At 39.5% G+C, this 103,335-nt stretch overlaps 1 protein-coding gene across 3 annotated transcripts; it reads left to right on the top strand.

The window, feature by feature from the left end:
• Nucleotides 1-27,602: 27,602 nt before the first annotated feature.
• On the top strand, nt 27,603-89,276 carry LOC148187209 (uncharacterized). 3 transcript variants are annotated; one of them, XM_088088507.1, is made up of 10 exons: nt 27,603-27,827; nt 28,367-28,394; nt 28,473-28,537; nt 28,678-28,758; nt 29,380-29,426; nt 40,151-40,287; nt 44,448-44,486; nt 44,830-44,897; nt 87,240-87,395; nt 88,864-89,276. In XM_088088507.1, exons 1-10 carry the CDS (start codon nt 27,817-27,819, stop codon nt 88,889-88,891), a joined length of 660 nt encoding a protein of 219 aa, XP_087944633.1. In that variant the 5' UTR covers nt 27,603-27,816; the 3' UTR covers nt 88,892-89,276. The 3 variants fall into 3 exon arrangements, with proteins under 3 accessions (XP_087944633.1, XP_087944632.1, XP_087944634.1); XM_088088506.1 differs by lacking the exon at nt 88,864-89,276 and having other exon boundaries at nt 87,240-88,052; XM_088088508.1 differs by lacking the exons at nt 87,240-87,395; nt 88,864-89,276 and adding an exon at nt 82,283-82,559.
• The last annotated feature ends 14,059 nt before the right edge of the window (nt 89,277-103,335 follow it).

The following is a 103,335-nucleotide window of genomic DNA, read 5'->3' as shown; positions in this document are numbered from 1 at the left end:
GTCTGCTGCACTGTTCATCATCACAGGCACCTCGCAAAATACACACCAGCCAAACCAGCACTGCCGGCTGTCTAAGTCAGCGCCTCTGGGCTTTTCACCACGATGTGTGTATGTGTATGTATGTGACAGTAATGAATCAACACTTACTCTGTCTTCACCCTCATAGAAGTGTCCTCATAAACTCTTAATACTGATTTCAACAGTCACCGGCCAAATTTATCCGATCCATCTAAACCGGATAACCGCCCTGTGATGTAGCAGATCGCGGATGTATCGCAGCGTCAATTCATGGTTCATAGGGTCTAAAAACCTGGAAAAGTCATAGAATTATAAAATAGCAATTTCTAGGCCTGGAAACATTTTGAGCAAAAGAAAAAAAAAAAAATTAGGGAAAACTTCAATTAAAACTTAAATAGATATTTTAAAAACATTTTTTTCTTTAAAATTGCCATAACATTTAAAGAAAAAAAAAAAGCCAAAAATAGAACTGATGCGGTGTATTGATAGCCATTTCAGAGAATATATTGTCCTTAAAATGTCATGAAATCTATGGGTAAACGTGTACGACCCCTACACGTTATAAACGGTTGAAACAGCTGGCACAGGGAGGTGAATCTCTTCACTCCATCAGCACCTCATTTATACAGCAGCCGTATCGTCTGACACCATTGGTCCCGGGTCAAAGTCACTCACCGTACCCTTGTCATTCTTAGGTCTCAGCGACACTCGATATCGTTGTCATTACTCGGTCTCCGTCATGCAGTAGATCCATTGTCATTATTACTGCAGGCGTCACTCATGCACTGTAATCCTGTCATTGCTATATGTCAGGCATAACGGCATGTACTGTATATTTATTTTTGGAAATCTGTCAATAAATACGAGATGAGAGTCGAGAGTATTTGATGGCTGCATTACACGATATTGTGTCGGTTAGTGACAATAATGCTCATCGTGTGAGTATAACACCAGAGTGGCAAGAAAAGTGCAAAGTCCTCCTCTTAATTAGTTTTTGGGCAACTGATTGCAAAAAAATTAATTATTCTGATGATAAGTTACTTGTAAAAGCGACAGTTTGACATTTTGGGAAAGAAGCTCGTTTGCTTTCTCGCTGAAAGTCAGCTGCGTTTGTGCAGCCAAACATGTTTGTTTTCTCGCAGCCTGTTGCTGCATATTCAGTGGCGTTTGTGTAACCGTATGCGGGTGTTGCTTGTTGCCTGTTGCTGCGTGCCACCAAATATGTCTTTTTCTAACCGTAAACAAGTGGTTTTTGTAAGAAAGAAATCAAACCAATTTGCTTAAATGGTTACAAAAGCAGCATATTTTTTGGGCAGAGCCAGACTCAGTGTTTGCCCCTGGCTTTTAGCTAAGCTAAGCTAACCATCCCATGGCTCTGGCTTCATAAACCTTTGTCAGAAAGCAAATTAAAAAACTATTTTTCAGACTTTGCATGCAGTTTTCAGGATATGAGTTGACTTTGCGCTGGATGTATCACTGTCACCCTGCATCCCAACATGAATGCCCCACATTTACGCCTCGTCACAGGACAGGAGGGAGGCAGGAGTCAGATATCAGCCTTGGCAAGCGTTCAGCTCTGTGGTTTAAAGTCAACACAAAGACGCAAAGTACTTTCTCATTCATTAGCGAGTTGAGACCTCATACTACGACTATAACTCTTTATAGCTGGATTATAGTCATAATACAGGGACTTGGGGACTGCGTTACGGGCGCAGAGGGAGAAGCAGCAGCTCCGGTGTCCTGTCTGAGAGCTCAGACCAGGCCCTGGTGGATCCGCTCACCTTGACCCGTCCTGGTCCTGGACTTGGTTGGTCAACACCGTGCTGCGACCCGGCTCAGCTGTTTAAACCATCTCCCGAACACGACTATCTGCCTGGATGAAATCCCAGTCACCTCTCCAGTTTTCTCTGCAGTAAAAACTCTTTCCTCTCGATCACACCCAATGTTTTCTTTCTTAAAACGCGAGTCTCGACCTTTCCCAGCCGTTCAGCAAACTTTATGGGGCTGACTTATTCTCCCCACATGCTCCAGTTGCACGGCCTAATGAAACGCACTGGTGTCCAGCTGATTTCACTGCGGCAATATCAATATTGAGATTGGAGTGCTGTGAGTGCAGAATTGTAGTTTAAAAAACAATATCACAATGACCATGACGGTTTTATTATGGACCTTGTGAAATTAAAACCGATTGCTGAGGACTGATGTCATCGCACTCGTACGAGGATTTCGGGGTGAATTCATGCTTGAAGACATTGTGGCTTTCTATAATTACCTTTAGAAAGTTTGAATGACGTAACTGACACCTGACATACAGACGAAGAGGGGAATACTCCCCAAACGCACAATGGGCCTTAACAACAGTCCCCCCTACAGCGAACAATGGCAAACAATATGAAAAGGCATATCACAGCACAGAGGGACGGATTAGATTTTTGCCGGATGATCTTTTTTTGTACTGGAGCCATTGTGCTGTGTGTGGTGTACATGTTTTGAAGTAGATGTACTTTCATGGATAACATCATGTTTTCTCCTCTCTTATTTCTGGGAATGACTCGCTGTCTGTGCGTGCCTTTGAGGTACAGCCGTGCACTGATTCACGGACCTCATCTCGTGGCTGAAACACCTGCTGCGCATCAGTCCTCACACACAACGACAGTGACCTGCTGAGCTGCAACCAATGATTACAGACTGTTCCACTGCATGGCATCTGATGACAAGAAAATGAGAAGAGTAAAAAGAAATACCATCAGTGCCTGCTTGATATTTGCACATACTGACCCGTTATTGGTAGATTGTTTCAGCATGATTTTTCTCTTCATCTAACCAAGTCCACCCCACCCGATTATATTGTCCTGTAAAGTACACGCAGCAGTACGTACAGGTGGAGTGGAATTACTTTTACCACCTGCACTTTTTAACGAATGATTCGATTGGATTTACTTCAGTTCAATTAAATTTGTATTATTTGTCTCAAACACAATTTGTGTTGCAGCAAGTGTAAAAAAACAAATACAAGCACAAAAAATATGACACAACATACAACAATTGACATTAATTTTTGCAAAGGTTGACTAGCAACTGTGCACATTCAAGATCCACAGGAGCAGATTAATAAATGTAACTCCATGGGGCCTGTAATAATTGAGTTTGCATTTCATTTATTTTATTTATTAACTTTCAATTTTCAAATTTTCAATATGATTACATCTCCTCATAACAACCATTTGTGTAGTGCACATCACCATCAAACAGTCATGACAGTCACAATAATGCAGCATCAGGACCGGCACCACGAAGGCCAGTACTGCACACGCAAAACTGAACACTGAACACAAAACTGATGAGATATACAGCCAGAAATACCAGATATTTTTCACTTTTGTTAGTAAACCAAATAGATACTTTTATAACATATAACTTGTCCATTGCCTTCCACATGTTCCACTCTTGAAAGTTTTTTTTCTAACCAACATTTTATGTAGATGCTTTTCTGGAAAAAAAAGAAGTTTATGTTAAATATTCATTCTTTTTCAATTATTGGAAAAATTAGTCCAAAACTTCATTCTGACATTTAAAAAGTCGCAGAGTACCCCCTCCATCTTGACTCTATCATCTCATATTGTCTGTCACCATCTTTTCCCCAAAAAACTTTGCAATAAAACTGTTAACCAAGTTCAGCCCCAAATATCTGCTGTAGACTGTTTTATTAATTGCTAAATAGTTTCACCTCTTCAGGCCTCTGAAATTGTTGAAAGCCAGCACAATATTAACTTTTGCTGACAGGCAACGACAATTTGACTTTTGCTGAAATTTTTTATGGTTTAGTTTATTAATATTTGGTTTATTGTCCAGCCAAAAACAGGCCACAGAGTTCAGCATCTACAGGTCAGACAGTTATTCAACTTTTACAGACTTTATTCCCGTAGCGACCGTCACAAACACAAGTCACACACAGGTCGCAGTGTCATTTTTTTAACCACATCTGTGTGTCTTCTTTAGGACACATTTATGTTACTTTTCAGTAGACATGGTATTAATAACATATGTTGTGTGAAAATGTATCAGTTGCATGTGTTGTTGAAAAGTAACATGAATGTGTGTTGTCTGCCAGAAATGAAGATGTATCGGCCCAAGTTTAAAGACCATACTGCTGTGTACAATGAGCCTCATCACATGTAACTGTTTGACAGATTCTGTAATGAGAAACAGAACAATACGAGGTATGTAGGTTCTTACTTTAAGATACTGTATAGTGTACAATTATGCAGCTTTGAAGCTCGAGTTGAGGCAAAATCCCTTAATAAACTTATAGCATATTGTAATTCAAGTGGACTGAGAGAACACTAGACTTCTGCGCCTCCTCTTGGCTCTGGTTTCAGGCTTTAGAAAGTCTAGCTCAAGACAGAAGGCCAGTCACAGGTCATTTCCCACTGGCTGTTTCTTTGGGGGAAAATCCTGCAGAAAAAAATTCCTGTTTCAGCATCGACAACAACTGCCTTCACTGCAGAGGAAACCAAGAAAAGAGTCCAAAAGAGAGTTCGATAAGCAATGAAATATGTGTCAGTATTGTTGAAGCATTTCAGAGGTGGAGAGAAAATGCTACAAATAGTTTAGCCTTCTGCAAACAGGAGCTAACGGCTCATGGCTGCGACTTAACCCCTTGAAACCCATGCAAATTGGTTTGACTTCTTTTGAAAACCAGCAAAGAAGGCAATGAGCAACTTAAGAAGAAATGACAAACAAGAAGCAACAAGAAAATAGTAAAAAGTAAAAAGAAAATCACCTGAAAATTTGAAAACAAAGTTAAAGTTAAAAAAAAAATGAAAATTACCTAAAAAAAACAGCTTATAAATTACAATAATTTCATAAAAATATTTTCAAATATATATTTATGATTTTGTGTATCATTCTGCAGTTACAGATGCAGTCCGGCCGTCTGCCGGCTTAAAGTAAGACTGCATATAGTTCTGTCCAGCTGCGTTCTCAGCTGACACCATCTATTGGTCATGCAAATGGTTTAGACACATTTTGACGTTGGGATCTTTCGCCCAAAGCATTGCAAAAGCAGCAGTATTGATATGATTTCAGAATGAGAACGAGCTGACGCAGCAGCCACAGCAACCTGAATGCAGGTTGCCGGCCAGATCAGCAAACTTTCTGTTGCTGCTGTTACACGGGTTACATCAGGCGCTGCTGCTAGCCAGACGCCAGGCACTAGGAGGGTTTGCGTTGGCTGAAGGTCCGTCCTCCGAGCTGCGGCCTGGTTCAATCCCAGTTGACAGTGGTGGAGAACGAAGCGGCGGGACTGTGGGGTGGCAAGCAGATAGTTCCTCTCTCATATGTGGTCTGACAAACAAAGAAAGAGTAAGCGGGCACGGAGGGGCTGAGTGGATGAGCTGCATGCAACGCTATAATTAAATAAGATTGAATAAAGCAGTGTATAGGAAACACTGAGTTACTGTGCGAAGCGTGTATGCCCAAGGTCTTCTGGTGAGAGGGGCTTGGACAGAGAGAAGAGAGCCGCAGGAGGAGTGTGTCTTTTCAAATTCTGCTTTTTTTTTTTTTGCCTGTACCAGATTTCTGCCAACCCCAACTTTAAGCATTTGCTCCTGTACTTAGTAACTAACTAAGCTCCCTGTTATTTGTGTTTGCTCCATCCCAAGTGCGCTGTTAATTTCACAAACTCCAGCATGAGACAGACCAAAGCCACATCTTAGCTGTGCAAACTCGGTCATCTGATAATGGGACACACATGGCCACTGTCACTGATAATCACTGAAACACCAGCGATTTAGGAGGAAATCGTCAAGGTTGTTAAATTAACTTGATGTTCTCTTTGCTAATTACCTTGTCATGTGCGTAATTGTCTCGTCTTGCACATCACAGGTGCATCACAGGTCTTTATCTCCCAGCGGCAATTACACACATCTGATGTTCATTGTCTCCTGGTGAGACCACAAAGGAGTGAGAGTGAGGAATGAAAAGTGTGTGTTGTGCATGTGTGTGTGAAGTAGAGCCACTCGAGTGCTAAGTAGTGGAGGTGAGATTTCCAAGGAGGGACTTGGAGCCAAGCACCCTTTTCTAGAAATCCACCCAGCAGGTGGGACAGTCCTGCCTGAGGATTTACTAAAGCCTCTTGGCCACATTGGAGAATAAAGTTTTCTTGTGTAAAGGAGGAAAAATGTCCTCCTGGCTGCACCGGCAGCTTTGATACGCCTGGAAACAGTGACTGATTTGCCCAGAACACAGCCTTGGAAATCTTTTCTTCCTGCCTGCTCCACGCTAACTTGCGTTCACATTCTCACCTCTCAAATATTAAATCCGTGTTCATGGACAGAGTTATCCGACCGCCACCACTTCCCAAAGCTGAGAGCTGGTTTGAGATCACGCGGTCAAATTTTCAGCAAAACCGTTCATCAACGTGTCAAGTTAATTTCTGACAAATCGTCTCTGGTCTTCCTCTCTGACTTGCCAAAGCTCTGTGTGGAAACACGGTTCAGAGTTGCTCTGGGAGAGCTCACAGTGTTTCACCTTGGCCTGAAATCTCCTCCAAGAGTTCAGAGAGCCAGTGGGGAACAGTAAAACCTACCGATGATGAAACTTTATCAACAGGGCTGAACACTTAACCCCCTCATTGACATTTTCAGAGAAGTAGGAGGAATAAACACATGGAGGACCTGTTTATTAAAAGCTTCCAAGAGGCTCTGTTTTTGTTTTCATACCAACACCAAGTGAACCCATATTGTTTTATTCTTGAGATTCAGGCAGAGTCTGGAAAACGGATGCTGCCTGACTTATGGGCCAGGTCATTTTTGGAACTGGCCCAGTAAAGGCAGTTCTGGGCGGCAGAATAGGGCCGGTTTATTTGTCCCGATTCTGAGTTGTAGTTCATGTTGAGTCTCCAGGTCGGGCAACCAGACAGGGTCCGACTCATTACTTCTGGTGTGCCGCGTTTTAGCCATTGCTAGGCCCGGTCATTTTTGACAGCAGTCCAGTGATGCCAGTGTTGGCGTCTGGATTCAGATCAGATTGTTCGCCTCGATTCTGAGGCGTCATTTATGATGAGTCTCAGCCGCGTTGGGCAAACGGATACGACCCGACTTATTTTTTCCAGCGGGCCTAGTTTTAGACGTTGCTGGGCCAGGTCATTTCTAACAATGGCCCAGTGATGGCAGTCCCATCAGCCGAAATTGCACCCTTTTAACTGGCATAAATGAGGTGTTATTTACGCAGAGACTCGGCCAAATCAAACCAAATGTGTCTTGACTAATGTCTACTGACATGCCGAGTTTGGGCCGATGCTTTACCACATCAAATTTCAAACCGGCACAGTGATGGAAGTTCTGGCAAATAAGATCAGGCCAGTTTATTTGGCCTGATTCTGGGGCGTTATTCATGCAGAGTCTCAGTCGAGTCTGGCAGCCGAACAGCCTGACTAATTTCTTCCGCCATATTGAGTTTGGGCGCATGTTGAACCAGGTCATTTTTGACAACGGTCCAGTGAGGGCAGTTCCAGACAGACTGAATTGTGCCAGTTTATTTGGCTTGATTTTGGGGCATCATTTATGCTGAGTGTCAGCCGAGTCTGGCAACTGGACACGGCCCAACTTATTCCTTCCTGCGTGCCGAGCTTGGGCCGATGCTGGGCCAGGTCATTTTGGCTAGCTGGAAAGCAACTTTATTAACCCTTTTGGAAACTTCCAACACTTACGAAACTGTCTTGATCTTTTTAAATTTACTTTGTGCCATATCATAGATGATCTAGAGAGGTTCATTCAGTGGCATTACAATAACATAACTGCAACATTCTCCAGCAGCCATACATTTTCCGGCTCAGAGAAACATGTTACTAATTGACGCTGTTATGCTCAGTCTCTCGTTGGCCTGCTCCACATCCAGCTTGGCATTTCCCTCCCTCCCAATTTGTCCTATTAGAGATGGACTCAGTCTGCTTGTTTTCTCCCCCTAAACATTTAGCTTCACTTTTAACGAATACATAAAAATCTTGGAACCAGTTCGGATTCTATAAAAACGTCACTTAACTCTCCACAGACTGTTCATTTTACATACGAACAGAGGAGGATACACATTACACGCACGGCACTCCAGATGAGTCACTTCACTTTGAGTGAAATTCATAACAATAAATCACGAGGTGGATTAGTAGACGATAAAACAGAATGGCTGTACAGTTTTATTTCATTATTTTCTCATTGCTTTCGCATCATTTTATCCAACACAGAAATCACTCTGATTAACATCTTGCACACTCTTTTATGACTCCATCAGTCCCACTAAATCAAAATGCGCAGTGTCTGCTGTCATCATAAGTATTGTTCGATTACTTTGATAATATTTCTGAGATTAACCCTACATCTGTCAGCTTCAAGGACACATCTCCCCCACCGGGGTGTGGAGAACTTGGCATTACTACACTGCATGTCTGTATGCCTGCTGGTGCACCTAATATATGTGTTTTCCAGATATTTAAGTAATGGGATTTTGATCAAACCTTTTCAAAAGTCCGTGACTTTGACGCCGAGCTCCGTCCAAATGTTCTGCTTCCTGTCCAGCCCTGTAAGTGGTCACTTACTAACATGTGCTATATATTACCAAAGGGCATGTTAAAATGAAACAGGACCCTTCTGCTCACAAAACAATACACGCTGCACTCACAGAGAATCAATTCAAATAAACAGATGGATTTGGATGTTGTTTGATAATGACGTACCCAGCAGGCCACGTCATCGTCAGCAACAAATGTTAATGTTTAGTGACTAATAGCATCTATCTTTGTGCAGCTGGCCAGACGCTACCATCAAACTGAAATGCATCAGTTAGAGGCACATATGTTGTTTTAGGTCCCACGCACTGAACCTTTAACTGCTGTCCTACTGAAGCCACAGGAGCTTCTGGGACTCTTCAGCTCTTCGGCTCTTGTTTTTATCACCTAAACATGTTCAATTTTCTCTCTGGGCTGTCTTCCATTAAGTCATAAAAAAAGTAATCCAGAATTTGGTGACCTTCCAAAACCACAAGGCTTTCCCCCCGTCCCCAATTCTTTTTTAATTTACACTTTTATTTGTGTGCCTGTGCCAGGATATTTTATATAGTATGTATGGGCTTATTAATTAAGTCACAAGTGGAAAACATCTGACAGTATGTCCCCTATTTCTGTAAAATCACCAGGTCATAATTTTGTTCTCCCACCATGGTCAGTGGCGTAGTTTCAAGTTTTCTTTAGTCGCTAGCTTTGGAAGATTTGAGTGAGATACAGAAAGTGGATTTGATTGTCAATAAGTAACTAAAGCACCTGAGGGAGACAGATTTGGAGTGATTTCGAAAGTCTCCAGCAGTAAAAAGTGTTTCAATACCTGAGAGCAGGAATTCATACAGGGCAGATAAGGTCAATTACATGTTTGAGTTTCATCTAACCATGTGCTTTCGTTTTGTGATCTAAACCATGTGCTTTTGTTAACATCCCAGCATTGGTTGCAGTGTGCCTTTGTTGCCTAAACTTAATGATGTGCTTTTGTTGACATCCTTGTGTTGGCTGCAGCATCCGGGAACATCAACAGCAGATGCAGGAGGATACCTGGAGCACAATAGGCAGTCAAGAAAGTCCACTGAGAAAGCATCAGTAAGTGAAGACTTCGGTAAGAACATGTTGTCACCACAGATCGTTACAAAATAATGCACAAATGCAATGTACTCGTAGTTTGCAGGAACATAAAACAAAATGATTCTTGTGCAAACTTAACTGACACAACTGCCAGGAAGTCAGATGGATAGCTTCTTAAGCCTGCTCAGTAAAACCTGTATCCTTGTTTTTTATGATAAAGACAGCAGCGCTCTTATCAATCTGCACATTTCTCAGAGCTGCACTGGAGACAAAATCCACATACTCCCCTATTGTGTGATATGGGGAGGATTATTTTCACTCCAGGCGTTCTGTGTTATTCTAGAGGGCCTCATGGTCTACTTTTTCAACTGAGGGGTGGAGGAACATGGCAGGCCTCTGTTTTGAAGACCCTTCCAGCAATCTCTTCCAGGACTGCAGCAGCGCTAACAAACGGCCGTAACCACCCTGACCTTCCCCAACTAACTTCCTCTGGAAAGGAACCCAAACAAATGTTGTTACAAAAGGCCTAATAATATTCTGTAAATAGGGAGAGGCAGGTTTGCGTCAGGGGTCCCTCTATGTGTGTTGCAATCAGAGCTTCTCTGAAGATGTTGTGGTCGACGATCCGGCCGTTCCTGCATGGTAGTGAGTCCTTGTGTGTGTGTCCCCATGGCTAGGCCTTGTGTCTAACAACACACTGGAAGTTATTTTTATAACCAGACAAGAATCAAAACACCCCCAAAAATTTCTGGCACTTTGTGTAATATCTAGACATTCAATTGCCAAATATTTCTCATAAATTGCAAAGGTTGCAGTTGAGCCAAATGTAACATGCAGATGGATTTTAATCAAGTTGACGAGAGTGGCCACACAAGCAGCAAGAATATGGAGGTCCCTAATTGACTGTATTACCAAAAAATAAGGTATTACTGTAAGTGTGATTGAAAAAAGAAAAGATAAAAGTGCAAGTCTTCGGTTCCTGCCAGCGCTTCTTCACAGACACCAACAGACCGTCCACTACAAACAAAAAAGCACCCACTGCTTTCAAATTATTGTCAGTTCTGACAGGATAATTTGGGATGTGTATTCCTTCATATTGTGGCATTTAGAGGTGTTTTAATTTTCCACAACCACAAAGAACACAGCTGTCAGTATATCTATTGTTCAGCGCCGCATATTTCTGTCTCGTGTTTGTAAAAGGAGACCTGGAACATTCCTCGGCTTCTTCTGTCACACCAGTAGTCCATTAGCGGCCCTTGAAATGGATACTCAGCCCCTCTATCATAAAATGGTGGTATTACGCCATTAACATTACTCTTATTACCGGTTTAAAACTGAAATCAGACACAATATCAAAGTCTTTGTAATGTGAAGAATGACATATTAGACAATATCATCCTGACTCAGCTTAAGAAAGCACATAACAAGCCCTTTTAAGGTGTTATTATGTTATTGTATTTTTGGTTTAAAGATGTCTGATAGTGTTACTTTAATCTGTGTAATCATCCAACCCTTGAGGAGAAAATGACTGTGTTTTTTGGAGATTGCTCTGTTCTGGAAATATTTTGCATCTGGCCTTTGGTGTTCGTTATCGTTGGCATTGTCCATGCGAAAAATTACTTTGACAACATAAAGTTTGCAAGACATCCAAACCTTTGATGCATATCTTTAAAGAGTCAGACTGAACTATCTCAACAAATACGACTTGGATTTGGATTTCCGTGGAATTTTGTACATTCATGATCTCCAGATGATAAATCGTAAAAGTTTGTTTTTTTCTTTTCTTTTTGTCTTGAGTCACCATGAGACTAACATTCGTGGTTTTGAGTGAAATGTCTCAACAACTGCTGGAGGATTTGCCATGAAATTTAGTTTCATACAGCAGGTCATCAGCTGACGTCCCCCGTCCACTAATAACACAGCCGTGCCACGCACTGTCCGCCAGACCAGTGACGTCTCTTAACACCACAAAAGGTTCCATCTGGCTGCGTTTCGGACAGACATTACCTTGCGGCATATCATACAGCCACGAACGGTGGCTTTTGGCATCTATATCTTAGGTCGAAATCACTGACAAAGCAGCGTTATTTGACAACTTTGAATGAGAACAGGCTGAGTGAAACAGGGTGTCTCTAACTTCTGCTTCGGCCTAAAAAATATGTCCCTGATGCACTCCGTAGGGCTAGATCGATCTGCCTGGCTTACTTTTTACATCCAATTATCCTAAAGTGAGTCAATTTTAATCTAACAGAGAGATACAGAACCATACAGACCATCCCCAAATATCCTGTGACTTTTATCATAATTTAGTTTTAAAAAATATCAGTACTTCCTGCTTTTCTGTTGGCCAACTGGACTTCTCCCAACATAGACTGGGAAGTCGCCTGTATTGCCAGCAGCAGGGAGGGGAAGGTTGAGATAAGCTGAGGCAACGCCAGCAGGCAATATTATACTTTTTGTACAGCAATGGTCGAAGTGAATGGTGTATCAGGAATTTCCTACACAATATTAGGCTTAGCCGAAGAAAAGCAGACTGGATGAGACCACGCTGTAAGACTGAGGATGAAAAGCACATGGCAGCACATGTCAGTGAGTTGTACATATAACAGACGACATGCAACGTCAGAAAGCGCACAGAGAAAACATGGGTTGCCTGTGGCTAACCCAAAGGTATACTTTTCAGTTATAAATGGCCGGATCAGAAATAGTGCACAGTGTGCCATGCAGCTGTTACAAAGCTTGTATTCAGGCGTGATAAACCAGAGTTCATGTAACACGTACTGCACTACCTGGCTTAGGAAAAAACATTTTTCAGAGCTTGAAAGTCACTCATGTTGCCCATAAATTCTCTAAGCATCTTATATCAGTGACAAGAAGTCCTGTTCCAGTGATAAGTTGGATAAATGTCACTTTAATTTGTACCAGCAGTGCAGCAGGTTTCTTCGTCTGTATGTATTAAGCATAGATTCCACGTTTGGCCCCCTAATAGAGATTGATGTATTTAATCAAACGTTCCCTCGGCCTTTGCCATTCCAAAGATTTTGTCCTGGTTATCATAACAATAATGTCTAATGACGTTGAAATGGCAAGCAGCAGAGCAAGGGGCGAAATCGTTTCAATCTATCAAGAGTGCATTAAAGTAAGGGTACACTGAGTCACACATAAGTCACACATGCGCTGTAAAACAACACTGAGCCATATTAAAGTCTGATTAGAGTCTAATGAGGAGAGCGATTCAAGTGGTTGGAGTGCAGATTGCTCGTCGATTAGTCTACATATACTGCACACCGACTGGTCATGCTTTAGTAGCTGCATGACAAATGTACTGTAGACGCTGGCTGCAGAAACATCAGCAAATGTGCTTATTTTCATCCTGCAGAAGGTAACTCATTTTAGATTAAAGGAACACTTTGCTCATTTTCAACTTTATTTCCATATGTCAGAGTTACTGTACAGACGTATCATGTTCTAGGGGAGCTCTCTGAATCACGGTCACCAGCTGTAGCTGGTTCATTTCCATCGTGCGCTGACATATCAGTGGATGGCAGAGTAATTCCAGTAAATGTACTTAACTTAAATGCACTTTTCTGAGCTACTAGGAAATGCATCAGAGAGGCTCAGGTTGCTGCTTTGACCTGAGCAGCAGCGATGATGGCTGGGATGATAAAGGGTGATCCAGCCGGAGCTGACAGTTTCAACCAGAGGAAGATAATACAGGTTCTTTGCTTAATTTCTGTAATGAAAGAAAATGTGACTTAAATGTTGGGACAAGTTCTGACAGAAATGATGGGAAGGTTAACTGATTACCGGAGAATACCTGGTATGTTTGAGGAGGGCTGGTCTCTTTTTGGTAAAGCTTCATTACAAGTTTCTGCTCCAGGTTGATTGTAGATTACGTTGTGGTTTTGTCAGACTTGGTTTCTAAAATCCGAACTGAAGAATTACAAGTGCATGCTGGTGCAACATGTTCTCATCTCGGGTCATATTTGCGCTTTAGGTATCCCTCTGCGTCTGCTGTTGACATTCCGGGACACCGCCACCGTGATGTCAACAAAAGCGCATGGCAACCAATGCTGGGAAGTCAACAAATGCATGCTGCCATGGATGGTTAGGTTTAGGCAAACAAGGCACATAGTTATAGAAAAGAAAACATAACATTCAGATGAGAAGCCGACTCCCACATGAAAGTCCGGGGTTTGTTGGATTCATCCCCTCTCCCTTTCACCCGCTCTTTAGGGACCTTCACGGTCCTTACATTACTTCATTACCGTCATACAGATGTGACATTTTCTGTCTGTCCATGTTCTCAGCTGAAGCCGCCCGTCGGCATATCACGCTGCCGGGGCAGATTACACCTGGTGACGTATCATAACACCAACAACGGTTCTGTCCGGCTGCATTCCCCGCTGACACTGCCTGGTGGCGTATCATGCAGCTGCAAAAGGTGGCTTTTAGCATCTGGACTTACACCGACATCACTGCTGACGTGGTGTTATTTGACGATTTTGGAATGAGAACGAGCTGAGAGGGCTGGTCTCTCTGCTAAAGCTTTATTACAAGTTTCTGCTCAGGTTCATTTTGTAGGTTTGGCAGATTTGGCTTCTTGAATCAGAACTGAAAGATTTTGAGTGACACTTTTGCATTTGTTACCCATTACTTGTGCATTACTTGTTTTTTTCCCAAGTGCTATTACTTTACTCCCTGCCACCGAAAATTTGTTATTTTTCTTTTCTTTTTTTTTGTTTAAATTAGTTAACTTTCATGCATGAAACATTTCATAGATCCAGCTTCTCAAATGTTCGCTTTTTTTTTTTAATTATTAAATTGATATAAAGATTTCTGCATTGAGAACATACATTTTTAAAACCTGAATATGTTTTCCTAATTGTACTCACAAACTTTTACTTAAACTGTAACCAATTGCAGAGTATTTTTACAGCATGAAATTATTAAATATGAGTATTAATTTAATGATATTAAAGGATCTGAATATTCTTCCACTACTGGTGTTTGAGAGTAATCAAATCCATCTCTCTTTTATTTTAAAAAATATTACAGAATGGCAATATTTCAAATAAATGATAAAGTTGGATACTGAGTTTTTTGGACTTCAGTCTTTTCTAAATCTTGCAGTATACTGTGCAGTAGGAGATTATTTTCAAGTCTAAATCATCAACCATTTCTCTGGAGAAGATCTTCCTTCAGGGGAAGCACTTCACAAAAAAGATTATTCTGAGCACTGAATATTGGCGCTGTCTGTTCGGTTAGTAAATCTCAGCTGTTCTTTCTACTGTGAATATGTGATACGTGACTCCTGTATCTGTAAACGTAGCCATCGGTGAGGATTCCACATTTTCGATGCAGCTTTTAACAAAAACTCCAGGCTCACAGGGAGCTCTGAGCGTATAGGACTAATAAATAATGGAAATATTTTCAGACTTCAAAGACGTGAGAAGAAGAGCATATTGTGAAATCAGCTGTCTGATTCAACTTTATGGCGAACTCAGAGAAAAACCTATAACTCTAGCCGTGCTCCTATAACCAATTCCTTAAACAGGATCTATATGTGAGCCGTGAAGTTAATGAAGAACACATGTATTGTCAGCAACTATCTGCAGCATAAATATTAGTATTTTTTTCTCCACCTACTGTGCCAGTTTTTTCTGTCATGATCAAAACTTTGTTATACCTCCAGTGACATTAAGCTGTCAGTAGCTCTGCAGAATAGATGAAAGCTTCCCTCTTAGGTTTCACGGTGAGTCATCCATCAGCTGAGGTAACATATTTGTTGTTTGTGGACTGAATGGGGTTTGGCGGGGCGGGGGAGCGTGTGGATTCCTGAGCAGGCAGCTGGGCGAGCGGGAGCAGCCTAACAGCGCTGGTGCAGATGAGATGGATGAGATAGAGTGCAGGTAGAGTTAAACGGCGGCGGGATGAAGGTGGGGCAGGACGGACGGGTCCCCCTTAAAAGTCCCGAGGGCCGGAGCATTGATCTAGAGATGTCTCCTTCAAAGTCTGCATATCTGCTATCTGACTAATATTGACTTTGCCAGATTTATATCTCCATCCTCTGATGTTTTGTCGGCCTTAGCAATGTCAACTCTGACCCCTATTTCCCGCCACTTCTTATTGGAGGCATATGTGGCTACATTATCAGAATTGGAAGTCCTTCCTCGAAGGAAACAATGCAGCTTCTTTGCCAGCTCAAAGCTAACTAAATGAACATTTAGACACATGACTTTGTTCAAGATAGCCGTTAAATTTGCTGAACTTTAAACTGCATGTCTGTAGTGTAGCCACAACATGAGTCACATCTGAGAAAACATAATTAGTTACACAGGGTGTCCCTGGTGGAGCGGATGGATAAAGCATTACCTAAATTACATTGTCAGCACGCATGTCTAACAGAAGAAAATCCCACCTACATACAACAGTGCGCTAAAGGGAAAAAATACTAAACATATGTTTGAAAAACATCCTGTCATGGCACAGGTATAAAAGTAATTAGAGACTAGGAATTTAAAGTGAAAGACAATGGCAAGAAGAAAAATAATAATGATAAAAATTTAAAAGATATGATCTAAAAACTGGCTTCAAATGGAGAGCAAATTATTAGAATATTATCAAATAACTAGGAGACAAATCCAAAACCAAGAAATTTATATTAATATTTCTATGTACACAATTAGGCTACCAAAAAAAAGTTTTTGTTATTTATATTTTTTCATTTTATTTCTAGTTTTCTAGTTTTCTTTTTCTGTGCTAATTTCAGGTAATTTTCTTTATAGTCTTGATTTCTTGCTAATTTTGGGTCATTTCTTAAGTTGCTCATTGACCTTTCCATGTTTTTTTTTTTTTTTAAGAAATCAAGCCAATTCACTCAGGTTTCAAAGGGTTAAAGAATTACTCAAAAACCTGCAGACAGTCAGAGTTACTGTGCTCTGTTTGATTTTTGGCACTAAAAGTGCCTCTTGCACAGTCGCGGATCTTTAACCAAAACAGGAAGAGGAATCCCTCAATGTTTGTCACAGGGCAGTGTTGTGTGACAGGTGAAGAAATACACACACAGTCCAGATGGTGTGTGGTAGGGGGACAAAGAGTCAACTGCTGTGGAGTATGAACATATTTCACTTGATCACCCCGGTGAGGATTACTGCAGTGAGCACTGACTGACTTGACCTGACTTTGGCTCCTGACATGTTTTGCTCAGTGGGAATCTGTAACTTTCCTTCTCAAAGACAGGTTTCTCGCACATTCAGTGTTCAGGTTGCATTTTTCTCCTCGTCTGTTCCGTGTTCATCTTCTGCCTGCCATGAGTGGTGCAAAAATAGGGGTCAAATTTGCAGAAAAAAGTAATAATTGTGTCCTTATATTTTGTATACATTCAGTACTGTGCATACATTTTAGGAGAGGACATCAGAGAAACAAAAGCTGAAAAATGTATGTACAGGGGTGCCGTATGAGAGAGGAAAATTATTCTAAGTGCCCATGAGGAGCAATTTAAGATTTTTTTTTTTTCCAATAAGAAATTATTAACTTGTCATCATTATCATAAGATTTTACCTAGAATGTGCCAACTAATATTTAAAGTTTTACAAACAAAAAAAGAGTAAACATCTATATAGCCTCCTCCCTTTTATTTTTTAATGGTGCACTTTTATGCGCCTTTACACAATGATTTTGGCTATGTTGCTTTTTTATTGTGCATTTTTAAACAGTGCTACTGGTAATGCTGTTTAGTTGTCATTTATTTATGTGTATTTTGGTGCATTTGCAAAGCACTGCTGGTCATGCTGTTGTGTTGTTTTGTGTGCCTCAGTGTTTTTGACTTTTTGTTGTTGATGTATTTGATGACTTCAGAACGAGACTACCTCGGATTGTGGTTTGAGCAATTGAATCTCAAGGTGCATTGAGGACGCCCTGTACAGCAACACAGAGCTGTCCACGTATTATGCGATCACCTGAGATGCATGTTAACACCCAGTGTAAACAAGGCTGTTTTCCCTGATACTATCTGGCTGCAGAACATCTGAGGCCAGAATATGTATTACTTACCTATCAGCCACAGACTTGATGGCTTATTTCAAAGATAAAATCGTAAGGCTTTTATTGCACATTAAGAAATAGTTTGACATTGTGGGAAATACACTTATTCACAGAGTTAGATGTGACTACTGTTAAACTAATCCCTTATTTGAGGGTGTCTTTCTAGCTAATGACAGGAACTTCCCTTCAAACACAATCCACCATTGTGTGGAAGCTATATCAAACCAACAAGTAACATAATCCTAGTGCACAGTGCGTGTAAAGACTCCTGTAACTTGCACCGACTGACCTGTGGCTGTCCTGCAGCGACGGATGCTGCAGCTGCTTTAAGAGTCACAATAGACAACATGTCACCGTAATCCCAGCTACAATAGAGCTAAGAATAGAAGCCAAGTGGATACTGGAGATGGGGATGAACAATAGTGAAGGAGGGTGAAAATGCACCTTCAACATGGACAATGGTGTATATTTTAAGCCTCGACAACGCTTTGACATCCTGATTGCTAACCTTTGCTGCTCACCTTAATGGTTCTTACAGGTTTGTAGCCTGCAGTCACATCCAGGCTCTCTTATGTGTCAGATCTGATGACTCCACAATGGCCGCTCACTGCCTGTTCTCAGTGACAGTCAGTTGTTGGCGCTCGTGTTGTGCCTGTGCGTATGTTGGGATGCTTGTTAAGCCTGAAACCCTCTTTATTATGTGTGTAGAAGCGTTGTAATCTCGCCAAACTGCTGCGATGCTTCTGCAGGGCTGCCTGCTGCTTTGAGTTCTGTATTCCCACAGTTTTAAGCAGTCTCAGACAGTCAAGAATGGCCTCAGATGTCCACTTATAAAGCCGTGCTGCTCCTGCATTGTCATTGGCTGTCAGCGTTAATGTGTTAATCGTTTAAGGTCGATTAAGGTCCGTCATTAATGCATTCATTTCTGTCTTTAAGAGGCTGTAGCGGGCTGACTTTCAAAGCTAGAGTGATGTTACTGGTTTCTTATGAAACTAGAGAACTTGAGATGTGACATGTTAACCATGTCACGCTAGCTTCTCATTAAAGAGGCAAAAAGTTGATAATATAGGATAGGCTTTAATAAGCAGTCTGCTTCTGCCTATGCCTTTTCAGTCAATATTCAACACATGATTCTTGAGTAAATGATTTTGTGATTTTGTGTGAAATGTCAATACTGTGTACAATATTTGGTGTTGTCATGACTGAATAAAACTAAACTAAACTAAACTAAACTAATAACGTTCCAAACTTAGGCTACATTTTGGTGTTGTAAAAACCGCATGGCCATTTCACAGGGGTCCCTTGACCTCTGACCTCAAGACATCTGAATGAAAATGGGTTCTGTAGGCAGCCATGAGGCTCCTCTTTACAGACACACCCAATTTATGCTAATCCAATGCAGTTTTTTGCTGCCATTTGATTCCTAATCAAAACAATCTGACAAGAATTGCTTTACCTTGTCAATATGGACTTAATAACTGTTTTGTAATGCAATGTAATGTAATTGAAAATGTGTTTAAAAATGCAGTTAATTGCAATTAACACTTTAAATTATCTGATTAGTTGCAGTTTCAAAAACAGTCCTAGTTTCACAATAAAAATGTCTTGTGTCAGCAACTGATGGGATTCTGTCGACAAAAGCATTGTCAGAGGGCTTTTATTTTGAAAGAGAAACAGAAAAGGTTGAGTAAAACACATACAGTAGATTTTTATTTCCTCTATGACGAATAAAGACATTGAAACTGTAGTAAAAGGTGGCATAGAGTCAACATGATTATCGAAACATCATTTTCACCGTCTATTTTTGCCGACAGCCGCGTGTCGTGTGGAAAAAATAGGCAAACCACCATTTCTCTAGATGTGCCGCAGATGAGAGGCAACTGACCAGCGCTGCTCATGCAGGCAGTGTGGCTGCTCTAATCTGTCAACACGGGCGCTGGAAAAAAACAACAGGGTCCGCGACGCTTACGCGATGCTCACGCATGCAGTGTTTTCTGGGCGTTAGCATGACAGCTCGCCAGCTGTTGGTCCTTGAGTTGAAGCCTCCTGTTTGTTAAGCAACACAAAGAGCCTTTAAGCTCCAACATGTCCAACGTGTCCAATGTACGCCACGGCCGACGCTGATTGTAGGGTCAAAAATTATTTCTGACCCCTTTGGACCCTCAACAAATGACTCCCAAGGCATCAGGGGCAGCAGTCATATCCGATGTGCTTCTCTGTCCATGCGAGACACATGTGCTACAACTTAAGTCAGAGGAATAAATCATGCTGTATGAGGGGAATAAGGAGGATTTCACATTAACCCCTGAATGCCTTGTACTCACATGGGATCTCCCTCTGGCTACAGGGATAAATAACATCCAGGGAGCCCTATAAACTCTTACACAGCCGAGGATTTATTCTTCTTGAGTTCCGCCTGCTGAATGGTAATGGGATCAGTCGGTTTGCAGGGTATGAGGCAGGTATGAATGTCAAATGACGTCGTTGCAGCAGGACAACAATGTGAACCGCAAGCGCCTGCGGTGTAACACCACGCTACCTGCCACCCCCCTCCAGTGTCGAACATCCTTCAAGGTGGGACTCCCTTTTGCGCCCTAATGGAAATAAATCAGCTGTCAGGGTGGCGGCACAGAGGTGTCAGGTACTGGGCAGCGAAAGAAAAAACAAAAACAAAAAGACAAATGAAGAAGGAAAGGGAGTGAGCGAGCGTGGACGGTTCAAAATTCACCCAGGTGTGCAATGTGGGAAAGCTATGAGCCTCCCTTTCCTGGTTGCCCAGGATGTGTTTGAGCAGAAGATAAATGTGACCCTCTGCATTTAATACCTCGCCGTATATATGTTGCTGCTGCACAAAGGCGGAGGGCATGTCAAGTAGCTCCGAATGCCTCTTTATAATGCTTTTCCATCTGCTGCTGTAACTTTAACTGTGTCCCATCAACCACAGCGCTCAGCGGCCTGCCACTACAGAGGCCGCAGCATTTAGGAGCTGTCACAGTGTACACATAGAGCTCAGTGTGCGACTTTAACCCCCTCCTCTCAGGGTCTGCATGTCACTTTGTCAGACAGGTACAAAGATGCAGTGCGAGTTCAAATGTCTGTGGTGCTCTGCAGTTGAGGCAAAGTAGACAGAAATGAGGAAAAAGGCAGGAAATAAAAAGAAATAAACAAAAACAGCAGCCCAGGAGCAGGACGAAAATGTTGTTGTATATGAGCGGACTTTGTCCTCGAGAGGTAGAGGGGATGGTGGATGGTGTGTCACCTCGACGAGACGGCTGTTTAGCAGAAGACTCTATGAGATCAACAAACAACTGCACTGGTTGTTTTACACACACCGAGAGGCATCTATGGAGAAGCGTCACCAGCGAAACCGTTGTTTCTCTGTGGTACAGCAGGCTTGTCAGGCGCTCCTCTCTTGCTGCTGCGTGATGCATTTTTAAGGCGGTTTGTGGATGCGCATAAGTGCACCGCTCGTCAGTGTTACTTTTGGCCATGCGCATGAACCCCTGCTCCCAGCTGTTTTTCCAGATGCACTTCCAAGTCGTTTTTGGAGTGGTTGCACCTGGTGCAATGCATCTCAGCAAGTCGTCGCTGCTTTTCCAGCAACTTCATAGCCCGCAGCTGTGTTTCCACCAGCGATAGTACAACAAAAAGAAGGGTTTTTTTTTTTTTTAAACCAAGCCAGGGTAGTGCCACAAAAATACCTGAATATCCTTTTGTACAAGTTGTTTTACATTATTAACCCAAGTTTAGTTTAGTTTAGTTTAGTTGTGGATCAAATATTACACAAAGTAAAGTCAACTGTGCAGGAGAGAAAAGAAGCCCAAAGGGCATAATTATGAAGTACCCCCCTTCAACTCAATAAGTCGTTAAAGTCTAGTGAATCACATGAATTGGAATAAAAAACAAGAAAAAAAGAAATCAAAACAAAATTAAATCGAGTAGATTTTTAAAAAGTAGCAAAAAAAAGAGAAAAAAAACGCAAAAGAAGAAAATACTTAAGACAAAATTCTGAGTAACTTAAATGTGCAAGAGTTGAAATACATAAAGTCAATTCCATCTAGACAAAAGATATTTTTTAATGAATTTTAAAAGTCATTAAGAAAGTTAAAGACTTCAAGGTTTTACTAAGCGAATTCCAGAGATGAAGACCTCCAAACTTGCTGAAATATTGATAACTGGTAGTGCAACAATAAGGTAAATGAAAGACCTTTGTGCGCCTCATTGAATAGGAGTGAATGTCTGATGATAAAAGGACAAAAATAAGAAATGTATCTTGAAGGTCTTGCTTGTGATATATGACTTCTCCCATGCATCTGCGCTCTGTGTTTTAGTTCAGCACCTCATATAGAAGAACCCTCATCTTCCCTCCTTCCTGTCTGACTGGGGCGAGTGAACACCGCTGCTCAGACTAACAGCTTCTGGCATCTCCAGACAGGAATTCGTTCTTGCCCCTGTGATCGCAGCAGGCTGGGATTTTGACATGGAGGGAGCTACAAAGAAGTATGTTATTATTATTTTTGTAGACGCAGAGTTCGGGGGCCTCCCCATCCCGGATCCCCTCTGTGCATCCAGTTAGGGCTGTACACACACTATCATGACATTTTTTTGGTCTTGTGCACCTCAGTGTCAGATCATTGGGAGAGTGAAAACACACAGTATCAGATCATACATCAGTATCAGCATGAGGAGGATCAGCTATCTGAGCTCTTTAGCTCTCCCAGGTGGAGCTGTACAGGCCAATATATCTGACTGCTAACACTATATCCCAGCCAGACGGTCTCTGTGCCTCCAACTGTAATCCATACAGCTGAGGATGAAACTCTTCAACATCGAAGCCCCGTATGAGGTGTGTGTGGCCTGGCTCGCTTTCACACCCCACCCAGCCGTCACTGGTTGCTAAGCCGGGAAGGTGACCATGAGCTAATAACGGCATTCAGCCTCGCACAAACATACATGCACGAACTCTCTCTAGGTGGGTCACAGCTGTTGAATGAACCGCCCCGCATTTGCTCTAAAAATACCAGTGTTGACACAGAGAGAAAAACAAAAAAGCAAATTAATGAAGCCCCGTCTGTATTGATTTACTGCTGCCAGCCTCAGCTGGAGTTTTCACATCCTGTGAGATTTCATTCAGAGAATATCTCACGTTCTTTTTTTCCCCTCAAACCATTTCTCAACGTTATGAGCTGAGCTGCCCCCGCTGTGAGCAATGAGATGAGGCCCTCCAAGCCTGCAGCAACCGTCGTTCATTGGTCATTATGCAGCTGGTATCTTATCGTTTTGGACTTTTATGAACATCAGGGGCCAGATGCATAAAACTCAGATTGCAGATTCATGACTGAAACTGTGTGTTTGCACAAAGCCAGAAATGTGCATATGTGCTCTTTTTATCAGATTTAGAAAGCCCTGTGCATGCCAGGTTCTGTTTCAGGAATCTCGATCTTGGCGCAAGGACACAAGCCTCATTTTCACACCCACACTTCACCATAAATGGATGCAAAAACACCCTTAAACATTGGTTTCCATATCAATATTTGTGCCCCTCTAACACTTATAAGATCTATCAGTGAGAAATATCAACATGTTCTCATCCCTAGTTGTTACATGTTGCCTCCTTAGTGGACTTCCACGTCTACATATTATGCTCAAGGTATCCTTCTGCATATGCTCTTAAAGTTTTGGGATGCTGCTACTGTGATGTCAACACAAGCGCGTGGTGGGATTACACTGCATGTGGTTATGTAGTTTAGCTGCAAAAGGCAACTAACCCTGGGACATCAACAAACATATATGCTGCCGCAGCTGGTTAGGATTAGGGGATGTAGGCAGAAAAAAATGACATTCAGATGGGAAGCAAACACCAGACTTCTGCATGAAAGTCCGGGGTTTGTTGGACCCATCCACCTACCCTGTAGGTGCCATCACGCTCCTTATGTTATGTTGTTACTGGCAGCGTTTCAACTTGACACCATCCAGCCGCGTTCTGAAACGATGCTGTTTGTCCACATATTATGTGGACGCGTCAGGTGCCATCCAGCCGTCCAGGGGCATATCATGCAGACATGAAAGGGTGGCTTTTGGCGTTGGGCTCTTCTGCCAAAAGCAATGTCAAAGTGGTGGTATTTGATGACTGGTGACTGAATGTTTGTAGCGTCCATATTGCTAATTCTATACATTTTTGCAAAGAATCATTGCTGTAAAATCTCAATCATTCTGATTAATAAATGTTGACACTGACGTTAAATTATAAATGTGCCTTTGATTGACAGATATATAGATAGAAATAACAAGACCGTCTGTGAAATTGGCAAACAATCTAAAAATTATGTAAATCATATCTCAATTTGAATTTAATCTCGTCCTTATCATCTCACCTGCAGCTATCTCAGCTAAAACTTGATATTCTCAGGGCACTTTCTTCCATATAAATACCAGTTTGTATGACGGAAAAGGCATACACATTGTTTATGCATCTGGCCCCAGGAATGGGAGCTGGTACGAGGCTAAGATGCTGGACTTAATGGTTTTTCAGCCATACCTTGAGAACAGTAGGGTTTTCCACTGTGGGAACACATGTTGGGCTTAGCTTTAATTCAGTGTAATGAGATCTGAGAAGGACCCTTGAGTGTGAAGGGGCTGTCCACACTGCAGGCTGCCTTTATGGGCTGCTAGAAAGACGAGATCAGGCTGGCAGCGCAGGTCAGTAAGTGGAAGGCATGTGTGTGGGAGTAATGTGTGTGTGTGTGTGTGTGTGTGTGTGTGTGTGTGTGTGTGTGTGTGTGTGTGTGTGTGTGTGTGTGTGTGTGTCCACCTACAGCCGGTGTGCGGGCGGGCGGAACATCCCATACTTAATTAAAACAGCATCGCCTCTTTTTCGGTTACAGGTGGGAAAATGTTGCACTTTTTTTTTTTTTTTTACTTTCCACACTGTTGTAAACACCGGTAAATCAGCCTTTAACTTTTATGTGCCACACAAACAGGCACAAAGGCAAGCAAATAATGCACACACACATGAATGCCCACACACACTCAAACACATCCTTGATCAGGATCGCTACTACGTGCTGGAGGGTATTTACTTAGTTATGGAGAGAGTTGGAACACACACGTAAACACACACCCACTCAGGAGGACATTAAAGCCGGGAGCTTAGTGATAATTAGAGGTCATTCCAGTGACAGCTGGCACAGGGCATACCACAGGGCTGCAGCTCGAGGAGGGCGATCAAACACAAAGCAGGCATTGCTCTGCGAATGTAGAGAATGCCGAGAAATGGCTGCGAAGTTAGTAACACCTCGCACCATAACGAATGCCTCTCCAAACAGGATCGTCAGTGTAGCAAGTGTGGTATGCTGTAAAAGCTCTTGTCAATATGTAGCTTACTTCACTCTCTGGCATGAAAGGGAACGGTGGAGCGGGGATGAAAATGTCTTGATGGCTATCTGCTACTTTGATGTTGCCATAGAAATCCACAAATTCCCGTACAAATCAACATAGCAGGATGGTTAGAGCAGTGGCCATTTTTGTGCATCGTTGCCATTTCAGCCGTTGTGGCCGGCTGATTTCTGTGTCAAACTTACACATTTGTGGCAAGTCACGAACTCACACAGGTGAGGTTTTGCAGTAACGACCAAATACGCAGTTTAATAGTACAAAGCATGGAGAAGCTTCTTTTGTGTGCTTTTAATAATTCCAACCAATTTCCCTAGTAAACATAAAAATATAACCATACAGAAATCCAAATTCTCTCATTCACTGAAATAGGAATAACGTTTTATTTGTTAACTCATCAGAAATCAAACTTCAAACTGATACAACAAAAACTCGTTTTAGTTTTTCTCCTTAGTCATCTGTTTAGTTAGTCTACTGGCCCAACTAAAACCAGCTCTTTGTTGCCTTAAATTGCATCTGTCTGTCTAGTGTTTGATGCTGGATATGTATGTAAACTAATTATTTCTCCTTTTTTTCACGCTCTTTCTTTTTTTAGGTTTTTTACTGGAAGCTTTTTGGTGGAAAAGTGTACTGATGAGACAGGTAAGAGTGAATCAAAAAAGCTAAAGTTGTCTGTTATTGTTTTTTGTGTTTATTGTTCACTACAAACGATCCCTTTCACATATAAGTAGTTGTGATACATTGTTAAAATAGCAGGGTTAGTCCCAATTAGATAAGAGCAAAATCGAACAAGCAATAGACTGAAACAATTGCTCTACTGCTTTCTGAGCTTCTTGTTTTAATTTTTTTTCATCAAAACCTGTAAATCACTGAGTTAGATGCAAAAACAAAACAAAAAAACAACACACAGAAAAACAGGCTGATCTGCATGTTGTTTATCTCAGCAGTTTCTCTCTGCCGCAGCTGTTAGCTGAGCAGAGGCTCTTCCTCGTTCTAACTTTACGTTACATCATGTTTCAGAAAACATGCAAATAAGGCAACAAAAGCAACTTTGAAAAGGCTACAGAAATATTTTAAAGCAACATTGCTTATTTGAAAAAGTAAACGTAATAACTGCTTACTTGAATTGCAAAACTAATGCGTCAAATTACTAATATTAAAAACACACAGATGTCAATACCTTTACAGCCCCGCTGATATTTGTCTGTTCAAACAATCCCCATTTTCTGTTTGACTAATCAATAATCACAGCAAGCAGTTCAATGTCCTTTCTTTTTATTCTGTTTCTATGGTTAGAGCATCCTGTCCAGGTTCACATGTCGGATACTTACAGAAATCACCTTAAACAGAGACGTCCGCCTGGTTATTTAAAGCTGGTCCCAATCCATGAAGTATATAAACATTAATCACATCTGGTCTGTAAGTAGGAGCAACGGTTTTTGCAACCCATTAAAGTACAAATTTCTCTCACAGACAAACAATGGGCTTCTAAGTGGAGTGTCAAAGCCTGTAAAATGCGAATGCCTTTTCAACAGGTCATCCATTGGCACTATGTTTTATAGTCTTCTTCCTGTTCCACTTTTTCACAGCCAGTGCCTGTCAGCTTCATTACTGCTCCCTTGTATTTAGTCTTTACGGTGAGAAAAACCATTGACGCATCAGAAGCCTGCTCAGTATTTCTTTTCTACACTGAGATGAGCAATATATTTACATAATGTTTTGTGCAAGTGAGAAAAAAATCGCGTTTATGTGCAAGAACTGCTCCAAAGAGATTATCCAGCCATCTGTGTAAAACTGGACTGGCGGTGCAAATTATGCTATATTAAATATAAAATTTGTGTCTAATGTCTAATCAAGTCAAGTCAAGTCAATTTTATTTATGAAGCCCATTATCACAAATCAGTTTGCCTCAGAGGTCTTTGCAGCAGACGACATCCCTCTGTCCTTTTCCCTCACATCGACAAAGGAAAAACTCCCCCCAAAAAAATCCTGTAACGGGGGAAAAAAATGGTAGAAACTCAGGAAGAGCGACTGAGGAGGGATCCCTTTTTCAGGACAGACAGATGTGCGATAGATGTCGTAAAAAACAATTAAATTACAGTAATAATATAAAGGAAACAGAAAGAGAGAGATATAGCAGATAGATAACAATAATGGTAACAATAACATATCATATAGTGATTGACATAAAATTAATAAATGCAATATATGATAGCATACAATGTTCTATGCAAACATTGTAGGTGTTGATAAGTGTTGGTAAGAGTCCAGTGTGTATATAATTAGTGGAAGCATGACTCATAATAATGCCAGTAGAAGGTCGCGTCATGCAGGATCACCGCACCGATACAATCAAGGCCCACGACACAGGCACAGCCTAATCAGTCTCGACTGAGGTAATACATTTCTCAGTGAATGCTATATTGACTGGCAAAAGCTGAGTTTGCACTTGCAAAATCTGTTATTCTTCCTGCATCCAGCATTTGATGCAGCAGTGGTGTAGTTGCACCTCCAGGCAGCCAGGGGGCGCGCGCTCTGTGTTGCTAAAAAACCAAAATGTCCTCGTTTTGTACGCTTGTGTTGCAAAGTTAAATATGAATACAGAGGATGTTATGGACAAGGATACATTTTACAATGTTTTTACTTGATATTCAATAGTGTTTATTCGAGCCAGAATATACAGCCAAAGAAAATTCAGCAGAGAGCACGCGCGTGGCGGACGAGGGGTACGCGCACGGATGTATTACAGGTAAGTGGGGTACGAGTGGGACATGTCCCGCGCACTTCCCGTGTCTGTGCCCTCTGTCCCCCGCACTTTTCACACACAACCGTTTAATTCATTTCTAACATGTCGTGTCTCGTTTTTCCGAGCGGGTTTGAAACTCACCGGCGTACACGCGCGGTCTTGTTATGATCACATGACACAGTAGAGACGCGCGCGGGCAGCTAACTAAAGTATCAAAAACAGTGTAAAGGGAAGCAAACCAACCAGCACCAGGAAAAACACACACACACACACACACACACACACAAAAAAAAAACCACTTGCACTCCTCCTTCAAAACAAACCGTGTAAGTTGAGTGAAGCTGTTTCCGGTTGATAACTTCGGCTAAATGATGTGAAATGAATTAGATGCAGGTAAAGCTCAGAGAACAAAAACACTGTTATTGTTACCTGTGGCTGACTAGTTAGCTTCATGCAGACCCCCTCCTCCTTAATGTCTGTGCAGATTTTATGTTCACTATTGTTTTGCACAGATTTTTTAATCTTCTAATGCTACTTTGCAGCACTGATGGTCATGCAGGGGCTCAACAGGTGTTTGAGATTATAACTAGCTGAGAAAATATTAATTTCCACAGCTATTTCTTAATTTTTTAGTCTGTATTTTTGCAGTTGACAGAGCATTTCGAAGGCAGAGACCGGGCAGCAGCACTGACAGTCAGGGAGAGGCTTCACAGGTGAGGAGAGATTATAACTAATGGCTGTAAGGAAATATATTTGTAGAATAAGAATGACTTTTGGATTAATCTCCGCAGCTTTTTCAGAGCTACTCTTTAAAAATTTGTTTGCACGTATTTTTTTGTCTGTATTGTAATAGGAGGAGCAGTGAGAAAGCAGCACACAGCAGTCAGGACGAGGACCAGGCTGCAGCACTGACCATCAGCCCGAGGCTTCGCAGGTGAGGACGGATTATAACTGTCTTTGGGATAAGAGTGACTCTGAGATTAATTTCCACTGCTGTTACTGGACTTTTCATGTTCAGTGTTGTCACTTTGCCTTTAATTATCTGGCTACTTACCCTGTAGATGCTTGAGGGTCATTCTGTGTCAACTCAACCACAGTTTGGCATCTCAAACTTAATGATTTTGATAGTTTTAAAGACTCTTGCCGTCAACCTATGACGTTCCTAATTTAGAGCGAGAATGGGTTGTGTAATCACGTAATATAAGGAGAACTAAGGAGCACCAGCGTGATAATCCAGGCTGTTGTGTGAACATAGGGACCATGCTTCATCATCCCACCACGTGCATTTGATGACATCACCGTAGCATCATCCCAAAACGTCACAGTTTGACTTGGCAAGAGCAACATTGGAGCAACATTTGTATTCATTTCAAGTCATGTTTGTGGTCAAATGGCAACTGTAATCCAGCACTGACTCTCTGTTTACCTTTGTTTTTAGTCTCAACCAACCACAGACTGCTCCAATATGTCCACAGTACAGCTGACTTTGACTGTCTATTGTTTGGCACTGCGTATGTAGCTTCGACTAATTCTTTTCTTTCTCTTTTTTTTGTAGGTTTTCACTGAAAGCTTTTTGGGCTGAAAAGGATACTGATGGTACAGGTAAGAGTGAATCAAAAACTAAAGCTGTCTGTTGTTATTCTCTGTTCATCACTATAAGCAGCCGCTGTTACATACAAGAGGATGTGATCTGTTCAAATGTGATATTGATTACAGCTGCTTTAAAGAGTAACAGGGTTCGTCCAAATTTTAAGAGTAAAATCTAAGATATTGGTATTTTACAAACAAATTGACTCCAGTAGAGTGAAATACTTTCTTAGTGGAGCGTCAGAACTCAGTCAAACTTATTCAAATGCGAACTTGGTGCATCCCGTGATGTCAGTGGATGGTTTTGTTGAATCATGTCGGTTTGGCATGTTTGAGCCGTAGAAGTCATGGAGAAAAGTATTCAAATATTTGAAGTGTTTTTTTTGGTCAGTGTTAGCTTTGGTGCCAGACCTCTAACTCGACACCCCCCTCCCTCCATTGTCGAATAATTCGAGAAATGTCCGTTTTGTCTGAATATCAGCCTGAGTCAGCATCAGGTTTGCACTGTAGTTCCATGGCTTCATGAATACTGAATGTCTTTTGGATATTTTAAGAACATTTTTGGACTTTTTCCCTCTCGTGCAGAAATGCAGCCAACTTAGATTGGAGCTGGAACTGGAAAAACGATAGCTATTGGTACCATATGCGTTTTTGGAGCTGCAGTCAGTTTAAGGGTGTCATAAAGGTATTGATTTCAAAATATTTGATTTAATAGTGGGAGACCAGTTTTGTGATAAATTATGGCAATTTTTATTGAGAAAATCAATTCCTATGGAGGTTTTCATTTAGGGTTTGACAAGAGGGGATTTTGACAGAAAGTTCTCTCCTTTGGAGCCCTAATCTGCTTTATGAAGTCAGTGTGGAGGACTGACCTGCAGTGGTGCCATTGAGCAAGACATTTAACCCCAGCTGCGCCAGTCCTTATAGGCAGCTCCCAAGTGTGAACGTGCAGCTGAAAGTGAAGCAGTGCAGATAAAAGAGCATGTGACTAGCAAAGTGAAAATCCTCAGGAGCAGGTTTAAACCTTTTAGAAAAGCAGTCATTGGTGGAGGAACTGCTGAGTTCCTTTACTTTAGTGAGAGTACTAATACCACATTGTGAAAAGTCTCTGTTAAAAGAAAAAGTCCTGCATTAAAAAAAGTAAAGTGAGTAAGTATAATCAGGAAAAGATGCTGAAAGAATGAAAAGTAGAAATATCCAGTCCAGAAAAACCTTGAAAAAAAAGCAAAAAACACACCCATAAAAATTTAAAACACTAGAAAAGAAAAAAATGTTTATTAAAATAATTGCCAAACTATTTGATTCAGAAAAATAAAACAACAACCCCCAAAAATCACTCTATTAAAAAAAGAGGGAAAAAAAGTATTTATTAAAATAGTTGCCAAAGTGGGGAAAAAACACATAAAAAACAAAAAAACCCAAGAAAATCAATTAAGTGTTTATAGGAATTGTTGCCAATGTTTTGTTGTTGGTCTTATTATTATTATTATTATTATTATTATTATTGTTATTATTATTATTATTATTATTATTATTATTATTATTATTATCAATTGTATTTATTTAAAAGGGGCCATGCACAGCTTAAAATATAACCATTCAATGCACCGTACCAGATTATAACTTAGAGCATCAGCAGTCCCTTGGCAGCATCTGCTAATTTATTAACTGGCTAATCATTTCAGCTGTGAACAATCACTGGGTAGTGTAATTCATAACAAAACATATTTAATACACTTCTTTTTTTTTAATGCAAAAAATCATAATTTGTTAAGTAACTACAAACTAAATCTATCAGATAAATGAAGAGAAGTAAAAAAAGAAAATACGACATTTCACTTTGAAATGTAGTGGAGTAAAAGTATAATGTGGGATGAAAAGAAAAGAATCATGTAAAGCACAAGTCCCCCAAATGTATACTTTGGTACACTACAAAAATGTACGTAGTTACACTCCACCGCTGAAAGCAGTGACGGGTCCGATGAATAAAATAAACCATCCCCCAACACCGTTTTTAAGAATTATGTTCAGGCTGCAGCCTTATTAGTCCCAATGCCTCAGATACATGAGAGCACCCCTCTTAAAAAATAAAAAAAGGTTATGGGGAGCAAAATTTTTACAATCTGTAAAAACGCTTCACCTCAAGCCTTCCTCCGAGCCAGACGTTTTCCACTCTTTAGCATCTCTGCACTTTAATATAGTCCCTCTGAAGCTGTTCTCCGAGATTCTTTTCCTCCATTTGTACTCTCGTCCTCTACAGAAAGAGGTATCACCTAACGCCTGACACGGTTTTGGGGGACCAGCTACAGGAAAGAGAAGAGGTCATGTCTGGATATGACCTGCTGCAGTGGCGGAGATATAGACCAGATCTGCCGCGGTGTAGTCAGAGAGGGGTGTGGTGTCCCTCTTTCAGCCCCTAGTGACTTCTGCTATAAAGAGAAGCAGTGTTGGTCTTTTTCAAGATGGTAATGAAATCTGTCCTCATGTCCCCTCACTTATTAAAGTTCCACTCCAGACGTTTAGGGGTGACATCAAAATTCCTGATCTGCACAGTGTATAAATACCAGATATGGAAGGAATCCTGTCAACGCTGAATAGGTGCAGTGGTTTACCTGCCATCAGGCCCTCGTGACACACAGTGATCTCCGTAGAGCTGCTGTCAGAGTATCCCATCACATCCAAGAAAAAATCTAAAAGAAACATTTGCAATTAGAAAAGTGCAGTCTGTAGAGCGCAAGTATCTCTGATCGCAAGCACTTTAGACAAATGCGCGGTGGAGTTGCTCTTCGCGGTCCTCAATAAGGCTCAGACACACCGAACCGACATCAAATAACGATCAAATAACTGGCACCAAAGGCAGACTGTCGCGTCGCCTTTATTAATAGCATTAGTTTACAGATTCTCCAAATGAAAAAGACCAAATCTTTCTGTGGATGTCAGTTATTCATGCCAGGACAAAGGCCAAAATGTGGCCTGCAACAGACTGTTTGGCCTGGTTGAGAGGACGGTTTTAGGACGGTTAAGGCTTGTTGTATTGAGCTGAAACAATATCCGGACATTCCTTTTGCTTTGTGCTTTGGCTACGTGGTTTTTGTTGATGACTTGCAGCCCTTACCAGCCAGTTAAGAGAAGCGAGGAGTCAGCAGTTGATGACAGTCCAAAAATGGACTTTTGCAAGAATTGTGAATCACCGAAACCACAAGGGGTCCTTGAGCATACAGTCATAAATGTGCACACGGAATATTAGGTTGATTGGTTCAGTAGTTTGCATGATTAATTGTGGACAGACAGGTGGACACACACTCTCATGTACTCATGCATGCACACATTCAACCAAATGGATGATACCCCCAAACTTCCGTTTGTCAGAGATAAAAATGTACAAATTTATATTAACAAAACAGTCCAGTCAACCCTTTTAAACCTGTGTTGACACCAGTTTTCTTGTACCGCATTTGGACACCTTTCACTAGATATTAAATTTCTGAACTTTGGAAAAAAAAAAGATTTCTTTCAAAAACACAAGAAAAAAACACAATGGCAAGAAATGTCCAAACTGCACAAAAAGTTAGTTAAAGATGACAAAGAAATAATCTGAAAATTATCTGAGGGGATTATTAGATATTATCAAACAAACAACAAAGGAAAATGCTAATAAAACTTTAATTATAATTCTCTTAATTATGTCATAGAAAAGAAGAATAAACACGTATTAAAGTTGTTTTTAGCACTTTCTTGAGTTCCTTTACTTTCTTTTTTTGTTTTGCTTATTTTCAGGTAATTGTCTTGCAACGTTTTACTTATTTTTTGCTATATTTTTTTGGGCCATTTCTTGTTAAGCTGCTTGTCTTGTTTTTCAAAGAAATCAAGCCAACTTGCTCAGGTTAAATAACAGTAAAAATGGGCACAAATATCGATAGTTTTGGAACGCCGTGGATCCAATTTGACAGCCACCTTCAACATTTTTCCATTATCATAAATAACACCAGAAAAATGTCACGTATGTCCTGTGACCGCTCGGTCTACCTTTGACAGAAATGCGATAGGTTAATCATTCCAGTCGGAGCTCTGTGGGCTGCTGTGCTCCTGCTGCCTCCATCCACACGGAGCTGCAGGCTGCTCTCGCAGTCAGGGAGCTCTAAATCTCCGGGGATTTTCTCTGCTGAGCTGTGCTGTGTCCTCCGTCAGAGCAGACCATGTACATTTGGACGGGGATGAATCGGACTATTATTAATTATCCGGCACACAGGTCAGCGGCGCCATAAATAACCATCGACTGACAGACAGATTTTAACCAGAAAAACAGGCAGGGTTTTGGGGGGCTGGAGGGTACGCGGTGAACTCTGAGAAATTTGGATTATAAGCATTTTACAGCAGTGAGACACTGTGTTTTTGTGACGATTTCTGCTTAGACTTTAATCACCGAAGAAAGACGCAGATCAAAATAAACATCTCACCCCGGATTTGAACCTGCGATGTCTTCACTCTCACCGAAATTACATGTTTTTCTGCCTGCATTCAAAATTCTTTCACCAGAGAATGGAGACGTGTTATTTTCAAAAACACTTTTACCACCAGGCATATTAAAAATATTTCATACTGAAGTTTTTATTGCAATCAAGCCTCCGACTTTAAACGGGCTGACTTTAAAAGGTCACCAGAGTGCACCCGAATACAGCCCTCTTAGAATATAGTCAGGTTAAAAATATCAAACCACACCATTTAAAGGTTATTATACATTAATGAAGGACTTGCTTGTTTTGAATTTCTAGCTGGAATTTGTGGTAGCCGGTATGATCATACAGAATCCTGTGATTTTGAAGGTATGCTTCAGAAAATAACTGCTAAAAAGCACCCGTGAAATTCGAACACCAACAACGTCTTAGTGTTGTTGCTCCAAACCCCTGGGCTCGCTCTGGTTTTGTTTTTCCCACCCACCAAGGCAAACAGAAGGCGTGTGGGACATCAAAGAGCCAAGATGCCCTCAGGGCACCCAGGGGCCAAAGCGTATCTTAAGTTCAGGCAACATTTCACCTAAACAAATCACCTCCTCAGTCAATCCATAGTGGCTCTCGCCATCCTAGCTGTCAGTCATTTTATAAAAAAAAACCCAAAAAACGTTGTGATGAGTGTGAGGTCAATAAATCTGTAAAGTAATAAAGGTATCAGCTCTGAGTGTACTGCACAGCGAGACGCAAATAAACCCAGATATCCGCTTGTTGACTTAGTTCAGGCCACGATTTGTATGCCTGCTTATGGTCAGCACAAGTCAAATATGAGGTCAGTATATTTTGAATCTCCAACCTCCATTTCAATAGCCCCTGAACTGTGACAGGGCTTTCCGCCGCACATTCAGAGCTCCGAGTCAAATAAACAAATAATTCCATCCTTTTTGCCTCAAGGTGCTCATCGTTATACATATTTAGTGACGGACGATTACGATTTTAATAAGCATAAGAGGAGAAAGCCTGTTGGCCTCCCCTTGTCAAAACATTTATACAGCATGCAAAAGGGCCTGTGGTTTCTCCGGCGGTCAGGGGAGAAAGAGTTGACTTTTATTTTAGTCCTCAGCCGCGCTGCCTCAGTCCTTCCAGAGCTGGACAGTGGGAGCATTTAACGGAAGAGACCCGCGGCCCAGTCATCCGTCTGGTCGCATGCATGTGTGGTGGGATGATTCATGCTAAAGATGAAGGATGAAACACCTGCACACTGTAATCCTTGTGCCATCTTGTTCGCTTATAGTTAAATTCGTCATGCAGGTCAAAGTTTAACTGAGTCGTGAGGTGGAATAGCTACAAAAACTTTTAATGCAGGCATTCGGGGCAAAACTGGGCACATCTTTTTCTAAATCTTTGAAGAATTTTTTCGTCCTTCCAGCAATTTAAAAAGTGTCCTAATGAACCATGTACGTTTAATTACAGTGTAAATATAAGTACACATTCATAAAAATTGGGGTCGACTATACTTACCATACTTGTGCACCAACAGTTTTAGAAGAAGCATTCATTTCTTTTAACTCTTTATAACCTGTACAAATTGGCTTGTCTTCTTTAAAAAAACATGGGAAAAAAGCGACGAGAAACGTCCCAAAAATTTGAAAGAAATTAGTAAAAAGTTACAGTGCACGGTGTATTTATCAGAGCTTTTCACTGGAAACGACTACTTTACTTGAATCTTAAAGCCTTAAAGCCCTTCTTGAGACAAGCCCAAAGACTGAGTGAGATTATGTCACATATTTCCAAAAACTTTGAAGTTAATGCGTTAATTTTCATTTAATTTCCTCATTTTCTTGACCCTGGTACTTTGATTTGTCTTGTTTCATTTTAATACAGTCCTTTAAAATCAGGACAGTGGTGGAATTTTGTGACCCTGCTGGCTGAATATGAATAGATGTTTTTCACTGTTGTTCACAACAACATTGTTTTGTTATGATAACTTACTTTATTGGATTTCTGAGACGGTTTCCGCCCATTTTCGTCTTTGATGTGTTGAGGTGAGAATGATTAGTCTGTGATAAAATGATAGATTGTTTGGGGCGGCCCGAACCGCGAATCCGCTAAAATGATGTCCACATTCCTGTGAGGTCAAACAATCTGCACTTGGATGACTATTTTTCTGTTTATGTTGGGTGTGAGATGAGCTGAAAATGTTTAGAACAGACTACCTCAAATGCCTGTTGTTGCACAATTGATCGACAGCTGTTTACAGCATGAAAACTGTAACCAAATGAGATTATTGGTTTTCAGCTGAGTGTGAAGTGTGTTTCACAGCAATTCTTTTGCGGCTTGGATCGCACTAATTATGGAAGATCTGGTTTAAACAGCTATCCGTCAGTGTGCTGACAGCTCGTGCATGCATGTGGGACCGATGCGAGCCGAGCTGGCAGCTTAATTGCTGCTAAATGAATACAAGATTTTGGAATTGTTTTCATTCTGTGTGGTTGGGCAATAAATTTCATTCACGGATCATCATTCCTCAAAATCTAATAAAATGTTCTCAGAAGATGCCTTTTTTGATAACCGTAACAGGCTGCACTGAGACAACTTTTAAGACTCGGATTACACTGTAAAAACAAAGCTGGACATTTTTGTCTTGATGATTCAATACCTGTTTTTTTTATCATTCGCAGCCTGTTGTCTTCCAGGTTTCTCTATTATTCGGTCTTTCTTTTGCATCAAGTTTGGTTTCATTTGTTGCTTCCAGCAGCGCGGCCGGTCAGACTAATAGTTGTGAAGAGTTGATGATGAGCAGACAAAAAACAGTCAACTCTGGTGGCCATTAGCCAACATCTCAGCACCGATCACTCTGACAGGCTGTTTTTACGCAGTTATTATCAGAAAAACAGCATCCGAGCATTATCTGAAAATTAGACCTCTTACAACAACACGTGGAAACAGGGAGGGAAAATGGAAAACAGGCAAAGCTTCCACAAATACGCAGGAACAACAGTCGAGAGGCATCTGCTCTCTCCTTCTGGTTTGAGCTGTAGGTCGAACGTACAACACAAGGTCGCACCAGAGCTGGCCGGCACTGTGTTATCACGACTGTGTGAGATGTTTTGCCAAAGAAAATGAACCGTAACGGATAAAGCCCAAGACGTTTACTATTGCGTCCGCTCAATTCGCCTTTGATCCATGGGAATGCACTGAATGTGGACAGCAAAAGGAATTTTTTGGAGCCGTTAAAACTCCGCAAAGGCAAAAAAAGTTTTAGAAATGTTTGAAATTTGATGCTCGCGTCCTCGTTCAAAGAGCAGGCACCCTCGTTTCATGCTCCTGTGATTCTGAGTTCTTCGGATAAAGTTTTATAGTCATTAGTGGTGTCTTTTCGTTCTGTAAATTATTTACAGATTTTTGTTTTAGGTCTTTTGGGCCCAAAAGATGTCAGAAACAAAGCATGTGTGTGAGAGAAGCAGTCGTCAGAATCAAGGCCGCAGAGAAGCTGCATGTGAAACATGTGCTGGCAGCCATTTTGGATCAAACTCCAGAGCTGTGACCCAACTGTACACTCTGCACTAAGACTGTGAGGTGTAAAGCGTGTGCTAATGCTGATAGTATCCTATTTTGTTTGCTAGTGTGCATAAGAAATTAACATTTACCTAATATTTTATACACGAGGAGTGCAGATCAATCAAGCAACACCTGTGGAAACACTGACAATTTAGAATTTGGAAACGTAGCAGAAAGAAAGCATCATCCAAAAATATAATTTATTTATTTATTTTTTTTAGATATTCTTGGAGCTGTCTCACCGTTGAGTTTGTTTAAATGTTTTCCAGCTGTGAGCAGCCTCGCGATATCTGTTGTGCATTGCATGGTGGGAGAGTCCATCAACACCGTTTCAAAAATAAAAAGCATGCTCACTTACATCATTTAAAGGAATATTTCACCTGCAACCATTTTAGTTACTCACTCACGTGTCAGCTTGAATTTTTGGAGGAGAGTTTGGTTTTCTCACATACCTTCACAGTGAGAGTACACAGAGTATGCATTTAACAACAACAAAACTATATCGAAATGTGTTTAAAAACACTTCCAAAACATGTGCAGTATAATCCAAGTCTCATTTATTCAGTGCACGATCAGTACTTCCCAAATACATGCATTTTTACTAAAATGCTGCAATTTAAAACACATGTACAAACAGCCTCTTGCACAGCTGAATAGCATGCTCAAGGCCCACTAAATGTGCAAAAAAACATTTTATATTGTCATTTTAGCAAAAAAAGCATGTTTTGGAAGTAATGAGCCTGCGACTGGATAAGTGAGATGTGGATTGTACTGCACACATTATGTAAGCGTTTGTAAGCAGATGTTTGATGCAGTTTTGCTAATTGTGGACACCTTTTTTAGATTCTGTTAACCCTTGAGGCATGTGAGAAAAACTAAGTTTCTTCACAAATTCAAGGTGACGTGCAGTGAGTAATTGATATGCAAATGGTCATGATATTGGTGAAATATTCCTTTAAGATGCATGTTTTGTTTTTGTTGCCTTTCTTATTTTATTCTGTGTCTTGTTTGATAATTTTGACATTTTTATTGTTTAGTTCTATTTTAGCACTTTTTTTTTTTGCTTGCTTGTAACTGATACGCAGCTCTTCAAAAGCAGCTTTGTGGGCCGCTATGAAATTAGACCTGTTATGGATAGCGTGAGCTTGTTTCCAGATTTGTGTGCTCTCTTGTGACTGCTCAGCGCGTGAGTCACAGTTTTCCAACAATACGCGTTACACATTTCAATGTGTCTCCGTGTCTTCAAAGCGCACAATGAAAAGCAGTTTAGGGTGCTTTGCTATGCCCACTTTCACAGCACATCAAATCAAAGCCTCAATTACTGCAGCTAATCTGTTTCCTGTAGAGCTGTGGTAAAAGACGGGATGAATAACACTTAAGGGGGGGCGTGTCTTGTTTAGAGTTTACAAACAACTCCTGAATGGGACTAGATAATCCTATGCAGATTTCTCACTTTGCCTCCATTGTGAAGATGCTTCTTTGCACGCTGCCTACCCACAGTGGGGGAAGTTTTGCTGCAGCAGGGGCACAGAGGCAGACAGGAGTGGCTGCAAATGTAATCCTCAGTAGAGCCCAGATTGAGTCTAAGCTGATAAGACTGTCTTGGGGCTAACGACGGGCCACAGCAGGTACCTGACCCATCCATTTCCCTGCAATAAAGCCTAAACTACAGCCCGCTCCCCTGAGGCTTCAAAGAAAGAGCCAGCCTGAGTCAGGCCAGCCCTGCTGAGGGTCACAGCCAGTGAGGAGAACAAAAGTTGCTAACCGTGGAAGATGTCTGTGCGGTCGTCCATCTATATCTGTGTAAATGACACCTGTGACATATGCGGCTCTGCCGAGCGTCGCAGACCTGATGGCCGAGGTACAGAGGAGACATGAGGTGCTCCAGGGTCAGAAATGGAGGTCAGGAGGCTGTATTGATGTCGCTGGCCCCTGACCTCATGTCTCTGGAGGAGGGCGGGGTGCCATTCAGCTCCTGGCAGCATGTGTCCACAGCCTGACCTGAAACCAAAGTCCTGCAACGGCCAAAGGTCTTCATCTCCTCACGGTGCGTCCAGGCACGAGGAGTCTCCCCTGAAGCTCACTCAGGACAAAACAGAGAGATCTCGTTTAGCACCTTTCTGCTGTGACACAAAGTAAACATTTGAGTTTTTACAGAGAAAAGGGAGGGCAGCCGAAAAACAACAAAAATGGCAGTTATCCGACTTTTAAGAACCGGAGAGGAAATACCACACTTTGATGAAGTTTTATTCCTTCGGGTAGTAGTCGGGAAAAGTCAGCCTCTCTTTCCTTAAAAAAACGTAACTAGGTGAATCATTTCACTCTTTGTAAAGTCAACACTTAGGACTGACATGAGAAATAACAGACAAGTTTTTTTTTTTTTTTTTTTAGCTATGTAACACATGACTTCCCTTTGGAAAAAATATACACGAAAAATAATTTCCTTCAGAAATAAATTGTGTCCAGGAAATTGGGATGTAAATTTTTAACCAAACAAACCTTTCAGCCAGAATGCACACAGTCTAACCCAACAGAACTATTCAAGGATTTCTGAAAATAAAATAAATAGATGAATTATACCACAAATACTATAACTACTACTAATAATTATATATATATAAATACATATATATATATAAATTAAATAATTTAGCAGGATATCTCAAAATCTGCCATAAATTTGATTGAGATTGGTATGTGTGTGATTACATTTTCTTTTCTCTTTTTCAGATCCAGATTCCCGTGTGCATCCACCAATGTCTCTCTGTCTATCGATCCACCACTTTGGTCCCGAATTTTGGATGGATTGCCCCGAAGTTTGTTTCAATTACTCCAGTTCCATGTGGATCGGGATTCTTCTGACTTTGGTAAGCTCCCGACTCTACTACACCAGCAGATCAAACTTTTTACTCAGAAAATATCTCAACATTTTCCAGATGCATGAGGATCAAATGTTGTGCAGATATTTGTGGTTCTTTAATGAATTTGTTGATCCGCAACTTTTCTATAAAGCTCCACCATGATGGTGATTTTTTTTTGTTGTTGAACTATCTCAATAACAATCGAAGCGACTGTGATGAAGTTTTGTACACACGTTCGTATTATCCTGAGAATAAACGGTAATGGCTTTGATGATCCTCTAACCAGTGGTGGAATGCAAGTATATTTACTCAAGTACTACAAGTACAAATTCATGGTACCTAAATTTAATTGAGTATATTATTCTCATGCTTCTTTCTACTCCTAATCCATCACTACTCTTCCCATGGAAATATCTTACTTTGTACTCCACTGCAATTAGCTGATAATTTTAGTTTTAAAAAGTTAGGATCTTTGCAGACAAACCACATAAAAAGCTGAAACGAATACTCGATTGATCTGTTGATGAAATATTTCGATAATTGTCATTTTCTGCAAAAACATTTTTTTGTTTCAGCTTCTCCAATACAAGAATTTACTGCTTTCCTTTGAGTTATTGAAATTATTTTGATCCTATATCCTATATCCTATATAATAATATATTTTTTCTGCATTAAGTACTACTACTTATACTACTTAAATCTATTTTTCTGTACCCACATATTTTTACATAAGTAACATTTTTAAATGCAGGACTTTTCTAGTAACACAGTGTTTTCACAGTGTGGTATTTTTACTTCTAATCATTTTGCAAAAACATTTTAAAATGATTTTGCAAAGACTCATAGCAGTTCATTAATTCATTTGGAATGTATTTCACTCTGTGAAATAAGTTTTTTTTGCCATCTGTACATTATTATCAACCTTTTATTTCTGCTTAGTCTTGAAATTTTGATTAATTATGCTATCTCTGTTTTATCTTTTTCTTTTTATGAATGATTACAGTAAGCTAATTACAGTTATTTTCTTCTTAAGCCATTTTATGCTTCTATTCTCTCCTGCACAGAGTTTAAACGTTTTAATTTTCTTTTTCTATCACACATATGGATGTGCAAATAGAACTAAACTAAACAATCTGAATACTTCCTCCACTACTGATTGCCTTCATCTTGCGCCATCATCAGGTCGAGTTACTTCGTCTTCGTCCCCCATTGTTAGCATGCTCTCATATTAAACTACGATGGCGAACACGGAACATTATATTTGCTAAATATCGACACGTCTGCATTGTCATTTTGAGCAGTTAAGCATACTTCTTTGACTCCAAAACATTTAGTTTGAAGCACCTCTTTTTCTGCGTGCAGCCAAAATTGCCTGCAGATCAACCCCATAATTGGGACAGCGTATAATTTGATGCTGATCGGATGCAATAAAAAAGTGAACGTATTCTATTATTGCAATAAATGTTGAGGAAGTGGAGCCTTCACAGAAGAATGCGATACGCTGACTGCTCTCTACTTTCAGCTCGGTATGCAGGCAGCTTTTTAATTCACAGAAAAAAAACTATTTTTCCATCAACACTGTGGCTACATGGCAATAACACGATGAAATTATAATGTAGTATTGCTCTGAAAAATAAACAGAGAAAAAATACACACTCCCCAAATGCCAGTCAGACTGGGGTCGTCTCAGAGCCTCGTGCGCTCTGACCGACAGACTGCTGTATCATGCACAGGCCTGCGATGTGATTTATGACACATCATTTGGAGCGTACAATTAGGACCCGTTAATTGGCTTCAAAAAGTCTGAGTGCTCGTATCTGTGCGCTGTTTAGCATCACGGCGAGCCTCGGGCACGCCGCTCCCCCACAGAGACACTGGAGAGCACAAAACACACCACAGCAGCACGACGACCTCCTGCCTCGCCTATCAGAGCGATCAAGTCACAACAGCTCCGGGGTAGAGTCACACTTGAAGACGGGAGGGAACGTCCACGCAAGCGGAACTCACACTTTTGATTTTGCAATCATGGGAAACCATTTATTCATACAAAGCCATGTTGGATTTTATGATTGGAGTTTATTTTGGTTGATGTTCCCTCACATTCCTTCATGAGGGACCAGTAAAGCTCTTTGTAAAAACTCCCACAGTTTATGTAAGCTAAACTCTAGTGGTCTCTCCTGACCAACAAGGCCTCCTCCTCTGTTTTTCTCAGACTCTCAGATCACCGTATAGAGAGAGAAATGAAAGGAGAAGACAAAGAGAAAGAGGTAGATCTGATCTGATAGCAGAGCTGAGCCGTAGCTTAGAAGCACAGACACACAGGCTACGTCCAAATTGGATCGGGTGGATTTTTGACTTGCCAGTTTGGCTAACACACAGCGTTGGACTGCGCCCAAAAGAGAGTGAGAGAGAGAGAGAGAGAAAAAACGTGAGGAACAATAGAAGATTATAAATGTTTGAGCTTTCTGTCTTATGTGGTTAAACACCTGCTGGATTCAGTCCTGTGGCAGATGCTTACAGTTTCAGTGCATCTTTGTTTGGTGAGTGAAGGATCACCGACATGTGACCCTTTTCTTCTGATCACAGCAAGCTAAACAAATCATCCCTAAATGTCAGTTCTGGGGGTTCTGACTCACAAGGACCAGCACTTCTCTGCTAATAAGTCATATAACAGATGGAAAGACACAAAGGCTTAAAGCAAAAGCAATTTATCGAGGTTATAAAGCAGCAAAGGCGAAAGAATTCACTGTGAAAACACCCCAATCTGTCAATAGGAATAAAACCGCAACATCCAGCGGGACTCTGCAGACTGGATAAATGATATTATGCTGTCAGGTACGGACGCTCTGCACAATGAAGGTGACAAAATGAAATCTGAGGGAGTTTTCTTCTGTAGGTGGAGCTCTTTTCTTTGTCGTCTCTGGTTATTGCTGCTCATGCTAACTACACGTTTCCTCTCAGATTTATTACAAAGAAACCACTGTTGCAGCTGTTACTGGAAAAGTAAAAACACATCACTTCCTGTGAACCACAGGACTTTTCCCAGGGAAGAGTGTCCAGGCATGTTAGCAGAGAACGAAGGTTTCATGCACAGGATATAAGCTGTTTTACGACTTTAGATTATTACTTTTAAAGAAAGTCGTGAGAGATAAAAATACATTAAGGAGAGCTTCAGGAAGTCGCACCTGTGATATGCATGGGCATCAGAGCCGAGGGACAATCATAGGACGCAGCGAGCTGCAGAGGAATGTCTCGGGGCATCAGCGTGGACCTGCCTGACCTCCGCAGCTCGTCCCAGTAGGGCAGATGGGCCTTCACCCCGTAATGTCACCACAACAGGGGGCAACAGGGACATCTCAGGCAGCTCAGCCTCTGTAAAAGCCAGAAACTCCCTGCAGGGACAGACTCCAATAAAATCTCTTTGTTCCTCAGTGAGCGCCACATCTCAGGTCCTCATCAATGCTCCGGTTTGAGGTTTCAAGAGAAAGAAAACACCCTGTGGCTGCTTTCTCCTCGCGCTTTCCGTTAGAAGATAGAAGGGAAGACTGCAGTGAGAGTGAGCAGATTTATTCGGCTTTTACGGAGAGCTGACTGAGAAAGTCTTTTTTACACTGATCTTTCCATTTTATCATATTACATCCATCATCTGTCATTTATCTCAGTGTTGTTTGTCTTTAACCATTTTACATACTGTATCTTCATATTGTATTTAAAAAAAAAATGAGATTACCGAACAACAGGGAAGGCTCACCAATGAAAACTAGCTCCCCAGGTAACTCCGGTGCATTTACATTTGTTTAAATGTGGATAAATGTGCCTTGTCCCTTTTTTTAAATGTGCAATAACATTTATGTAAGTTTATATTACGATGCACATTATGTGTATATTATAATTACCCTGTGCAATTATCCATCCTACACATGAGGTACAAGCAAAAAGTGTATATAGTATATATGGCTTTTGTATTTTTGATTTTTATTTTTCTATCAAATTTTTTACTGTGTTTTTATCTTGTTTCATTTTTACCACTCGGTCACTTTTTTCCTTTGCTTTTGTCTCTTGAGCTGCCGAGTGGATTTTCATGTGGAATTTTGCTGATTAATATTGATTGTTTTTGTTGTAATTGTTTTTGTCATACAAATTTCTGTTTTTTTCCCTGTTTTTAGAAATCTGAGGGCGGCCCATTACAAGTTTTCATAGCCAAGGTGATGTAATCAAATCATATCAGTCAGAAATATTAACTGTCCACAGGCAAACTCGAGCAAAGTCAAGACCTGCTTTTTAGTTTGGCTTTTAATTTAACTAAATTTATCTATTGACCATTTATTTTATTTTAGTCTGTTACACAGTTTTTCTATTTCAGTAATATTATTATTTTTACATATTATTTAACTTTGTGCTCCTATCCTTTTATTTATCTCTTATTTACAGTTTGAGTATTTAACTTATGTATTTTTTCATTATTACTGGTATCATTTTATTCATTTATTTATTGTTTGTTTATTTATTAATTTACTTATTTTTATATTTTTATCTTTCTGTTTCTAGGCTGTATCCTCTCCCTGTCTCTGGTGTTTCCTCTCAGCATTTCCTCAGTTCCTGGTTTCAGTGATTCAGTGAGTACTGTGAGTACTGGTTTTGCTTTATTGTGTGTTTTATATACATGCTTGTGTGTGTGTGTGTGTGTGTGTGTGTGTGTGTGTTTGTGTGTGTGTGTGTGTGTGTGTGTGTGTGTGTGTGTGTGTGTTGTAGTCGGGGCGATCTTGATTTCATTGTATGAGGCACTTTGTGTTACGTTTTTTTTGTATGAAAAGTGCTATATAAATAAAGTGTGACTGATTGATTGACTGATTGACTGATTGATTGATTGATTGATTGACTGATTGATTGATTGTACATTTCTGCAAACCACTGTTACGTTACATTTGTATGTTATTATTTAGCGAAAATGTTGAAACTTGTGTTTCTTTGTTTCAGCAACACTGTGGGTTTAGATTTAGTGACAAAAATACTTCCTTATAAGTTAAGAAAATATTTTTTGGGGCATAAAACAGAGAATTTTGGGGCACAATCCAGACTGGAACTGCAGTGATGTCTCATTAAAATACAACTGCCTTTGTTGCCACAATCCCGGCTGAAAACACAGTGACAGGTTGCTAAGAAACACTCATGTTTGATGCCTAAAAAGCTGCCAATGACCCTCCAAAAAAAACAACCAGTTTTGTTGTTTGTGGGTCTGAAACAGTCGTCTTTAGTTTGGCAGCTATGACGCTTATGTGTCCCCTTAACCTCCCGATGACAAAGTCAGCTCATATACGTCACTTTAGAAAGGCTGATATGATTCGTATGAAACATACAAATGTTATGTGTTTGTGGTTTGCAGAAATGTACAATGCCAACAATGCCGGTTTTTATTTTATTGGTTAGATTCCTTATTTTAGCTGACCAGCAGTCCCAAACTGCAAAGAAAAAACCCAAAACAAACAAAAAGTAGCTACAGCATAAGAAAGCTTTTATTTGTATAGCAAAATATCAAGGAATACTAAAATTGTATATCTACAACAACAGTCAAACTTTGTAAAAACATTCAGTGTTCAAGTGAATAATGGATAATTGAAAAAGCACCTATAGAAATACACGTCTGTGAACATTGTCTCTATAATGTATCGCATGTTCTCCATGACTCAGAGGTCAAATTATCTTCTGGATGTAAAACCTCTCATGCAAGAAGCGGCTGTAAAACAAGTCTTTGCTGTGTATTCTGTCTCAATCCCAGATGCAGACACTGTTATTTCACCCTCCTCATGTTTTGCGCGCCTATTAAAAAATAATTCCTCGCAGGTCGAACAGTTTGTAATCACACACTGTCATCACACTGTGCGAGTCAGTGTGTGATTAAAGAGAAACGTGACTTCTCTGTCTGAGGGGTAATTTTAAAGAGATGGTTTGTTTGTTTGTCTCTGTTGCTATGGAGATAAAAGAAAGTTTATAGCTTGAATAGAGGTACGGCCTTATCGGCTGCATAGTTTGAGACGACATGACCTTCTAATTAGCACTTCCGCCTTTTGGAAGTACATTGAAAACCTGAGGGACGTTTGATTCAACAGCATAAATTATGATAATATTTGTTCTGCTGCTAAGTACTGCGTGCAGTCCTGTAATGATCTCCTGGATGCCAAACCTCTAAATCCCAAAAACTTTGTAAGAACATCCTCATCCGTATAATTTGCAAAGTTTTAGATTATTTAAGAATGACAGCTCTCTATGTCCTATTATGACAGAAAGGACTAAACGCAGGGAAAATAGCCTGACACAATGCCAAATCCCATTCGTTAATGATTCTTCAGATGAATCTGTTTACATCTGTGGATATCTCAGCATGTGAGAGAGGAGAACAATGGAGAGAGTAAATATTTGATCCATCTTTCTTCCCTGCTGTCTAGCTGTCATTACAAACAGAGGGTGAGATGCAAAAGATTGCATGGCTCAAGACTCTAATGACTCATGAACAGCTTTTGTGAGAAATGAAATATGATTTTAATTGAAGTATAAATGTTTACGACAGTATAAGAAACATCAAAGCCATATCTGAAACTCTGTATGTAAATGCAGCTGCTGTCAGAGGCAGCTAATAATGTTTGTCCGAGTTGACGACCGGATTTTCATTGTTGCATTTTTCAAGCAAACAAACACATCTTTTTGAGTAGTTGTCTGTCAGTAAAGAGCGCCTCAGCATCCACTTCTTATTATTCAAGCTCCTTTCTAGGACACAGTCACAGTGAAAGACATTAACTGAAAGCACCAATCAGTGGCAAGAATTTCAGGCCCTGATTCACAAAATGTTTGCACCGAAACTGAGTTAACCACAGGAAGGCACTGGCTGCAAGTCTAAACTATACTGTTTTTGATTTTATGTATATATATATATATATATATATATTTATTTATAAACACCTTTCTCAGCACTCAAGGACACTTTTCATATTTGAGCACCATACTATACTCTGATGTTTTTGATGATTTTCGAACAACATACTACACTATGACATCTTTCATGAGTTTCTATCATTTTTTAGCGACATACTATACGAAAATGTTTTTTATGATTTTGGGGCAACATACAATAATAGACCTTTTTGATGATTTTTAATGATTATTGAGCTATATTTTTGATGATTTTTAAGCAACATACTATACTCTGAGGACAAACAAAAGTCAAAAGTTATAGTTTTGTATGACGCCCAAAAATCATCAAAGATGTCATAGTGTAGTATGTTGCTCGAGAATCATCAGAAAAGTCACAGTATGATATGTCACCCAAAAATCATCAAATACGTCATAGTATAGTTGGTCGCCCAAGATCATCAAAAACGTCATAGTATAAAATGTTATTCATAAAACATGAAAAGTAATCAAAGACATCATAGAATAGTATGACTATAAAATAACAATCAAAAATCCTCAAAAATATCGTAGTATAGTTTGTCACTCAAAAATCTTGAAAAATCATCCAAATTGTCGTAGTATTGTACGTCATTCAAGAGTAATATTAAAAGCCATATTATTGGATTTAGGGTGTTTCTGGCCATTTTTTTTAACTTCCTTTGCTATGGCGTGTTTCGGCATGCTATTTCATGTAGTTTAATGTGGTTTTCAGCATTTTTTGAAAATGTCACTTTTTGACATTTTGCCATACTATAGCCTTGCTTTTCCGGTCAGTTTTTCAACATGCTATATTTTGGTGTTTTTGGCCGTTTTTTTCCAAAATCCTTTGCAATAACTCGTCTCAACGTGCTATTTCATGTAGTTTAATGTGGTTTTCAGCAGTTTTTTGGAAATGTCATTTTTTGACATTTTTGCCATACTATAGCCTTGCTTTTTTGGTCCGTTTTTGAACATGCCATATTATGGTGTTTTTGGCTGTTTTTGCAAAATCCTTTGCTATGGCGTGTCTCGGCATGCTATTTAATGTAGTTTAATGTGGTTTTCAGCAGTTTTTTGGAAATGTCATTTTTTGACATTTTGCCATACTATAGCCTTGCTTTTTCGGTCAGTTTTTCAACATGCTATATTATTTTGTTTTTAGCCCTTTTTACAACTTCCTTTACTATGGCGTGTCTCGGCATGCTATTTAATGTAGTTTAATGTGGTTTTCAACAGTTTTTTGGAAATGTCATTTTTTGACATTTTGCCATACTATAGCCTTGCTTTTTCGGTCAGTTTTTCAACATGCCATATTATGGTGTTTCTGGCCATTTTTGCAATTTCCATTGCTATGGCGTGTCTTGGCATGCTGTTTCATGTAATTTAATAGTTTAATGTGGTTTTCAGCAGTTTTTTGGAAATGTCATTTTTTGACATTTTGCCATACTATAGCCTTGCTTTTTCGGTCAGTTTTTCAACATGCTATATTATGATGTTTCTGGCCATTTTTGCAACTTCCTTTGCTATGGCGTGTCTCGGCATGCTATTTAATGTAGTTTAATGTGGTTTTCAACAGTTTTTTGGAAATATCATTTTTTGACATTTTGCCAAACTATAGCCTTGCTTTTTCAGTCAGTTTTTCAACATGCCATATTTATGGTATTTTTGGCTGTTTTTGCAACTCCCTTTGCTATGGCGTGTCTCTGCATGCTATTTCGTGTAGTTTAATGTGGTTTTCAGCAGTTTTTTGTAAATGTCATTTTTGGACATTTTGCCATACTATAGCCTTGCTTTTTCAGTCAGTTTTTCAACATGCCATATTATTTTGTTTTTAGCCCTTTTTGCAACTTCCTTTGCTATGGCGTGTCTCGGCATGCTATTTCATGTAGTTTAATGTGGTTTTCAGCATTTTTTGGAAATGTCACTTTTTGACATTTTGCCATACTATAGCCTTGCTTTTTTGGTCATTTTTTCAACGTGCTATATTATGGTGTTTTTGGCTGTTTTTGCAAAATCCTTTGCTATGGCATGTCTCGACATGCTATTTAATGTGGTTTAAGGTGGTTTTTAGCAGTTTTTTGGAAATGTCATTTTTTCACATTTTGCCATACTATAGCCTTACTTTTTCGGTCAGTTTTTCAACATGCCATATTATGGTGTTTCTGGCCATTTTGGCAACTTCCTTTGCTATGGCGTGTCTCAGCATGCTATTTCGTGTAGTTTAATGTGGTTTTCAGCAGTTTTTTGGAAATATCATTTTTTCACATTTTGCCATACTATAGCCTTGCTTTTTCGGTCAGTTTTTCAACATGCCATATTATGGTGTTTCTGGCCATTTTGGCAACTTCTTTTGCTATGGTGTATCTCGGCATACTATTTCGTGTGGTTCAAGGTGGTCTTTAGCAGTTTTTTGGAAATGTCATTTTTGGACATTTTGCCATACTATAGCCTTGCTTTTTCGGTCAGTTTTTCAACATGCTATATTATGGTGTTTTTGGCCATTTTGGCAACTTCCTTTGCTATGGCGTGTTTAGGCATGCCGTTTAATGTAGTTTAATGTGGTTTTCAGCAGTTTTTTGGAAATGTAATTTTTTTACATTTTGCCATACTATAGCCTTGCTTTTTTGGTCGGTTTTTCAACATGCTATATCATTTTGTTTTTAGCCCTTTTTGCAACTTCCTTTGCTATGACGTGTCTCGGCATGCTATTTAATGTAGTTTAATGTGGTTTTCAGCAGTTTTTTGGAAATGTCATTTTTTTGACATTTTGCCATACTATAGCCTTGCTTTTTGGGTCAGCTGTTCAACATGCTACATTATGGTGTTTTTGGCTGTTTTTGCAAAATCCTTTGCTATGGCGTGTCTCGGCATGCTATTTAATGTAGTTTAATGTGGTTTTCAGCAGTTTTTTGTAAATGTCATTTTTTGACATTTTGCCATACTATAGCCTTGCTTTTTCGGTCAGTTTTTCAACATGCTATATTATTGTGTTTCTGGCCATTTTTGCAACTTCCCTTTGCTATGGAGTGTTTTGGCATGCTATTTCTTGTGGTTCAATCTGGTTTTCAGCAGTTTTTTGGAAATGTCATTTTTTGACATTTTGCCATACTATAGCCTTGCTTTTTCTGTCCGTTTTTCAACATGCTATATTATGGTGTTTCCGGCTGTTTTTGCAACATTCTATGCCATGGCATGTCTCGGCATGCGACTTTATCTAGTATTCACCTTTTTTTGGGACATGTCACATTTTGACATTATTCGTCATACTATAGTATGGCATTTTCGTTTTTTTCTTTTTTTGCATTGCTTGTTTTGTCTTTACATTACTCAGCAGTATCTCAAAAGGATGAAAAGCAAACACCAAAGGATGGTAGAGAAAGGTTAAAACTGCTTGAGGCAGGCTTTATTCAAAGATAAAAATGTCAAAAGGGTACATGAAAATTAACAGTTACCTCACTCCCTTTTACAGGAGCTAAATCAACCATCTAAAACAGAGTCTAGGGTAGATCAGGCAAAAGCACACAGTGATCTGTTCCCCTTCTATCTGGAGATTTGCTGCGTCTTCACCCTCTGTACCCTTCTTTTCTCCTCATTGACCGGGCTCGGGGTGGCGTGTTCGAGTAGAAACTTCCTCCTGCTGCTTAGGGGGGTGTGTTCGAGTAGAATTGTCCTCCTCCCGCTGGTGAATTTCCCCTCCTCTGCATATGGTTTCCTGTTAACGGTTGCTCAAACGGCTGTTGCTGCTGATTCATGAACATGTGAATCATGCTCATGAGCCAGGGTGCGGCCCCTTACATGTTCATAAGGGGTTCATCTCCCTCATGGGGAATGAGCTGCTTGGGTTAAGATGTGGGTGCAAGTTTCCATACCTGTCTGATCTCTTGGATGTTTTTCACCATACTATAGTATGGCAATTTCAGTGTTTTTTTCGACAAGCTATATTATGGTGTTTTTGGCTGTTTTTGCAAGATTCTATGCTTTGGCTTGTCTCTGCATGCGATTTTATGCAGTTTTCAGCTCATTACAGCTTTTTTTGGGACGTGTCATTTTTTGACATTTTTCACCATACTAAAGTATTGCTTTTGGCTCATGTTTTGACAAGGGATATTATTGTGTTTTGGGCTGTTTTTGTAAAATTCTATGCTATGGTGTGCCTCGAAATGCTATTTTATATTGTTTTATGTTGTTTTCAGCAGTTTTTTGGAAATGTCATTTTTTCACATTTTGCCATACTATAGCCTTGCTCTTTTGGTCGGTTTTTCAACATGCTATATTATGGTGTTTTTGGCTGTTTTTGCAAAATCCTTTGCTATGGCGTGTCTCGGCATGCTATTTCACAGGGTTCAAGGTCGTTTTCAGCAGTTTTTTGGAAATATCATTTTTTCACATTTTGCCATACTAAAGCCTTACTTTTTCGGTCAGTTTTTCAACATGCTATATTATGGTGTTTCTGGCCATTTTGGCAACTTCCTTTGCTATGGCGTGTTTCGGCATGCTGTTTAATGTAGTTTAATGTGGTTTTCAGCAGTTTTTTGTAAATGTCATTTTTTGACATTTTGCCATACTATAGCCTTGCTTTTTTGGTTGGTTTTTCAACATGCTATATTATGGTGTTTCTGGCCATTTTTGCAACTTCCATTTGCTATGGAGTGTTTTGGCATGCTATTTCATGGGGTTCAAGGTCGTTTTCAGCAGTTTTTTGGAAATGTCATTTTTGGACAATTTGCCATACTATAGCCTTGCTTTTTTGGTCAGTTTTTCAACATGCTATATTATGGTGTTTTTGGCTGTTTTTGCAAAATCCATTGCTATGGCGTGTCTTGGCATGCTATTTCGTGTAGTTTAATGTGGTTTTCAGCAGTTTTTTGGAAATGTCATTTTTTGACATTTTGCCATACTATAGCCTTGCTTTTTCGGTCAGTTTTTCAACATGCTATATTATGGTGTTTCTGGCCATTTTGGCAACTTCCTTTGCTATGGCGTCTTTCGGCATGTTATTTAATGTAGTTTAATGTGGTTTTCAGCAGTTTTTTGGAAATGTCATTTTTTGACATTTTGCCATACTATAGCCTTGCTTTTTTGGTCGGTTTTTGAACATGCTATATTATGGTGTTTCCGGCTGTTTTTGCAAAATCCTTTGCCATGGCGTGTCTCGGCATGCTATTTAATGTGGTTTAATGTGGTTTTCAGCAGTTTTTTGGAAATGTCATTTTTTGACATTTTTGCCATACTATAGCCTTGCTTTTTCGGTCAGTTTTTCAACATGCTATATTATGGTGTTTTTAGCCCCTTTTGCAACTTCCTTTGCTATGGCTTGTCTCGGCATGCTGTTTAATGTAGTTTGATGTGGTTTTCAGCAGTTTTTTGGAAATGTCATTTTTTGACATTTTGCCATACTATAGCCTTGCTTTTAGGGTCAGTTTTTCAACATGCTATATTATGGTGTTTTTGGCTGTTTTGCAAAATCCCTCGCTATGGCGTGTCTGGACATGCGATTTCATGTGGTTTAATGTGGTTTTCAGCAGTTTTTTTGAAATATCATTTTTTCACATTTTGCCATACTATAGCCTTACTTTTTTGGTCAGTTTTTCAACATGCCATAATATGGTGTTTCTGGCCATTTTAGCAACTTCCTTTGCTATGGCGTGTTTCGGCATGCTATTTAATGTAGTTTAATGTGGTTTTCAGCAGTTTTTTGGAAATGTCATTTTTTGACATTTTGCCATACTATAGCCTTGCTTTTTCGGTCAGTTTTTCAACATGCTATATTATGGTGTTTCTGGCCATTTTTGCAACTTCCATTTGCTATGGAGTGTTTTGGCATGCTATTTCATGGGGTTCAAGGTCGTTTTCAGCAGTTTTTTGGAAATGTCATTTTTTGACATTTTGCCATACTATAGCCTTGCTTTTTCGGTCACTTTTTCAACATGCTATATTATGGTGTTTTTGGCTGTTTTTACAAAATCCTTTGCTATGGCGTGTCTCGGCATGCTATTTAATGTAGTTTAATGTGGTTTTCAGCAGTTTTTTGGAAATGTCATTTTTTGACATTTTGCCATACTATAGCCTTGCTTTTTCGGTCAGTTTTTCAACATGCTATATTATGGTGTTTCTGGCCATTTTGGCAACTTCCTTTACTATGGCGTGTCTCGGCATGCTGTTTAATGTAGTTTAATGTGGTTTTCAGCAGTTTTTTGGAAATGTCATTTTTTGACATTTTGCCATACTATAGCCTTGCTTTTTTGGTTGGTTTTTCAACATGCTATATTATGGTGTTTTTGGCTGTTTTTGCAAAATCCTTTGCTATGGCGTGTCTCGGCATGCTATTTAATGTGGTTTAATGTGGTTTTCAGCAGTTTTTTGGAAATGTCATTTTTTGACATTTTGCCATACTATAGCCTTGCTTTTTCGGTCAGTTTTTCAACATGCTATATTATGGTGTTTCTGGCCATTTTGGCAACTTCCTTTACTATGGCGTGTCTCGGCATGCTGTTTAATGTAGTTTAATGTGGTTTTCAGCAGTTTTTTGGAAATGTCATTTTTTGACATTTTGCCATACTATAGCCTTGCTTTTTCGGTCAGTTTTTCAACATGCTATATTATGGTGTTTCTGGCCATTTTTGCAACTTCCATTTGCTATGGAGTGTTTTGGCATGCTATTTCATGGGGTTCAAGGTCGTTTTCAGCAGTTTTTTGGAAATGTCATTTTTGGACAATTTGCCATACTATAGCCTTGCTTTTTTGGTCAGTTTTTCAATATGCTATATTATGGTGTTTTTGGCTGTTTTTGCAAAATCCATTGCTATGGCGTGTCTTGGCATGCTATTTCGTGTAGTTTAATGTGGTTTTCAGCAGTTTTTTGGAAATGTCATTTTTTGACATTTTGCCATACTATAGCCTTGCTTTTTCGGTCAGTTTTTCAACATGCTATATTATGGTGTTTCTGGCCATTTTGGCAACTTCCTTTGCTATGGCGTCTTTCGGCATGTTATTTAATGTAGTTTAATGTGGTTTTCAGCAGTTTTTTGGAAATGTCATTTTTGGACATTTTGCCATACTATAGCCTTGCTTTTTTGGTCAGTTTTTCAACATGCCATATTATGGTGTTTCTGGCTGTTTTTGCAACTCCCTTTGCTATGGCGTGTCTTGGCATGCTATTTCGCGTAGTTTAATGTGGTTTTCAGCAGTTTTTTTGAAATGTCATTTTTGGACATTTTGCCATACTATAGCCTTACTTTTTCGGTCAGTTTTTCAACATGCTATATTATGGTGTTTTTGGCCATTTTGGCAACTTCCTTTACTATGGCGTGTCTCGGCATGCTGTTTAATGTAGTTTAATGTGGTTTTCAGCAGTTTTTTGGAAATGTCATTTTTTGACATTTTGCCATACTATAGCCTTGCTTTTTTGGTTGGTATTTCAACATGCTATATTATGGTGTTTTTGGCTGTTTTTGCAAAATCCTTTGCTATGGCGTGTCTCGGCATGCTATTTCATGGGGTTCAAGGTGGTTTTCAGCAGTTTTTTGGAAATATCATTTTTTCACATTTTGCCATACTATAGCCTTACTTTTTCGGTCAGTTTTTCAACATGCCATAATATGGTGTTTCTGGCCATTTTGGCAACTTCCTTTGCTATGGCGTGTTTCGGCATGCTATTTAATGTAGTTTAATGTGGTTTTCAGCAGTTTTTTGGAAATGTCATTTTTGACATTTTGCCATACTATAGCCTTGCTTTTTGGTCGGTTTTTCAACATGCTATATTATGGTGTTTCTGGCCATTTTTGCAACTTCCTTTGCTATGGCGTGTCTTGGCATGCTATTTCGTTTAGTTTAATGTAGTTTTCAGCAGTTTTTTGGAAATGTCATTTTTGGACATTTTTGCCATACTATAGCCTTGCTTTTTCGGTCAGTTTTTCAACATGCTATATTATGGTGTTTCTGGCCATTTTTGCAACTACCTTTTGCCATGGCTCGTTTCGGTATGCAGTTTTATGTGGTTTAATGTGGTTTTCAGCAGTTTTTTGGAAATGTCATTTTTTGACATTTTGCCATACTATAGCCTTGCTTTTTTGGTCGGTTTTTCAACATGCTATATTATGGTGTTTCTGGCCATTTTAGCAACTTCCTTTGCTATGGCGTCTTTCGGCATGCTATTTAATGTAGTTTAATGTGGTTTTCAGCAGTTTTTTGGAAATGTCATTTTTTGACATTTTGCCATACTATAGCCTTGCTTTTTTGGTCAGTTTTTCAACATGCTATATTATGGTGTTTTTGGCTGTTTTTGCAACTCCCTTTGCTATGGCGTGTCTTGGCATGCTATTTAATGTAGTTTAATGTGGTTTTCAGCAGTTTTTTGGAAATGTCATTTTTTGACATTTTGCCATACTATAGCCTTGCTTTTTTGGTCGGTTTTTCAACATGCTATATTATGGTGTTTCTGGCCATTTTGGCAACTTCCTTTGCTATGGCGTCTTTCGGCATGCTATTTAATGTAGTTTAATGTGGTTTTCAGCAGTTTTTTGGAAATGTCATTTTTTGACATTTTGCCATACTATAGCCTTGCTTTTTTGGTCAGTTTTTCAACATGCTATATTATGGTGTTTCTGGCCATTTTAGCAACTTCCTTTGCTATGGCGTGTCTCGTTATGCTATTTAATGTAGTTTTATGTGGTTTTCAGCAGTTTTTTTGAAATGTCATTTTTTGACATTTTGCCATACTATAGCCTTGCTTTTTCGGTCAGTTTTTCAACATGCTATATTATGGTGTTTCTGGCCATTTTGGCAACTTCCTTTGCTATGGCGTGTCTCGGCATGCTGTTTAATGTAGTTTAATGTGGTTTTCAGCAGTTTTTTGGAAATGTCATTTTTTGACATTTTGCCATACTATAGCCTTGCTTTTTTGGTTGGTTTTTCAACATGCTATATTATGGTGTTTTTGGCTGTTTTTGCAAAATCCTTTGCTATGGCGTGTCTCGGCATGCTATTTCATGGGGTTCAAGGTGGTTTTCAGCAGTTTTTTGGAAATATCATTTTTTCACATTTTGCCATACTATAGCCTTACTTTTTCGGTCAGTTTTTCAACATGCTATATTATGGTGTTTCTGGCCATTTTGGCAACTTCGATTGCTATGGCGTGTTTCGGCATGCTGTTTAATGTAGTTTAATGTGGTTTTCAGCAGTTTTTTGGAAATGTCATTTTTTGACATTTTGCCATACTATAGCCTTGCTTTTTCGGTCAGTTTTTCAACATGCTATATTATGGTGTTTCTGGCCATTTTTGCAACTTCCATTTGCTATGGAGTGTTTTGGCATGCTATTTCATGGGGTTCAAGGTCGTTTTCAGCAGTTTTTTGGAAATGTCATTTTTGGACAATTTGCCATACTATAGCCTTGCTTTTTTGGTCAGTTTTTCAACATGCTATATTATGGTGTTTTTGGCTGTTTTTGCAAAATCCTTTGCTATGGCGTGTCTCGGCATGCTATTTCGTGTAGTTTAATGTGGTTTTCAGCAGTTTTTTGGAAATGTCATTTTTTGACATTTTGCCATACTATAGCCTTGCTTTTTCGGTCAGTTTTTCAACATGCTATATTATGGTGTTTCTGGCCATTTTGGCAACTTCCTTTGCTATGGCGTCTTTCGGCATGTTATTTAATGTAGTTTAATGTGGTTTTCAGCAGTTTTTTGGAAATGTCATTTTTGGACATTTTGCCATACTATAGCCTTGCTTTTTTGGTCAGTTTTTCAACATGCCATATTATGGTGTTTCTGGCTGTTTTTGCAACTCCCTTTGCTATGGCGTGTCTTGGCATGCTATTTCGCGTAGTTTAATGTGGTTTTCAGCAGTTTTTTTGGAAATGTCATTTTTGGACATTTTGCCATACTATAGCCTTACTTTTTCGGTCAGTTTTTCAACATGCTATATTATGGTGTTTTTGGCCATTTTGGCAACTTCCTTTACTATGGCGTGTCTCGGCATGCTGTTTAATGTAGTTTAATGTGGTTTTCAGCAGTTTTTTGGAAATGTCATTTTTTGACATTTTGCCATACTATAGCCTTGCTTTTTTGGTTGGTATTTCAACATGCTATATTATGGTGTTTTTGGCTGTTTTTGCAAAATCCTTTGCTATGGCGTGTCTCGGCATGCTATTTCATGGGGTTCAAGGTGGTTTTCAGCAGTTTTTTGGAAATATCATTTTTTCACATTTTGCCATACTATAGCCTTACTTTTTCGATCAGTTTTTCAACATGCCATAATATGGTGTTTCTGGCCATTTTGGCAACTTCCTTTGCTATGGCGTGTTTCGGCATGCTATTTAATGTAGTTTAATGTGGTTTTCAGCAGTTTTTTGGAAATGTCATTTTTTGACATTTTGCCATACTATAGCCTTGCTTTTTTGGTCGGTTTTTCAACATGCTATATTATGGTGTTTCTGGCCATTTTTGCAACTTCCTTTGCTATGGCGTGTCTTGGCATGCTATTTCGTTTAGTTTAATGTAGTTTTCAGCAGTTTTTTGGAAATGTCATTTTTGGACATTTTGCCATACTATAGCCTTGCTTTTTCGGTCAGTTTTTCAACATGCTATATTATGGTGTTTCTGGCCATTTTGGCAACTTCCTTTGCTATGGCGTCTTTCGGCATGCTATTTAATGTAGTTTAATGTGGTTTTCAGCAGTTTTTTGGAAATGTCATTTTTTGACATTTTGCCATACTATAGCCTTGCTTTTTTGGTCGGTTTTTCAACATGCTATATTATGGTGTTTCTGGCCATTTTAGCAACTTCCTTTGCTATGGCGTCTTTCGGCATGCTATTTAATGTAGTTTAATGTGGTTTTCAGCAGTTTTTTGGAAATGTCATTTTTTGACATTTTGCCATACTATAGCCTTGCTTTTTTGGTCAGTTTTTCAACATGCTATATTATGGTGTTTTTGGCTGTTTTTGCAACTCCCTTTGCTATGGCGTGTCTTGGCATGCTATTTAATGTAGTTTAATGTGGTTTTCAGCAGTTTTTTGGAAATGTCATTTTTTGACATTTTGCCATACTATAGCCTTGCTTTTTTGGTCGGTTTTTCAACATGCTATATTATGGTGTTTCTGGCCATTTTGGCAACTTCCTTTGCTATGGCGTCTTTCGGCATGCTATTTAATGTAGTTTAATGTGGTTTTCAGCAGTTTTTTGGAAATGTCATTTTTTGACATTTTGCCATACTATAGCCTTGCTTTTTTGGTCAGTTTTTCAACATGCTATATTATGGTGTTTCTGGCCATTTTAGCAACTTCCTTTGCTATGGCGTGTCTCGTTATGCTATTTAATGTAGTTTTATGTGGTTTTCAGCAGTTTTTTGGAAATGTCATTTTTTGACATTTTGCCATACTATAGCCTTGCTTTTTTGGTCAGTTTTTCAACATGCTATATTATGGTGTTTTTGGCTGTTTTTGCAACTCCCTTTGCTATGGCGTGTCTTGGCATGCTATTTAATGTAGTTTAATGTGGTTTTCAGCAGTTTTTCAGAAATGTCATTTTTTGACATTTTGCCATACTATAGCCTTGCTTTTTCGGTCAGTTTTTCAACATGCTATATTATGGTGTTTCTGGCCATTTTGGCAACTTCCTTTGCTATGGCGTGTCTCGTTATGCTATTTAATGTAGTTTTATGTGGTTTTCAGCAGTTTTTTGGAAATGTCATTTTTTGACATTTTGCCATACTATAGCCTTGCTTTTTTGGTCAGTTTTTCAACATGCTATATTATGGTGTTTTTGGCTGTTTTTGCAACTCCCTTTGCTATGGCGTGTCTTGGCATGCTATTTAATGTAGTTTAATGTGGTTTTCAGCAGTTTTTTTGAAATGTCATTTTTTGACATTTTGCCATACTATAGCCTTGCTTTTTCGGTCAGTTTTTCAACATGCTATATTATGGTGTTTCTGGCCATTTTTGCAACTTCCTTTGCTATGGCGTGTCTCGGCATGCTATTTCGTGTAGTTTAATGTGGTTTTCAGCAGTTTTTTGGAAATGTCATTTTTTGACATTTTGCCATACTATAGCCTTGCTTTTTTGGTCAGTTTTTCAACATGCTATATTATGGTGTTTCTGGCCATTTTTGCAACTTCCATTACTATGGCGTGTCTCGGCATGCTATTTCATGGGGTTCAAGGTGGTTTTTAGCAGTTTTTTGGAAATGTCATTTTTTGACATTTTGCCATACTATAGCCTTGCTTTTTCGGTCAGTTTTTCAACATGCTATATTATGGTGTTTTTGGCTGTTTTTACAAAATCCTTTGCTATGGCGTGTCTCGGCATGCTATTTAATGTAGTTTAATGTGGTTTTCAGCAGTTTTTTGGAAATGTCATTTTTTGACATTTTGCCATACTATAGCCTTGCTTTTTCGGTCAGTTTTTCAACATGCTATATTATGGTGTTTCTGGCCATTTTGGCAACTTCCTTTGCTATGGCGTCTTTCGGCATGTTATTTAATGTAGTTTAATGTGGTTTTCAGCAGTTTTTTGGAAATGTCATTTTTGGACATTTTGCCATACTATAGCCTTGCTTTTTTGGTCCTCATATGGAAGTTTTTCAACATGCCATATTATGGACAGATAGCTTTTTCGGTCAGTTTTTCAACATGCTTGGCTTTTTTTACTAGCACTCAGTATAAATGCGCGTCTTGCTGGTATCATGGCTACAGTATGTGTTCCCTGCATGCTATTTCATGGGTTCAAGCTAGTTTTGAAATATCATGATTAGCTAGTTATTCACGCAGTTTTATTTGAATGTGGTGTTTTACGCGTCGCATCGTAGTTTAATGGGTTTTCAGTAGTTTGGTCACATTTTATTATAGCCGAGCAATATATGTCCATTTTTGGACTTTTTGTTGTAGCGTGGTTCAGTATTCAGTTTGAATGTAGTTTAGCAGTTTCAATACATGCTCTTATATTATAGTGTTTCTAATATTTTCTCTTTATATGTATGCCTGGCATGCTATTTAATGTAGTCAATGTGTTTTCAGCAGTTTTTTGAAATGTCATTTTATATTTTCAACATTCTGGCCATAGCAACTCCTTTGCTATGGTTATCAGAATGTGGCGCATTATAGCTGTTTAGCAACATGCTATGTTTTATCACCCTTTATGATGGTTCGGCATGCTATTTGAATAGCGTATTTTTGCAGTTTTTTGAAATGTCATTTTTTGACCATACTATAGCCTCGCTTATGCTGTTCGATTGCTATGAAGGCCTTTGCATGCTATTTGATTGGTTTTCATGAACATGACATTTTCTATTACTATAGCCTTGTTTTCGTCAGTTTTTCAACATGCTATATTATGGTGTTTTTCATTTTTGAGCGTGTCTCATTGCTATCGAACCTATCCAGTTTATAGCTACATTTGCTTACTATAGCCTTTGCTTTTTCGGTCAGTTTTCTTAACATCGCCTATTGGTATATTCAACATGTGCTATATTATGGTGTTTTTTATTGGCATGTTGCAAATCTCATATGGCGTGGTTCCCTAATGATGTAGTCGTTTCATGGTTTTCAGTGTTTTTGGAAAATATCATTTTTTGATATTTTGCCATACTATAGCCTTACTTTCTTTTTTCGGGTCAGTTTTTCAACATGCCATAATATTATGGTGTTTGGCATTTTATTTTGGTAACTTGATGGTTTCGCATGATGCGGTCTCACGTTATTTAATGTAGTTTTAATGTGGTTTTCAGTAGTTTTTGAAATGTCATTTTTGACATTTAATAGCCATACTATAGCCTTTGCTTTTTGGTTTGGTTTTTCAACATGCTATATTATGGTGTTTCTGGCCATTATTTGCAACTTCCTCATATGCTATGTCATGTGGTGCATGTATTTCAATGCGCTTAGTTTTAATGTAGTTTTCAGCAGTTTTTTGAAATGTCATTTTTTGGACATTTTGCCATACTATAGCCTTGTTTTTTCGTCAGTTTTTCAACATGCTATATTATGGTGTTTCTGGCCATTTTGCTAAACTTCCTTTACTTTGTTATGTATGCCTTCGCATGCCATTTAATGTAGTTTAATGTGGTTTTCAGCAGTTTTTTTGAAATGTCATTTTTTGACATTTTGCCATACTATAGCCTTGCTTTTTCGCTCGGTTTTTCAACATGCAATACTATGGTGTTTTTGGCCGTTTTCGCGACTTCCTATGCTATGGCGTGTCTCTGTATGCTATTTAATGTAGTTTAATGTGGTTTTCATCAGTTTTTTCAAAATTGTAATTTTTTCACATTTTCCCATACTATAGCCTTGCTTTTTCAGTCAGTTTTTCAACATGCTATATTATGGTGTTTTTTGGCTGTTTTTTGCAACTCCCTTTTGCTATGGCGGTCTTGGCATGCTTATTTAATGTAGTTTAAATGTGGTTTTCAGCAGTTTTTTGAAATGCCATTTTTGACATTTTGCCATACTATAGCCTTTGCTTTTTTGGTCGGTTTTTCAACATGCTATTTATGGTGTTTTCTACATTTTGGCAACTTCCTTTGCTATGCGGCTGCCTTTTCGCGCATGCTATTTAATGTAGTTTAATGGTATTTTCAGCAGTTTTTGAAATGTCATTTCGACATTTTGCTATACTATAGCCTTGCTTTTCGGTCACGTTTTTCAACATGCTATATTATGGTGTTTCTGGCCATTTTAGCAAAAACTTTGCTATGATGTGTGTCTCGTTATGCTTATTTAATGTAGTTTTATGTGGTTTTCATAGTTTTTTGAAATGTCATTTTTTGACATTTTGCCATACTATAGCCTTGGCTTTTTGGTCGGTTTCAACATGCTATATTATGGTGTTTTTTGCCCTTTTGTAACCCCTTTGCTATGTATGTGTCTTGGTAATGCTATTTAATGTAGTTTATGTGGTTTTCAGTAGTTTTTTTGAAATGTCATTTTTTGACATTTTGCCATACCATAGCCTTGTTTTTCTCGGGTCAGTTTTTCTTCAACATGCTATATTATGGTGTTTCCAACATTTTGGCAACTTCCTTTGCTATGGCATGTCATCGCATGCTATAAAGTTATTTATTTAATGTAGTTTTATGGGACATTCAGCAGTTTTTGACAATGTCATTTATAGTGACATTTTGCCATACTATAGCCTTTGCTTTTTGGTTTTGTCTTTAAGTTTTATCAACATGCTATATTAAAGGATGGTGTTTTCTGGCCATTTTGTAACTTTTTTTGCTAAAATGTCAAAAGGTCTCATTATGCGCTACCCCTTTAATGTAGTTTAATATGTGAGTTTTAGATCAGATAGTTTTTTGAAATGTCATTTCACTTGACATCTTTTGCTCATTGGACTATAGCTCTTCCTGTTGTCTTCCCTCCTGCTGGGTCTTAGGGGGTATTGTTCTCGAGTAACATGCTATATCCTCCCGCTGGTGAATTTGCCCTCCTCTGCATATGGCAACTTCCCTTTACCTATGGCTGTATCTCGCAACATGTGAATTGTTCGTCAATGTAGTTCATAATGGTGGTTCTTCAGCAGGGGGTTTTTGCTTGAAATGTCATTTTTAACATTTTGCCATACTATAGCCTTGTTTTTCTTGGTTGGTTTTTCAACATTCTATATTATGGTGCTTGGCCATTTTGCAAATCCTCGCTATGGTGTGTCTCGGCATGCTATTTAAGGGGTTTAAGGTGGTTTTCAGTGTTTTTTGAAAATATCATTTTTTGACATTTTTGCACATACTATAGCCTATAGTTTTTTCTCGGGTCAGTTTTTCAACATGCTATATTATGGTGTTTCTATTCCATTTTGGCAACTTCTTTTGTTATGGCGTGTTTCGCATGTTGTTTAATTGTAGTTTAATGTGGTTAGCAGTTTTTTGAAAATGTCATTTTTTTGACATTTTGCCATACTATAGCCTTGCTTTTTCGGCTCAGTTTTTCAACATGCTATATTATTGTGTTTTGCAGGCTGTTTTATGTAAAATCCATTTGCGCTATGGTTGCCTCGCATGCTATTTTATATGGGTTTTAATGGTTTTCAGGCAGTTTTTTTGAAATGTCATTTTTGGACATTTTGGCCATAATATAGCCTTTGCTTTCTTTGGTCGGTTTTTCAACATGCTATATTATGGTGTTTTTTGGTTGTGTTTTTGTAAAATCCTTTGCTATGGCGTTTGTCTCGCATGCTATTTCACAGGGTAGCTCAACTAAGGTGGTTTTCAGTAGTTTTTGAAATGTCATTTTTTGACATTTTGCCATACTAAAGCCTTGCTTTTTTTTCGGGTCTGCTTTTCAACATGCTATATTATGGTGTTTCCGGTTGGCCTCTTTTGCACACCTCCCTTTGCTATGGTGTATCTCGCATGCACTTTTAACGTGGTATTCAATGTGGTTTTCAGCAGTTTTTGTAAATGTCACATTTTTTGACATTATTCGGCTATACTATATAGTATGGCATTTTCGCTTTTTTCTTTTTCATTGCCTTGTTCTTTACAACATGCTATATCTCAAAAGGATGAAAAGCAAACACCAAAGGATGGTAGAGAAAGGTTAAAACCTGCTTGAGGCCGTTCTTTTGCAACAACTTTGCTATGCCAAAAGCAGGTACATGTCATCGGCATGAATTTTTACAGGAGCTAATGTATTCAACCATTTTTTAGGGTAGATCAGGCAAAAAAAGCACACAGTCACATTTTTGACATTCTTCCATACTATAGTACTGGCATCTTTCTGCACCCTTTTTTCTTTTCTCTTGTTCGGGAGTAGAATCCTCTTGTTTTGTGTCTATTGTCATTACTCAGCAGTATCTTTCAAAAGGATGCATATGGTTTCCTGTTAAACCTTGCTCAAACGGTTGTTGTTGCTAGGATGGTAGAGAACATTAATCCCCATGTTTGAGATGCGGCCCCTTACATATTCATAAGTGGTTCATCAGCAGTTTTGAATGTTAAAAGGGTTCATGAAAATGGGTAACAAGTTTTGCCATACCCTATATCTTCTTGAGCTAAATCAACTCATACTAAAACAGAGTCTAGGGTCAGATCAGTGCTTAAATGTTAGCACACAGTGATCTTGGCCCTTTTTTGCAAGATCTACTGCATCTTCACTATGGCATGTATCACCTTGCTATTTTCTCCCTCATTGACAGCTTTTTTTTTTTCGAGTCAGTTTTTGAATAAATATTTTTGACCATATTATAGCCTTGTTTTGCTTCTCGGGTCATGTTTCTGACAACATGCTATATGTTATGGTGTGTTTGGGCCCATTTTTTTTAAAATTTATGCTATATAGCGTCTTCGGGCTATGCTATTTAATATTGTGTTTAATGTATTGTTCTAGCAGCTTTTTGAAATGTCATTTTTGACATTTTGACCATACTATGAGCCAGGGTGCTTTTTCAGGGTCACTTTTCATGCTAATATTATGGTGTTTTATTGTTTTGTTGTGTAATCCTCATGGGAATGGCGCTGTGCATCTCGGTATGCATGCAAAGTTTAATGTAATTTAATGGTTTGAATGTAGTTTTAGCAGTTTGTAAATGCCATTTTTTGACATTTTGCCATACTATAGTTTGCTTTTTGGTCAAGTCACTTTTCAATTCATGGCTGGGTTATATTATGTTGTGTCCATTTTGTATCCATGTTTTGCAAGATTTCATTTTGCTTACTGCATGCCATTTTATGCAGTTTTTAAGCTCATTTTGGTGGCTTTTCAGCAGTTGGGATATACTGTATTTTTTGACATTTTTTGCACCAAATGCCTTATTGCTTTTTCGGCTCATGTTTTGACATTTTATATTATGGTGTTTTAGTCTCCTTTGATCTTCTTTATGGTGTATGTCTCGGCATGCTATTTATATCGATATTATTATGTCTGTTTTCAACACGCATGCGTTTTTTGCCGTTTTGCAAAAATCCACAGGACAGTCTCATTTTTCTCATGACTGGGGTTTGAACATTTTTAAGCATTATGCAGCCTTGCTTTTTGGTCGTTTTTCAACGTTATGTTTCTATATTATGGTGTTTCTTTGCTGGCCATTTTTGCAGCCATCGAACTTTTGCTCATTATGGCGTGGTGTCCGCATGCTATTTCATGGGTTCAAGGCTGGTTTAGCAGTTTTTGAAAATATCATTTTCATGAGCAGTTCGGCATTGCCATACTAAAGCCTTGAGTGTTTCAGTTCGGTCAGTTTTTCAACATGCTATATTATGGTGTTTTTGGCCCATTTTTTAACTTCCTTCTCTTATAGCGTATCGCTATGCTGTTTAATGAAGTTTAATGTATTTTCAGCAGTTTTTGTAAATGTCATTTTTTGACATTTTGCCATACTATAGCCTTGTTTTTCGGCAATAGTTTCTTCAAACATGCCATATTATGTTTCTGTCCATTTTGCAAAACTTCCTTTGCATGGCGTGTTGGTATGCTATTTTGATGAAGTAGGTTTAATGTGGTTGAAAGTAGCAGTTTTTTTGAATGCCATTTTTGACATTTTTGCTTATACTATAGCCTTGCTTTTTTTGGTCGTCAGTTTTGAACATGCTATATTATGGTGTTTTCGCTGTTTTGTGCAAACCCTCTTTCATATGGCATGTCTAAGAAATGGCATGCTTATTTAATGTGGTTTGATGTGGTTTATTAGCAGTTTTTGAAATGAAGTCATTTTTGACATTTTTGACATTAATAGCTAGCCTTTGCTTTATATGTTTTGGCCTTTTTCAAATATATATTATGGTGTTTTTGGCCTTTTTGCAATCTTTTTTACTATGGCTTGTCTCGGCATATTTCATAGCTTTTTGCAAGGTGGTTTGCTATAGTTTGAAAATGTCATTTTTTTGATCCTTGCAACTGCTATGATGTTGATAGCCTGAACAGCCTTTCGGTCAGGCTTTTTCAACATGTTATTGCGTGTTTTACCCGCCTTTGCAACTTCCTTTGCTATGGCTTGTCTCGCGATGCTTGGTTTAATGTAGTTAGCTCAGTTTCAGCAGTTTTTTGAAATGTCATTACATACATACTATAGCCTTGCTTTTCGATCAGCTTTTTCAACATGCCGTTATCATTACGGTGTTTTTATTGTTTATTGCGGTCCTTGTTATAAGTGGCGTTCGCATTACGCATCGATGCTATGTGAAATGTTGTTTTTGTAAATGTTATTTTTTGATGCTTTCTTATAGCCTTGTTTTTTCGTTAACATGGTAGCTTTGCAACTCCACTACATGGTCCTGCATGCCATTCATACTACAGCCTTTCGCTGGTGTTTTTGCTGGCCCACGTTATTTGCAACTCCCATAGCCATTTTTAATTTCAGTAGTTTTTGAATGCTTTTGCCCCTTTGCATACCATAGCCTTGCAGTTTTTGTCGAAACATATTATGTAGCGTTTTGAAATTCACATGCTATATGTTTCGCATGCCATACACATGGTGCTGGGTTTAAAATCCCCATGGCGTGTCCCGCAGCAGTTTTTTGAAAATGTCATTTTTGAACAAACATTTTTGCCAGTACTACAGCCTTGCTTTTTCGGGTCAGTTTTTCAACATGCTATATTATGGTGTTTTTAGCCCCTGTTTTGCAACTCCTGCTATGGCGTGGTCTCGGCATGCTGTTTAATGTGGTTTAATGTATTTTCAGCAGTTTTTTTGAAATGTCATTTTGACATTTTACACATACTATACTTTGTTTTTTAGTCATTTTTCAATATGCTATATTATGGTGTTTTATTGCTGTTTTTACAAAATCTTTGTTATGGCGTTGTCTCGTCAGCTATTACGTTATTTCGCGGTAATGCTTTCAGCAGTTTTTGTAGCCTTGCTGCATTTTGCCATAGGCTCTTGCATGCTTTTCGTCAGTTTTCAACATGCCATATTATGGTGTTCTGTCCATTTAGTAACTTTGCTTATGTTGATAAGTATGCTATATTCATAAAGTTTATCAATGGTTTTGCAGTTTTTTGAAATGCCATTTTTGACATTTTGCCAATTACAGATCTCTTTTGCTTTATTTGGTCAGCAGTTTTTGAACATGCTATATTATGTACAGTCTTCGGCTGTTTTTCAAAAACATGCTTATTACATATGTTTTCTGCGCATTTTAATGAACTTAATCAGCATGTTTTTGCAACTTCCTCATGCCATTTAGAAATTATGGTGTTTAGCCCCTTTTTGCAATGTGATGGCTTGTTGCCAAGATGCCAGGCCTTGAAATGCTCTTTTAACAGCCGTTACAGCCTGCCACCATGCATGGTGTTTTTATCGTTTTTTGTGTCCTTTGTTGAGGTGTCTCGCATGGTTTATTTCACAATAGCCTATGCTTTTAGGCCGCTTTCAACATGCTATGGTGTTTTTGACCATTTTTAAACTTTTATTAGCTATGGTTTGTCTCGCATTAACATGTTTATGTTATAGGTGCTTGCCAGTTTTTCGGTCAGCTCTTCAACATGTCATGCTGAGCTGGGATTTCAGCACCATTTTTGCTCTCCTTCTATACGGGATCAGTTAACATGTCATGGTGTGTTTAGATATTTTGTTATACCATAAGCCACTGGCTTCTTGTGTCTGCCTGAATCACGCATTATGTTAGTTTTCGTTTTGGAAAACTCACAGGAGCACTCAGCATTTTTGAAATGTCAACATGCTTGCCATAGCACCCCTTGCTCCTTCACAGTTCAAGCTTTTTCTCAACATGCTACATATTGCTGTTTCCTTTGCCATGGCTTTCCCAGCACTTCCCTACACAGTTAATTAGTAGCGTCTCGCGAATGTGATTTTGAATACATTTTGCTATATAGCCTTGTCGCTATCAGTCATAACATGATATTATATGTTTTGCAACTTCTTCATGAAATGCATAGTCTCATCGAGTTTTTCTGAAATGTCTTCGTTTGACATAGCCTGCTTTTGGCTGTTTTTTTGCAACTTCTTTGCTTATGACAAAGGTCTACGTTCAATGCCTTGACGTAGTTCTTAATGTGTTTCGTAGCTTTGAATGTCATTTTGATTTGTCATTAGCCCTGTTCTCCTTGGTGTCCTTCAACGATGCCATTTACAGTTGTGTTTGTCCCTGCAAACTTTTCATAACATGAAGGTGTCCCAGCACGCAGTTGCTCTTGCAAGGTGTTGCCAGCTTACAGTTTTTGAAATGTCATTCTTGACATTTTGCTTATACAGTCCTTGCTTTTTCGGCTGGTTTCCCATGCACACTATGTTTTTGAATCCCAAGTTTTGGCGTGATATCTATCGCGTTCATGGCAGTTTTCCTTGAGTCTGTTTTTCAAGTCGGTGTTTCACCATGCCATTTTTCATGGTGTTTTGGCCTTAAATCAAACTCTAGGAGGCGGTCTCGCATGCTTTCTCACATATAGGATGCAGTTTGAACATGTCATTTTTGATATTATGCTCATACTATAGCCTTGCTTTTGCACCTCACATGCAGTATGCTGTGTCTCAGCCACACTTCCATGAAACAGCCTGCATCAAATTTTTCAACATGTTGCCTTTTGCACTCTCAGCCCCTTTCTGGTCACATGTGTCTGAAATCAAATGGTTTTTCATTACTTCCGTTATAGCCTCAGCACGCTCAGTTTTTTCAACCATGCCTTGGCCTTTGGTTATTTTGCAACTAAACATTTTGCCACATACAGGTCTGCTTTTTTCTGCATGTGCAGTTTAATGCATGAATGTATTTTACCATGGCAGCTTTTAAATTATTTTTGACGTTTTTCCAAAAACCGCTGGAAAACCACATTAAACTGACATGAAGCAGCATGTCCAGTTTATCGCCACAGGTTTAGCGAAGTTTTGAAAAAAACCCCAAAAAACACCATAATATAGCATGTTGAAAAGCTGACCCAAAAAGCAAGGCTATATATATATGGCAAAATGTCCAAAAATTACATTTCCAAATAACTGCTGAAAACTATGTTAAACTACATTAAATACCATGCCAAGACGAGCCATATCAAAGGATTTTGCAAAAACAGCCAAAAACATCATAATATAGCATGGTTTAAAATGGGTTTCAAAAAGTAAGCGCTATTAGATATGTAAATGTGAAGAAATTACATTTCCAAAAAACTGCTGAAAACCACATTAAACTACATGAAATAGCATGCCAACACACGCCATCGCAAAGGAAGTTGCAAAAATGGCCACAAACATCCTAATATAGCATATTGAAAAACTGACCGAAAAAGCAAGGCTATAGTATGGCAAAATGTCAAAAACGACATTTCCAAAAAACTGCTGAAAACCACTTTAAACCCTATTAAAAAGCATGCAGAGACATGCCATAGTAAAGGAAGTTGCAAAAATGGCCAATAACGCCATAATGTAGCATGTTGAAAAACTGACCGAAAAAGCAAGGCTATAGTATGGAAAAAATGTCAAAAAATGACATTTCCAAAAAACTGCTGAAAACCACATTAAACTACATTAAATACCATGCCGAGACACGCCACAGCAAAGGAAGCTGCAAAAATGGCCAGAAACACCATAATATAGCATGTTGAAAAACTGACCAAAAAAAGCAAGGCTATAGTATGGCAAAATGTGAAGAAATTACATTTCCAAAAAACTGCTGAAAACCACATTAAACCCTGTTAAAAAGCATGCAGAGAGACGCCATAGTAAAGGAAGTTGCAAAAATGGCCAAAACACGCTATAATGTAGCATGTTGAAAAACTGACCAAAAAGCAAGGCTATAGTATGGCAAAATGTCAAAAAATGACATTTCCAAAAAACTGCTGAAAACCACATCAAACTACATTAAATAGCATGCTGAGACAAGCTATCGCAAAGGTTTTTGCAAAAACAGCCAAAAACACCATAATATAGCATGTTGAAAAACTGACTGAAAAAGCAAGGCTATAGTATGGAAAAAATGTCAAAAAATGACATTTCCAAAAAACTGCTGAAAACCACATTAAACTACATTAAATACCATGCCGAGACACGCCATAGCAAAGGAAGTTGCAAAAATGGCCAGAAACACCATAATATAGCATGTTGAAAAACTGACCGAAAAAGCAAGGCTATAGTATGGCAAAATGTCAAAAATGACATTTCCAAAAAACTGGCTGAAACTACATTAAACCACATTAAATAGCATGTAGACAAGCCTTATCGCAGGAAGTTTCTTGCAAAAACCGCAAAAAACACCATAATATAGCATGTTGAAAAACTGACCCAAAAAGCAAGGCTATAGTATGGCAAAAATGTCAAAAAATGACATTTCCAAAAAACTGCTAAAAACCACATTAAACTACATTAAAAAGCATGCCGAGACACGTCATAGCAAAGGAAGTTGCAAAGGGGGTTTAAAACACCATAATATAGCATGTTGAAAAACTGACCAAAAAAAGCAAGGCTATAGTATGGCAAAATGTGAAGAAATTACATTTCCAAAAAACTGCTGAAAACCACATTAAACCCTGTTAAAAAGCATGCAGAGAGACGCCATAGGTAAAAGGAAGGTGTAAAAATGCTAAAACACGGCATAATATAGTGGCATGTTGAAAAACTGACCCAAAAAGCAAGGCTATAGTATGGCAAAAATGTCAAAAAATGACATTTCCAAAAAACTGCTGAAAACCACATTAAACCACATGAAATACCATGCCAAGACACGCCATAGCAAAGGAAGTTGTAAAAAAAAAAGGGGTTTGTAAAACATCATAATATAGCATGTTGAAAAACTGATCAAAAAAGAGTATATAGGGGTATGGCAAATGTCAAAAAATGACATTTCTGAAAAACTGCTGAAAACCACATTAAAACCCTACATGGCGCTTTAGCATGCCAACACACGCCATCGCAGTAAAGGAAGTTGCAAAATGGTCACAAAAACATCCTAATGTAGCATGTTGAAAACTGACCCGAAAAGCAAGCATTATAGTATGGAAAAAATGTCAAAAAATGACATTTCCAAAAAACTGCTGAAAACCACATTAAACCACATGAAATACCATGCCAAGACACGCCATAGCAAAGGAAGTTGTAAAAAAAAGCCAAAAACATCATAATATAGCATGTTGAAAAAATGATCGAAAAAGCAAGGCTATAGTATGGCAAAATGTCAAAAAATGACATTTCTGAAAAACTGCTGAAAACCACATTAAACTACATGAAATAGCATGCCAACACACTTCAAGTAAAGGAAGTTAAAATGGCCATACAAACATCATAATATAGCATGTTGAAAAAATGATCGAAAAAGCAAGGCTATAGTATGGCAAAATGTCAAAAAATGACATTTCTGAAAAACTGCTGAAAACCACATTAAACCCTGTTTAAAAGCATGCAGAGAGACGCCATAGTAAAGGAAGTTGCAAAAAAAGCTAAAAACATCATAATATAGCATGTTGAAAAAATGATCGAAAAAGCAAGGCTATAGTATGGCAAAATGTCAAAAAATGACATTTCTGAAAAACTGCTGAAAACCACATTAAACCACTTTATATACCATACCAAGATACGCCATAGCAAAGGAAGTTGCAAAAACCTCAAAAAACACCATAATATAGCATGTTGAAAAAATGATCGAAAAAGCAAGGCTATAGTATGGCAAAATGTCCAAAAAGGACATTTCCAAAAAACTGCTGAAAACCACATTAAACCACATGAAGCAGCATGTCCAGACACGCCATAGTAAAGGAAGTTGCAAAAAAAACCCCAAAAAACACCATAATATAGCATGTTGAAAAGCTGACCCAAAAAGCAAGGCTATATATATATGGCAAAATGTCAAAAATGACATTTCCAAATAACTGCTGAAACCACATTAAACTACATGAAAAGCATGCATGTCCAGGGCACGCCATAGCGAAAAGGGGATTTTGCAAAACAGCCAAAACACCATAATATAGCATATTGAAAAAACTGACCCAAAAAAGCATACAGTACAGAGACAGCAAAATGTCAAAAAAATGACATTTCCAAAAAACTGCTGAAAAACCACATCAAACTTCATTTAAATAGCATGCTGAGACACGCCATGAGCAAAAGAAAGTTGTAAAAGCGGGGCTAAAACATCATAATATAGCATGTTGAAAAATGATCAAAAATCAAGCATATAGTATGGCAAGGGCATGTCTACAAATGACATTTCAAAAAACTGCTGAAAAACCACATCAAACTATATATTAAATAGCATGTTGAGACAACGCCATTGACGTAAAGCGTTTTTGCAACAACAGCCAAAAACACCATAATGTAGCATGTTGAAAAACTGACCGAAGAAGCAAGGCTATAGTATGGCAAAATGACAAAAACGACATTTCCAAAAAACTGCTGAAAACCACATTAAACCACATGAAATAGCATGTCCAGACACGCCATACGAGGGATTTTGCAAAACAGCCAAAAACACCATAATATAGCATGTTGAAAAACTGACCCTAAAAGCAAGGCTTTAGTATGGCAAAATGTCAAAAAATGATATTTCCAAAACTGCTTGAAAAACCACATTAAACCCTACATTAAATAGCATGCTGAGACGTACATGGCAAAGAAAAGTCGCAAAAAGTGCGTCAAAACATCATATATAATATGTAGCATGTTGAAAAACCTGACCCAAAAAAGGCATATAGTATGGCAAAAATGTCTACAAATGACATTTCCAAAAAACTGCTGAAAACCACATTTAACTACATTAAATAGCATGCTGAGACACGCCATGGCAAAGAAAGTTGCAAAAAAGGGCTAAAAACACCATAATATAGCATGTTGAAAACTGACCGAAAAAGCAAGGCTATAGTATGGCAAAAATGTCTACAAATGACATTTCCAAAAAACTGCTGAAAACCACATCAAACCACATTAAAATCGCATGCTTGAGACACGCCATGGCAAAGAAAGTTGCAAAAAGAGCTAAAAACACCATAATATAGCGTGTTGAAAAACTGACCGAAAAAGCAAGGCTATAGTATGGCAAAATGTCCAAAAATGACATTTCCAAAAAACTGCTGAAAACCACATCAAACTACATTAAATAGCATGCTGAGACACGCCATGGCAAAGAAAGTTGCAAAAAGAGCTAAAAACACCATAATATAGCGTGTTGAAAAACTGACTGAAAAAGCAAGGCTATAGTATGCAAAATATGTTCTAAAATGCCATTTCCAAAAAAATTGCTGAAAACCACATTAAACTATATATTAAATAGCATGTTGATGTAAGTCATCGCAAAGGTTTTTGCAACAACAGCCAAAAAACACTATAATATAGCATGTTGAAAAAATGACCGAAAAGCAAGTATAGTATGGCAAAAGTTGGCAAAAATGACATTTTCTGAAAAAACTGCTGAAACTACATTAAAACCACTTTATATACTACATGTCCAGATACGCCTATAGCAAAGGGAAGTTTTAAAAACAGCCAAAAACACCATATAATATAGCATGTTGAAAAAATGGGATCAAAAGTTAAGGCATTATAGTATGGCAAAATGTCCAAAAAGGACATTTCCAAAAAACTGCTGAAAACCACATTAAACCACATGAAATAGCATGTCCAGACACGCCATAGCGAAAGATTTTGCAAAAACAGCCAAAAACAGCATAATGTAGCATGTTGAAAAAATGACCCAAAAAGCAAGGCTATAGTATGGCAAAAATGTCAAAAAATGACATTTCCAAAAAACTGCTGAAAACCACATTAAACTACATGAAATCGCATGTCCAGGCACGCCATAGGCTTAAAGAAAGGATTTTAAAAAGGCCAAAAACACCATAAGATAGCATGTTGAAAAACTGACCCTAAAAGCAAGGCTATAGTATGGCAAAATGTCAAAAAATGACATTTCCAAAAAACTGCTGAAAACCACATCAAACTACATTAAATAGCATGCTGAGACACGCCATGGCAAAGAAAGTTGCAAAAAGAGCTAAAAACACCATAATATAGCGTGTTGAAAAACTGACCGAAAAAGCAAGGCTATAGTATGGCAAAATGTCAAAAAATGACATTTCCAAAAAACTGCTGAAAACCACATTAAACTACATTAAATAGCATGCTGAGACAAGCTATCATAGAAGAGCTTTGGTATAAGCACAACAGCCAAAAACACCATAATATAGTATGTTGAAAAAATGACCTTAAAAAAGCAAGGCTATAGTATGGCAAATGTCAAAATGATATTTCTAAAAAACTACTGAAACCACATCAAATTCCACATTAAATAGCATGTTGAGATGTTATCGCAAAGGTTTTTGCAACAACAGCCAAAAAACACCATAATTATAGCATGTTGAAAATGACCCAAAAAGCAAAAGCATACAGAGTATGGACAAAAATGTCAAAAAATGACATTTCCAAAAAAACTGCTGAAAACCACATTAAACCACATGAAAGAGTCGCATGTCCGGTAGATGACGCCATATAAGAATAGGGGATTTGCAAACAGCCAAAAAACACTTCATAATATAGCATGTTGAAAATCCGACAACTTAAAAAAAGTAATATGGCTATAAGGGCAAAATGTCAAAAAATGATATTTCCAAAAAACTGCTGAAAACCACATTAAACTACATTAAATAGCATGCTGAGACATGCCATGGCAAAGAAAGTCGCAAAAAGGGCTAAAAACACCATAATGTAGCATGTTGAAAACCTGACCCAAAAAGCAAGGCTATAGTATGGCAAAAATGTCTACAAATGACATTTCCAAAAAACTGCTGAAAAACCACATCAAACTACATTAAATAGCATGCTGAGACACGCCTACGGCAGAAAGTTGCAACAAGAGCTAAAACACCATAATATAGCATGTTGAAAACTGACCCAAAAAGCAAGGCTATAGTATGGCAAAAATGTCAAAAAATGACATTTCCAAAAAACTGCTGAAAACCACATTAAACTACATGAAATCGCATGTCCAGACACGCCATAGCGAGGGATTTTGCAAAACAGCCAAAAACACCATAATATAGCATGTTGAAAAATGAATGAAAAAGCAAGGCATATAGTATGAAACAAATGTCCAAAATGACTTTTTCCAAAAAACTGCTGAAAACCACATTAAACTACACATTAAATAGCATGCTGAGACACGCCATGGCAAAGGAAGTTGCAAAAAGGGCTAAACACACCATAATATAGCATGTATAAAACCTGACCGAAAAAGCAAGGCTATAGTATGGCAAAATGTCAAAAAATGACACTTTCAAAAAACTGCTGAAAACCACATTAAACTACATTAAATAGCATGCTGAGACACTGCCATATAAAGCAAAGAAAGCCCAAAAGGGCTAAAACACCATATAATAGCATGTTGAAAACTGACCGAAAAGCAAGGCTATTAGGTATGGCAAAAATGTCCATAAATGACATTTCCAAAAAACTGCTGAAAACCACATCAAAACTAAGGCAATAAATAGCATGTTGAGACAGGTCGCCTATCGGCAAAGTTAGTTTTGTGGTAAAACAGCCAAAAACACCATAATATAGCATGTTGAAAAAATGACCGAAAAAGCAAGGCTATAGTATGACAAAATGTCAAAAAATGACATTTCCAAAAAACTGCTGAAAACCACATTAAACTACATGAAATCGCATGTCCAGACACGCCATAGCGAGGGATTTTGCAAAACAGCCAAAAACACCATAATATGGCATGTTGAAAAACGGACAGAAAAAGCAAGGCTATAGTATGGCAAAATGTCCAAAAATGACTTTTCCAAAAAACTGCTGAAAACCACCTTGAACCACATTAAATAGCATGCTGAGACACGCCATGGCAAAGGAAGTTGCAAAAAGGGCTAAACACACCATAATATAGCATGTTGAAAAACTGACCGAAAAAGCAAGGCTATAGTATGGCAAAAATGTCTACAAATGACATTTCCAAAAAACTGCTGAAAACCACATCAAACTACATTAAATAGCATGCTGAGACAAGCTATCGCAAAGGTTTTTGCAAAAACAGCCAAAAACATATAGTATGGCAAATGTCAAAAAATGACATTTCTGAAAAACTGCTGAAAACCACATTAAACCACATGAAATAGCATACCGAGATGCCCCATAGCAAAGGAAGTTGCAAAAACAGCAAAAAAACACCATAATATAGCATGTTGAAAAACTGACCCTAAAAGCAAGGCTATAGTATGGCAAAATGTCAAAAATTGATCCATCCATCCATCCATTTTCTTCCGCTTATCCGGGGTCGGGTCGCGGGGGCAGCAGCCTAAGCAGGGAAACCCAGACTTCCCTCTCCCCAGCCACTTCATCCAGCTCTTCCCGGGGACCCAGGCCAGCTGAGAGACGTAGTCTCTCCAGCGTGTCCTGGGTCTTCCCCGGGGCCTCCTACCGGTGGGACGTGCCCTGAACACCTCACCAGGGAGGCGTCCTGGAGGCATCCTAATTAGATGCCCGAGCCACCTCATCTGGCTCTTCTCAATGCGGAGGAGCAGCGGCTCTACTCCGAGCTCCTCCCGGATAACCGAGCTTCTCACCCTATCTCTAAGGGAGAGCCCAGCCACCCTACGGAGGAAACTCATTTCGGCCGCTTGTACCCGCGATCTAGTTCTTTCGGTCACTACCCAAAGCTCGTGACCATAGGTGAGGGTAGGAACGAAGATCGACTGGTAAATCGAGAGCTTTGCCTTTTGGCTCAGCTCCCTCTTCACCAAGACAGACCGGTGCAGAGTCTGCATTACTGCAGACGCCGCACCGATCCGCCTGTCGATCTCCCGTTCCATCCTTCCCTCACTCGTGAACAAGACCCCGAGGTACTTAAACTCCTCCACTTGGGGCAGGACTTCATCCCTGATCCGGAGGGGGCACGCCACCCTTTTCCGGCTGAGAACCATGGTCTCGGATTTGGAGGTGCTGATTTTCATTCCAGCCGCTTCACACTCGGCTGCGAACCGATCCAGTGAGAGCTGAAGGTCGCGGCCCGATGAAGCCAACAGGACCACATCATCTGCAAAGAGCAGAGATCTAATCCTGAGGTCACCAAACCAGACCCCCTCAACACCCTGGCTGCGCCTAGAAATTCTGTCCATAAAAGTTATGAACAGAATCGGTGACAAAGGGCAGCCCTGGCGGAGTCCAACCCTCACCGGAAACGAGTTCGACTTACTGCCGGCAATGCGGACCAAGCTCCGGCACCGGTCATACAGGGAACGGACAGCCCGAAACCCCATATTCCCGGAGAACCCCCCACAGGACTCCCCGAGGGACACGGTCGAATGCCTTCTCCAAGTCCACAAAGCACATGTGGACTGGTTGGGCAAACTCCCAAGCACCCTCAAGGATCCTGCCAAGGGTCCAGAGCTGGTCCACAGTTCCACGACCGGGGCGAAAACCGCATTGCTCCTCCTGAATCCGGGGTTCGACTATCCGCGGACCTCCTCTCTAGTACCCCGAATAGACCTTACCAGGGAGGCTGAGGAGTGTGATCCCCCTGTAGTTGGAACACACCCTCCGGTCCCCCTTCTTGAAAAGAGGGACCGCCACCCCAGTCTGCCAGTCCAAGGGCACTGCCCCCGATGTCCACGCAATGTTGCAGAGTCGTGTCAGCCACGACAGCCCCACAACATCCAGGGCCTTGAGGAACTCCGGGCGGACCTCGTCCACCCCCGGGGCCCTGCCACCGAGGAGCTTTTGACCACCTCGGTAACCTCAGCCCCAGAGATAGAGGAGCCCACCCCCGGGTCCCCAGGCCCTGCTTCCCCAACGGAAGGCGTGTCGGTGGGATTGAGGAGGTCTTCGAAGTATTCCTTCCACCGATCCACAACGTCCCGAGTCGAGGTCAGCAGTGCCCCGTCGCCACCATACAGTGTAGACGGAGCACTGCTTCCCCCTCCTGAGACGCCGGATGGTGGTCCAGAACCTCTTCGAAGCCGTCCGGAAGTCGTTTTCCATGGCCTCGCCGAACTCCTCCCATGCCCGGGTTTTCGCCTCGGCGACCGCCGCCGCCGCACTCCGCTTGGCCTGTCGGTACCTGTCTGCTGCCTCGTCCCACAGGCCAAGAAGGCCCGATAGGACTCCTTCTTCAGCTTGACGGCACCTGCCGCGGTGTCCACCAGCGGGTTCGGTGTTGCCGCCCCGACAGGCACCAACCACCTTACGGCCACAGCACCGGTCGGCTGCCTCAGCAATGGAGGCACGGAACACGGCCCACTCGGACTCAATGTCCCCAGCCTCCCCCGGGACATGGTTGAAGCTCTTCCGGAGGTGGGAGTTGAAGCTCCTTCTGACGGGAGACTCTGCCAGACGTTCCCAGCAGACCCTCACTATGCGTTTGGGTCTGCCAGGTCTGACCGGCGTCCTCCCCCACCATCGGAGCCAACTCACCACCAGATGGTGATCGGTTGACAGCTCCGCCCCTCTCTTCACCCGAGTGTCCAAGACATACGGCCGCAAGTCCAACGATACGACTACAAAGTCGATCATTGAACTGCGGCCTAGGGTGTCCTGATGCCAAGTGCGCATATGGACACCCTTATGCTTGAACATGGTGTTCGTTATGGACAATTTGTGGCGAGCACAGAAGTCCAATAACAAAACACCACTCGGGTTCGGATCGGGGGGGCCATTCCTCCCGATCACGCCCCTCCAGGTCTCACTGTCGTTGCCAACGTGAGCGTTGAAGTCCCCCAGCAGAACGAGGGAGTCCCCAGAAGGAGCACTCTCCAGCACCTCTAAGGACTCCAAAAGGGTGGATACTCTGAACTGCTGTTTGGACCATAGGCACAAACAACAGTCAGGATCCGTCCCCCAACCCGAAGGCGGAGGGAGGCTACCCTCTCATTCACCAGCGTAAACTCCAACGTGCAGGCACCGAGCCGGGGGGCAATAAGTATTGCCACCCCTGCCCGGCGCCTCTCACCAGTGGCAACTCCAGAGTGGAAGAGAGTCCATCCCCTCTCAAGAAGACTGGTTCCGGAGCCCAAGCCATGCGTCGAGGTGAGGCCGACTATATCTAGTCGGAACTTCTCAACCTCGCGCACCAGCTCAGGCTCCTTCCCCACCAGAGAGGTGACATTCCACGTCCCCAGAGCTAGCTTCTGCAGCCGAGGATCGGACCGCCAAGGTCCCCGCCTTCGGCTGCCGCCCAGCTCACATTGCACCCGACCCCTACGGCCCCTCCTATGGGTGGTGAGCCCACGGGAAGGAGGTCCCATGTCACCTCTTCGGGCTGTGCCCGGCTGGGCCCCATGGGTAAAGGCCCGGCCACCAGGCGCTCGCCATCGAGCCCCACCCCCAGCCCCTTACCTGAGCTACCACCTTATCGTGGTGGAGGGGTTTGCATGTCCCAGTGATCCTAGGAGCTCAGTTGTCGGGGTCTTCATGCCCCTGGTAGGGTCACCCATGGCAAACAGGTCCTAGGGGAGGGACCAGACAAAGTGTAGCTCACAAGACCCCTATGATGACAAAAATTGATATTTCCAAAAAACTGCTGAAAACCACATTAAACTACATTAAATAGCATGCTGAGACAAGCTATCGCAAAGGTTTTTGCAACAACAGCCAAAAACACCATAATATAGCATGTATAAAACCTGACCGAAAGAGCAAGGCTATAGTATGGCAAAATGTCAAAAAATGACTTTTCCAAAAAACTGCTGAAAACCACATTAAACCACATGAAATAGCATGCCGAGATACACCATAGCAAAGGAAGTTGCAAAAACAGCAGAAAACTCCATAATATAGCATGTTGAAAAACTGACCCTAAAAGCAAGGCTATAGTATGGCAAAATGTCCAAAAATGATATTTCCAAAAAACTGCTGAAAACCACATTAAACTACATTAAAAAGCATGCAGAGACACGCCATAGTAATGGAAGTTGCAAAAATGGCCAAAAACGCCACAATGTAGCATGTTGAAAAACTGACCCAAAAAGCAAGGCTATAGTATGGCAAAATGGCAAAAAATGACATTTCCAAAAAACTGCTGAAAACCACATCAAACTACATTAAATAGCATGCTGAGACAAGCTATCGCAAAGGTTTTTGCAACAACAGCCAAAAACACCATAATATAGCATGTTGAAAAAATGACCGAAAAAGCAAGGCTATAGTATGGCAAAATGGCAAAAAATGACATTTCCAAAAAACTGCTGAAAACCACATCAAACTACATTAAATAGCATGCTGAGACAAGCTATCGCAAAGGTTTTTGCAAAAACAGCCAAAAACATATAGTATGGCAAATGTCAAAAAATGACATTTCTGAAAAACTGCTGAAAACCACATTAAACCACATGAAATAGCATACCGAGACGCCCCATAGCAAAGGAAGTTGCAAAAACAGCAAAAAACACCATAATATAGCATGTTGAAAAACTGACCCTAAAAGCAAGGCTATAGTATGGCAAAATGTCAAAAAATGATATTTCCAAAAAACTGCTGAAAACCACATTAAACTACATTAAATAGCATGCTGAGACACGCCATGGCAAAGAAAGTTGCAAAAAGGGCTAAAAACACCATAATATAGCATGTATAAAACCTGACCGAAAAAGCAAGGCTATAGTATGGCAAAATGTCAAAAAATGACTTTTCCAAAAAACTGCTGAAAACCACATTAAACCCTGTTAAAAAGCATGCAGAGAGACGCCATAGCAAAGGAAGTTGCAAAAAAAGCCAAAAACATCATAATATAGCATGTTGAAAAAAATGATCGAAAAAGCAAGGCTATAGTATGGCAAAATGTCAAAAAATGACATTTCTGAAAAACTGCTGAAAACCACATTAAACCACATTAAATACCATACCGAGACACGCCATAGCAAAGGAAGTTGCAAAAACCGCAAAAAACACCATAATATAGCATGTTGAAAAACTGACCCAAAAAGCAAGGCTATAGTATGGCAAAAATGTCAAAAAATGACATTTCCAAAAAACTGCTAAAAACCACATTAAACTACATTAAAAAGCATGCCGAGACACGTCATAGCAAAGGAAGTTGCAAAGGGGGTTTAAAACACCATAATATGGCATGTTGAAAAACTGACCAAAAAAGCAAGGCTATAGTATAGCAAAATGTGAAAAAATGACATTTCAAAAACTGCTGAAAATCACATAAACCTACATCAAATAGCATGTCCAGACACGCCATAGCAAAGGATTTTGCAAAAACAGCCAAAAACATCATAATATAGCATGTTCAAAAATGGACCAAAAAAGCATGGCTATAGTATGGCAAAATGTGAAGAAATTACATTTCCAAAAAACTGCTGAAAACCACATTAAACCCTGTTAAAAAGCATGCAGAGAGACGCCATAGTAAAGGAAGTTGCAAAAATGGCCAAAAACACCATAATGTAGCATGTATAAAACCTGACCGAAGGAGCAAGGCTATAGTATGGCAAAATGTCAAAAAATGACATTTCCAAAAAACTGCTGAAAACCACATTAAACCACATGAAATAGCATGCCGAGATACACCATAGCAAAGGAAGTTGCAAAAAGGGCAAAAAACACAATAATATAGCATGTTGAAAAACTGACCGAAAAAACAAGGCTATAGTATGGCAAAATGTCAAAAAATGATATTTCCAAAAAACTGCTGAAAACCACATTAAACCCTGTTAAAAAGCTGTTAAAAAGCATGCAGAGACACGCCATAGTAATGGAAGTTGCAAAAATGGCCAAAAACGCCACAATGTAGCATGTTGAAAAACTGACCCAAAAAGCAAGGCTATAGTATGGCAAAATGGCAAAAAATGACATTTCCAAAAAACTGCTGAAAACCACATTAAACCCTGTTAAAAAGCTGTTAAAAAGCATGCAGAGAGACGCCATAGTAAAGGAAGTTGCAAAAATGGCCAAAAACACCATAATGTAGCATGTTGAAAAACTGACCCAAAAAGCAAGGCTATAGTATGGCAAAATGTCAAAAAATGACTTTTCCAAAAAACTGCTGAAAACCACATTAAACCACATGAAATAGCATGCCGAGATACATCCAAACAAAAACATCCAAGAGATCAGACAGGTATGGAAACTTGCACCCACATCTTAACCCAAGCAGCTCATTCCCCATGAGGGAGATGAACCCCTTATGAACATGTAAGGGGCCGCACCCTGGCTCATGAGCATGATTCACATGTTCGTGAATCAGCAGCAACAGCCGTTAACAGGAGTAACCGTTAACAGGAAACCATATGCAGAGGAGTGGAAATTCCCCAGCGGGAGGAGGACATTTCTACTCGAACCCGCCACCCCGAGCCCGGTCAATGAGGAGAAAAGAAGGGTGCAGAGAGTGAAGATGCAGTAGATCTCCAGATAGAAGGGGAACAGATCACTGTGTGCTTTTGCCTGATCTACCCTAGACTCTGTTTTAGATGGTTGATTTAGCTCCTGTAAAAGGGAGTGAGGTAACTGTTAATTTTCATGTACCCTTTTGACATTTTTATCTTTGAATAAAGCCTGCCTCGAGCAGTTTTAACCTTTCTTTACCATCCTTTGGTGTTTGCTTTTCATCCTTTTGGGATACTGCTGAGTAGTGTAAAGACAAAACAAGTAATGCAAAAAAAAAACCAACCGAAAATGCCATACTATATAGTATGACGAATAATGTCAAAATTTGACATGTCCCAAAAAAAGGTGAAAACTGGATAAAACAGAGGGCGAAGACATGCCATTGCATAGGATATTGAGAAAACAGCCAAAAACACCATAATATGGCATGTCAAAAAATGACCGAAGAAGTAAGGCTATAGTATGACAAAATGTTAAAAAATGACATTTCTAAACACCTGCTGAACACCACATTAAACTACCTGAAATAGCATGCCGAGACACGCCATAGCAAAGGGCGTTGCAAAAACAGCAAAAAAACACCATAATATAGCATGTTGAAAAACTGACCATAAAAGCAAGGCTATAGTATGGCAAAAATGTCAAAAAATTACATTTCCAAAAAACTGCTGAAAACTACACTGAACCACTTTAAATATCATGCCAAGACACACCATGACGTAGGATATGCAAAAACGGCCCAAAACACCAAATATAGCATGTTGAAAAACTGACCCTAGCAGCAAGGCTATAGTATAGCAAAAATGTCAAAATTGACATTTCCAAAAAACTGCTGAAAAACCACATAAAATAGCATGCCGAGACACAACATGGCAAAGGAAGTTGCAAAAATGGCCCAAAACACCATAATATAGCATGTTGAAAAAATGACCCAAAAAGCAAGGCTATAGTATGGCAAATTGTTAGACAATGACATTTCAAAAAAAATGCTGAAAACCACATTAAAGTACATTAAATACCATGCCGAGACACGCCATAGCAAAGGAAGTTGCAAAAACACCATAATATAGAATGTTGACAAAATTACGGAAAAAGCAAGGCTATAGTATGGCAAAAATGTCAAAAAATGGCATTTCCATAAAACTGCTGAAAACTACACTGAACCACTTTAAATATCATGCCAAGACACACCATGGCGTAGGATTTGCAAACACGGCCCAAAACACCAAATATAGCATGTTGAAAAAATGACCCAAAAAGCAAGGCTATAGTATGGCAAAAATGTCAAAAAATGACATTTTCAAAAAATTGCTGAAAACCACATTAAATCACATGAGATGGCATGCCGAGACACGCCATAGCAAAGGAAGTTGCAAAAACAGCCAAAAACACTATAATATATCATGTTGAAAAAATGACAGAAAGAGCAAGGCATGGCAAAAATGTCAAAAAATGACATTTTCAAAAAACTGCTGAAAACCACATTAAAACACATAAAATAGGGTGCTGAGACATGCCATAGCATTGGATGTTGCAAAAATTACAAAAAACACCACAAAAAAACATGTTGAAAAATCCACCAAAAATGCAAGGCTATAGTATGGCAAAAATGTCAAAATATGACACGTCCAAAAAAGTGCTGAAAACCACATTAAACTACATTAAATAGCACGCCGAGACACGCCATGGCACAGGATTTTGCAAAAACGGCCAAATACACCATAATATAGCATGCTGAAAAGCTGACCCAAATGCAATACTATAGTATGGCAAAAATGTCAAAATTTGACACCTCCAAAAAACTGCAGGAAACCGCATTGAACCACATAAAAAAGCATGTCAAGAAACACCATAGCATTGAACATTGTAAAACTGCAAAAAATACCACACATAGCATGGCGAAAAATGTCAAAATATTGCCATATTTTGACATTTTTCGCCCTACGATAGTATTGCTTTTTCGGTCATTTTTTCAAAATGTTATATTATGTTTTTTTTGTCCATTTTTGAAACATTCTATGCAATGGTGTGTCTCAGCACGCTTTTTAATGCTGTTTTTGGGACATGTCAAATTTTGACATCATACTATAGTATTGCATTTTTTGTGTTTTTTTCGACATGCTTTATTATGGTGTTATTGGCTGTTTTTGCAACATTATTATAGATAAAATTTCGATGATTTTGGATCAACATACTATACTTTGAAGTTTTTGAATTTTGGCACAACATGCTATTGGCTTTTTGATGATATTTGATGATGTTTTGGCGACATACTATACTATAACATTTTTGGATGATTTTAAAGTGACACACTATTCCATAATGCTTTTGTTGATTTCTGAGCAACATACTATACTAAAACTTTTTTGATTAGTTTTGGATGACAAACTGTACTGTTACGTGTTTTTTTTTATGATTTTCAGAGATTTTTTTCTTTTGACCTGAACAGTTCTCCACCTTTATTAGTTAATTGTGGCTAAAGAAGACAGCAGATTTTTGGTATGTATATTGAATGAACAGAAAAAAAACAAGAACAGTACCTTTGACTGCATCTGGGAGCGCATGGTGTACTCCAGGGGCCGTCCCTGGATGACAAACACAGAAGAGCGTATGGACACTTTTATCTTGTAGCCAGCAAAGGTAACAAAAACAAGTACAACCAAAGAAAAAACACAATGAAGTTAACAAACAAAGTTAACATACAGTTAGCAATGGACTTCACACGACAATATTCAAAACTTGGTTTTAAAGTCGTTTTGATTCTTTTGGTGGACACTTACGGACTGATCAAATATAAATAATGGAGAATGTACACACATTCAGACCCTAAGGTAGCGTCATTTCTTGGTAGGACTCACCCCTTTTTTCCTCTCTCTTGTTTACCAAGCTGGTGAATCTCAATGACTTACAGGCTATTTTGGTGCTCATGGTTAAAATGAATTGGATGATTGAATAATGGAGAATTCAGCCGAGATAACGGTTTTGTAGCATGTCCAGATCATGTATAAATATCAGTGTATAAAAAAAGCATCAAAAGACAGCTTGTCAAAAAAAATTCCAGAGGGAGGATCCCCATAGTTTTACGTATAGTTTTAAACAGCAAACAAGGAACATCAGATAGACATTTTTTCCTACAATTTCGAGCCAGATTAGATGATGCCCCAGTTATAAAGTGGCTTTAGAGTTGTGTGGAATAGTTCAATGTTTGCAGCAGGCCTGTAATTGGTGATGAAAGGGGGCTGTTTTCCTTCCACATTCCTTTTTTTTAGGGCTTTTGTTTTCCACGTCTAAATGGACAAGTTTGTCCAAAAGCAAGATTAAACTGTGATATCCAAAGACCTCGTCCGACTAATCCGTGCGGGTATATCAACCGAAAGAAAGTAATGTTTGATGTCGTCAGAGAATTTCACAACACATGCAAGAGCTTATTACAGCTTATAAAAGTGGACACGCATGCAGTTCTATACTCTGTCCTTGGCTGACATCCTCTCTCCCACATACACAGAAACACGCTGCCACTGCAACCAGTTGTGGTTCAAGCATCCTCTTTGCATATGCATTTGTTGCTGTGTAGCTTCTGGCATCTTCCAAGGTTTTATGTTCCCAGAAGTGTGGGGTAATTTCCATGAGCATGTGGGGAACCAAGCAACCACACAAGTGCTCAGATTACTGTCAGCAATAACATCTCAATTTGTTTCTTGTATTAATATTATGGGGTAAAAGCGGCACGCAAGAAACAGCTTGTGTTATATACATTGCCGTGGTTGTTTGTCTGAATGTATGTGCTCGAGGACAGATTTTTTCTTGCATATGAGATTTTAATGATCAGATTCCAGCTCATAGTCAGGAGCTGACCGTACCTCTGTGGTATTTCTGCACAGCTCAAGTGTCTAAATTCTAAATACGATATTCATGTTGTATTATATGTTACAGTATTTTTACTGTCCCTGTCAAATAAAATATTATTTATTGTAACAAGTTATTCTTTTCAATCAACAGCCACAGCTGCAGCAAGTGTCCGCTGATAGTGAGCTAAGCAAATGAGCACCTGAGTTAGCGTTGAGTTAAATTAAAGTTGCACGTTGTGTCATATATGAGACTAACATACAATATTTAATACTTTTTTTTATCCATAGATAGGATATAATGAGGTTTGAAACAGTTGAAACAGTAAAAAATAAGTTAGTAAAGTCCTATTTTTCAGTAAAAAGGCCTCATGCATTGTCAGTAAAAATATATTTAAGTATCAAATGTAAAAATAGTCATTAGGCCACTGTTGTTGGATTACTATTCATAAACAGCAGCATTTTAATGTTAAATGACTTCATTTTTCACAGCTGCTCGATAGCTGTATGCCGTTATATTACATAATTTATAGCAATGCATTATATATTTTCCATGTAAAATCCTAATTTGCAAAATCTAGCTGCACTATAGCAATGAATTTATTGTGGCAAAAAGTATTTTAAAAAGTCCCCTTTCATTGAATTTGTAGCTTTGGTAGTAACATTATTAGCAACAGACTTAGTATCAGTATGTCATTGTATTCCACCTTTTTTAAAATCCATAATAATTCCAAATCACTTTCTGCTGGGCATTTAACAACCACCTTTTTATGTCAGCAGAGATATTATTCAGACTGCTGTCAATGCAGTAACATCCTCGTGGTGCTTGTTAACTTTATGCGCTTCGTAATTTTACTGCATTTGCATTTTATTGTACAGAACTTGGAACAAAAGCACCTGCCATTTTACAAGGTTTATATTTAATTCTTGGTCCAAAAAAAAGAGATGTCCATTGGGGAATAATTCCCATTTTAAAAAAGTAGCCTAATATTTACCTTTGTTGGCAGGCAGCAGGCAGGCAGGGGGATTAGAGCCACTGTCAGCAAGAGAAAGGGCGGAGGGCGCACAGGAAATGATCGTGGCCCCATGGAGGCAAGTCAGAGGCCAGCGCCGCCAGTCCAGCTGCTGCAGCCCGGTGCTGAGGAAAACAAGGAAAGTGCAAGGTCAGTAGAGCATTCAGAGAAAGCAAGAGCACAAAGAGCCACAAGAGAAACACTCTGAGAGGGCAACACGTGGAGAGGAAAGACGTTTGAAAAAAAGAAGATGTAAAAACACAAATCCTCGAGCTTAGTGGTCCAGAGACTAATGTTGGGTTTTTCATGTAAAACTCTCCGTGGTCAGGCAGGGGAGATCGGTGCAAAGGTGCTCATAAATCATATCTGGCGAAGGCTGTTCGGACACATTGCTCAGGCATGTGAAGAAGGAGGAAGTACGCTAGTTTGATTCCCCGGCACGTCACTCAGTGTAGAACCAAGGTGTTTTCTGACTCATTGAGCTTCAGCAGCCGCAGCTCTGAAGGTGCAAATTGATTCTGGCAGAAGAGCTATGGCTCACGGTTAGACCAACATCTAAATGTAAACAAGCGGAAGCCAGCTGATGTGGAATTTCTTTATTGCCTGATACGGCCATTAACCCTTTGAAACCTGGAACGACATCAGTTTTCTTATACTGCGTTCTGAAGAAGCTTTTTGATCTTTTGAAACTTGAGTGATTTTATTTCTCTCAAAAAAACTTGGCAAAAAATGCCCGACAAATTGCAAGAAATTAAAAAAAAAAAAAATGTGACAAGAAAATCACCTTAAAAATAGTTTTAAAAAACAGGCAAGGACAAAAAAAATGGGTTTAAAATTCCCTAAAACTATATTTTTAAGTAAACTAATTTCATTTTAAATAATGTGACAGCAAAAAAAATATATGTATATATATATATATATATATATATACACACATAGATATATATTGCTGTAACGTGATTTTACATTTTTAAAGAAAATCAGGACTTTTTTTTATTTTTACCTTTTTTGTATATTTTCAGGTAATTTTCTTGTTACTTTTATACAATTCTTTTTTTGCTTTTTTTTGGGCTATGCCTTGTTGCTTTCTCTCCATGTTTTTGAAACAAATTAAACCAATCTGATCAGGTTTCAAATGGTTAACAGGATCTGTGCCGCTGCAAAAACAGAAATAAAAAGAGATGGTCAAACATTTTTTCCGTTTATCTTCCACTCAGCCAGTCCACTATGAACATGTCCGCCACGTCAGATGTGAAGCTGAAAACAGCCGCAAGCGAACTGACTATCATCTATCCAAACAAAAGCAGACAACAAATAAACAAAAATGCAGTTTCAAACTACAAAAGCACAGACATGAAATAGTTCCTCCCAGCGCGGGCCAGCAGAGATTAAAGTGAAAAGCCAGGCAGGGTCTTTCATGTGGGGACCATCTCATGTGCCCCTCTCAGCTTCAAGGCCAAAACAACTCTTTCCTGTAACTGCCGGCGATGCAGACAGATAATTCCTTCCGCTATACCCCCCGAGCAACAGTTCAGCCAAAAGTGTCATTGAAAATAATTAGTTTCTCTTGTCTTGGCGCTGCCACGACTAACTTTGTAACCCTGGTCTTGTTTGGCAGAGCAAAGTGGGAATCTGAGAGCAATTGAGGTCTTGGCACTTCACAGAATTACGGCCCGGAAAAGATTTCCAACCTCCGAATTCTTGGAATCTATGTACCTTCGGCAAAAATCAATGACCTGCAGTTAAGGAAGAATGACTTTCTTTGCCAAGTGTTCAGACGCAGATGTTAAATTTTAAAAATTGTAACAAATGCACACTGACAGAGCTGAGCGAAGGAGAAATGAATGAAAACTTCACTGTTGAGATTACGATGACATAGAGCTGAGACCGTGTATGCATGAATGGAGAGCAGGATTTCTGGCCCTTCTCGGGCAGTCCAAATGATCTCCAGTCCTCCATTTGTCCTCTGTTAATCAGCCTCTATTAAAGTCGTTTAAGTGGCATCTGCGCTCTGACCTTCACCTCAATAGGAACCAGCCAATCTAAAGTGTGTGCACATGTGCACGTGTGTGTGTGTGTGTGTAAAATACAAACTCTGAACAGTTTCCATTTTTTTAAACACACTTGTGTCTCAACACACGATAGACCAAAGGCGTATCTGTGAAATATTGCATGGATGAATGATTCAGAGATTCAGTCCACAGTCCTCATCAAAGCCTCCTCAACTCCGCCAGCCAAAATAGAGCCGGACACACAGCTGCACCTCGTTGAGGGGCAAGGTTGATTTAATCTGTGCTAAACATGATCTAATTTAAAGCTAATATGGCCCTTGTGTGGTCGAAGTGCAGCACAACTTCAGACAATCAAATTGATAAGAAGAAGTGACCTCTGTTGGAAAAGAAAACATGTTCGTGGCCCTTAAAGGCCCCAGAAGGAAACATGGCTCCATTCGTCCTGATAGCCTGCACTCTCCCTGGCACCGACTTCTCCAGACCTGTTTGTTTGTTCAGTTTTGTCAGGTTTCATTTAGTCCAGTGATAATCAATGTATGGCACGCAGGCCAAATCTGGACCCCCATAGTGTCCCGGGTGGTCCTCCTTGTTTTTGTACTTTTAAGTTGATCTAGTATGCTAAAGTGCATCACAATAGAGCATGTTTATCAAGGAAAAGTGCCAGTGGAGGATCCCCTGCACCCCCAACAGAGGTCCTAGCGAAGCCCCTAATGTCCTGAAATCCTGGAAATGTCCTAAAATCCTGGAAATGTCCTAAAATCCTAAACATCTCCAAAAATCCTAGAAATGTCCTTAAATCCTGAAAATGTTCTAAAATCCAATAAACATGGTAAAACCCAAAAAACATGCTAAAATCCTAAAAATGTCCTGAAATCCAAGAAAGATTCTAAAATCCTACAATTTCTCTAAAATCCTAGAAATGTCCTGAAATCCTAGAAACGTCCTAAAAAAAAAAATCCTAAAAACATACAGCTGCTGTGACTGGCCCCTAGCCTCCTATAATTTTTCAAAAGTGGCCCCTAAGCAAAGCATGTTGAGTATCCCTGGTTTAGTCGTTGAGGATAAATGTGTCCTTCCCTACTTAATCAATTTTTTTTAGAAAAGCAAATATAGATCTCTGAGCTCAGAGTGGCACCTCCATCCAGAGATGGATGATAGGTGGGACGCCCCTGGCCCTGTGTCCACCTGTCACAGGCCGTGATCGTTGAGCGGCAGTAATTGTTCCACGCTGGCATGAAAGCCCACAGGAAATCCCTCCAACAAAACGCCCGTCAGGCTGGAATGTTGGCACCCTGTGGTACTCGAATCTCTCGGCCCGGGGCAGCAGCGGCCGAGAGATTCGAGGGCCATGTGACGCAGCGAGGAATGCTGGAGGCCGACGTTGGGTCAGAGGGGGAGGAGACGGAGGTACGCTGGTTGCAGGATAGTGGTGGGGAACCGCCGAGGTTAGCGGAGGAATTGGGGAGGGGATTTGGGGCCAGCAGCCGACGCTGTAGTGCTAATCCCCAGTTGGCAGGCTCAGGAGAAGTGTGAGGGCCTCTGTGCTGAAGAGGCCGTCCATCACTGTGAAGTGCTCCGTGTCCTTTCTGTCAAACGGACTGGGAGTTAGGGGCGCTCTGCCTTGGCTCTGGGTAGAGGTGCAGGACAAGAAGCACAGTGACAGAGAGGTTAGGATGAAGCTAATTTCATTTCAGATTATTGAAACTGAAAATTAGCAGTGTGTTATGAGATGTCAAAAACATCATTTTGAAAAGTTTTAAGCTTGAATTTTCATAATAACTAATTAGAGGGGCTGTGTGCACATTCAGAGAATATGAATGGTCACGGTTGTCTGCATGGAGCTGGCTTAGCCGTCAGCTAGCAGCTAACATGCTAACTCCCTAAATAGCACTAAACAAGATGAGCAGTGCTGACAGAGTTAATGATGCTAACCAGGGAGGAACAAGAGTGTGGTCACTACACTTTGTACCATTATCAGCGGTGATCTGCTGTATGAGTGCAGTGATGAGTGGCAGTGAAGAGCTAGCCAGTAGAACACACACATGCACTAACTTGCAAGCGCAGCCAGACGGTCTTACCTCAACAAACTACAGAGAAGCTCAGATTATAGCACACACAGAGGGCGCAGGATTTCAATCTCTGCTCAGGGTGGCATTACTCCACTATATCTTTACACAGCAATATATGTTTTGCTGCTATATTGATGCTGTTGTATGCAGAACTTTTAACAAATTGCAAAAGACTAATTTTTAATGACTTTTTGACTTTTTTTTTTGCAAAGCACCCCTATACTGGAAGTCATTTTGGTGCATCTTTTTACTCACAAAGAACACAATTTACACATATTCATGTGACATTTATACGTATGGTATATTTATCTGATACTGTTAAATAGTGAGGTATCCCTCCTCTTTCAGTGGACCACCATGCAACCTTATTTCAGAAAAAAATGTCAAATCATTTTTTGATCCTGTTTGAATGGTGCTGTTAATTACACATATGATGTTTTATCGATTAAAAAGCTAATTTTGGCAGTCGAGAAAGTTGCAGTTTGTGGTAAAACTGTTAAAAGTACGAGATTACAAAGAAACATTATTAGAGCAACTACACAAGTCCAAAAGTGACGCCATACTTTTCTCTCTCACTAAAGCTACAATGCATGTGTTCTCTGTACCGTGATGTGCTAACACTGGCAATGGGTCGTTTTTTTTTTTTGCTTTGCAGTTGATGAAAAGACCAGGAGTTACTGGATAAAACACATTACATAAGATAATGTTACATTTGTGCATGAAACAGTTATGCAGCTAGTTAGCTGGTATTGGTGATGTGTATTGTGCGAGATGGGATGTACTGACACAAAACTAAAGAGTACTACAACAAACTATTTTGACTTGGAAAAATATGTTTTAAACTGACAAACATTATATGTATAATTCACGGTACAATTCAAGCAGGATCATAAAATTATTTTTCTATCGACACTGACAAACAGTACATAATTTTTCTGAAGTAAGGTCCCCCGGTGGTGACAGACAGGGACAGATGTCACCTCAATGAATAGATATAAATTATGTTCTTTTTGTGAGGAAAATATAGCGCTAAATGAATTTCAGGATGGGGTGCTTTGCAAAAGAAAAAAAAGAAGGAAAAAAAACTTTATGAAAATCATTTTTCTATCACTATTGTCTACTGTACATTTTTTTTCTCCAAAATATGGCCCCATGGGGGCCAATGGAGGGGAGGGACTTTGTCTTTCTATAGCTTCCATGCTCGCTCTTAGCTGCTGAAATGATTTAAATGCATACATGAAGTGTCTCTTGAAAAAACAGAGCTGCTGTCATCGAAAATGTTTTGCGACAAGCCAAATCTGCCATCAGAATCTATGATCACGGCTGCTGAACCTGCACAGCTGCGAATTATGGCGCAGTGTGGAATGAAGATTGTGATGCAAATTCTTCGGGGAACAGATTTGTGCAGGAATGCACTGTGATCCAACCTCTCAGGCAATAATCCGGTTTAACCGCAGAAAGAAGGAGAAATGGAAAATAAGAGAAAAAAACTCTCTTCATCTCAATTTGTCAACTGTGATAATAAACACAACTTGTTACAAAACTGCTCACCATTTATGACAAACTGGACTATCACAAACACGCACGGCGACTCAGCGTTGATCAGATATCTCTGAACCGTACGACGCAGCAGATGGTTAATGTTTTGCCTTTGTTTGTTCGTGAGAGTTTGGTGCCGACAGAGAGAGAAAAAAAGCTTCCTTAATCATTTACTCTGCGTAGGATAAACATTAAATGTGATTCAATGGAAATTCGATTCCTTTCGATGTTATTGTCATTCTACTGTGAAACAAAAAATCAGCTCCTCAGGGGTCACTCTGCCTCTAAACACCAGCAAGGAAAGACAATGCAAGACTAAACACTACAACAGTGTCACACAGTTTGGCGATTACGTAATAAAACAAACTAATAGCTAAGATGACATCTCACTGACATGCATGTTTAACCCTTGGAAACCTACATCAACATGACTTTCTTTATGCCGCATTCAGAGCCCTTCAGACTCTAAAAAAAATGGCTTGCTTTCTTTTGAAAAAAAAAAAAGGTAATGAGCAACTTTGTAGATTTAGAAAATTATTTTTGAAAAAGCTGCAGAAAGATTGTCCAAAAAAAACAAACTCTATCAATAATTATATGAATTAATATATTTAAAATATTTTACAAAGTTATTATTGTTTTTAAGCATATTTTCTTGTTTTTTTTGTTTTACTTTTTTCTTTGTATTTTTTATGTTCATTTTTCAGGTATATTTCTTGTGCTTTTGATAATTTTTTGCTACGGTTTGGTTAATTTCCTCTTAGGTTTCTCGTTGCCCTGTATTTGTTAGAAATCAAGCCAATTTGCTCGGGTATCGAGGGTATACGTTTACTGGCATGTACACAGTGCAGTGCTCAGTATATTTTGCACAAAAACAATTAAAAAAAAAAAACTCTGCCACTGGTCTCAAAATTAGCCACATGAGTTTTTTTGTTGGTTAACAGGCAAGCTCGGGTCACTCACACACACTCATGAATGCACACACAGCTCCATAATACAAACAGGAACCCGACAAACAGGACTGCTCCTGTCAGTCTACAGCTGCGCCCCTCCACAAAGTCACACACGGTCCTGAAAGGACAAATGTTTGTTTCCCTCGGCAGAATTAATGAGGGCATCAGTTCCTGCCACCTCCGCTCTGCTGCGCCGACAGACTGCGCCCAGCCACCGCTCTGCCTGGGCTTGAAAGCGAGAAGTAAATATTAGGACTTGACTATTTAGAAAGAGCTGGAAATGTGAAGCCCGCAAGCAGGGCCATGAGAGGGGCAGCAGGAGAAACCACTGGCAGAACATCTGAAACCTGCTCCGCGGCAGGATGTGACAGAGATGTGCGCTAATTGCTTTAACCCTTCACACCTACTTGCTCCTTGTAATGCCCCTCCAGCTTTTCCTCTTCAAATAATAATTAATCTCCCCTCACCTACATACATTAGTTTTATTTTAAAGGGACAGTTCGCCCCCAAATTAAAAATATATATTTTTACTCTTATCTGCAATGCTATTTATCAGTCTGGACTGTTTTAGTGTGAGATATCGGCTGTAGAGATTTCTCTCCAATACAATGGAACTAGATGGTATTTGGCTTTTGGTGCTCAAAGTGCCAAAAAAAATACATTTCTTTCCAGAAATCATGACCCAGTTGGTTGTGAGCAGATCAGACTACACCCACCAATCGTGTCCCTGCGCAGAAGAAGAGTGCATCTACTCATGGATGAGATGCTTGTGTCAGCGCAATATTTAAACATTAATGGCGTCCTCTTCATTTGAGCGTAAGGTTAGCTGGCTCAGTGGTCAGAGGTGGGACCAAGTCATTGTTTTGGAAGTCACAAGTAAGTCTCAAGTCTTAACACTCAGTTCCTGAGTTAAGTCCCAAACTTTGAGTTTTGAGTCCTAAAGAAGTCATAATGTGTCTTTAACAAATCTTTAACAAATTTAATGTAATTCAGCAACAGAGTCAAAACGTTTATAATTTTGTTTTGGGTTTTTTTTGGTACAGAAAATATGTTACAATATTTTTTTATGTTAAAAGGCTCAAGTCCAAATGAAGTCAGGAGTCATTGCTGGTAAAGTCCAAGACAAGTTTCAAGTCTTCTTTGAATTTAATCAAGTCATGTCTAAAGTCATCAGATTCGTAACTGTTCACTTTTTCTTTGATCATCTGGATTAGATTTAGATTGACTTTATTGTCCACCTCAGAGAAGATGTGTGTTTGGCTTTGCTCAAACACAGCAAAGATACAAACACATAACACAAGCGAACAGCAAATGCACACTTCTGGCAGACATCTCTAAAGCCCATATCTCTAACTCTCAAACATCACGGCAAAGCAGTTTAGATTAAATGGCACTACAGGTACGAGGAAAAATGTGTATTTTTTCATTTTGGGGTGAACTGTCCCTTTAATACATTTTTACTAGGGTAACTGATGACACAGCAGTAATGAGGGTGTGTTTGGCGCGCAGCCAGCTCACACATTTAGTTAAGTAAAAGTAATCCGACTCCTACAGTTTCAGAGTGTCTCACTGTAGTGTGTGAGAGAGTCTGCATACCAACGTTTTCTCCAATTAGAGCGAGCTGAACAGCTCATTGCCGAACGACAGAAATGATGATATTGCCATTAAGAATATATCATTAGGCTTTACTTTGGTGTAAAGGCCTATTTGCTGCTCCATTTCTTGCATTGTGTCATTTGGCAGCATATTTCTACTCACACAGATGGCGAAATGTGTGTTGAATGTGGCCGGGAAGTGCTCTATGCATTCACACTAACAATGTAGTCTTATGTGTGTACGACCACCTCCAAATGTAGTTTGTGAGATCGGATTCTCAGTGCATCTTAAATGTGTTAACACCTGTATTTTTAGCTGTGCGGTTGTCATCGGAGCATCTGAGACAGACTTTCATGCCAAACCTCAACAGGCCCACCCAAATAGCTTTTTGCATACATTTTGAGGAGTGCATTTCCAGAAATATTTACAGATACACGATTGCATGACCACACACTCATCGCATGTGTGTTGGGAGAGGCAGGGTGTGTCAGGGAGTGGAGGAGGTGAGACTGAGTGTAGCAGCAGTGACTGCTCCTCTCTTGGCTACATCAGTGTGTAGATTTAACAACCCAGCCAAGGGTTGAGTCCACTCCAGCTCTAATCGAGGCCAATAAATCAGGCTGGCGTCAGGCTGCAGGTATAATATAGTGGACCTGTGGCCTGTGGCGCGGGGCTCTGAGTCAGAGACGGCACAGCGGACTGGTGTCCAAGTGCACCATCATCGTCCCTCAGAGCTCCACTCACAAGTCAAATGTTTTTGGGGTTTTTGTATAGTCACTCCCCTTCAGTGAAAAAAAGAAGCGTGCAGAAATTTTTCTGCACACTGAGCAAATTGGCTTTTTCAAAAACATGAAGAGTGTGACAAGCAACTTAACAAAAAATGGCCCAAAAATAGTGAGAAAATAGTAAAAAGTTGCAACAAATTACCCGAAAATAAGTAAAAGAAAGAAAGAAAAGTAAACAAAAAAGACCTCAGAAAGTTTGTTTTTTTTTAATTAAATGAAATAAAATCATTTTAAATACATCATTATCAGAACCGTAAATACAGTTTTTGGTTGTACCTCAGTTGCAGAGCTCCTTCGTGATCTCGATCTTTTGGTGTAAGATGTTCATAAAACTCAGTCCACGGAGAGGACTCGCAGTAACGTCAACAAGTCTTGGTTCTCTTGTTCTGTGGAAAAGGAGGAGAAACTGATTGAGCTGTGGAGTGAACGTGAAGAGTCGGTATTGTATCTGATTCCCCAAACAGCACTTATTTTAGTGAGAAATCTAACTTTTTGGAAAAGGTTCGCCTGTAATTTCCACAGCATCCATCCCCTAAAGTTGAGCAGCTAACCAACAGAGGCTGGCTGAGGCCCAAACCCAAAATGTTTAGTTTGTACGCAAATACAGTTTCTTTTTATGGATTATACTGATGCCAATTCGACGACAATACTGTCAACATGTGATGCCTTTTATCTTGTGTTATGTGGCTCAATAAAGGCTCACAGTTAGAAATTGTCTAATTCTATTACTGATCACCTCTTGAAGTTTTCTAATTCTTCCTGAAATACTTCAATACTTGAAATTTTTTTGACAAGAAAATAGAAGCTGCCGCCGAGCATCAGCACAAATTATGAGCCAAAATATACATGTTTGCTGATTTGGCCTTTTTAAAATTGGCGGAGGCCTGAATATTTCAGCACCTGCTTCGCGTTCAGTAGCAGGTTATTGATGATTGATGGTGGCACATAGTTTCCAGTTGGGTATTCTTAAATCGGAAAGAAAAAAAAACTTTTCCCACAGGCCGTGTCACCAATCAGACAATTCACAAATCAAATCAGTGCTGCAAACAGTGCTAATCACACATAATGGTTCTGCTGGCTGCCCTTCCCACTCCGCCTTTTGCCAAATAAATGGTATTACCTCATTCAGGCTGAGAAACGTGGAAGCAATTAAAGAGAGGGGGGGTAATCTGGCTACCATTCAAAATCACCCTTATGTTACAAATGAAGGAGAGATTGAGACAAATATGCGTGTGTGTGTGTGTGTGTGTGTGTGTGTGTGTGTGTGTGTGTGTGTGTGTGTGTGTGCAAAGTCGGTTCCCTCCTCACATCCATGGCTTTTTCCTCCTATAAAAAATGGTTCTTTTAAACGAGAGCTCAAGTTGAAAGATTTGCGAGGGCAAAAGATTGATTTATTATGATGCGCTTGAGTTGCAGCAAGAGAAGAAATGTCTGTATTTCATGCTTCAGCCATTCATTTGGATAAGTTGAGGGAACAGCAGCATTTAAGCAGATCTGAGGGGGATTTGAGCCGCGCACTGAGCTCACGGTCTATCTGCTTTAAGCCGAGGCTGTGTGTATGCTTCAGCCACTCAGCAACTGTTGAAGGAAGCGCAGGAGCAATTTTAGCACTTTGCTCTGAACTTGTCCTCATGTTCTAGTGTTCAACCTGAGTTGTCGGGGGTTAACAAAATATTAAAAAAAAAAAAAAGCTGATCGGCAGCCTCCTGAATTAACTGAAATGAATTATTCTCACATTTAAGGTTTGGGCCACAGTCGCAATAAGAGTGGAGTATTTATTAGAAATAAACAGGACCACATCTGTTCTCAATAAATCAGTGTATATGACAAACAAAGTCCTTTTCCAGCAATATCCACTTGCACATCTATTTTCCAAAACTGGACGCGGAAACAAAGGAGCGCACAAGCTGTGCTTCGAAAGAAGATCACACTACGGAGTAGTTTATTCCAAATGTTTCGAGATTTTTGTCTTTTTTAACAATGAACTCATAAAAATATGCCCTTCAGTTCTAAGAAACATGAAAGCAAGAATTAATTAAATTACAGTAAACGTCTGTGGCACATAAAAAGTTGTAAATCTGGCACCCAAAGGCATCTAAAAACAAACAGTGTTTCCTTTGTATCCACTGACAGAGGGAAAAGACAAGTATTAATACTTATATTCCCTCCCCTTAACCCTATCTCGACCCTGACGTTATTACGTATTTACTTACTGGTGGCGTCAGAAGGCCGAGGTGTCCAAGGCTTCAGCCCCAAATGTTTCATAAATAGCCCCAGATGTAAATAAAATCCAATAATCTGTTATTTTGCTCACACTTTAATTAATATACTTTGCTGCATTCTACCTATGTTAACATAAATACATACATGTACATATTTTTCCATCCCTACTCAATGCATTTTAATTATATAATTTTTCTAGTAGACTGAACTCAACACTAAGTACTGACAACTACTTACATTCTTCTCACAATTCATAATTAATCTGAAAAGTTTTTTAAATATTTTTTTAAGGGTTAATAAACCAGAGTTTATTTTTAAAGCATCAAAATGGAGCTTGTTCATCAAAAAAATAAAACAAAAAATACGAATGAATAAATAAATAAATAAAAATGTAAAAAATTCCCCCTGGACCTCCCTGCTGAGGTCTGGGCTAAGCCCCCGATGCCCTCAAATCCTAGAAACGCCCCTGTTACTTACTTACAATAAAAGTCTTGCTCAAAATCACCTTTTTGTTCTCATGTTTTCCTAATATCCCACCATTTTTATATTGGCCATTAAAATACAAACATTAAAACAGGAATAAAGTAAATTACAGTAATCATCTGTGACACTTAAAAGTTGTAAATCTGGCATTAAAAGGCATCTATGTTTTTAAAGGGTAAATATGGTGCCAGAGTGCATTTTTAAAGCATCAAATATGGAGCTTTTTCCATCAAAAACGTACTTACCCTGCCCTTAACCCTGACCCTAACCTTACCCAATACTAATATTAAGTCTTGTGCAAAATCACCTCTTTGTTCTCGTGTTTTGACTCAATATTTAACCATTTTTTCATATTGGCCGTTAACCGGACTCCTTTGATGTGTTTGCATGACATCAGTCAACTTGGCTGCACATCACGGTTGACTGTTAGACGAGGATATTAGCGGGGAAAAAATACTTCAAGCAGGGTGATGAAATGCAAAGCCAATTGGCCTGATGCCTTGACTGATCTGTGGTCAGTGTGGGGGGCCGGCCCCGCTCCATTTATCAGATCATCTGGGCTGATATTAAACGCTGCTGGCTACGTTTTTTTTCCCTCACTGGTCAGCTCACTTTGGCCTTAAACGGTGGCGGGTTTCATGCCAGTGTCCACCATATTCTCCAGGACACACACGTTAGTGGGAAACCCTCTAAAACTGAAGCCGTCTTTACATTTCTGACCCTGGATTCTCTCCTTGAATTATTCGCCGCGGTTGTTTAACTCAGCCAGACACTTGGTAAACATGGCGGCGTTTCACTGATCTTCATGTGAATAAAGCCGTGCCGCTGCCCTCTTTAACCCCTCTCAGTAATGATAGTTAGTTAGTTTTTTCTCTGGGTTTGTTGACTCCTCGACTGAGGGCACAGCCTTTCTCTGTCGGCCCCCTGCTCAGATTTACTGTGATTACACGGACCAGTGTTTACTTTTCCCAGCGTACTTAGCTCGCTGTTTCTTTTATTCGTATTAATTCAGTCTCGCTCTTTCTCTCTGCGCTGCTCTTTTTCTCTCTCTTCTTTTTCATCTGTCCCTCCCCTGATAGCTTACGCAGAGGCTCTGCCATCCAGATAGGCACTGATTCACTGTGTGTTGACGTTACGGAGCTATAAATTTATGTGTTGCAGCGGATTAAAGTTCAGTTTAGTCTGAAGATGAACAAATTTGTTTTTATCCTAAACAATGTGGCATGTTGTTTAACTTACATAAACAAAAGTGCTTTTACTTTTATGGAGTATGTAACTCATAAACTGAAAATACGTTACATTTTTTTTAAACATTGCACAAAGAATATGATTTATATGTTTAACTGTAGATATCTAAATTGAATCATTCTAATTTTGCTGTTTGAGTTCAGCCATAAAACTCAAGTCTGAATCACGTGCCTATATATGGCCAGCTGTTCACTGTGCCGACCCTCGTCACACACATCTTGATTTGTGTGCCATATTAAATTGTAGGCTTACGGGTATTAACATAAAAGACTTACTGTAACTCAACAAAAACCAGAAAATCGACACCGGAGCTCGGCTCCCGTTTGAAATGTGCGACCAGAGAGATTGAAAAAATAAATGTGATTCTATTTCACGGGAAAAAATCAAGTTTACAACAATAAGTTATAACTGCTTACATCAGTCATTAGTCTAACTCAAATTCATTCACAGTAGATAGAAGTTATTTCCTTTTTTTTGGTTAATACTACATCTGTTTCCAGGATTTATTTTCAGTATTTTGTAACGTAAAAAAGGAGTAGAATGGTTCAGTTGGAGGTAAAGCTTGTTATGTTTTCATTCTGTCATTAACAACCTAAATATAAACATAAATTACATGTCCACATATTCCCAAACCACAAAAAGTAAAAATCCCAACAAAGGACACATGTGCCAGGAATGCAGAGACAAAAAAATAATAAATAAATAAAATATAACAAGCTGCAAACAGCATAAAACACAAACAAGATGTGCATAAAACTAAAGGATGACACCGGATAAACGCATCAAAAGTTAATAAAAAATTATTTCCACTGTGAAATCTTAAATCAGGCATGTCTAATGTGCAGCCTGGGGGCCAATGGTGGCCCTCAGACAGACTTTAAACAGCCCCTGATTTGTCTTTGTGTTTATGTATGTGTAGATGTATATATACATAAATATGTATATCTTATAGATACTACTGGTAATAATTTAATAATTTTCATGCGGGTGTGTGATAAGTAGTATATATAATGGTCAGAGCTGTAAATATTTAGATAGAGGTATGTGTAGAGTGTGTATGTGTACGCTGGCACATTTATGAAGAGCCTTGAAGTTTAATTATGTAAAAAAGAGGGTGGGAAGAAATAGGTTTATATTTCTTCCTTCTCCGTTTCGCTCATGTAAATTGACGCATTCTGCAGATGGAAATTATTATGTCCTTTTTTTCCTCTTTTGTTGATGTTTTCAATTACTTATTTTGTTGTATTTTACCATTTTTTTCACTGTGGAATAAAGACATCAATCAATAAACTCATCAGTTAATACAACACGTGGTTCACCACACAACTGGTTAACCAAGCAAGATCACTTTGCTGTTTTGTCTTTTTTCGGCATAGCAGGACTTCATCATACAGTTTGAAGACATGCACCAAGTAGGAACTTAGTTTGTTTTCATAAAGAGACGATAAACAATTAAACAAAAAAGAAGCAGAACAGTGTCGACAGTGAGGGCCACCGCATTCAGGAGTTTCAAATCTTTTCAGCTGAATATGAAACTGTTTTTTTCTAATCTGTACGTGATTTTTTTCTTTTAGTGACCAATGAAATGCAGAAGTTACCAACCCCGAGTTTATTCACATGGTCTAATCTGGCCTCTCCTAAATTTGGACTCCCCTGTCTTAAATCTTCATTTGCATCCTCTTGGCTTTATTAGTTTCCGACCAATCACCATAAACTCATTGGTGTCTGCTCCTCAGCCATCCGCTGGTCTGTCTTTATCTGGAAAGGTGCATGCTTTGCATGATCCACTATCTCCCAGCAACATGCCCGAGGACACACACTCACCAAAACAAAAAATGGCCTTTAACAGCACATACTGCTGGGTTCCTATTTAAAGGCTGCAGGGTGAGGGCGGGGGCGGGGTCCACAAAAGTCAATTTACAGTACGGGTCAGTACATCTGAAAGCCTTTACCACTTCAGCCAAATTCTTTGTCTCCCTCATTCACTGCTAGTTATCTGGAGCGCAGGCTGCACAAAGGCAATTGGCATTATATTGTCCGAGCCGACATTAACCCCTGATATTTTCACTGCTCTCCATTAAAGTCCTCTTTTCCATCTCAATTACCAGGCAATTCCCGCCGAGCGAAGGGTCACACCAACCGTGCAGAGATACTTAGAAACTTTCTGACAAAGACAAACCGAAAGAAAAGAAACATAAACTTCAGCCGTGATTAGTTCCTTTTTTTTTTCTTTGTTTTGTCTTCGTTTCGGACACAAAAGTCCCTAACAGCCAACATAACGGCCGCTCTCTTAAGCTGCTTTTTTACCTGACTGCCCGCCAAAATGGCAACCCATTCATGTCCCATTTTCCACACGATCACTCTTCCGCAGCTTAGTGTCGAAAAAAAATGGAAGAATGTGGGCCAAATTAATGTTAACAACAGCTTTATATTGTCGCGGGCCGTACACGACATGACATGTTTTATCGCGTGGAGCATATCCAAGTGAGATATTTCAGAAGGGTTAGACTGAGGTCAGCCGAATAGTTGCACGGCTTAATGATAACAATGGTTGCTCAGAGGGTCAGTTGGATAGGTTCAGCATTTCCAGACGAAAGCAGGTCAGACTTGAGGCCCTATCTAATCTTTAAAGGCGTGATAAAATTACTCTAATGTCATGCTTACTTTTTAGTCAGGGAAAAACATTCACATGGTATCGGTGTGTGACAAGGAATGTCTCACCGGACATCAGCATTTACATAAGAGCAATTTCATAGTTCGAAAGTAAATTTCTTTACGCGACCAGAATTGATTAGAAGAAGAGGAAAGTCATTTTGTAAGACATATCACGGTTCTTCACAGGTCAAAAGTTCAGCCGATTCCCTCACTGTCCGCACTTTTTCAGAGGTGCTTTAACCCTTTAAAACTTAAGCACATCGGCCTCATATGTTCAGAAAAAACAGAAAATCTAAAATAGAAAAGACAAAACAAAAACAAGCAAATGACTTGGGGAAAAAGTGCTTTAAAATAACACTTCTGTAACATAATCTTTAATATGTTATTACCATAATTATATAGTTTTCTGGACATTTTCTGTAGATTATTATTATTATTTTAATAAATTTCTACAAATCTCAAGAAATCTGTGGGACATTTTTGCCAGGTTGCTTGTTGCCTATTTTCATCATCTTGTTTCTGAAAAAAAT

The sequence above is a fragment of the Plectropomus leopardus genome, chromosome 15 (genome assembly GCF_026936395.1).
Source record: "Plectropomus leopardus strain MGB_pleo_1.0 chromosome 15, ASM2693639v1, whole genome shotgun sequence".
In the NCBI taxonomy this organism is placed as follows: domain Eukaryota; kingdom Metazoa; phylum Chordata; class Actinopteri; order Perciformes; family Serranidae; genus Plectropomus; species Plectropomus leopardus.
Note: the sequence above shows the minus strand (reverse complement) of the source record. Positions and strands in the feature narration are given on the sequence as shown.

Coding starts and splice junctions, on each gene's coding strand:
- LOC148187209 (XM_088088506.1), top strand. Junction 28,759..29,379: donor ATCAGCCCGAGGCTTCGCAG/GTGAGGACGGAT, acceptor TTTTTTTTGTAG/GTTTTCACTGAAAGCTTTTT. Junction 44,487..44,829: donor TACAAGTTTTCATAGCCAAG/GTGATGTAATCA, acceptor TTCTGTTTCTAG/GCTGTATCCTCTCCCTGTCT.